This window comes from Scardinius erythrophthalmus, assembly GCF_964197995.2.
Source record: "Scardinius erythrophthalmus genome assembly, chromosome: 15".
In the NCBI taxonomy this organism is placed as follows: domain Eukaryota; kingdom Metazoa; phylum Chordata; class Actinopteri; order Cypriniformes; family Leuciscidae; genus Scardinius; species Scardinius erythrophthalmus.
In genome coordinates, this window is record NC_138235.1 from 34,266,912 (window position 1) to 34,384,522 (window position 117,611).

Consider the following 117,611-nt stretch of genomic DNA (forward strand, 5'->3'; position numbering starts at 1 on the left):
GAAGGAGTTGAATTCAGCTAGAAAGCAATGATGTCATCATCCAGCTCTAGGAACCCCAACTCCATCGGTCACAGAAATGGAGAACAAAACCTCGGGAGAAACCAGGCTCAGTCGCATCAGATCCAGCTCCTTGCTTGAAGATCGAAAATGATCGGAAATGTCCTTAATAAAACTATCTTAAAATTTCACAAAATGATTCATAATGACTTTCGAAATTTGATTAAATGATTAAGTCATTGATAGGACTTTGCTTCTTCTCATGAACGCATTATTGTTCACTAAAATTAAAAGTATTAAAGCTCATTTTCGGTGATTGAAAGAAAGCTAAAATAAAATATAAATGTTAGATGAAAATCCTAAACTTAAACTTGGCAACTGATTGAAATACATAAGATTAAGTATTAACATTACTAAAACTGAAAAATAAATAAGATATGCTGAAAAAAAACTCAAACACTAATAAAAGTGACAAAAGCACTTAACAAAATTACTAGAACTTAAACTAAAATTAATTAAAATAAAATGAAAACTTAAAATATACAAATGGAAGCTAATTCAACATATACATAAATACAGTATAATCTACAGTATATACATAAATAATAATATACAAGTAATACTAATCCACATCATGGTCAGTGAAGGCATTTGGCAAAGTTTTCAGTAAAATAAAATTAAAATTTCAGTCTGTTTCTAATGCAAAGCTATCATATGACTTGAAATATAGTCATATCAACCACTTTTATGATGCTTTTTGTCATTTTCCAGCTTGACAGGTCCAGTTCCCTTTCACTTACATTATATTGAAAAGAGTGGACTGGACAGGCCATGGAAGGAAAAGAAAGTCATGCAGGTTTGAAATGACATGAGGGTTAAAAAAATAATGACAGAATTTGTATTATTATCATTATTAATATTTTTGGTTGGGTGAACTATCCCTTTCAGAAGCAAAACTGAACTTGTCTGTTTAAATTCATCCATTTCTTTTTCTTGTTGTTGTTGTTCAGGCTGCTTTTCAAAATCTTTCTGCCTACAGATGTGGTCACTATTTACGTCCTCTATTGGTCAAACATGTTTTCACTATGAATTCACACCAAATTTCAATACACAGCAAGTGGCAAAACTTCTACACATATGCTTGTGATCCCGGTCTCCCACATTTGCATGCATAAATACAAGTGAATGCTAAAACAAGGTCTAGTCTAATCGCACCTTAAGAACAGGAAATCATTTTGTAAGACGGCTTATTTTACATATTGTCCATCAACACCCCACTCTGTTGAATCAGCACATGTATTTTCAGTACTTTAGTACTGCATGAATATCTTCCCTTTGTGCATATTTAATTCTAACATACATAAATCACATCAAACACTAACATATCACTTGAATGATGTAAACACCAGGGGGCAGCATTGGCAAATCTTTGGAAATAAACTAAGATTTTCTGTAAAACAAGAATATAATGTGCAAATGGAGGAAGACAGCTGGAATAAGCCTCAGGCTATAGTTTCTGGTATGTATGTAGCTTTCAAAATCTGATGAGACTTGTCATGTTATAGAAAATGGCAAGCTGAAGGCAAGCGCTCTCAAAAGAAAATTTGAAATCTACTTAACGAGTCAAAAACTAGTTCCTAATATCCAATGAGTAATGTGCATATGTCTGAATTCCTCTTCTTTATGAAGATGCTGGTAAAACCTGCCTGAGAGTAAAAAAAAAAAAAAAATCCTGAGCTCTGAAAGTATATAGGCTAATACATTTTTTTAATGAATGTGTACGTTGCTTATTAAAAGCTTAGAACTAGTGATTTATTATAACTTAAGATAAAAAGTTAGAAAACAAGAAAACAACATAGAAAACAATCTAAATTGTAAAAAACAAAAGGCTTTTCCAAAGCCACAGCACTAACTTATAAGAGGTTGATTCTGCCTAAATGTGATCATCGCTAGTGGAGTAATATTTAGTAGACCTATATAGACGCATTTCATTTTTAACAAATGTAGCTACTTTCTCTCTCAAAATAAGACAGTAGGGAAAGGCTGGTTTTACCCGTGTCTTTACGCCATTGGTTGAATTATTTGATTCAGTGCAGTGGCTTGAATCTTTTAAATCTGTTCCCAAAAGTTAAATTTTGATTCGCCACATTACGCCAGTAGGTGGAGACAAGTGAGTGCCGTTCACTCAGCCGATTTAAAACACTGAGTCGCTCACGATTCGCATTCAATCGGTCACTAGTCACTTTTAGATAAAAAAGTCGGTCATTTTTAGATCAAAACACTAACTCGTTCAGTAAAGGGGTGTGTTCGTTCATCAGTCTAACCAATGAGCTTTGAAAGCATAAGATCCCACCCTCCCTTCAGAGCATCTCCAAAGCCACACCTCCTTCAAAACACATGAATGCACACAGCAGAATCTGCAAAGCATCACAAGAGACGATGTTAAATTACCTCATGTCTCAAATAACATAACATAGTGTTGTTATTGAAATGTATACATTTGTGTCACAAACCGCTCCGACTCCGAGTATAACGTCACAGGTTTTCCATCACTTCCAAATTACAATGGCGGGAATGCAGCATAAGCCCATTGTTTTGGTTCAGTGATGATGTCTGCGCGAGAAGGGTGCGCGGAGGTATGGAAATATGATGACAGACAGGTAGGACATCCTATCATTGCATTCGGGCCGAATGCAATGATTGGACGAACATTTTATGGTCCTACGCCCAGACGATATAAATACATTTAGACCACCTTACTTGTTGGATGTGAAGATTGTTGGATGTGAAGAGACTTTAAATCAACATAACAAAAAATGTTTCTGGAACAAATCATCTACCATACCTTTAACTTAACACAAATTATTCATTCGAAAGACAGGTTTGTTCAAAAACGAAACCCCACTTATATTTATATTTGTCAATAAAAGCTTTTGCGTTCGCCATATTTATTCACATTTATGACAGACTTGACTATGCAAGCCGTATATATATTTTTTTAATTTAGCACCAAGCAATCTCAAAATGACGTTGCGGGTGCCCCAGATCCAGCAATAGGTGGCCCAGTTACCTTATATTCTCTACAGAGTCATGTTAAACCCCATTCCAGTCTCTCTCTCTCTCTCTCTCTCTCTCTCTCTCTCTCTCTCTCTCTCTCTCTCTCTCTCTCTCTCTCTCTCTCTCTCTCTCTCTCTCTCTCTCTCTCTCTCTCTCTCTCTCTCTCTCTCTCTCTCTCTCTCTCTCTCTCTCTCTCTCTCTCTCTCTCTCTCTCTCTCTCTCTCTCTCTCTCTCTCTCTCTCTCTCTCTCTCTCTCCTGCAGTTGCAGACTTGTCTCTGCTAGTCAAGTGTAACGTAGTAAAACAGTGTCACGTCAACCGCCCTGCCCTCCCCTCCCTCCCGCCTTCAGTTTTCCCAGCGTCTCATAAGGGTGTCATGGGTTTTACTCCCCCTTCGGCCGTGTGCTGTTTCTCAGGGACGCAATAAGCACTGCTTATCCAGGCAGGCATCAGTTCATTCCCGATCACTTTTGATCGTGACGTTGGATATATTAATTGTTACCGGCGTGAAGATGACTCGTGCAGCTGTGCGCGTTCCCAGGCAACCCCCGTCATGAACGCGCACTGAACGCGCTCACTCTCCGTTTCTTTTCGTCTGTTACAGCCGCAAAACATTACTGACTATGGAAAGATGAGCCTCGTTCATTCATAGACCGAAAACAGTAAATCAAAGGTCATTCAGAGCAGCCAGAAAACAAAAGGATTTTATTCACACCACATTAGTGGTTCTCGACAAGGTGAGTAACGTTAGGCTACGAACGCCTTATTTTATATCAGATGTTTTTGTTAACCGTTGAGACTGAAAATAGACCTCAAGGTGATTTTAGCCAGATTTCCGGTTGATAAAACAAATAAAAGGTGTGGTTTATTGATTAAAATGAATGTGCGAGCTCAATATTTCTCATCGTGTTTATAAATCCGGGTATTTTTCTCTGATCCACCGGTTTAAATGGATTCTTTGATTGTGTCGCGATGTTTTCCATTTTAATCAGATAGCCTACAAATCTTATGATTATTATATATCATTTGTGTGAATATTGCAGACAAACAATCATGTTATATGTGTAATGTGTGTGAGCGGTTTCAGATGACTAACTAGCCTACCTGAAGTCCTGTCAAGGACTAGTCTGGATTTTTCTTTCTTTTTTTTCTTTTCTTTTTTTGGTAGCCCTACATCACACCTGGATTGTGTGTCTACTGTGTCAATTTCTTCTATGTCAGTATTGAGATTAAATGAAGAGCTTCTCGGATGTTTCTCCTGTTTCAATAAACCCGACAATTTCAGTCGTCTCTTGTACAGTTTCAGATCTCAACTCTATCTATCTATCTATCTATCTATCTATCTATCTATCTATCTATCTATCTATCTATCTATCTATCTATCTATCTATCTATCTATCTATCTATCGTCAGCCAGTGGAAGTCTTCAGTGAACTAAAGAGAAGTTCTCGTCTGCTTTGTTGGCGGTACTTGAGATTATGGTTCTCCCACTCAAGATGACTCAAATCTCTAAATATTGAGTTTGCCATAAGGCATGAGTGCTTGATTCCTATTTTTGGACATCTTTAAAGTTAAGAAAAACATAATCTGATTTGGCCATAATCCGACTGTGACCTGATTTGGCCATAATCAAATGTAATGACCAAAATGATTTGACATTTTATAAATTTGTTCACTCTCATTTGTAAATTTTTGTGCGATCTGGTTACGCATGAGGGTGAGGTTCAGGGATGGACCTTATTTTTTTCCAAAAATCATATGTTTCCATATGAATCGTATGGTGCAAATTAATGCGAAATCTCCTCCTCGTAAAATAGTTTTCTCATAAGATTAGGTTGGTCATTTTTAGCCTTTCTATGACATGTAGAGGTCCTCTAGTGCAGTCACGTTTTCTTTTCCATACTTTGCTCTCTACAACCCTCTTTACAGTCAGTGGCTTTACATTAATACATTTCTAAAGACATATTCCCTGTACAGAACTGTGCTCTACTGTAAATCATGGGTTCAGAGCCTTGGAAACCATATCAGGAGAGTTTGAGCATAGAACTAAGCTATAATTTGTTAGTTTACCACTTCTCATCTTGTAGAAAGACCTCGCCCACACTTACTGTCCTCAGAGTGTGTCGTTTTCCCATCCTCCTCATTCTTCATGGCAAAATGCACTTAGGTAAGTGAAAGTGAGAGTACGGTTTGTTCTAACCAAATCGACCATGGTTGAAGGGCTGGATAGTATCATCAACCTCACTTGACCATTTAGGTCTTTGGTAGGAGAAATACTGAGCGAGGCAGCTCACAGTAAAGCAGCCGTATTTTGTGTTTATCTTTGGGTTTTGCCTTCTCTGTTGACTTTTGTTTAATTTGAATTAGTTCCAGTTCTGTTGTTGTACATCCTGGTTATCGCTGGCGCTTTGCCAGAGTCTCAATGTCAATGTTAATTCTAGGGTTTAGCAGAGTGCATTCACATTGCAACTGTGTTTTTCTTTTTCATTTTATCTTCCGCCATGTTAATTTAAAAGTCCAGTCACTTTGAAAAGTAATAGCACGCCTTTACTCAACAATCTGCACGATCTGAGGAGACTTTATGTCTGTAGCACAAACAGTGTTGGATACTTTAAATTAGGGTTTGTTCAAATCCCCAACCCTAAGTATGCTTGCCTTAGTATGCACCACAATAAAGAAATCTAAAGCTGTGCAAACTGCCTGTACGATTTATAATAGTCCTTTACGATTGTTGCTTCTCATACTATACGAACATGATCCTCGCTGTAAGCCGTATTACACTGTAGGATCTCAGTTGTGATTCATGTCAGACATGTTAAAAACGGACACACGCAAGAAGACTCGTTCTGAGATTTACATCAATCCATGGCACGTTCTGTTACTCTGACATGGCACGTTCTGTTACTCTGAGCTGCGTTATACACAGGCTTGAAATAGGGCTGTGAAACGATTAATCGCGATTTATCGCATCCAAAATAAATGTTTGTTTACAATATATGTGTGTACTGTGTATAATTATTTTGTATATATAAATACACACACACACATGCATGTAGCCTATATATTTAAGAAAAATATTTTATATATAAAAATAATAATTTTAGATAAATAATTAATATATATTATTGGATCGGTATGATTTTTAATGTTTTTAAAATAAGTCTCTTCTGCTCACTAAGGCTGCATTTATTTGATAAAAAAAACAGTAATATTGTTAAATATTATGACAAATTAATATAACTTTTCTATTTTAATATATTTTAAAATGTAATTTATTCCTGTGATCAAAGATGAATTTTCAGCATCAATACTCCAGAGTCACATGATCTTTCAGAAATCATTCTAATATGCTGATTTGATGCTCAAAAAACATTCATTAATATTATCAATGTTGTACAGTTTTTTTTCAGGATTTTTTGATGAATATAAAGTTCAAAAGAACAGCATTTATTTAAAATAGAATCTTTTGTAACAAGCATGTGTGTGTATTTATATAAGTATACACAGTACACACACACACACACACACATATAGTATGTACAGTAAACACAAACTTTTATTTTGGATACGATAAATAGTTTCACATCCTTAGATTGAAATGGTCAAACTAGCGATTAAAGACTTCGGATTTGGGCCTAAGATCAGAGAAATCTTTTAGGATTCAAAATTTGGCCAAATCGTGGCCAAAATCGCACAATGTGACCCTGGCTTAACACCAGACTCAGAGTTGCACTTCAGAACTGAGACTCTGTAATGAGTGAACATCTGATAACCTCAAGGTATCCCCTAAATCTGTAGTACTAGTGTTTACTCCGATGAGCTGTTTATATGCCATAGTGATTTGGCGCAATTAGCTATTGCATCCCCGTCTTCGGCAGTGTTCATCTGTTGTTTCTCTGCATCGCCCGTGGCTGTTGATGGTGCTTTCATGAGGAGGGGCTGATGCTCTTAATTAGACGTGCTCATGACACCATCGAGGGCTCTCGAAGAGGGGGCCCGGATCCCGTGAAGTGGCCTTAATGCTTTTCGGTATTCTGTGAATGCCTTTCAGTGAAAGCCGTGAAAGTTTTAAGTCTGCTCCAAATGAGATCATCGGAAAAGCAGCTTTTTAAGGCAAAATTCCTGTTAATTGGTAACGTGCCGACGCAGTGGGGCCTTTGTCCTCTCTTCACTGGGACCCTCTGTCTCTGAGGAGTGATACACTCAGCTTTGGGCTGCGTTATGAATGACACACTTGTTTCTGTTGTCTGGCTTTGAGAATTGGCATGCAATAAAAAGTGGCTTCATCTTTAGAAATGCTATTATGTGAACGAGTGATCGTAGGAGGCATGATCCGAGGGACAGAGAGGAATCAGAGGACAACGTAGAACACATTTTGAATTAAAAAAAATTGCAAAAGTGATATCAAAGGAATACTTTCATAAATTACTCAAATCTCCCATAAATATTCTGTAAATCATAAATATCCTAAAATTGCTTCTAAAACATGATATATATATATAACCTAAAATTACTTCTAAAAGATATATATAAAATTGATATACATTTTGTATTTCAAAAAGTAAAAAAACAAAACAACTGAAAATCTTTCCAGTACCTTATTGAAAACACATTTAATTTTAATAATTCAGTGCTTGTCAAACACAAGTTACTTACTTCTTTCTTTTTGTTTGCTTGTTTAAAGTAATTTCTTTGTAGTATTGTTTGTCAACTCTGTTACAGACAAATGAGGCAGTGTGTTGAAATAACAGTAACAGTTTGACAGTAACAGAATTGACAATTTGTAGTTGACAACTTTTTAGCCCAAAAACTGTACTTGCTAGCGTAAATGCTAAGAGAACATGGCACTAATGAAATCATGATTAAAATAACAATTTTAAAAAACACTGTGTGATCAGTGATAAATTCTGTTTTCCTTTTGATATTGTGGTAACAATTTTGACATTTCACAAAATAACTCTTGGTGTAAGAACTTTTTAAGTTCAAATGTTTTATCAGAGAGAGCACACATACCTTTCAGTGCAGATCTGATCTGTGAGGGAAAGTGACATGATGTCCTGTGAGAAATAATTCCACCAATTTAAAGGTAAAGTACGGTACGGTAACAGAATTGACTAAGATTTACACGTTTTTATAAGATAAAAAGTTGTTTTTAAACTATTTAATGTTGTAGAATTAGGAAAATTATAAATTTAGGGCTTTTATAAATAAAGTAAATGAAATCTTACCAAAAGAAAATATTTTGATTACATAATGATACATGATGGAAAAAATGCACTAATTAGATTTTCAGCTATATAAGACACTTTTTACAGAAAAAATTATATTGTTATGGCCTGTACCATCTTGTGATCCATGACAATGAGTAACAATTACAAATTATTAAAATAATTAAATATATAACTTTAACTATAACTTCTACTTTTTACTTTAGCTAAAGTAAAAAATGATAGAATCACCCATATATATATATATATATATATATATATATATATATATATATATATATATATATATATATATATATATTCATGACAGTTAAGCTCATTTCTCATTTATATTACTGTAATGCAAAAAAAAGAAATATATATATATATATATATATTTTTTTCTTTTTTTGCATTACAGTAATATAAATGAGAAATGAGCTTAACTGTCATGAATATATATATATATATATATATATATATATATATATATATATATATATATATATATATATATATATTCATGACAGTTAAGCTCATTGTTCTGTAAAGCAAAAATATTGTTTCATGTATTCATGCATAATCGTAGTATTTGTTGCACTGCCTTTATGTATTCTGATTTCTTTTTTGCTTATTTGTAAATCTGCTCTTTGTGTTTTAAATGTGCTTAATTGTCATTAAAAATATTGCATTGTAAAATAATCTCACAATGCATAAATATAAAATAGCTTTATGATGTATAAGTATAAAATGTACGAATAAAATTAATTATTTCTTAATTAATTAATTCAATTATTTATTAATTTTGTTTAGAAACATCTGCTGATGCATGAGCATTACAGGAAATACACCTCTTGTATCTGTATAAACTCAAATGAAATACAATAGACCCTGATGCCGTTCACACGTGATTTAACAAGCGCCTCGTTTTGTGTGATTGCCAGCAATATTTGCATTTTTAATGGTCACGCTATCAGCCTCTCTGGGTTTGGAGAATACAGCCGAGATTTGCTGTGGCCACCCACAGATCTCGTTAAATTTTTAATGCAGCAGACGGCTAACTTCCGTTGTTGTGTGTAGCTGCCTATCCACGTTCTGTTGCTCTGTCCCACTTATGCGTCTAATCGGTTCCTACCAATTCTCAAGGACCATTGCACAAATTTGTAAAAAAAAAAAAAAAAAAAAAAAAAAAAATTTTTTTGCTTTTTCTGTCAGAATATTGGTTGCTTTTTGATTTTGTCCCTTTTGAGATGCTTTCAAACTCTGTGTAGTGTTCAGAATATGAAGTCACAGCGACCATTGATGGAGGTTAAGACTCCATCAAGAGCATTTGCATGTTTATATATAGACCAACATTTTAAATTATTTTCCCTCTGACAGTAATTGTCTTGAAATTTGTCACTGAAGGTTTTGCATTTATTCCAAAGCTTTGACGGCTGCAATGACTCATTTTAAGGAGATTCATTTGGAGCTTTTAATCCTTTTAATCAATTCATGAGAGTCAATAACTTGACTTTATTAATTATTGTCGCTCAGTGTGTCAGAGACCCGCTTTCGGTCGCAGGAAAGAGTTTGAAGTGGATGACCCCTCCGAACTCTCACTCATCTGTCCACATCTGATGTCATTTGAATGGAGGACGTGGTGGTGGTGGTGGTCCGATCAGGGGAACACAGCGTTACTGTGTCTACAGAGTTCAGGGCCACTTCCTGTCAACCCTGCGAGCGAGGCCACAGATGCTTCACGTCTCGTTTCAATCCTCCCTCTGTTCTCTCCTTCCGTTTAGTGACAGGAAAACAAGGATGGATGGGGGTTTTATTATTAACTAGGCCTGTATGATTATGAAGTGCCACTCAGCCATTGATATGGTCGTTTGAACATGCTTTGTGCACCCGTCCATATAATATCTGAATGCTGTTTATTAAAAGCTGAAGAATTCTACCTTTTTTTTCTCTCTCTCTCTCTCTCCAGTTAGCCGATTTTATCCGGGAAAGATTTGTATCTCAAAAATAGCTTATCTAATGAGTCATGGCTTGACATTTTAGCTGCTTGCAATCTGTTAAGTGAAACCGATATTATAGACCGTAGTGAGGTTAAAAATATTTATTTATTTAATTTGATTTAAAACTGGATGTGAAGGATTGATTTCCAGTCTTTGTAAGGTCATAGGTTATGGCCAAACCCACATGCAATCTGCACATGCAGAACTTTGCATAAAGTTGAGCCGCATTTGGCGTTCACGCAGTTCTACACATCTATCCATATAAAACCAATGTTTTACCATATTTAAATCTGCAGAATATCCTTCTAGAACAGCATATAAAACGTTTGCAGATTCCAGTCCAATTTTTTTGTTTTGGAGCAACATATTTACAGTGTTTTGTTGGCTAAACCATCAAAACCCTATTAAACGCACTGCACTTCTATCCCTCACAGCTTAGTTTTCATTCGCTACAAATCAAACCTGGCATCCACTGAGAAACTATTCCCTTTACTTGCTTGCTTTATTAAAACTTAACTTCGAATGTTTAGCCAGAAATCTGCAATTTATTTACTTTGTTATTTAAAGGAAGTGGTCTGTAATCGCAAAAGGTGAAACTTCTTGTGAAATTACATTTATTTTACATAACATCCTCTTAAAAATGTCCATTGTCCATTGCAAAGCTGCTAAAATCTGTTAATTTTTTGCTTTGTATTTGGAATGAGTCCGTAACATCTTTGTGGACACTGGCATCACTATAAGAAATGATTTTATAAAAGTTGCAAATAGAATTTTTTGACGGCAAACTTTGTAATATGCATTATGACAGGAATACTAAAAATCATTGATTCGCCCTGTGCAAGATCCCTGCGAGGTTGGTGAGGTCTGCTTTCTTGCGTTCATACGCCCACATCATTCAGTATGGAAAAATAGTGCATGTCTCAATTGTGCATGTGAACAACCGAGTGCGCTTGGGGGATGTTTTATGTAGAGATGAAGTTGTAGTAGGTTTTTGTTTCATGTGGGATTTCAGAAGACACGAGGGAATATGCTAGTGCTAGGTTCACTCAGTTCACAGTCTACTTAATATTAATTTGTGCATGAATATTAAAGAGGTTTTCTCATTATCTCCCAGTCCTTAAGGAAAATGCTTTTTGGCATCCTGATTTAAAAGACAAACCTAAAGCCTAAAAATCCCGAACTTCTCAGAATCATGTGCGGCAGACCACTGTGGAATTCCCCTTTAAATGCGAGAGCATTTTCATTTCAAGGAAGTTATTATTTTTTTTTGGTGGTGACTGGCAGTGCCATTTGAATATTTAAACAGTAGTGTGAGCTGTAATGGAAATCACTTCTCCGTTTGGTCGCTCTTCTGAAGTCTGTTATGTAAATGTGGAGGGTCGGAGGCTGTTATGTTTGATGGCTGGGTGAAACACGGGCCATCTACAGGGCATTTGATTGGCGCTCTGATTTATCCTTGGTTGTTGTTTTTTATTGCACACGAAGGAGGAATCACCATGCTCGTGGCTTCTTCCGCCCCTTCACTGAACGAGAAGACGTTCTTTCTTTGGTCGTGTCTATTTCCTCTCTTCATTTCCAGAGGAAGTTCAAAGGTGACAGAATGTGGAACCCAGTCTTTTTTTCCCAAGTGATGAGGAATCAGCTGATTCTGAGTGTTCGCTGTACCATCGGGTCGTGCCCTGACTTGCTTGCAGAATGTGACTAGAGCTGCAAAATCACTGAAGACATGAAGAGGCAGATATAGACCCAACCACAGAAGGACAGTGCCGAAAGCATCTTTATAGCGCTTTAATAAATACAGATTGTTTCAAAGCAGCTTCACATTAATAAAGAAAAAACTTTGTTGAAGTTGTAAAATTCATCATTTATGAAACAAATTACATTTCAGCAGCTTTAAAGCAGTTCTACAGAAGATAATAGTGTCATTATTTAGCTCAATTCAGTTCAAGGTTCTGTCACCAATGGCGTTTGGGTTCTTGCCACTGTTGCCTCTTGCTTTGACTAGTTGGGGACACTTAATATTCAGCAATATTTTTTATCAGATGAGAACTGAACTGAGATGGATGATGACACCACTGTTTTGAACTTCTGTTGATGAACTTTTCAGTTGAACTGAATCAACAACATTCTGTGGCAAGCACTGCTGTGGTGAATTATTTTAAAGGCCCGCACTGAATGCTTTGAAATGTGCAGCAACAGCATTATGTGTTGATGTAATTTCCACTGAAACAGTAAGGCAGGGTGGGACATATCAAACAGCTCCTCGCCTTTTTTAAAATAGCCAATAGCGTTTAGTTTAGTTTCCTCCTAATCTCTAACCATTTCTCCTCCTAATCTCCTCCATATCGCTTTAAAATACAACATTCTGTGTAGAGTTCAAATGGGTCTGAGACCTTTTCTGTCTGCGCCGAGTCCGCCGACTCGTACTACATATGATCCGCTATGTGCTATCGTATCTCTTGGCCGGAATTTCAGTTATTTTAGCTGTACAAAAACAGTCTGTTACGCTACTTGATATTGCGAACTGGTATTTATCGCATTATTGTAGCGCAAATAGTTTTGCCTTTTACTTCGTTATTCTTCAAGTCATTGACCTATGGCTATGGTGGCTTAATGAATCTCGCACATCATGGAAAATAGCTTACTTCCACGTTGTGAATAAGGTGGATTTCTGGTTCTTGAGACATTTGGCTTTACACACTCATATTGTAAAGCACATTCTTGCTTACCAATTTGAGAAGACATTCCTAACTCAAAGGAAGGCGGAGGAGACTGATGACAAGCATGGAATGTGTGCCTTATGGCCTCATCTCTGTGACTTCAACCTGGGTGTGTGAGAGATGGAGAGAAGTCAGGACTCGTTTCTTCACGCGGCCTGCATTCCTGAACTACTACAGAGATGAGTGATCAGCCGATATGGTGAACATACACTACAGTTTTTGAAAGAAGTCCCTTAAAGGAATGGTTCACCCAAAAATAAAAATTCTTTCATTATTAAGTACTCTCCCTCATGTCGTTCTAAACCCGTAAGACTTTCGTTCATCTTCTGAACACAAATGAAGATCTTTTAAATGAAATCTGAGCGATTTCTGTTCATCAACGTAACTACCACTTTGATGCTTCAAAAAGGTCATAAAGAGATTGCAAAATTAATTCATTTGAATTTAATGGTTTAGTCCAAATGTTCTGAAAAGACACTATCGCTTATATGATGAACAGATGCAATTAAGGCTTTTATTCACATTGATCAACTCAAACATCAGATATGATAAAAGGAAGCTTAAGCATGTTCGCTTGACGTGCGAGAAATAATGAGGTTAATTGTCGTGTTACGCAGCACGTTTGAGCTTCAGCAAGAACCAATGAGGTTCATTCTTGTTACGCAGCACGTTTGAGCTTCAGCAAGAACCAATGAGGTTCATTCTTGTTACGCAGCACGTTTGAGCTTCAGCAAGAACCAATGAGGTTCATTCTTGTTACGCAGCACGTTTGAGCTTCAGCAAGAACCAATGAGGTTCATTCTCGTGTTACGCAGCACGTTTGAGCTTCAGCAAGAACCAATGAGGTTCATTCTCGTGTTACGCAGCACGTTTGAGCTTCAGCAAGAACCAATGAGGTTCATTCTCGTGTTACGCAGCACGTTTGAGCTTCAGCAAGAACCAATGAGGTTCATTCTCGTGTTACGCAGCACGTTTGAGCTTCAGCAAGAACCAATGAGGTTCATTCTTGTTACGCAGCACGTTTGAGCTTCAGCAAGAACCAATGAGGTTCATTCTTGTTACCCAGCACGTTTGAGCTTCAGCAAGAACCAATGAGGTTCATTCTTGTTACCCAGCACGTTTGAGCTTCAGCAAGAACCAATGAGGTTCATTCTCGTGTTACGCAGCACGTTTGAGCTTCAGCAAGAACCAATGAGGTTCATTCTCGTGTTACACAGCACGTTTGAGCTTCAGCAAGAACCAATGAGGTTCATTCTCGTGTTACGCAGCACGTTTGAGCTTCAGCAAGAACCAATGAGGTTCATTCTTGTTACCCAGCACGTTTGAGCTTCAGCAAGAACCAATGAGGTTCATTCTCGTGTTACGCAGCACGTTTGAGCTTCGGCAAGAACCAATGAGGTTCATTCTTGTGTTACGCAGCACGTTTGAGCTTCAGCAAGAACCAATGAGGTTCATTCTTGTTACCCAGCACGTTTGAGCTTCAGCAAGAACCAATGAGGTTCATTCTCGTGTTACGCAGCACGTTTGAGCTTCAGCAAGAACCAATGAGGTTCATTCTCGTGTTACGCAGCACGTTTGAGCTTCAGCAAGAACCAATGAGGTTCATTCTTGTTACGCAGCACGTTTGAGCTTCGGCAAGAACCAATGAGGTTCATTCTCGTGTTACGCAGCACGTTTGAGCTTCAGCAAGAACCAATGAGGTTCATTCTCGTGTTACACAGCACGTTTGAGCTTCGGCAAGAACCAATGAGGTTCATTCTCGTGTTACCCAGCACGTTTGAGCTTCAGCAAGAACCAATGAGGTTCATTCTCGTGTTACGCAGCACGTTTGAGCTTCAGCAAGAACCAATGAGGTTCATTCTTGTTACCCAGCACGTTTGAGCTTCAGCAAGAACCAATGAGGTTCATTCTCGTGTTACGCAGCACGTTTGAGCTTCAGCAAGAACCAATGAGGTTCATTCTCGTGTTACGCAGCACGTTTGAGCTTCAGCAAGAACCAATGAGGTTCATTCTTGTTACGCAGCACGTTTGAGCTTCGGCAAGAACCAATGAGGTTCATTCTCGTGTTACGCAGCACGTTTGAGCTTCAGCAAGAACCAATGAGGTTCATTCTCGTGTTACACAGCACGTTTGAGCTTCGGCAAGAACCAATGAGGTTCATTCTCGTGTTACACAGCACGTTTGAGCTTTGGCAAGAACCAATGAGGTTCATTCTTGTTACGCAGCACGTTTGAGCTTCAGCAAGAACCAATGAGGTTCATTCTCGTGTTACACAGCACGTTTGAGCTTCAGCAAGAACCAATGAGGTTCATTCTCGTGTTACACAGCACGTTTGAGCTTCGGCAAGAACCAATGAGGTTCATTCTCGTGTTACGCAGCACGTTTGAGCTTCAGCAAGAACCAATGAGGTTCATTCTCGTGTTACGCAGCACATTTGAGCTTCAGCAAGAACCAATGAGGTTCATTCTTGTTACGCAGCACGTTTGAGCTTCAGCAAGAACCAATGAGGTTCATTCTCGTGTTACGCAGCACGTTTGAGCTTCAGCAAGAACCAATGAGGTTCATTCTCGTGTTACACAGCACGTTTGAGCTTCGGCAAGAACCAATGAGGTTCATTCTCGTGTTACACAGCACGTTTGAGCTTTGGCAAGAACCAATGAGGTTCATTCTTGTTACGCAGCACGTTTGAGCTTCGGCAAGAACCAATGAGGTTCATTCTTGTTACGCAGCGCGCTTGAGCTTCAGCAAGAACCAATGAGGTTCATTCTCGTGTTACACAGCACGTTTGAGCTTCAGCAAGAACCAATGAGGTTCATTCTCGTGTTACACAGCACGTTTGAGCTTCGGCAAGAACCAATGAGGTTCATTCTCGTGTTACGCAGCACGTTTGAGCTTCAGCAAGAACCAATGAGGTTCATTCTCGTGTTACGCAGCACATTTGAGCTTCAGCAAGAACCAATGAGGTTCATTCTCGTGTTACACAGCACGTTTGAGCTTCGGCAAGAACCAATGAGGTTCATTCTCGTGTTATGCAGCACGTTTGAGCTTCGGCAAGAACCAATGAGGTTCATTCTCGTGTTACACAGCACGTTTGAGCTTCGGCAAGAACCAATGAGGTTCATTCTCGTGTTACGCAGGACGTTTGAGCTTTGGCAAGAACCAATGAGGTTCATTCTTGTTACGCAGCGCGCTTGAGCTTCAGCAAGAACCAATGAGGTTCATTCTCGTGTTACGCAGCACGTTTGAGCTTTGGCAAGAACCAATGAGGTTCATTCTTGTTACGCAGCGCGCTTGAGCTTCAGCAAGAACCAATGAGGTTCATTCTCGTGTTACGCAGCACGTTTGAGCTTCAGCAAGAACCAATGAGGTTCATTCTCGTGTTACACAGCACGTTTGAGCTTCAGCAAGAACCAATGAGGTTCATTCTCGTGTTACGCAGCACGTTTGAGCTTCGGCAAGAACCAATGAGGTTCATTCTCGTGTTACGCAGGACGTTTGAGCTTCGGCAAGAACCAATGAGGTTCATTCTTGTTACGCAGCACGTTTGAGCTTCGGCAAGAACCAATGAGGTTCATTCTCGTGTTACGCAGGACGTTTGAGCTTCGGCAAGAACCAATGAGGTTCATTCTCGTGTTACGCAGCACGTTTGAGCTTCGGCAAGAACCAATGAGGTTCATTCTCGTGTTACACAGCACGTTTGAGCTTCGGCAAGAACGAATGAGGTTCATTCTCGTGTTACGCAGCACGTTTGAGCTTCGGCAAGAACCAATGAGGTTCATTCTCGTGTTACGCAGGACGTTTGAGCTTTGGCAAGAACCAATGAGGTTCATTCTTGTTACGCAGCGCGCTTGAGCTTCAGCAAGAACCAATGAGGTTCATTCTCGTGTTACGCAGCACGTTTGAGCTTTGGCAAGAACCAATGAGGTTCATTCTTGTTACGCAGCGCGCTTGAGCTTCAGCAAGAACCAATGAGGTTCATTCTCGTGTTACGCAGCACGTTTGAGCTTCAGCAAGAACCAATGAGGTTCATTCTCGTGTTACACAGCACGTTTGAGCTTCAGCAAGAACCAATGAGGTTCATTCTCGTGTTACGCAGCACGTTTGAGCTTCGGCAAGAACCAATGAGGTTCATTCTCGTGTTACGCAGGACGTTTGAGCTTCGGCAAGAACCAATGAGGTTCATTCTTGTTACGCAGCACGTTTGAGCTTCGGCAAGAACCAATGAGGTTCATTCTCGTGTTACGCAGGACGTTTGAGCTTCGGCAAGAACCAATGAGGTTCATTCTCGTGTTACGCAGCACGTTTGAGCTTCGGCAAGAACCAATGAGGTTCATTCTCGTGTTACACAGCACGTTTGAGCTTCGGCAAGAACGAATGAGGTTCATTCTCGTGTTACGCAGCACGTTTGAGCTTCGGCAAGAACCAATGAGGTTCATTCTTGTTACGCAGCGCGCTTGAGCTTCAGCAAGAACCAATGAGGTTCATTCTCGTGTTACGCAGCACGTTTGAGCTTCAGCAAGAACCAATGAGGTTCATTCTCGTGTTACGCAGCACGTTTGGGCTTCGGCAAGAACCAATGAGGTTCATTCTCGTGTTACACAGCACGTTTGAGCTTCAGCACGAACCAATGAGGTTCATTCTCGTGTTACGCAGGACGTTTGAGCTTCGGCAAGAACCAATGAGGTTCATTCTCGTGTTACGCAGCACGTTTGAGCTTCGGCAAGAACCAATGAGGTTCATTCTCGTGTTACACAGCACGTTTGAGCTTCGGCAAGAACCAATGAGGTTCATTCTCGTGTTACACAGCACGTTTGAGCTTTGGCAAGAACCAATGAGGTTCATTCTTGTTACGCAGCGCGCTTGAGCTTCAGCAAGAACCAATGAGGTTCATTCTCGTGTTACGCAGCACGTTTGAGCTTTGGCAAGAACCAATGAGGTTCATTCTTGTTACGCAGCACGTTTGAGCTTCAGCAAGAACCAATGAGGTTCATTCTCGTGTTACACAGCACGTTTTAGCTTCAGCAAGAACCAATGAGGTTCATTCTCGTGTTACACAGTACGTTTGAGCTTTGGCAAGAACCAATGAGGTTCATTCTTGTTACGCAGCACGTTTGAGCTTCAGCAAGAACCAATGAGGTTCATTCTCGTGTTACGCAGCACGTTTGTGCTTCGGCAAGAACCAATGAGGTTCATTCTCGTGTTACGCATCACGTTTGAGCTTCAGCAAGAACCAATGAGGTTCATTCTCGTGTTACGCAGCACGTTTGAGCTTTGGCAAGAACCAATGAGGTTCATTCTTGTTACGCAGCGCGCTTGAGCTTCAGCAAGAACCAATGAGGTTCATTCTCGTGTTACGCAGCACGTTTGAGCTTTGGCAAGAACCAATGAGGTTCATTCTTGTTACGCAGCGCGCTTGAGCTTCAGCAAGAACCAATGAGGTTCATTCTCGTGTTACGCAGCACGTTTGAGCTTCAGCAAGAACCAATGAGGTTCATTCTCGTGTTACGCAGCACATTTGAGCTTCAGCAAGAACCAATGAGGTTCATTCTCGTGTTACACAGCACGTTTGAGCTTTGGCAAGAACCAATGAGGTTCATTCTTGTTACGCAGCACGTTTGAGCTTCAGCAAGAACCAATGAGGTTCATTCTCGTGTTACACAGCACGTTTTAGCTTCAGCAAGAACCAATGAGGTTCATTCTCGTGTTACACAGTACGTTTGAGCTTTGGCAAGAACCAATGAGGTTCATTCTTGTTACGCAGCACGTTTGAGCTTCAGCAAGAACCAATGAGGTTCATTCTCGTGTTACGCAGCACGTTTGAGCTTCTGCAAGAACCAATGAGGTTCATTCTCGTGTTACGCAGCACGTTTGAGCTTTGGCAAGAACCAATGAGGTTCATTCTCGTGTTACGCATCACGTTTGAGCTTCAGCAAGAACCAATGAGGTTCATTCTCGTGTTACGCATCACGTTTGAGCTTCAGCAAGAACCAATGAGGTTCATTCTCGTGTTACGCAGCACGTTTGAGCTTCTGCAAGAACTGAGGTTTGTTCTCACGTGTAAAGAGAACAAACTTTAAAGAAAAAAATAAAAGATTCCCTCCACAATCTCAGCAGAAAATGTGCATATTTCATATGGACTTTGTAAGTACAGTAGTTGTATGCAAAATGACCCATTTCTTTAACCCTTTCACACTCACATCTTGCACAGGAAAATTGGAGCACTGAATCATTGGGAATTCAAGCAAATCAGAAGCTATTGACTATAAATCAATGATGATTTTCATGAAATGCTTCCTTCTTGACAAAATTGCCTGAACAGAAAGATGCAAAGAGGGTCATCTACGAGTTCCACATCAAAGAGTCCCTCTTCCTTAGAAGGGCTTAGACTTAGAGGTAACGCTTATCTCTCATAATGTGCCGCCGGATAAATGTGATGCTCCATTTTTAATCTGCAAGCTCGTTCTCTTCGGCTGTGGTATCTTCTCCAGGGGGCTTCACCACAGAAAAAGAGAAAACGCGAGAAAGGGCGATCGAGCCGAAGAAATCTGTAATTTTTGAAAGTGTAGCTTTGTCCACATGTTGGCTGTGAAAGAAATGGATGCGTCTTTCTTTTTTCGTGAAGGAAATCTTCAGGGGAAAGATAAACCCCAAAGGATCTCTTCCACTCTCTCACAGTATCTCTCAGACACACATCCCCCCAGCCGCCCTTGTTTCTCTCTAATGCTCCTGACCGCAGATCTCTGTTCCCTTGCAACACACACCATGGCCATATTTAGATGCAGGAAAGAAGCGTGCTCGTATGATTGTTTACAGATGACAGCAGGAGACTGTAGGAGTGTGACTCACTGGCATTGCTGTGGGATCAAGAACGCTGAATGCAAATGCAAAAGCCCAGCTTTATTAATTACAGGTACTGGTGTGTATTTCAGCCATATGACACAATGTTTGTTCGGTTGCCGATTCATATTTGTTGGTTTTCAGGGCTCACTGGTCATTTTAATTCATCTGTCTCCAGGTTTAACCTTGAAAATAAATAAATATTTTGCATTAAGTAAATAGGGCCTGTTTTTACTGTATTTTCATGACAATTAAGCAAATTAAAATATATTTTTTTTGTTGCATAAATTCTCATTACTGAAATGCGACCGTGTTTAATGTTTATGAAAATGTCAGAAATTGTTATGAAATTTCTCAAGTTCAGAAAATATTCTCTTGGTAAGTTCTCTGTCCTGTGTTGACTGATGAAATAGGAAGTTTTGACGGGACATATCCAAATTGCTTATCCTTTTTTTTTTTAAATAAATAGTCAGTTGGGTTTAGGTTTTCTGCCTGATTTCTAAGTTTGCAGATTTCAATTTAGAGAGAATCTGATTTGACAAAAATCTCTGTAGGTGTGTTTGTGGTGGAAATAAGAAGCATTTTAAGAAGATGGAAACTTTTGTTAATTATTTAATTAGTTTAGTTAAAAAAATTGAGATATTACTGTATTTTTTATATGTATTTGGAATATTATTTTTTCCCCCAAATTTAAATTTCCCAGTTTGTTTTAATTTTTTTTTGTTTTTTTGTTATTTTAGTACATCAAGTTAAATGTAATACAAATTATTTTTTTCAGACATGTTTTTTTTTAACATTTCTTTTATTTAAAGGGATAGTTCACCCAAAAATGAAAAGTCGTCATTTACTCACCCTAAAGTTTCTTTCTTCAGTTGAACACAAAATAAGAAATTTTTAAGAATATTGGTAACCAGACAGTTCACACTAGCCATTGACATAATATTTTGTTCCTATGGAAGTCAATGGGGTCCATCAACTGTTTGATACCAACCTTCTTTAAAATATCTTATTTTGTTTTCAACAGAAGAAAGAAACTCATTCAGGTTTGGAACAAAAAGTTCATTTTTGGGTGAACTATCCCTTTAGTGTAACAAAAACTTTTTTTTAAGGTTTCAGTTTTTGCTTCAGGACATTTCTTGACCGGTTTCGTGAGATTCCCTCAAGAACTGAGCTTTATCATGAAGTTTAGGATGGCCTGCAGTTCTCCTCAAGATATTTTGGCTCAGAGTTTAGAGAATGTGATATGTTTACACTGTGCACACATACTAACACCTCTTCGTGAGCTCTCTGTAGCCAAGAAAATGGTTTTGTTATGAAGCAAGTTTTATTTTTACACAGGCTTCTTACTTTTTAGCATGAATTCCACGGCGCTTTCGTGTCATCTAGTAACAAGACAGCTGGACAGTGAATGATAAGTTTGGTAGGCATGAATCATCTGCAAGGTAGTTGTTAGCCTCCATAGTTCATGTTTGCTGCTTGTTTTAAACTGAAACCTTGAATGCATGACCTATTGCGGCGTGACAAATACTCTCGCAGAGGAATCTATGCTGGTAAAGCCCTGTTTATTCATGTATGTGCCTTTGTGATGTGTAATCCTGCCACACCTTTCATGCAAAGCAGCAATAATGCTGCACAGATTTACTAGATACGCAGGACATTAAAATGTTCGGAAACACCATGTACCTGCCTTTTGATTAGAGTCAGCTCATCGGGACACGTTGTAATTTGCATACCAGGTTAAATTCAGTGTAGTGAATGTTGCAGTTTAAAGTGGGTGATCTAATGTAGATTGCCCTTAGCTAAATCAGGATGACATTTTCTGAATTTGCCTGCAGCTCCTCATGAGTTCCAGACTCTAGAGATGTGCACTTTTCACCCTCTATTAGAAAATATAAATGCAACTACTGTATTTACATTCCAGAACGCAGAGTGTCAGCCCTGAGCAATGTCTTATCTAATACAAACATGTGCAATATGAGAGATTCCATTCGTTCAAGTTTCCATGATCTGTTCAAATGTTGTTGCTGTTGTTAAAATGCTTTCTTTTTAATGTGCAAAAGATGAAAAAGTAATTATTTCATATTGTTTGAGTGGTTTTACGATTCAGCTTTTGTCTTAACCAATAGTGTGAGTTCAGGACAGGTCTGTTTGGGAAACCTGTTTGAAAAGTTGTTTGCAAGATCAGCATTCGTTCCAGAAGTAAAAATCCTGTTCATTTTCTCCATAGGGGAATTTATTTTAACAAAAACTTGTTTTTGTTGACGCCATCAGTTCTCATTATTTCAGAGTACTTCTTAACAGTAGAATTCCTGCTGAAAAACTACTAGAAATCTCCACCAATCAGAGAATCACGAAAGATCGATACTGTATGTATGTATGTAAATTCTGTTGGTTTGGTTCATGGCTCAGTCTTGAAAAAATCTTTATGGGAAAAATAAGTTATAATACTCAGTATAAGTAAAAATAGAAACAGAAATCCAGGCTTTTCTATACAAAAATGACTTATATTATAGTACTATTATAGTACATGTCCTGCTTATAGGACATGTCCCACTGTGATTTTTTTCTTTTTTTTTCTTTTTCTTAATTCTCAGAAATGATGTAAAGCAGCCCTGCCCACCGATAGCAAATATCTGTCTTTGTCCCGCTGTATACTTTCATACTGCCCAGTAATAATAATGCTTTGGCTAGTAATGCAGTGATCTAATGATCCTTTCACTGGTCAGAGAGATTACAGCCCGTGGGCATTCTGGGAATTAACATGAAAATGTTTTTCCTGGATTATTGGATTTACCTCCGTGCAATGTTTTCCTTTTTAACCCTTAATTTGATCAGGGAAACATAGCTTTTAGCCGTTGAAATACATGTTATTCAACTGTATTCAACCAGATCAGTGAAATAACATCATTTTTTTTTTCTTCAAATAAAAGGTTTGTGAATGCAAAGGTTGCCAAGTTCAGCAGAAGAAAGTACAGTAAGAGGCACTCTCAGTTTCTTTATTCCACATATGCCATTTGAGATTTAAATAAACCAGGCTGGTAGCAGGTGACAAATGATCACATTGTAAACCAGAAACAAAATTCTACAGTGTTTGCCTGCATCTTTATGTGCATAAAACGACGGCATTAAAAAATGGTACTACTTTGATTTTGGTCTACTGATGATGTATGGCTTCATTGCATCTGTTGTAGAAAATAAAATGACCATTACACACATGAATTTAGCTTTGCAAATAGTTTTGCTTTCTAATCTGTAATTTTTAAGATTGCACTTGCATGTAAAGCTAATTCAGAAGCAATAATGTGGTGTTAGAATGCCGGACAAACCCCATCGCATATGGATTTAATACAGGGTGATTCCTCTATGCGGAGAGTTGTTTCACGGCTTTAGGTTTAGGGAGGGACTGTAAGGAAGTGAGCGACAGAAACTCTGATTCATTTACTTGCAAATGTATTAATGCATGCTGTCGGTGCGCTGGCTTCAGTATGTAAAATATAAGCCTCATGCTTGATCTGACGCACGTGGCTGATTACACACACGCTTCCGCTCCTCACAGTGAGTGGCCCAGATTTCTTCCGCTCAGCTTTAAATGATTTCATGTGTGTTGGCAGCCGATTAACGGGTGATGATAGGTTTTTAGAAATAGGTGCATGCTTTTGAAGCATGTCCTTTTTTTTCTTTGTTTAAATACTTTGCCATGTCCTAGTGTAATGTGGACAATGTGAACTATAAGTGTTTAGGAAACCTGTATGAAAACAGTCATTACTATGGTATGGTGAGTAGCAGCAAGGTTCGCATAGGCAAGGACCACTTATGCTTTCTTTAGAAATAAAATAAAAAAATATTGTATGATATGAAAATATGATATTTTAAGGCATTTTATTAGGGATGCAAGATATAAAAATTCTGTCCGATACTGCTAAGCAGATAATTATATTTTTCAGTAACCGAAGTTGGCCACTTTTATTTTAGTATTATTGAAATACTATCATAGTATTTATTAATATTTTGAATTATTTATTTTTTTATTTAATTTTTAGCCATTTTATTATGTGATTTTGCCATTTTTAATTAGTTTTTTTTTATTCAATATAATATAGGTTTAATTTATTTTTATTTCAGTTTTAGTCATTTTAGTAGTTATTTTATCTCAGTTAGGTGCCTAGTCAACATTTATAATTTGCATATAAGTTCAGTCTAGGTCAATATTTATGGTTTAATTTCTGTCAGCTTTATTTCAATTTACAGAATTATTGTTAAGCGTTTTAGTTTCAGTTAACAATAACAACACTGATTTGGCCATCACAGCATTATAATGTACAGTATGAAAATTGGACATTCCTTTTAAGATTAGCTAAAGATTACATTTAACAGTGTTATAAAATGAGTGTTAAAGTTTTCAAAGAACTTAAAAAATACAATTTGTGTTATTTACTCACCGTTGTGCTGATGAAAATTGGTATGGCTTTCTTACTTCTGCAGATCACAAAAGAATATATTTTGAACATTGGGGGTCCACTCCACACAACATTGACTTTCATACACATTTTATACATTTCATACACATACCTCTTTTAAATTTCACTGAAAAAGGATAGTCTTGGAGGTTTGTAATGGCATGTGAGTAAATTGATTACAGAATTTTCATTTTGGTACTGAATGATATTTTCATCCGTACATTTAATTGTGGTAATTAAAAAGTGGCTGAATTTGATCCCTTACTTCCCATACTTGTCGCTTATTTTTACACAGAGGTTATGCAAACCTGCTATCTGTAGACAGGCCGATTCATTCATGTTGTGATCACTCAAGGGAACGTTAATACCGACACAATATCATCCTGTTCGGAAAAGCAGCTTTAAAAATCCAGTTCTTATCTGATCGTTGGCTGTTTGCCGTGATCCTTCCACCTCTCACAAAGACCCTGGTTTTCCCGTTCATCTGCTCAGACACTTCTGGAATTCGAATAATCACTTCCATGGCAACCCTTGACCCAGTCCCTTCTGATGGAGTAAATATTGACTCGAGCTCCTCCCGTCTCTGATTCTCGCTGACCGGACGAGTCTAGGAGTCAGATCTTGACAGTGTGTGGGGTGTGTTTACATTCACAGCTCTTCAAATGAAACTAGCCTTTTGACTTCCTGTCGATATTTATTGCTTAATATGCCAGGATCAGCCGTGAAATAATGTCTTGTTTTTGAAGGTGTCGTAATAAGGTTTGTGCAGGTAGTGCACATGCAGCATTGTAAACCCTGTGTAATGATTAACTGAACTGTCAGTAACAGGGAAGCATGCATGAAGGGAGGGGAGCCTGAGCTATATCCTCTTGGTGAATGTGATTTCACTAAGATGTTCCTCCATCCTTGTTGATCATGGAACAACATTCCAATCGTCCAATCAGATCTGAGGGATAGGTTTACCGTTAATGCCAAGTTTAGGCATAAGGGTTGGGGCTTCTACTGCTACGCAATTCGTATTCAGCTATCATTTCCCTCTGATTTTGGGGATAAGTTATGGGTAGGGTTATGTTTAGGGGTTGGGATAGGATATTTTTGGACACGTCATTCCAGGATTAACAAAAGATTTTGATCCAGGAGCACATCTTACTTGGCAAAATCACGGCGACCATGTATGCATGTATGTATGAGCTTCTATAAAATCAATATCACATTTGTTATCATGCTGATATCTGGAGAAAAACTGCACTCTTACAGTATATAGACAAAATCATGCAGTGAAAGTGTGCACTCTAAATGCGCACCCGCACTAGTCTAATCTACAAGACTACATCACGTATTGTATGCATGCATTCTGGGTGTGTGTTAGGGATATACTGTACTTGATAATGTCAGATCGCAGATTGCACACCCCTAACTGTATGTACTGTGTGTGTGTGTGTGTGTGTGTGTGTGTGTGTGTGTGTGTGTGTGTGTGTGTGGAGGTTTTTCCTCATGTTCAGCCTCACTTATGTGTGGGATCCCTCAAGGCTCAGTTATTGGCCCTATGTTATTCTCTTTATATGCTTCCCTGCCCTGGGCATAATATTTGAAACATGGTGTCTTTTGCTCTTACATGGATGACAGATTTATTTACAGATTTATTTTGCCACAGTCCAAGAAATCTTTATAATCTCTTATTGGTCTTGCTGACCTGAAGGCTTGGATGTCTGCGAATTTTCTCTATTTGAATGACAATAAAATGGAAATTATAATGCTTGGGTAGGGAGAGGTATGAAAAACATCTACAGCAACATTCAGTTCTCAAGCCCCTATGTTAAATCGAGTGTAAGTTCTGGCTGTTGTCTTTGACAGTGAGTTTAATCTTGATAAACAGGTTAAACATACTGTATATACATATACTCTCATATATGCATAATGTCTCTTATGATCACCAAGGCTGCATTTATTTGATCAAAAATACAGTAAAATCAGTAATATTGTGAAATATTATTGCAATTTAAAATAACTTAATCTAATTTATTCCTGTGATAGTAAAGCTGCCATTACTCTAGCCTTCAGTGTCACTTGATCCTTCAGAAATCTTTACATTAATGCATTTGGCCATGTATTCAAAAACAACTTGCATTGCATTCGAAGTATAGATTTGCTTGGCTTTGCAAGTGTTCATCCCTATAGTACATACTTAACATGTCATGTTGCTTTACTGTGGCGGTAAGAAACGATAGAGTTAGATAGTTACCTGATGTGTTGTTCTTGACGTAGCTAGCTGTAAACATGTCCACCTCAATGAACTTATTCAGTAGATTACCTGAAAGAGAAAACTGACTTTTGACAGTTCACAGTAATGACACCTCTATTGGCAACACTAGAAATACATCACAATTGCTTGTCTTGTAATTCCTACAGTCCTGTCTTGGAATTTGTGTCTGAGTTGGATTCAAGTCCCAGATGGAATGTTATCATGGCATAGTGATTACAGAACGAATGTTGATAAACTCTCTCCAGAACAAGCGTTAGGATTAGAGCTTGATCGGTATGATGTATAAAGTTGTAAAGCGTCCAACTTCCCTTAGAGTACATACAGTAAGCATAATAATATAAAACATACCCAAATCTTTGTCCACATATGTAAGGATTGTTATCAGAGGACAGTTAAAACATTTTATATTTGCATTGTTGTGATTTATTTTTAATATTGTATTATTTAATTGCTAAGAAAAACATCATTGTTATACACTACCATTTTTTTTTAAGAAGTTAATACTTTTATTGAGCAAGGATGCATTAAATTGATTGGTAATGTATATATTTTTAAATATATAATCTGATCAGTTTGTTTTTTAATAATTCGTATTCTTTTGGCACTGAGATTTACAATAAGACTTTTCTGAATGAATGAACAGCTAAATGAGTCACAATTAGGATGAGAGCAGGCAGCTGAAAAAAGTTAGTAGCATCATATTTAATGCAAGTGTGTTGAGAGAAACTATTTTATTTAATTTGGCTCAAATACATTGGCCATGGTATATGAAAGGTTGATGGTATGACGTGGCTGTGAGACCACAGAAAACCATGACAGAACCACAGCTGCTAAACTGGAGGGTTTTCCCCCTCTCACACCTCTGCTGCTCTGCCCTGGTGTGGTTTCAGGTGCTTTTCCAGTTCGACTTTTCTCGGCAAGTGAATTAAACACTTTCATCCACATGTTTTCTCTGGCTTAGACGCTGCCGTACAACTCGTACCAAAGGAGCTTATCCTCTGGTAATGAAACGTTTGATGTCGACCATGCAAATGCAGGAATAACAAGATGGATATCTTTGGCCGTCTGGCACCTGTTGGCCCGACAGTGATGGGAAAGGGGAGAAAAATACAGCTTGCGTTAAATGTTGTAAAGGTAAAATAACAGCATTGTGGTGTAGAAAGTTGAGACCTCCATTTCCAACGATTCATTATTCACTTTTCCATTGCTACAACTAAATTTAGGATTTCAAATGATTTTCTCTCTTACTTTTTTTTTAAAGTGGCCCCATTATGCTATTTTAAAGGTTCCTAATGTTGTTTTGGAGTCTCCTACAACAGTTTTGCATGCATCCAAAGTCAAAAAACACACTTCCTTATAATATACATTGTACATCACCTCAAAGAGTCTGAAAACGATTTGTTTGAAAATTCAGTCTCTCTAAACCCCTCCTTTCCGAGAGGCTCCTTTGCTGTGATTGGTCGACCACTTACTGGTCGTGTCGGAAACAATATACCCATTACCAAATCTGAATTTCAGATCCAGATCTTCCTCAGCACTTGATAGGCTACACAGTGATATGAACAATTAAGATGACGTCGGTTTTACCGTATTTGAGTCCTCATGCTTTGGAAGTGCAGCAAAGTAGATTTGCAGTGCTGAAAACAACGCTTTCTCGACATGTCGACACACAAACCAATATCTTCCGGTCTCAGCTACAACTACAGTGTTTGAGCGACAAAGTAGATGATGTTGTTCGCGAGCAGCCAATAAAACCATAGGCTGGCATTATGCAAATTTGTTATGTAGTTTTGTAACAGGAAGTGAGAGAGAAATTACTGACGACTCGTTTCGGCAGTTCAGAATCGATTCTTTCTTTTAGGAGACTTTATCACTTTATTTGTCGTCTTTGAAACTTTACAGACCTTTTATATTCACAAACAGCAAGATTACACACTACGTGAAAGGAAATCTCTGAAAAAGCATTAATTGGGGCACTTTAATGGAAGCATAAGCTTAAACGTTTTGAATTGTGCCACAAAGTAAATAATGTATGTGAACACTCTTTGACTAAAACCATTCAAAATTGTTTTCGGTAATTGAAATGAAAGATAAAATAGAAATATTAGATGGAAAAATAAACTTAAAGTTGGAATAAAACAAGTTTGAGTAGAAGTACTAAAATTACTCAAACTAAAACTGAAATAAAAACAAAGCTTAATAGAAATATAAAAAAAGATAAACAGCCAAATTAATAAAACTGAAATTTGAAAACATAACAATAAAAGCAAGTTCAAAATATTAATAATTGCTATAATAGTGTATAAATAATACTAAAATAACAATAACAATACAGCCTTATGCTTCGCTCCATAGCATAATTGCATTGGAGAACCATGTGAAAGTCACTAAAAGCCTTTAATAAAACTTTTGACTAATTGTAGCCATTATGATTTGCATACACACTAGTTTACACTATAAATGAAATAGCATTATGATGCACAATAAATAGGAAATCCAGTGCTTTATTTAGTTATTTTTTTTCAACAGGTTTTTATCATGCTTCACCCTTACACCACAAATCAAAGCCCCTTCGTCTGATGAAAGAAAGGAGAATAATCTCATGAACAAGATGTGTCAACAGAAAAAACTGAGTTGTAATTCCTGTTTTGCTCAAACCCCTGGGAAGTATGTGGGATTCATGATCCTCTGGCTTTCCTCCTGCATAATTAAGCCAATCTGAAGCCTTTCATCACGGGTTGGACTCTTCCTCGCTCGCTGTCTGCAGGTGTTTTCCTCATCCTCGGCCGGCCCGGGGCGAGAACGTTCACACGCTGACAGCTAACCCAGTCTGAATGATGGGAATGTTTGTGACGTTTCATGTTTCTGCTGGGGTTTTGGAGGATATTGATGCTTGAATGTAATTTAGTAGTGGTTTTGGTTCTGGTTTGTCAGAAAAAGAGGAATTATCGCTGGCTGCGTAGCAACAGACAAGTGAATAGTTGCAGTATCACACACTCCAGATTGCAAGGTTTGATGGGTTGAGAACAATGGACGCTTTTGTTTTATCCAACTGAATGAGCCCCCGTTGGGCTTTTTTTCACATGACTGAAAAATAATGGGTTACAGTAATCAGGAAGATAACATATATAGGTGTGTGTGTGTGTGTGTACCTACTTAACTATATTTTGGGAACAAATTTGTACCCAGAAGTGACCAAAATCTCCAAAAACCTCCCTCATTTGGTATAAAAAAAAATTAAACAGTTTTTTTTAAAAATGTAAAAATGCAGAAAGTTTTGTGTGATGGGTAGGTTTAGGGGTTACAAAAGATACAGTTTGTACAATATAAAAACCATTACTTCTATGGAGTGTTCCCATTTAGACAAGTACACGTGTGTGTGTGTGTGTGTGTGTGTGTGTGTGTGTGTGTGAGTGTGAGGCACACGTTCAGGCATGTATGCTACTTTTGTATGCCTGAATCTGCCACCAGTCATGTCTCTGTAACTTCACGTGTGTTTGTGGTTGTGCATAACTGTACAGCGTGTACGTGTACTAGCTAGCCCCGGTTGAAATGGGCTAGGCTAAGCACCCCAGCTGATCTTCGGTGCACAGACGAGTCCGGAGGGGGAATATCGACCCTCCACCCCCACGCACTGACCCCTCCGCTTTAGCTGTACTCCTCTCTGAGCCATCTGTCTCTCACACCGCTCAAGAATCAATCCTCTGCCTTCCCATAGAAATCAGAGCCTGTCTCCGTAACGCCGAGGGGGATGGGGCGTCTCCGGTTCATCCGATCCGTCGGAATCTCCTCAGCTGTTAGATAACAGCCTCTCACCCCGTTTACACATGTGACATGAGCAGCCCCTCTCACAGCCGTGGTGTGTGTGATTTAGCTTTTGTTCCCATGTTAGGGATTATTTTTAGGGCATGTTTTGCCACAAAAATATAGAGATACACACACTTTGGAATGACAATTTAATTTAAGGTGTGGTTTTAAGATTTTTTTAATATAACGTAAAAAATAATATTTGTGTCTGTGTGTGGAACAATAGACAGACATATATGTACTATGCCCTTAATAATTTACATTTCATCTCATATTGTAAGATAATTAATCCGGTGCTTATTCGAGGGTGAACAGACATTTACATTTATGCATTTGGCAGACGCTTTCATCCAAAGCGACTCGCGTTGCATTTCAATGTACACATTTACATTCTTATCAGTTCTTGCCTTGGCGTTGCAAGCGCGACGCTCTTCTCTTTGAGCTACAGGAAAGCTGCATACAACTTCTATAAAATGTCAAGGTGTTGTTGTTCTTTTCATTTTAGTTGATAGACCACCATAGTTAAATTAACCAATTAAAGCACCAAAACATACAGCTAACCAATTTATTTGAGATGTGGTTTAGTTTGCCTGAGGCGAAGTTAAATGCAAGTTTGTTTTTACCCAGTCCTTTAATTGGTGCGCCACAGAAATCTAACACCCTGTCCTAGGCGCAGTGGGATAGAAATCACGTCCTAATTTGTGTTTGGATTAAATTGGATGATTCCCTGGTCTAATCTCAGATTTGCCAGTGCTCGAGATATGTTTGAGGCTTAAGCAATATCCAGAAGAAAGCCTGTCTGCTCATCTTTCAAATATGGAGAGATTTATCAAAAATGTTGATGATGAATTTTGTAAGTAATGATGTTGCTGAGTCAAACATGAATGAATGAGGCACTTTACTATGTACTATTGTACACCCGAAGTGCCTACAGTCATATCAGGGGTCTCTCATCAACCATCCACCGGGATGATGCGATGCACCAGTGAGCTCACCACACACCAGCTATCGGTGGAGAGGAGAGAGAGTCATCGAGCCAAGTCAGGATTATTAGGATGCCAGAGTAGGGAATCATTCACTAACACCCCTTCCAACAGCAGCCTAGTTTTTCCCAGAAGGTCTCCCATCCAGGTATTGACCAGGCCCAACCCTGCTTAGCTTGAACTGGGCAACCAGTCTTGGACCACAGGGTGATATGGCTATGGCAAACATTACCAATATTGCTTTGCTTATGAATAATATTGATGCCTTATTACTTTTCTAAGCATTCAGACTAATAGTTGGGCCCCCCCCCCCCCCCCCCCAACTTGGACCAGTAAGTAGAACACCCTTTAAAGCAATGCCTTGGCATTCACTAATCGTTTTTCAGAAAACGTACAAAATAACCTTTGTCATTTTTAATGCAGAATCAGTTTTGTTGTTGTGTGGTTTAATTGTTCAAATAGCCCTTTCAGTTCTGCATTTGTTCCTATGACTCTATCCGTCAGCTAGACCTCATAAGCCATTGACACAAGTCAGTGAATGAACGTCCTGTTCCCGGTTGTTGTTTGCCGTAGATCAATGATGCTTTACATAATGGCAGAATCCTTCTTCCGATGATCATTCGTCACATTTCGAACCTCAATAAGGTCGTTCCCGGACACGACTGTGGCCTTGGGCACGGAGACCGCATTAAACAGAGCCAAACATTCACACCTCGCGTGGGAAATTAGATTTGCCTTTATTTGTAATGTCTGGGCCTTTGCTTTTAATGACCGTTTTTATTGTGGCTGGACATTAGTGAGGCATGAGCTGCTCTTTGATTACCCAGAGTTCACCCTGATTCATCTCATTGTGGTTTAGTGTTATCAAACGTGTCAATAAATTCATCCTGCTACTTGCAGTTAGAGCTCCATTAATTGGACATTAACAAGACATCCTTGTTATTGCAGGATGCTATAGTTTTCCCTTGACACTGAATGAAATACACCGGGACAGTAGCACCCATAAATGAAACATTTATGTAATCTGGAGCCCATATGGTTGAGGACATAGCCTACATACTAATAAGCTGTTGTTTCTCTCTCTTTCAGTTTTCTTAAACAACTTTTCACAGTGACTCAAAACAATCATGCATTACAGCCGTTTTCTAACACAGATTGCATTTTTGGCAGGAATAGGGCCTAATTGGTTTATAAAAGAGGATTTTTGTAAAGCCAAACTATCAGATATGCCGTATTTATGCCGGTTGATTCTTGACAAGAACAAATAATTGAATGAAATCTCTATGAATATTCACATTAAGTCTGTCTGACCCAATGTGACACTTAAAATGTTATTACAATTTAGCTGAGTATTTTTTATGTTTTTTTTTTTTTAGGTGGTTTTTCCCTTCTTTTTTTCTTTTAGTTTCTTTTTTTAGTTTTGTGTTTTCTTTTGTCGTTTTGTTTTTTCTTATAGCCTATTCTTTGTTTTGTTTTTATTTTGTTTGATGTTTTTTGTATTAGGTTTTGTTTTTATTTAGTTTCTTAGTTTTGTTTTTGTTTCGGAAGTTGTTTTAGTCTTTTTCTTTTGTTCTTTTGTTATGTTGTTTTTCTTTTCTTTTGTTTTGCAATTTCAGTCTGTAATCTGTTTTTCTTTTTGCTCTGATTTGACGCTGAACATTTCATTCCACTGCTTCTTTTTTTTTCAAGGAGTGAAGAAAAAGCTTCAGGTTTACTTGAGAATTTGTTTGTGAATACTGTATAGAATATTTTATGCCATTAGAATCGATGTGGACAGGCCTTCTGTCATGAAAAAATAACATGGTACTGCCAGTGAACCTGAAGAGTGCAGGTCTCTCTAGTGAAAGCTCCTCTGCGACGGCTCCGCTCCCGCAGGGCTCCAGGGCCCTCGGCCGCTCCCTGACCCCTCATTCACACTCCTCTGCTGAGATTAGTTCCCCTCCACCGGGCCTGTCACAGCTCCTCTAAGAGACCCTTCGCCATGAGCTGCCAGTTCTCCGGGCTTTCTAGGAAAAGAGACTTTCGTTGTGGAGAATTTATCATCCCGTGGGCAAGCGGGGGCTTGTTCTGCACGGGCGAGGAGCGTTTACAGAGAGCTATGGACTGGGAAGAAGTGTGTGCTGAGTGAGGTTTGTGTGGGTGGATGGGAAATCGTCTCTGTCTGTCCCTCAAAGAATGTGTGTGTCTGTGCTGGCAGACAGACAGTATGACATGTGGAAGAATGTGTGAGTGTGTTGGGGGGTCCGGGAGGATCGTATTGCAGCGGCTGTCACTGGTATGTGAGAGGAAACAGCTGAGCGCTCCTGTAGTCGTCTAAAGTGAGGTTAAAGTGCACTAAACACAACCTCAGGCTTCTGTGGGGCGCACAAACTGCGGCCACTCGGTTTCTGTAATGTTTCACTTTGATCAAATATGACTGTGATAAAATGACATTCACATGCCAGGCATTCTTTCATTTTTCTTTCAACTCGCTTTTAGGAATCTCTGACTTTTTTTATTAGCGCTGCTTGCTTAGGCAGAACCCCTCATGGCAAGTATGGAAGTGCATTTTGCATATACATTCCTGGTGTTATTGAGACCCATCAGGGCATGCTATTGCATTAACAATTAGTCTTTGTAATATTTAATCAAAATCTAATCGCTGAAACATCTCCATTTTCAAGGTCCAATCACCAATTTGTGATGAAAAAAAATCAAGGCCCACCCATTTTTTTTCTCATTGATTCTCATTTCTTCTAAAAACACATTTTAAAACTGTATCCAGAACACCTTAGCATCACGGCAGTGAGTTTTGCATGCTCAGCAAACACATTTATTTTCTTTTTTTTAAGAAAATGTAAAAATCTAGTTCATTAAAATGACCTGAATTCCAATATATGGTTGAAGAGTTCAGTAATGAGATTACAGTTTAACACTGAATATCTCTCTAGATAAAGATATTTTAGCGCACCAGTATCACTGTTTATTTGTGTTACTTAAGGAATAACAGAATATTGCTTGCGTGCATAGTTGGTTAATAATTCATGGTTCATACATAAATCATGAAAACAGGCTGGTCTCTAGCGACAGCGCTGGAAAAAGAGGGGGTCAAATATTCGTTTGAAGTGTTTTAATGTTACAAATTAGATGAAAGTTACTTTTCTGAACAACATATTTTATATATATATATATATATATATATATATATATATATATATATATATATATATATATATATATAACATGAAACCCTGCAATTCATGAATGTAATAGTATGTTACAGGCAGTGTGGGCTGGTGGTTAAAAATGTAGACTGGTAGCTGTAGGTTCAGATACAAAAAAAAAAAAAAAAGATTTATGAACATTGAACATTTTTAATTGAGTAAGTACAGTATATCCCCAGGTTTCCTCAGTAAAATGATGTGCAGTACCTACAATCCTGTGCTAATATTCAGCCCCTAAGCAGACAATATATGAATTTATATAATCAGGATTTGTAAATATTTTTTTACTTATGACTATATATTCAGATTTACATTTATACTGTATATTCAGAGTTACAATATTATCGGTATATGTATATTTTGTTTATTTTCGGTTTTACATTTATATATATTCAGGCTTATATGTCTGAATATATAGATACAAGACTAAAATGTATTTATATATATATATATATATATATATATATATATATATATATTATACAGTATATATTATATTATATATAATGTAATCATGTGTATGTGTGTATATATATTGTATCTATAATGTATGTAAATCATGACCATATAAATCCAAATATGTATATTCGGATTTACATACATTTATATATTCAAATTTGTATATATACAGATTTAATTTCTATTTAGAATTTTTTATAAACTAATTTAAATTACTCTAGAATTAAATGTATAGTATGGTGTTTGGGGTAAAATCGTGATCTGAAAGATCTGTGTCTTTTCAGGCCTAGGCCATGGGCGGAGCCAAGAGTAAACCCAAAGAGCTCAGCCAGCGCTCCCGGAGTCTGGATGATGGCACCGGAGGACACCACTCTAGTCCCAACCCGTCATCCTTCACCCCCAACCGAAGTCCTCCGGTGGACGGTAGCAGACGCGGCACCCAGCCCATGATTAATGCAGAGCAGGCGCTGTTTGGAGGAGTGATCTCCACTACCATCACATCTCCTAACAGGGGCGGCATGCTAGCGGGTAACACACCTCTGTCTGATCCGGCGTGCGATGTGTCATTTATTACAGTTCTGCTTTTGGTGACTTTCAGTATTAAAGTGTTAAAGGAAATGGGCAAAGAAGTCTGAGGGTGAATTGACTAAACGGTTGCACTACTTTGGTGCAGGAAAAACATGCATCTTATTCACAATACTGCTTTTCATCACGCCTACTGTCAGTTTAAATCAGGCTCATCATGTATACAATTATAGCTGCTGCAATCAATTTTTAATGAATAAACTGAGTTGAAATCTCATTAATGACAGTCACAGGTTTCCTGTAAGGCCACATCAGACTGTTAATGGACAGTCTGATGCATACTCAAACAAATATAGCAAAGGATTTTCCTAACTCCCAAGCTCCGCTCTGATTGGCTGGCGAGTCTCTTAGAGTCAAGATGCACAGGTTTTGTCGGTCCACGTGGAAACGTGATACAATGAGCAATTTCTGCAGAAAACTACTTGAATGGATTTCCTGCAGTTTGCCCATTTACATAAGTAGTACTTTTTTACTTTATAATGGATTGAAATTTTGGCCACAAAGTTTGTGAACATTGTGCATTTTTCACAGTATTAATCAAAATTATTCAGTATTTTCTGGTGGACGCAGATGAAATGATTATACGGTGTCTTTCGCAGAAAATGTCAGAAAAGTTTGCCTCCAATGTATATTGTCAAATGTGCAAGATCTTTATAAAAAAAAAAAAGTAATAAAAAAAAAAGAAATAATTACATGAGCTTTTGCTTTCCGCACCATCTTTAAAGTTCAGCAAAACATTGGGTTGAGCCTTCATCCTCCGTCCTCATGTGATCACAGTTGGCGTCATTCGCCACCGTCGCTTTTTCAGACGTTCTCCTGGGTTATATCCGATTTGTGCCACATGGTAGGAAAAAATTGGATTTAGGTCACTTAAATGCATCCTTAGTCACCACAGTCTTTATGCTGATAGTCACAAATCTGACTCTGCAAGTCTAGACTATTTTTGGATGCCCATTTCCATTAGCAACACAACATTGCATTATTTACTTATGTTGATGAAATTTCCCTGCTGAAGTTTTTTTGAAATTAAATGCATCAAGATAACAAGTCTATGTTTGTCTCTTGTATTTTTCCATAGGCGGCGTGACCACGTTTGTGGCTTTGTATGACTACGAGTCACGAACCGCCTCCGATTTGTCATTCAGGAAAGGAGAACGACTCCAGATTGTCAATAACACGTAAGGGGGAAACGCACAAACATACTCGCGCAAAAATAACAAGGCTCCCGGGGGCGATAGACACACCCACCGAGGCAGACATCCACACACACACACGCACATGTCTCTCATCTGTCTGGGCTCTGGCTGTTCTGGCTGTCTCCCCCCCCCCCCCCCAGCACATGTAGCCCCCCCTCCTCTTCCTCTTCGGTAACCATAGGAACTGGCTCCCTCTGAAGGCGCTGCATTTGTGGGAGATGACGGCTTTTTGTTCTCTGGATTCCTTTTTTGGTCTTCCTGTGCACAAGAAAAGCTCAGCTGCACGTCTTTACCTCCACTTCCCCTCCCGGACCAAAGGGAGCATTTTCCTTCCTTTCTACACCTGCGGTTCACTTCCTTATTTCAGTGTACAGCTCTAACGTTAAGAAGAAAAAAAAAACACTCTCAGTAACATCCTCTGGTTTCAGCACAAAGCGGACCTGGTGATTTTCTTTTTATGTCAAGCCAGACACAGTGTAGCATGTGGGTGAATCCTTCAAAACAGACCTTGTCCGGGTCATATTTAAACCCCGAATCAATAAAAGAGGATTTTTTTTATATATTTTGCTGAAAGAAAATGAAGCATGTATCTAGTAACATTAAGTACACATGATATATATTTCATGATATTAAAATGAAAGAATGACCAATGTTTTTATAAATTGCGTAATAAGACTCACAGATATTCTGTTTGAATCATTCTGATAAATCATTCACTGAATTAATCTAATGCAAATTAGCATATGATTCACTTAATGAACTGGAGTAATCACTTTCAGTCATAGACTCGATGATACATTTTATGTGTTCTTAAATTTGTGAAACTTAAATCAGCATCATGTAGTTCTTACAATCGTTTGTAATAAAAATAAATCAGTTTTTTAAACATTAAGGGTGTGTTCACACTTGGCAGGTTTGGTTTGATTTAAAATAAACTAGTGCGGTTTATTTGAATTAGTGTGAACGCTCCGTCTGAACCCTGGTGTGAACCAAACAGACTGAAAAATGGGTCTCGGTCCACTTCCAAACGAACTCTGGGTGGGGTTAAACTGAAATATGAACGCAACACGGACCAAAGACAACTAAACAAACCAAAAACAGGACATGATGTCACAAGACCCTAAAAAGACAGAATGCTCAAGCATGTTTTTTCTCATCACAAATATGACATAGAAGCCGGTTTTTTTGTATCTCTAGGTTCGGTGTTAAAAATGACAGTGTGAACGCTAAACAAACCAGGACTAAATGTATTATTTTCTTTCCAAAAGAACCAAGAGAACCGAACTACAAATGTGTGAACACACCCTACAACAGTTTACCAAAATAGTGTTGTAGTTAAGACCACTTATGGGGATTTTGAACAGAAACCTAGGCACGAGGTGAGATTCACCCTTTAAACCGTAACCAATCCCCACTGCTGCCCATTACCCATCCCAGAAGCCACTGATAATAGAGTAATCTAAGCTTTTTAACCAAATCTCTAAGCTGCTCCGGCTTATGCTGGGACCTTCAGAGTCATGTGTCAGTACACATTTAGAGATAATCAAATGCACATTACAGTAATTGTTTTCCACATTTTTAGTACTTCACAGACAAGTTGGATAAAAGCTTTGTTTTCAGTGCGTCATTGCTGCGATTTGACCTTCAATCAATTTTTGAGGCGATGTGGGATGTTGTAGCTTCTGCTGTTTGCTTTTAATGTCCAAAACACTTCACGTCTCCTCTGTGTTTTTCCTCTACACGCTCTCAATCGTTTATGTAGGAGAAAGTTGAACCCCAGGTTGGTAAAGTTGCTCTTGCTTTCAGCTTTCCATGTCCATTTTCAATGCGTGTGTTTGTGTATGTGTCATTTCACCATTTGCTTGTCCACCTGAGATTTGTCTTAACTTTCTAGAGATTGTGGAAGTGGTCCATAAATAGTGTCACACATCCTCATAACTGGCTCACTCACAACCATTTTACATTTGTCCTTCACATTGACTTTGTGGTTGGTCCTTTAGTGTATTGTCGATTTTTTCCCTTTACATTTGTTTAGGTTGCATGCCAATTTTCATGTTATCTGCATTGCTAGATTAGGTCAGTTCATCAAATATACAATTTTCTATCCTGTGTTGACATATTTCCTGTTTGAACAACATCTACATGACCCTTTTTTTTTAAATAGTAAAATATAAACTAAATATAAAGTCGAACAGACTTGCACTTAAACCCACTAAATTCAGATTTTGATTTCATGGGGTCATTAAATGAATGAACCTTAAAGCAATAATGTTAAGATCACATTAGCATTTAGCTAAATTAACAGTAAAAATATAGACTAATGGCTACTGGCTACGTTTTCAGTTTAGCTAAGTTTTGATTCTCATTCCAGAGATCATTTTATTGGACAGAAATCTGTATACGGCCCACAAATTAAAAGACTAAATGTGCATAGTGACTAAATGCGGATGAGTTTTAAAAGTGTTTTTTAGTGCATATATGCTATGCTAAGAGTATGTTAACATATAAATGGCCTCTAAGCTAACAGACTTTGTCACAGTTTGATTTCATGTGGTCATTAAATTTATATCACTAAAAACAATAATGTTAAGATAGCAGTAGCATTTAGCTAAATGAACATAGCCAATAGCCTTTAGTTTAACTAACTTTAATAGTTCTCATTCTCATTCCATGGATGATTTTCAGTCATTTGTAAGTGGCCCTGTGAATTGAAAGACTTAATTCGCATGTGTGCTAAAAGTTTTTTTTCGTGCATATATGCTATTTTAAGCATACGCTAGCATAGAAATGGCCCAAAGCTAACAGACTTGGACTAAAATGCACTTAAACTGTCATTTTTATTTCATGTGGTCATTAAATTAATATCATTAAAAACAATAAGGTTAAGATAGCAGTAGCATTTGGATAAATTAAAGTAAAAATCTAAACTAAAGGCTATTGGCTATATGTTTGGCTAACTCACTCCATTGATTTTATTGGTCATTGTAATAGGAAACAATGCAAAAGCGAAACGTTTCTGCACGGAGATATGCAATAGATCTTTTTTGCATGCGAAATTTCGCCAATGTGACCGGACTTTAAGAATTGGGATGCAGCCTTAGCGTTAGCCATCAGCGTTTTCTACTTAAATTATTGTCTCAAACGTACAGTAGCCTCGTCCAGTTTATTCTTCTCATAAACCCTGCTTATCAGAATCACTGTTTTATGCCCTTTTGTACATCTGAATTTTGAATGGTACCCTGCGTATGAATAATATATTTGCATTGTATGAATATGAATATGTGCCCATCTGTGTACTGTATACATGTCATTGTTTTCACTGGTGCGGTTATGTTTTAATTATGTTTAACGGCAGCAAGCAGTAGCTCAGAGACCTGGAGAGGTTTTGTGTCGGGTCAGCATGTCTTGGCGATGGATAAAGTCTTATTACTTTAGCTTAGGGAGTGAGTCACAGTCTAACACCCCACTGCTCACACTAAAACACACCATCTATTATTAAAAACCCATCAAGCCTCTAAGACAACCCAGACGTATGACTCATTTTTTGATAAATCTACCAGTTTTGTAGTAAATAATTCACCCAAAAATGAAAAAAGACAGTCATTCCAATCCCATATGATTTTCTTTCTTTATGGGAATCAAAAGGAGATGTTTTCATGAATGTTTGCGCTGCTCTTTTACGCATGATGAAAGCATATTGTGCCAATATATTCCCCAAAAAGACAAAATAAAAGCTGTAGTTCATACAACTTGTGTATATGTAGGCGTGAACAATAATGTAAATGTCTGTCATGTCTCAAAGCTATTATATGGCTTCAGAAAACTGATTTGTAAGAAAATTAATACAATTATTCAGCAAGAATGGATTAAAATGATTTTAAAAAATGACAGTAAAACATTTATAATGTGACTTTATTTTTTTAGAGTTGTTGAAAACCCTGTATGACTTACTAAGAATAAAATACGAATTATTATTATTTTTATTTTTTTGGAGTAATTCATAAGGGTTTGGAACAACTTGAGGGCGAGTAAATGATGACAATGTTTATTTTTGGGTGAACTATCCCTTTGAATGGATGTTTCATTGATGTATAATTTGGCGCAGGTAGTTAATGTCTTTAGAAGAGCTTCGTCTGCATTCTAATACCTCGTTTCAGGGATGATAAAGCAGGAATAATACCACAGAAGTAATCTCAGGGTGTGTGTTTTGGGCGGGTAAGAAGATCATGAATGTGTCACCAGATATGCACCAAACATGTGAGTCAAACTGCAGGTGTATTATGCATGTGTGTTTTTTCTGCTGTCTTAGGGAGGGTGACTGGTGGCTGGCTCGTTCGCTGACGACAGGAGAGAGTGGATACATTCCCAGCAATTATGTGGCACCGTCTGATTCCATCCAGGCTGAAGAGTAAATCCTCTTCCTCCTCCTCTTTCTCTTATTTTCTTTGCTGTTCTCCTCCCCGTGCCTCCTCTGTTTTTTTCCCTTCGATGTGATGTCAGAAATGACTCTGGTTCCTTATCGTTAATGGAATCGTTTATATTACTAAACAAAACAATAGTTGGACAAATCAGTTTAATTTCAGTTTATAATCAATTTATATAGGGCTTTATTCAATACAGATGGTTTCAGAGCAGCTTCACAGTGATGAATAGGAAAATAACAGAATCAGTTGCACAGACTTGTCGACTTTAAAGGTGCCATATGTAACAATTGAGGTAAAAATATCCCAAAAATGAGCTACACACATCAAAAGAATGAGAAGAAATAAGGGCGATGATGTCATTAAAAAAATGTCAAGTTATAGTGCTGCAGAGATATCAACCTTAATTAGCATTAGCATTACTAGCCACGGCCCGACAGGTGTCGTAATACCAGTTTCGGCCATGGGAGGCGGTATACGGGCAACATAACCACCAGCCAAACATGCAATACACGAATAACTCGCACGGCTTGTGGGCGTACTTGAACCTGATGTGGAAAGTACAGCCCACTACTACATTTCAGTTCAGGGAAGAGAGCGGAAGGATGGCTGAAGCCCTTGGCAAGAGACCCCTACCACCACCCGCTGCAGGGAAAAAACCGCGCTCTGAAGCACAAATAAAATCTCAAAAAGCTATCCGCCACACTGGCGGGTGAACGATCATACCAAAATATGACATTTTAAGCGCGCACGCGCTCTTCTGCCTCTAAGAACTAGCAGAGAGAGAGAGAGCGAGCCCCGGCCGCGCGCGCGCGCGCACTCACTCACTATATTCAGAGCGGTCAAGTTTCCCCGTACTTTTTGACAAGCGTCCTTGACAGGGCGGCCAGAGCTTCTTTGCAGCTCAAGTCGGCGGCGGTGTATACAGTTTTAGTAACGCTCTATCTGTTGACGGCGCTGAGGAAAAAGCTCCCGCCACTGGAAGAAGCTGTCGCCGCCCATTTGTGTCCTCCTGCGCACCCATCAAAGCCGTGCAGAACGTCTTCAGCACTCACGGATCGCGCATACTCTGCCGCTGGCCAGGCTGCTTCTGCTTTACACACCCTGGACGCACGAAACGTAACGGAAAACATTGCAAGGTGTAATGAGACCGAATGTTTTTTGGTGACTAATGATAACTTAGCTAGAAGTGGTATTGCTAATGAAAATCAAACTTGATATATGCTGCTAAATTAGCTTCAGGCGGGCAGCGTAACACTCTAAATAGATGTTGTCCCTATTTTAACTTGTATATGTGCAGCTAAGAAGGTAGGGGCGGAGCATAGACCAATTCACTTTCTGGAGGTATACTGCCCCCATCTGGTATGGAATGTGGAGTATGACTTGATTTTTTTTTGCCAGACATGACATATGGCACCTTTAATGCTCTGCCATGACGTTTTAAGCTTGATGTCGACTAGTCGCTGATCATGGCCTATAGAGGGCGCAACTGGAAAATAAATATTTGACTTCCACTTTTACGCTCTGTTTTCAACAGTTAAAATGGCAAATAAATGCATACTCAGAGTGCTTCACAAGATATGTTTGATTATACCATCTGGATGCTCAAAATTGATTGGGTGAATGCACTTTTTAAACCGCTTATTGTAGACGTAAGTAAAACTAATGCGCTGCTGCATTGTAAAGCACACACATACTGTACAGACAGTAGCTCGCAGATTAAGTTGCGCAGAAATGCATTGTCAACACTGTTCTGTGATTTATTAATAAAATAACTTAGAAACTGAAAAGTTCTAGCATATATCTAGACCCTGCCAGGGAGTATTAATTCACACACAATCGCTCTCTCGCTAATGCATTCATAAAAGTGTTATCTTTTCTGTGCTACTTTATCTGTATCTGATTTAGAATAAGCATAAATCTGTGAGAAATATAACAACCCAAAGGCAAAAGAACAGATAAAAATAAACTGTTATGTAGGAGCGCTGTGTCAAATGCTGTAGCTGTGCACAAGGAAACCCGTGTTCGAGTCTCGGCTTGGGGTTCAGGCTTATTTGTTCATTATGGACATCATCAGCGACTAGTCATTGTCGACTCTACTTTAATCACATAAATGTTGACTTAAAAAAAAATCTTTCAATTAGTCAGCTCAAGTCAGTTCAATGTTGATTCAATTCAGTTCAGTATAGCAGAATTCAGTTTTAAAGCAGCTCCACATGTGAGTGAATCACGTGTTAATGTTCTAACCTGCCCGACTGATTCAGTGATTGATCTATGAGTCCTTGATCTGATTCATTAAAAAGAACCAGCTTATGAAAGTAATTTGTTCCTCGTTGGAAACAATCTGACTCAACAGAACGATTTGTTCATGAATCATCACTTAGCAAACACTGTGATTATTTTAGTACAGAAATATTTCAGTTCCAGTTTTTTTTTTTAACTTGAAGCTCAACCTTTGTGATGTTACCAACAAACTGATCCACACTCGCCCCTCTCTCTCCTTCCGGTCTGACCTTTGAGTCCTTCATTTTTCTCTTCATGGTTGCTCTCTTGTCCTCCATCATTATGAGTCTCTCCACCATCTCATCAGTTAGAAAGAAAAAACCTCATGCCCAAAAGACCTTTTCCCTCTCGAACGAGTAAAAGTCGTCAACGTGCCCCGTGCAGCTCATCTATTGTCTGTCCTGTTCATATGTAATTCGTAATATTTCCTGAGACACACACACACACACGCGTGTGCTGTTGCTCCGTCGACTGGCACATTAAACAAATACACAAAGGCACTATTTTGAAAACCTATAATGACTCATTTTTCCACCCTTGCCTTGCCTTGCCAGTCATCTCAGATTGACTCTGGAGAAAAGGTAAGACTGAGAGAGAGCCTGCCATGAGCGGCGAACAGCAAACCATAGCTGATTTATAGACACTAAATGTCACTGGGTCAGTCATGAATCCCAAACATCATTGTTTTATTGTTGCTGGAACAAGGAATGGGAATATTACAACCTGAATCAATGTTCAATGTTTCATGCAGTACAATTCAGATGAGAATGTTATAATTTTAGGCCCAAAACCTACTCTACAAAAAAGTTCACGTAAATTATTTCAAAACAGTGTTGCTATGATTAAGCATACACTACCATTCAAAAGTTTAGTTTAAGTTTTTTTTTTTTTTTTTGAAATTAATACTTTTATTCAGCAAGGATGCATTAAATTGATCATATTATGTTAGAAATGATAAATGCTGATCATCTAAGTATACTGAAATGTATGACTGTTTTAAAAAAAATATGAAGCAGCACAACTGTTTTCAACAATGATGATAATAAATATTTCTTGAGCAGCAAATCATCATATTAGAATGATTTCTGAAGGATCATGTGACACTGAAGACTGGAGTAATGATGCTGAAAATTCAGTTTTGATCGCAGGAATAAATAGAAAACAGCTATTTGAAATCGTAATAATATTTCACAATATTACTGTTTTTATTTTTCATTTATATAAATAAATGCAGCCTTGGTAAGCATAAGATACCTTTTTCAAAAACATTTGTAAAAATCCAAACTTTTGAATGGTAGTAGTGTACCTGAATGCACAATAGAAAATGCGCATTTCTGTCTGCATACTAGCATAAATAAGATCATAATATATTTCTGGCCAGCTGCATGTCTCTGATATAATGCTACATGTGATTACTCCCTCTAAATACCCTCTCTTTTCTCTTTTTCTCTTTCTCCGTCTCTCTGTCCAGATGGTACTTTGGAAAAATCACACGCAGGGACTCGGAGCGACTCCTCTTGAGTCTGGAGAACAGGAGAGGAACTTTCCTGGTCAGAGAGAGTGAGACAACCAAAGGTGATTGTGAACAGTACCGACTTCAAGCGCAAATTATTTAATTTTTTTATATATATATTTTGTATTTGTTTTATTTAATTTATTATTAATGTATTGTTACTTTTTGTTACTATTGAAAATATTATTATTATTAAGTTATTTATAACTTATGTGTTTTGTTTATTAATAGCATAAATGTATAACTTTATTATAAATAAAATAAAATAAAATAAATTAATTTAAACATTTTAGTTTACTTAAATTGTCATTTAATTATGTTTACAGTTGAATATATATTTACATTTACATTTAGTCATTTAGCAGATGCTTTTGTCCAAAGCGACTTACAAATTAGGACTACTGTAGATTAAGCGAGTCATTGTGAAGAGGCAAAAAACAAGTGCTCAAAATACTATATATAGTAGAATATATACTTCTTCTCTTTTTTTTTTACCACACGTCTGGTCACACAGTATTGATTCATAGGTCAAAATTGTAAGGATAAATGGAAAATTGTGTCAGAATGAAATCAAGGGAATCACAATGGGGTCGACATCCCAGGGCCAGGGAATGGAGGAACTGATAAAAAGTAGTTGTTTTTTATGCACGATCCGTTTGACGTATGGTGTCGTGGGGATTCGTAAACGACAATGTGTGTCGGGATGCAAGAATCGATCGTTTTATTTCGTATAGTAGTGTGTCATAGTTGACGACAACTGACGCCGCATCTACGATGCTTCACGACAGACGGGTTCGTCACATCTGTGACATTGACCAATAGGAGGACTGCAGATCTTCTATACTTTATGAAAGGTATAGGTATAATATTGTTGTAGTGGAGGAAAGATTCGTGGAGCTATGGCAGTCCTCCAGCCTTTATGATGATTCCTCGAGGGACTACAATGACAAAGTGAAAAACGATAGTGCCGGCTCTTCAGCAACCCGGCGAGTAGGCTATATTTATTTTTACTACTGGCTAAAAATAAAAAAACAATATTTTACCTCAAGTTCTCTTTGGAGGATTACGGTCCTTTTTGTGCAATCTAGGAATATATCCACTGTCAGGTTTTCTTTCTTTTGGGGGATTTTCTGATGACAAGGCATCCAGTGCAAAACACACCTCTTCGGTAGCCATTGTTTACGCTCACAACGTCTGTCAGCCGATAGTTACGCCTTCTCGATGACATCACACACGTCATAGACGGCGAGCGATAATTTGTCGGGAAGCAACACGTGTCGATGACACAAGAATTTAGGAGTCAAAATACCAGGCATTAATAAAAGCATCTCCCAAACAACTAACAGTGTATGTCCCAGTGCTGTTTGAACGCCACTCAGCCAATCACATTAGAGACTGGAGCGAACTATTGCATAATAAAGAAACAGCGTGTGGAGGAATTGTGTCTACAGTGAAAAGAAGTTGCGTTTCAGTATTTGATAGTGCGGATCAGAACAATGTGCTTGTTCAGTTGAATTCCCATTTCTGTTATCAGTTTGTCAGACGCAGTCGTGCTCATATTCCTCATCTCCTCCCTCTGCCAACCATCTTTTCTCTCTCTCTCTAAACATCGTATATATATATATACGCTCCATATATGGCCTTTTACCTTCACTTCTACACAAACAATGTTCATTCGAGATGATAGAGTGCTTGTGTGTGCATGTTTGAGCCTGATGAAGAAGGGAATGTGAAGGTCAGAGAAGTGCTTGCAGGGATGAAGAGCAAGAAGTAGGTCAACCCATAGCTGTGCCTATAACCGTGAGCCATATCTCACAGCTCATAGCGTCAGCGCGGGGCACAGAGAGACCGAGATTACCCAGAGAGAGAAAAAACAAGGACGAGAGAGGCTGAAGGATGAGTCAAACCCCAAAGAGAGGCCGCAGAGGGAACGAGGGAGCAAGTGACAGAGAGAGTGAATGAAGAAATGAGCCATGTGTGCAATGATGACAGCGCCCCCTACAGATCAGAAAACAGTTCACCCAAAAATTAAAATTCTGTCATTTACTCGCCCTCAATTTGTTCCAAACCTGTACGAGTTTCTGTCTTCTTTTGAGCGCAAAAGAAGATATTGTTAAGAATATGGGTAATCGAACAGTTGATGGACCCCATTGACTTCCATAGTAGCTTTTTTTTGGTAGCACTTTATTTCAGGGTCCAATTCGCACTATTAACTAGTTGCTTATTAGCATGCATATTACTATGATATTAGCTGTTTATTAGTACTTATAAAGCACAAATTTATGCCTTATTCTGCATGACCTTATTCTACATCCCTTAATTCTACCCAATACCTAAACTTAACCCTAACCACCTTACTATCTGTTAATAAGCATTAATTAGAAGATTACTGAAGCAAAGTCGTTGTTAATAGTTAGTTAATAGTGAGAATTGGACACTAATCTAAAGTAAGTGGGGTCCATCAACTTTGGTTAAAGGAAAAGGCCTTTTAGGATAATACATCCCCTTCAGGTCGTGACTTTTATGTTGTTATTAATATTTTAAGATGAACACTTACTGGACTAAACCATATCGGGGGTGACTTGATTATCCATAATCATGTTAAAATGTATCAAATATAATATTGGGAGATACAGAGTGACAACTGATATTTATATGCATTTAATGTAAGCTATAAGAATTTCAGTTTGGTCCTCTGAATAAAACTGAGATGTTTTTTTTTCTTCATTTTCTCACTATATTATACTATATGAGCCAAAAAAAAATTGCATTATTTTTAAATTTGTCTAAAAGTTCATTAAAAATATTTAAAGACAAAATAGATTTTTCTATTATTTCATATTTCAGACATTACACTGTAAAAAATTACATAATTAGTAAGTCATGGCAACTTATGTTTTTACATTGTTTAACTTATTTTGATGAGTTTAAGTAATTTCAACTTTTTTTTATGTTATACTAGATTCAACCCAATTTTAATTTAGTTTCATATAATTTAAGTTGAAATAACAGGTTTATTATACTGAAAAATTTAAGGCAGCAACTGAATTTAAGTTGAAACAGGTGGATTTTTTTTTTACTATTTTTTTATTCAGTGTTTCAATAATGGAAAATGGTACATCCCTTAAATTTTTGCTACAAAATGATGTATTTGTAGGGAAACTCCTCATGCTATTTCACACTCCAGTAACTGGCACCAAAAAGAAGTCTTAAAGGTACAGTCAAAAAAAAATATAAAAATCCTGCTTAACGGGATTAAAAAATGGATTACAGCATCTGCTAAGTGTAAAACTAATTTACCGTTGTTTTGATGCTAGAAACTAAAGTCGACTTTAAGTAAAGAAAGCAGACTTCAGAGAAAAATAAAATGCTACAAAAGTGCAGAATCTGACAGTTTCGAATCTGAAACGTGGGTCAATGTTCTTCATGTCATCGAGAGCACTTCATGACTCTGTTCTTTGTGTTTTTTAGGTGCCTACTGTCTTTCCGTCCTGGATTACGACAATGTCAAGGGCCTAAATGTCAAACATTACAAGATCAGGAAGCTGGACAGCGGGGGATTTTACATCACGTCACGCACACAGTTCAGTACTTTACAGCAGCTGGTCAACCATTACCGCCGTGAGTCTCTTTCTCATAGACACCTGCTTGTTTCTGAATGTCTGTGAAGGGGAAGTGATACGGACTCTTATTTCTGGAAGTGGGAACCCAGGTTGTTGCAAAATAAGGATTAGTTAAAACCTATAAATAGAGAAATGGCATAACGCAATTACATAATGAATGATCCTTAACTTCTAATGATTGTGATTAAAGCAGTAAGCCATGAGAGACCCTGAACTGCTCTATAGGTGTTAAAAACGGCCTAAAATGAAATATGAAGATTAACTAAATAAATTCATATTTATTAAGTTATTTATAAGTTATGTAAGTGTTATTTATTTTATTATTATTATTAAAAATAAAACAAATATGTTATTGTTATTGTTATCAACAATAATCATAATAATAATAATGTATGTTTTTATTTTAAGTGATTGAAAATAATAATAATAATAATAATACATTTATTTATGTTTTGTTTATTTTAGTTGTTTTATTATTCAGTTATTATTAAAGTATTTTTATTATATTAATATTAATATTATTGTTATTATTAATGAACATTTTAGTGATTTATTTTATTATTATTACTTTAGAATTAATAATTATATATATATATATATATATATATGTATTATTATTATTAATTATAATTATTTATATAATTATTATAATTATTTTATTATTACTATAGAAAATAATAATAATATATATATATATATATATATATATATATATATATATATATATATATATATATATATATATATATACATACATATATACATATATATATATATATATATAAAATAAATTATGAAGTTATTTATAGTTTATATAAAATATAGTTGCCAATCAGCATAGCGACTTAGTACAGAATCAGAACGAACCAGAACTAGCAATTTTCTAAAAACAGATTTGAAAATATCGTGAGAAACATTAACACACTTCCTCCTGTCGGCGTGTGTCGCATGTCGCAGAGCACGCAGACGGCCTGTGTCACTGTCTGAGTGACGTGTGTCCAGTGCTGAAGCCTCAGACTCAGGGTCTGGCACGGGACGCCTGGGAGATCCCACGTGACTCTCTGAGACTGGACGTCAAACTGGGCCAGGGCTGTTTCGGAGAGGTCTGGATGGGTAAGACTTCTTCTTTCAACTTCCTTCCATCAAAAATGAAGCTTTGTGAGTTAAATAAGTAGCTCACCGGTGTATAATACCAGAGTGCTTGTGTATTGATGCATTCACATGACAGACAAAGCTTGTTTCATGATTTCAGTGTCCTTTCCCCCTCATCAGGCACTTGGAATGGCACGACCCGCGTGGCCATCAAGACTCTGAAGCCTGGCACTATGTCTCCCGAGGCCTTCCTGCAGGAAGCGCAGGTGATGAAGAAACTCCGCCACGAGAAGCTGGTGCAGCTTTACGCTGTCGTCTCCGAGGAGCCCATTTACATCGTCACTGAGTACATGGGACAAGGTCAGTGCGGACATTCAGTGAACTATATTGGGATAAAGAAGCCTAAGAAATAAGAACTGACAGAAGGACGTGTAAATAGAGCATCAAATCTGTATATTAGCAGCTTTCTTGTGAGGTCTCCCAATAAAAGTGTGAATGAAGATGTCAAGGTGTGATTTCTGCTTTCACAGGAAGCCTGTTAGATTTCCTGAAGGGTGACATGGGGAAAATGCTGCGGTTGCCTCAGCTTGTGGATATGGCCTCTCAGGTACTTTTACTCTGGCATTATCATATGATATCTAGTAATGAAATCAAAAACAAAAACTGTTTTGAAACTAAAAACAAGTATCAAGTTTGGGGTCTGTAAGATTTTTTTTTAATGTTTTTGAAAGAAGTCTCTTCTGCTCACCATGCAGGGCTGCATTTATTTGATGAAAATACAGTAAAAACAGTCAAATTGTGAAATATTATTATAATTTTAAATATCTGTTTTCTATTTTAATACATGTTAAATTGTAATTTATTTATGTGACGCAAAGCTGAATTTTCAGCATCATTACTTCGTCTTCTGTGTCACATGATCCTTCAGAAATCATTCTAATAAGCTAATTTGCTGCTCAAGAAACATTTCTAATTATTATCAATGTTGAAAACAGCTGTGCTGCTTCATATTTTTGTGGAAACTATGATATGAACTATGAAAAAAAAATCAAGATTCATTGATGAGCAGAAAGTTAAAAAGAACAGTATTATTTTAATGCACAAAAGTATTAATTAGTTTTAAAAAAACATACTAATATAATATATATTCAAAATATAATCTAATTAAATTATATTGGAGCTGTAGCTAAACTAACTCAAATAAAACCGTAATAGCCACAAATTACGTTTAATTAAATTTTGATGCATAATATATTGTAAAGGTTTCCAATCTTCCAACCTGCATTAATTAAACATGAAAATCCCACTATAACGCTAGCAATAACACTAGATGGTCCCGAAAAACTAAATTTGTACAAAAAAAAGAAAGAAAAGTGAATAAATAAAACCGTCATGGAACAAAAACTAAACTGAAAGAACAAAACAAACAAAACTCAAGATAAAAAACTATATAACCCTGCATTGAAGGACAAACCATATTTAGAGACCGGAATATCGTAAAGAGCATCTCACTAAAAAAACACCATTGTTGTGCAGTTTTTGCATGGGCAAGCGCCACTGTCATTGTCTTCATATTGTATATAAATCTATTTATATTCTGTGGATACTCTGGAGGGCGGCACTGAGCCCGGCGGTGTTATAATATATGTGTTGTCCTCAGATCGCCTCTGGAATGGCGTACGTGGAAAGAATGAACTATGTGCACAGGGACCTCAGGGCTGCCAACATCCTGGTGGGTGATAACCTGGTGTGTAAAGTCGCTGACTTCGGCCTCGCTCGACTAATCGAGGACAACGAATACACGGCCAGACAGGGTGAGGAGGAACACAACGACTCTTTTTGCCGCATGTGGTCGTTTTCCATTTTCTTCACGTCTTCAGTTTTCCCGAGGCCATAAAGTCATTGTCTCATTTTCTAGAGTTAATACTGTAGCCTTTTATACAGTTCGACCTTAATTGAATGAGTGTAATCATGGTGACAGGCCTCTCTTAAATCATTATTGCAACAGGAGCAAAGTTTCCCATCAAGTGGACTGCGCCAGAGGCGGCTCTGTACGGGCGCTTCACCATTAAATCTGACGTGTGGTCGTTTGGCGTCTTACTGACGGAGCTGACGACCAAAGGCAGGGTGCCTTATCCAGGTACTGCCGCTCTCCATGTTTCCAGTCATTCCAGTATTGCTCAAAGAGAGTCACTGGTTCACTAGATTCAAATGTACCTTTTTTTACTTATAAATTACTTATAGATTATATATTTTTTCAAAATGGAATAAATGTTTTAAAGTATTGGGTCCGATACAGGGTTTCATCATGGATGGATGGATGGATGGATGGATGGATGGATGGATGGATGGATGGATGGATGGATGGATGGATGGATGGATGGATGGATGGATGGATGGATGGATGGATGGATAGATAGATAGATAGATAGATAGATAGATAGATAGATAGATAGATAGATAGATAGATAGATAGATAGATAGATAGATAGATAGATAGATAGATAGATAGATAGATAGATAAACTTTTTGGGGTTAAAAATGATCCAAAATAAATGACAACTGGAGATTCACCCGTTGTAAAACGCAAAAGATTTGGCGAAAGAGTTGCGACAAAGAGGAAAAAATACTGTATGGACTACAGCTTTAAGTTAGGGCTTAAACTTTCATGACGATGAAACAGTAAAGGCCCATCAACTGTCTCAAGCATCATTCATTAAAAACATCAAACTTTTTATGCGTTTTGGCCATTCGCTTACACGACAACAGCGTTTTGAGTGCCTGAAAACGCAAAGTTTAGAAAACGGCTTTCAAAGACCATTTTTGAAAACGGTCTTCGTGTAAACAACAAAAACGTGAATCTCTGAAGACGATGACGTCATGCACATGCATATTACGTGTTCAATATATAGTGTTTCATCGCCATCTAATGGTCTGGCAGCAGAATACAGGGTTTCCGTGGATCGTTTTGTACGTAGAAAACTCAAAGGAAAAACTTTTTAAAAAGTTTTAAGTATATCGTTGTCGTGTAACCAATGGTCTCTAAGATCAATATAGGCTCACAATGCTTTTGGGAAACGCAGCGCAGCAGAGTTTAGCTCCAACCCCAATAAAACTGAACCAGCTAATTAAGCTCTTACTAGGCATACTAGAAACTTCCAGGCAGGTTTATTGAGGCAAAGTGTGAGCCAAACATTGTAGGACAAGTGGCCTTCCAGGACCGAGTTTGGACACACATTAAATGCCATATTTTAAGAGCCCCTTTCCGTGGACTTGACATAATTTCCGGTTGTTCCCCCCTGATGTCGACCCACATCCTTTGCCTGGTTAAAAAGCCACATTCTGACACCTGACCCACATCCACCCTGTTTCACATCTGTCTTCTGCTCAGGTATGGTGAACCGGGAGGTGCTGGACCAGGTGGAGCGCGGGTACAGGATGCCCTGTCCCGCCGAGTGCCCGGACTCCCTTCACGAGCTCATGCTGACCTGCTGGCGCAAGGAGCCCGAAGAGAGGCCGACCTTCGAGTACCTCCAGAGCTTCCTGGAAGACTACTTCACCTCCACTGAACCACAGTACCAGCCCGGCGAGAACCTCTAGAGAGACCCACCAGCCAAGTGTGCAAGCAGTGAAAGATATCATTTCCCCAACCAGGAAACCAATGCGGTTTATGCCTCGGGTAATCTGTGGCATAACCCAAACAATATTGATCCACATGGGATGACAACTGAGCATCCAGCTGTCTAATTCATCCTGTTTAAAGCAACTTATTGGGTTTTCAAATGGTCTCCGTGTCACAGCATCGCCCTCTGTAATTATCATCGCATGTTTTCCACTGCTTTCATCGCAGATGATCTAAAAACAGGAAGTCGAGATGCATCTTTTCTGCATCAGTTCACTTCTTTAGCCGTTCAGTTGTGCTGATCATTATGTCCAGCCTTTTTATTTCCGAAGCTGTGCGGATTGATCTGTTTTTCTTGACCTCGATGTACCACCGTCTTTCTCCTAAAGCTTTTAGCGGATGCTCCAGATCTGTCATTCATCCTCCTCCTCCTCCCACAATCCCTCATTTCTCTCCTCTCCCATCCCCCTTCAAACCCCCCAAAGCATCAAGCTCCATCAGTGTTCTTCATGAACCTTGCGACCCTGTCCACAAGCTCGGATGGACGAGATGTGATTGTCCAGTAGGGGGCGTCTGACATCTGTGATCGCAGCTGTTTTACCGCCCTCCTCTGATGAACGGATGTTACGGTTAATGTCTTCCAATAGATATCCAGGGTCTGTATCTGAACGTGGTATTTTATGCCTTTTACTGCTAGAAAATAGCTTTTTGTCCCACTTTGCTTGTTTATTTCTTTTGTATCAACCTGGATCAACTGGAATAAGAATGTGATTGGTTGAACACTAGTCACATGACAGATTGGGCGAAGGGAAAAAAAACATTCGGACTGAAATAATTGAAACGAAACATTCTTCCTTTTGATATGAACTCGTACATAATTGGAGAGTCGTACAGAATGTTGATTTCATTCGATACAGTTATTCTGCTCTTCTAGTATTCAAAACTACTACTGATATATATATATAGCATTGTTTTTGTTTAAAGAAGAGATGACTGTATAGTCCAACTTTGTGTGCCAATACAAAGGAAAAAAATGAATTTTGTACTGTTTTATTATGTATAAAATGTATTTTTATTAATGTCATTTTTTTTTTTGTATCAGAGGATGAGCAGGCTTTGTACCTATAGAATTTAAAGGGATAGTTTACTGAAAAATAACCATCATGTCTTTCCAAACACAACTGAGACGTTTAGCTGAATGTTCATGCTGCTCTTTTCCATATACGATACTTTTACTTTTATTGCATGGGGAAAATGTCCGCTAAACGTCTCTTTTTGTATCCTGTGGCAAAAATAACAGCATAAAGGTTTGGAAAGACTCGACAATGAGTGAATTATGACATTTTATGTGAGCTATTCCTTTTAAAACTCATGAATATTGTTCAAGAGATGTCTCCTCACAGCTTTTTAAATGCTTGAATTTCAAACATTTGATCTTTTTCAGTTGTTTTAGCTTTTTTGAGACAAATTCTGACGCACACACATAAAGTTGCCAATATGTTATATGCAAAAATAGCCATTGTTATATTTTGAGATGAGAAGAGGGAGCTCGATTCTGTCTCTACTACTTTACCATCATAAGATCCACAGAAAGCCATGAACCTTGACTGTGAGGTGTTGTTACACATTAGAAACCGATCTTAGGTCAGTTACTGTGATGGTTTGAGATACCCGAATAAATATTATAATCACTGCTGAGACCATGTAGAACTAAATAGATTTGAATTGTAGGGTTGTTGTACTGATATGATGATGGTTGCATTGAGCATAAGGGTTTGGAACTGTGAATAGTGGGTAACGTCGAGTTGTTTAGGATGGCATGCAGCTGTAATGGCGGTACTTTAGCTGGTAGATGAGTGACGCCTGTCGATATACTGTATATACTTTCGTATGGTTACTGTAAATATTCTTTTCATATTTATTCATTTATGATCAGCAGATCTTTGCTTGTTTCTCCCCTCAAGATAAACGCAAAGAACATTCTTGTTGCAACGCAAATCTGGTCTTTCTAAGATATGCAAATGAAATGTAATGCGATTGCTTTTTAATGCTGAATAGAGAAGCGGCCAATCACAAATCGGCAAGGCATCATGTTTTAGTTGCTGTGTATTTATTTAAAATCTCTCTTTTTTTCAGCCTTTTGCGTTACACTAAGTAAATCACCTTTAAGAATCATTTCTTTACGTGTGACTCGCAGCACACTGAAGTGCTGTGTTTTATTATGTCTTTTTAATTCTTTTACCTTGCAATAAATCTGCTGTTGATTCTGACAGGTAGTTACAAAGTTAAACTGCACTGTATGCGTCGCTCTGACTAAATGAGGATATTTGACAGGTTCATGGACAATGGCATGTTCTTGGTCCTGAGTGAAATGACGGCATATGTGTTGTAGAACTGGAAAATAAAACAATCAAAGAAAACTTAATCAGATCTACAAGTGACCAGAATATTAGTGCAACCCAATGTAACGCATTCAAACTATGCAGTTGTTTTCTATCTGTATTTTAACTGCAGTTGCTCACAATCAAATTCCAGGTACTTTCTCCCAGTGTACAATTCTGCAATGACCGGTTTTAAAGTAAGAAATTACACTGAAATGAGATTTGTACTTTAAAAAATTATGACATGGTGTTATCTTTTTTTTTTTAAGTGCAATAAACTGTGTTTCTAAAGCTTGGATTTAAGCTTGAGTTGTTTTTTTTTTTTTTTTTTTTTTTTTTTTTTCAACATTTGAGTGTTTCATTTCAACATTTTAAACATCACTGATTTTGTTTCCTTGACAAAAATAGCTCTGATTGTTAACTTTAGCCATTTCTTGTTATTGTTTTACAGCTGATGCTAAAAGGATATGCAGTAAAAATCTGCCCTCAAGCGATTGCTATGATGTTACTAAGCTGGGAACAATATGGAGTGATTCTTATTAACTCAAATTAACGATCATCTGTACAAAGAAATGAATCTGCAACATTTGTGTAAGCAGCACAGATCTTTAACTGCAGGGTGAATGCATACTGTACATGCTGCTGTGATATATATGCATTAGTATTATCCTTGAATTATGCATGCTGATAATTATTATTAACATTTCATGCCATGTATGCTTTAAAAAAAGTATAACTATAATAGGCCTATACAATTTCAAGTATGTCAAACACATTCATATAGAATACGAACTCTAATACTGAAGGAATGGCAATTGTAATGTTTAAAGCTAACAATATGATTTAATCAGAGAAGCTCAGTCTCTTAATTTAATTAAATATTCGATGTTTTGCCTACTGAAAGCCAGTTTCTTGTCCTTTAGCGACACCTACTGTTCTGTTAGCGGAAACGGCACTGTTTACATTCAGTTAAACCATAAACTGTAGGTGAAAATTATTATCCCAGTTATCTTGCTTATTTTTTGGACTTGAGTCAGATATTACGTCTAACAGGGTAAAATAAATAAATCCCACATTTTTATTCACCAATCACCATGAAATTATTGTGATAGGCTACTTTTGATATTTTACGAGCTTGGATAAACTTCTCTTTTTTTGAAGAAATAACTTGTTAGACTGTGAATAAAGCTTTGAGCAAACTGTGAAAGTAGGTGTGCTGTGCATGTGCTAGAAACCAAACCATGTGTTGCAATGCAAACACCTTCTGCAAAAAACACACCTCTTGTTTCTCTACGCTTTAACAGTGCCTGAGAATCATTTCGAAAGTGTTTTGGGGTCAAAAATATAGGCTTGATTTCAGAGAGTCACCAAAAAGTTGAAGATAAATACTTTTTAACCAAATTTGAAAAGTACTTTGCAATAACAACAAGTCTAAAACAAATAAATAATTATTTCCTCAAACTGTTGACAGAAGGCGTACATTTACATGGCGAAAATACATAGCCTACTATTATTAAATTTAGCAAGTTTATAATTTACAGGCGGGGAAGTAAAGGTTTAACAATCTCTGGTTTAAACCATGAATATTAATTAGGCTTACGTCATGTTGACTTAGTTAAAACCCCTTCAGGGCCAAAGCAGCGTCCAATCACACCCTAATTATTATTCAAAACTTAGGTAAACAGTTTTATCGGGTTTTTATTATTATTAGATAATATGAAAATAAATATACATTACAGCTAACAAATATTGAACACAATAAACACGAATGCAGTTAAGGAAATTTGATTTATGAATGTAAAAAAGAACGACAAAATTGCATTTATAAAATAAAATGTATTTAGATCAGTCACAGTATAAAAAAATAATTCACCAACTAACTAACTAACTAACTAACACATTGACAAGAAGATATTAACATATTTACACTTCGTTGACAATGTCTTTCAGCCAATCAAATGACCGAACGTCACGTCATGTAGTTAATATTCATGAGTTGAGGCGTCCTTCTTCCTAGTAGCAGCATTCGTAAATTCCCGGGCGAGTCACTGCAGGTGAGTCAGAGTTGGAGACAGAGATAAACAAGGAGGTACAATTTACAACTGGGGTTAAGAAACCAAAGCTGCCTTGGAAGGTACTGTGCTAATTCATCTAGTTTCACTTGGATCACAAAGATGTCTTGTCAGTCGATAACTTCTAAACTCGGCAAATATTAAACTTCAGTTCAGTCTGTGTTTTGACGGTTAAAAAGTCGTTACTGTGATGACATGGTTTCTGCAATGATGGATCTTGATCTTTACAGAAACTGTTTTCACAAACCGGAATCTTGAAAATAACGTTATATATAGCCTACATTATATGTGTAACGTTATACAGCATATCCTAGCCTAAAGTATACTGTAACTTATGTGTATACCATAGACTGGCTTACGTTACCTGTAGCCGTAGGTGCTGTATGTTGCCATCAAATATGCGTCACTTTTTCTAATATCTGTGTTTCTAAAATGTTTTTCTCAGGTCGTAGATTATTGAGCGCATGGTAGTACAATCTTACATGTCTAAAAAGTGGTAACGTTAACGTTGCATCAATGTTAGTCCAACATTTCTCGCCACATTTTCCTGGCATATCAGAATATCAGGTATCAGAATACCTTGTAAATAACATGGTATGTAAAGATGTTAATCATCATGGTAACAATATCAACGTAGTTACCATCTGGAAAAATCACTGTACCATGGTGACACCAACGTTTTTGGCTTCAAGGAACCTTGATAGTGCAATTCTTGTATATATTTTGGAGAATCATATTAATATTTACCACTGTAACTTACATTCAGTAGCATTACTACAGCATTTTTTACTAAGTGAGGGCTTTTTCTCCTTGTGTTTCACTTTATTCTCACTGCAAAGCTGTAGTATTACGTGCTACTAATATGATTGTTGTTCTGTTTAGTGTCTTTTTGGCAGTTTTGTCGGTCTCTATTGCAAACTGAGACTGTTTCCTGAGATAAAGCCTTTCGGGATGTTGCAGAAACTTTGTGTGTGTTGGGTAACTCAACTTTATTATGTAGCTGAAACCGATGACTGATCATCTTGTGAGTAAAGTGGAAAATTCTGTTTCACCTCATTATTACCCAACTTACAGTACGAAAACGGCCTTGAGTCCCAGAGCCTTTAATCTTTGCTCTGGAATATTGCTGTTTGTTAACAATGACTGTTATCAAGATTGCATTATAGTGCATTCTTTGTGTTGTGATTATGAATATATAGCTCATATCCGTGTGGTACGTGCTCGTCCCATGTGAATTTGAAACTGAAACCGCACCTTTTATAGTCATGAATGAATGAATGCCACAAAACCTGTCAAGAACATGTCCAGGTCATATTTCTCCCTGCATACGGTACCTGTCAAAAGTTTGGAAACATTACTATTTTTAATGTTTTTGTAGAAGTCTCTTCTGCTCATCAAGGCTGCAATTATTTGATCAAAAATACAGTAAACAGTAATATTGTGAAATATTATTTCAATTTAAAAGTAATGGTTTTCCATTTTAATATACTTAAAAATATAATTATTCCTGTGATCAAAGCATCATTACTCCAGTCTTCAGAGTCACATGATCCTTCAGAAATCATTCTAATATGCTGATTTGATACCATTAACATGCCATTGTTAAAGCTCCAATATGTAACAATTTTGTAATAAAATTTCCGAAAATAACTTGCACAGTGTGATATATTTCCTCCAGTTGTGTACTTGCAATATCTCAAAAGTCTCCAAAGATTTTTTATTTCAGAGAAATTCCGATTTTAAATAACTGTCCGTCCCGGAAAAGAAATGTCGCCTCTCAGTGATGCAATGTCCGCACTATCCTTTTTTCCCGGTGTGGTGGAATATCACATGGTCAAATGCGGAAGTGGTGGTTATAGCGTTATAGCCATAGACTGTATGGTTATAGCTGTTATGGATCACGATTACTCTTTGGCGAGTATTGAAGTGCCAACAAAATGAAAGCATCCATATTCGGATACACGCAGACTGTGTGACAAACGGAGGAATAAAACCCGGATAAATATCCGCCAGGCGTTTTCGAGATGGAGAGAGCTGCGCGACAATCTTGGACTTGACAGAGACTCTGCTCTCGCGAGTGTATTGATAGACAGATAAGCAAATAATTTTTTTTTTTTATTGTACAAGTAACGTAATAGTTACAGTAAAGATGATTTTAATAGATATGAATTAATGACAAATAGCTGTAAGTTGTAACGGGATAATATAGCATAACATTTCACGTTCCTTGCAGTTCATTAATTATGATGACATAAAATAATACGATCAGACATACAGGTAATACAAAAACGAATAAATTACCTCATCCGTGATCATGATTCATTTATTCCATTTAGATACATCGCTAGATGGTGAAAACGCATTAAAAACGACATCTCCCATCGTCACCTCCTTCATAGCGTCATCAAGCTTCGCCTTTGTTATCGTTGGAAACTGCGCCCTCTTGTGGTCAATTTTTTTTACATATTGGAGCTTTAAATGACTGAAATAAGGTCTGTGGTGAACACAAGCTAGTAAAGTCCACTTTTACAGCCTCATTATGCTTATAATTGTGCTCTTATAAACTATTCTAACTCAAGCGTTGTAGGAAAATGTTTTTTGATAAAAACTGAAAGAGTTGTCGGAAGATTAGTGATGGTGACGATGAATTCGTGGGACCGTGGTATAGGCCTAGGCCTAGTTCGTATATAGCCTACCTTTAGCTTTTTACTTCTGTTTTTAGTCGTTTTCACAGATCTGTGTGAACGGGGTTCAAGTTGTCATCTGTACGCGAAAAAACACAAAGGAAAATCCTTTCAGTTTTTAGTACTTCGTTCTGTAAACATTCCCTAATATGTCAGCACGTTTTATTAATTCATTCCCTCATATTACAAAATCATGTGCATGATATAATAATTAATTCCCTTGTTAGTCCCTTGTTTAGTCAAATTAGTTCAACGTGGTCACAATTGACTAATACAAGAAGAACAAATTAATAAACCGTGAGATTGAATTCTTAATTTGTGGCCGTGATATACTTTTTTTCGATGTCAATGATTGCACAAACACATTTTTTTTATATGTCCTGGCCAGTTACATTTATAAACTGCTTAGACTTTTTTCTTTGACACTTGTCAAAACTTTTATTTGTATTTTAGACTTATCTATATAACTGCTAGTTGTTCAGACTAGTTCTTAAGCATTACTGTGTTTATGCAACTGGGCCCAGGTCACATTTCATGCCAAAAAAAATCTAGAAGGAAATTAACCCTTTTTAAACACATTTACCCCAAAAATTGCAAATGTCACAATGCGACCGCACATTTTCACTGTTTACACATTTTACTGTTTACACATTTTAAAAAACCATGTATGTTATTCTTCTGACATTTGAAAATCAAAAATGAAAGAAAAATTGGCAGCTCATTCAGTCAAACTGACGGATGAGGATTATTTGTAGCGCAACCTGATCATTTGGAGTTGTTCAATCTTTTAAATGGAAGTTCCCCAAACTGCCTCCCTTAATTGAAACCACAGGACAATTGTAAATTCAATTTATTATTATTATTATTATTATTATATAGCTTGTACATGTTCTCGACAGGCTTTTTGAGATCCACCCACTAGATTAGAAGTGTTGAATTGATATACATATCAAAACGTCTAGTGGGTGGACGTTATGTGTACACATGTGACGCATGTGTCATAATGGCATACTGTACCTGAAAAGATGTGTTGAGTCTCACATCTGTTCAACATATCACAGGCCTTTATGTGCAAACAACAGCAAGCCCGACATGATGTCAGATGATTTGTGTAAACCCTTCCAGGCAGTAGCCCTAGCATTTGTTAAGCATTAATGTTAACAAGACGTGACTGTTCGTTTCCAGGAAGTGATCATGTGTGAGAGACTCTTCTCTGCGTTTCGTGCTGTGAGACCATAAAACATCCAGGAAGTGCTGCAACATTTGTTTGAAGCCTGTTTGAAGCAATCTGTTGGCACACAAGGGGCTGATTATGGGTTTTGAACACGGAGGCACCAAACCCCCTGAAGTCACGTGCTGTTTTTTTTTCTCACGCAGTAAAAGTACGAGACACAACCTTCAATCGAAATGTCATGTTACATGGCATCATTAGAGATAAGGTAAAACAGGGAAATCAGTCATTAAAACAGGATGTCACATGAATATAACATCATGCTTGTTCTCTCAATACTGAGTAAGTCTGTCCTCTTTATTATACAGTACCATAGGCCGCTTTGTTGCAAGCCTCTAAAGGAAGTAGGCTATTTGTACAGTAGCTCGGCACCCTGAGACTAGATCTGAGATGTTATAAGATTGGATCATTTTGCCTTATCCTTTTAATTTAAGTTTAAACGGTAACTCTCGCCAAAATTGAACCTAGGCTCCTTTTGTTAATCTACCTGAGTCAAACATTTGTGCAAAAGCATAATTAGAATGGAAACGCCACTTTTAAGATTGACCGTATTTTCGTTTTAGGTCAAAATGCCGAATGCTGAATTGCCATCTCCGAATGCAACGTAACATGAGGAGAGTAAAGATGGAAAGCTCCTTACCATGTAAATTCACAGATAATTTGTGTCTAAGTTATCATGCTTTTCATTGAAATTACAAGTTCATGACATTTCCTCATATGGATTCAGTTCATTGAGTCACACAAAACCTTTCTTTTTAGTAAACTTTGTGTACACAAACAATGTAGTCAATGCTCAAGTTCATGTGTAGAGCCTGTCGTGATACTTCGAAGTTCGAGCACAGTTTCATGTTGTGCCGAGCCTTCTTAGTGTTAAAAAAATAACTCCAAGCACTCCCATTCAAAAGGCAATTTGACTGAAAACAAAAATCTTAAAAGTGGCGTTTCCATTCTAATTATGCTTTTACACGAATGTTTGACTCGGGTAGATTAACAAAAAGAGCCTAGGTTAAATTTTGGCGAGAGTCACCCTTTAAACTGGGTTTAAATATTTAAAGCAGTAGCACATTGTAGAGTTTATGCTTCTAGAGATTCTGTGGTTCTAGATCAGTTATTTAAGATGGCAAATTTAAATAAAATGCTGTCACTTTTCAGATGTGATGAAATGAAAGTGACCTTTCTTGTTTAACTTGCCTGGTGTTTTGCACTCATCCTTCCACAAGTGAAGTATTCATTGTACATAATTGAAAGAATGTCAAAAATGATCGTAGGCCTCTTTTTGTGCCTTATAAGAACCTCCTTGTGATCTGGAGAGTTTTTAATAACACAGACGCTTTGCATTTATGAAACCCACAAGTCTAGAGATGCAGGTGACACTGAGTGTTGTCTTAAAATAGTCAGTGAGGAAATGTGGGTTGCTAAATCTATATTTGCACACATAGAAAGTCACATGAAACACTTAGCAATGTATTTCACCCTGTTTTTGTGTTCAGCCTGGAGCCCAGTGACTTGCAATGCAATATTGCTGGTGTGGTGACAAATCAGGTCTCTTTAGCCCCAGAACACACCAAACCGACGCCAAAGAACTAGCGCTGATGAAAGCCGACTGTTGTCGTCTCGCGTCGCCTGCGTCGGGGAAAAAGCTAGTCTTAAACACACCAAGAGAACTACAGCCGACTGTCAGCTACAATGCGCGTTCTGCGCCTGCGTGTAAATGAGACAACTGTCTATTTCTGCAGAAATGTTCATCTATATTCGTTATTCAAAGAGGGAAACCGACGCTGCAGGCTGCAGATACTCAAACCATAAACAAAGCAGTGCGTGCTCACCGTTTTGAATATCAATCCTGCTAAATAACACTTTCTTTATTCCACTCCACTCCGCTCATATTGATATTGAAATATTCGCCAAGGAACACTCATGTAAGATGACGTAACATTAGAACAGCCTTCTATCTGTACTGTTTTGACTTCTTTGCTCGCTGTTTTGCTATTATTCTCGTGCACTGACTCGTTCACTAAGCTGAACAGCCAATCAGACGGCCCGACGCCGATTCGGCCGGAGAAAAGCCGTCGAGGACCAATTTCAGCCGACGGTGCTTTAGGACCCCAAGCAATCCCATTGACTCAAATTACTTTTAATAGGTACTCTCTTTAGTGCCTGATTACAATTCCTACAAAATCATGTTATGATAAATGCTGTTTTAACTATGTTAAAATGACCATTAATATCTGAATTATAGTTAGTATGTACTAGCATAGATAGCCGATTAGCTTCATCGCTTGGTTTATACACGCATTTGCACTTAGCCTACATGTATTTAAAATAATCTTTAATGTAATTAATTACCTGTTAAAAATAAATAAGTGTTAAATGTCCAAATATTTCAGTTATAAAAAAATAATGTAATTATGTGCAGTTATTCACTTAATATGCACTTATTATTTAATAATTATTATTATTATTTAATAATAATTAATTAACAGTTTATCAAGTAAAAGAAATCACGTTCAATTTGTTATATTATGCACTATATAGTAAGCTATATATTATTTAATAGCTATGCTATAATATGCTAAAATTCAATTGTTTTTCTTTGTATTTAAAAGGCCTAATTTCAGTTAGGGGAAAAAAGTGTATTAATAAAAGCCTTTTGGCTTTTATTAATACACTGCATTAAACTGTTTATTCAAAGCAATGAAATAACTATTAAAAAAACTGCATAACGTTTAAACTAAAGTTTATAATCAAATATAATTTTGTAAATTGCGTAAACAATTATGAGCAAAACAGCATCCTGTAAGTCAAAGTGTCGACTCATGAGATGCAGTGAAATGGAAAGTTTCAAGATAGTCTCAAGTTTTTTTAAAGGTTGAACTTATTTTAACTTTACGTGTCTTTCTAAACACGCTGCTCTCTTGTGCAAGACTGAGTGCAATGGTCAAAGATGTCCTTCTAGCGCTTGTGTACATAGAAAACAATGGAAAAGCAGCACAGAAAATGCATTCTGTGTGATCAGCTTGGTTTCGGTTTTAACGTAACCAAGATCTTCTCTGCATTGAGCTTCTCTATTTCTGCAGTGTTTTGAATGAACAATTCAGCAGTGCTGCATCTAGTGGGTTAAACTGAATAGGCTAACAAAAACATTAAAACGCAACAACTCATCATCATCATCATCATCACATCTTGTGCGTGGCATGCCACTGATAAAGCTGATGGACACCTAATATTCGAATGCACTTGTTTTGCATTTGAATGTGGATTTTTATTTTTATTTCGACTAATATATGAAATTTCTCATTTTAATTTGACAGCCCTAAGTGCCAGTGTGTATTTGCTTAATTTGTTTGTTGTTAGTGTGACTTAGTCTGAAATTGTTTTGTGACATATTAGGTAACATATTAGGTCATTTGTAACAGCCATTACTGCTATCTCTGTACGTGAACTCTGGGTTAACAGAGATTAACTTTACAATACTTTGTTTCCTGTTGAAAGTTGTTGAACTTGATTCCATGAAACGCATTCAGAGTCAAACCATAAAATAGTCTTTTTTTTTTTATTGTATTGTTCAGGCTCTCATCCCTGGAATTGAATCTTTCCATTTTGTTGTGTATTTTGTTCATAATTGGGGTGTAAAAGTAAAAACATTATTTTAAATATATATAGTCAGTGACAGAGAGCAAGCATATATTCGTCTGAAATAATTCTGTATTTTCAGCTTCAGAATCATGAATACTTTTATTCTGGTGTCACTATTGTCCTGTGCATTGGGTTACCAGCACAAAGTCCATTCATTTACACCCCCAATGTAATACTAAATTTAGCATTTTAATCAACAGTGCATTTTTTTGTTAACTTTTTACCATATGTCTTAGAGTATCTCAATAATATTGTATCGTGAGTTCAGTTTTGTGATATGTATCGAAACATGGCATGAGGATATCGTTATACCCTTAGTTCATTATGTTTGTTATCTAGGGCTTTATACTTGAATACTTGAATGACATTTTATTTATAATGTAATAATAATATTTATAATGTTATATCACATTATAAATATTATTATTATTATTATTAGGCCTACATTATAAATACAATTTTATATATTACATATATATATATATATACATGATTAGTTTAAATTTCATAAACATCCAGAAACATAGTTGTGCCATGAACACTATACTATTTAAGCCTTTCTTTCTTTTGAATTTGTTTACAAAGTTTGACTTTGAAATTCATTCGTTTTCCATTAACTTATCTGTACTAGTTCCTCTTATCCTGCAATATATATACCAGAACAAGACTTTTATCATTTCTAAAGAAAAAAGGAGGCGCTACTTGCCCAAGCAGAACTGCTGTTGGGTTTTGTGTTGTTGCCAAGGTGTTGTGTGTGGTTGCTAAGGTGTTTTTAGGAGTTGTTAAGATGTAATATCTGAAAAAGCATAATTGGGGCACTCAATCAGAATAATGAAAATAAAACCCTATAAGTTTACATTGAAGTAGGGCCCTATCATATCTAGAAACCACAATATCATAGACATTTGAGAATGGGTTAATGTAAAAAGTCTAAGATCCAACATTCGCTTCATATCATGGAATGTCAAAGGGGCAAACCAACCTACTAAAATAAATAAGATTATCTCCCACCTTCAAGATTTGAAAGGAGATATAGTATTTATGCAGGAGACCCACTTACCTACAGGTCAGATTATGCGCTTAAAAAGGAGTAGGTTTAGTCAGGTATATCACTCCAAATTCAGTGCAAGAGCCAGGGGTGCTGCCATTTTGATCCAAAATAATATTCCATTTGAAGCAGATGATGTTATTACAGACTTAAATGGCCGGTTCGTTATTGTATCAGGGACACTCTGTAACACTAAAGTTGTCTTGGCCAGCATCTACGCACCAAATTGGGATGATGAACAATTTGTTTCAAAAATATTTACTTCTATTCCTAATATTGAAACACATCATATTATCATTGGGGGAGACTTTAACTTTGTGCAGGATGCCAATTTGGACAGATCGTCTCTTAGACCGCATTCCCTTACTAAGTCTGCCAAGCTACTAGCGTCCTTTGCAGAAGAGCTAGGCATGTCTGATCCATGGCGGTGTAAATACCCTGGAAAAAAATCCTTTTCCTTCTTCTCACATGTCCACCGCACCTACTCTCGAATAGATTTTTTTCTTATAGATAACAGACTGCTGTCGAATGTTCTATCATGCGATTACCATAGCATTGTGATCTCAGACCATGCTCCAACGTCACTAGACATTAACTTCCCTAATCACAACCGTTTTTTTAAACCATGGAGATTTGCTTATTTTTATACTCAAATTTGCTTGCCGACGACCCTCTGGTGGATTCTTTAAGATCAAGCATTGAACTATTTCTTGAAATAAATGACAATCCAGACGTTGCGAGGGGCACCCTGTGGGAGTCCCTCAAGGCATATTTAAGAGGCCAGATAATTTCTTACACAGCCCACCTCAGAAAAACTGCCATGTCTAGACAAAGTGAGCTAGCACAAAAAATTCTCGAAATTGACGATAGCTATGCAAATAACCCAGACCCCTCACTTTATAAGAAGCGTTTACAATATCAGACAGAATTCAACCTTTTAACGTCAAAAGATGCAGAAATGCAACTGCTTAAGTCGAGACAAAGAATTTTTGAGTCGGGGGACAAGGCTGGTAAACTCCTTGCCCAGCAAGCTAGAGCTGCAGCAGCATCCAGGTTCATTCCTAGTATTATATCTTCATCAGGCACCATTACCACGGACCCAAAACTTATTAACGAAACGTTTTCTAAATTTTACTCTGATCTATATGCCTCTGATCACCCTAACACCAGTCCAACAAGTGGTTTAAGTTCTATCGAGTTCCCTAAAGTAGATCAGGGACTAGTAGATAATTTAGCTAAGCCAATCTGTACAGCGGAGATCATGGGAGCGATAACTACATTGCAGAGTGGGAAATCACCCGGTCCAGACGGATTCACAGTAGAATTCTACAAGAAATTTGCCCCACTTCTCTCCAAAGTTCTAAGTGACATGTATAATGAAGCCCTATCACTTGGCAGACTTCCTCCAACCCTGACCAATGCCACAATTACTCTTCTCCTAAAAAAGGACAAAGATCCCTTACTTTGCAGTAGCTTCAGACCCATATCATTACTAAACGTAGATTACAAAATTCTTGCTAAGATCCTAGCCCTCCGCCTTCAGAAGGTGTTGTCAGGGATCATTTCAGCAGACCAAACAGGTTTTATGCTGGGGAGGCACTCATTTCATAACACCAGAAGACTCCTAAACATTCTGAACATGCCCAGCTCCAGCACTCCTGAGATATTGGTGTCGCTGGATGCTGAGAAAGCTTTTGATAGGGTAGAGTGGAGGTTTCTTTTTGAAATGATGGATAGATTTGGTTTGGGTTCAGGTTTCATATCATGGGTGAAATTGTTATATTCATCCCCAGTAGCATCTGTACAAACAAACAATGTGCTCTCACCATCTTTCCAGCTTCACCGTGGCACGAGACAAGGGTGCCCCCTGTCCCCTTTACTGTTTGCCATAGCCATCGAGCCTTTGGCTATCTGGCTAAGATCTGAAGAAAAATTTGAGGGCATTTCACGTCAAGGGACGGTACATAAGCTATCACTGTACGCGGATGACTTGCTCTTGTATGTATCCAACCCGTCTTCTTCTCTTCCTGTAATTTTAGAAATTTTAAAACAATTTGGCCAACTGTCAGGATATAAACTAAATTTTGGGAAGAGTGAGTCATTCGCAATCAACAATCTAGTAGGTAAATTGCCAAACCATGTAGCCCCTTTTAAGTGGGTGGATCAAGGCTTCAAATATTTGGGTATTTTCATCACCGGGTCCTTGGCAAGCACTTTTAATAGTAATTTCAACCCTTTGCTTAAAAAAGTCGAGGAAGACTTCAACAGATGGTCTACTCTGCCCCTCTCCTTAGCTGGCAGGGTCAACCTAATCAAAATGACCATCCTCCCAAAGTTTCTTTATCTATTCCAACATATCCCCGTACTCATCTCAAAGAATTTTTTTGCCAAAGTAGATAAATCAGTTTCTCATTTTCTTTGGGGTAACAAACCAGTGCGCATGCGGAAAAACATATTGCAGCTCCCTAAAAGGTCCGGGGGTCTGGCCCTCCCCAATTTTCTACATTATTACTGGGCTGCTAACATTCAAAAACTCCTATACTGGACAGTCGAAACCGCAGCCATTCAGCCAGCCTGGGTCCAAGTAGAACTTTCCTCCTCTAAAACCCCATTACAATCATGGTTATGCTCCCAACTCCCAATGTCAACTACTGACATTAGTGTTAACCCTGTAGTCACTCAATCGCTTAAAATATGGATGCAATTTAGAAAGCATTTTGGCTTGAAGCATCCCTCTATCCTTGCCCCTGTAACCCACAATCACAGTTTCAAACCTTCTATTATGGACCCTGCCTTTCAACTCTGGAGTGACAGAGGTATCACTAGTGCTGGGCGGTTTACCGGTTCATACCGAATACCGGTGTTTATTTTTGTTACGATATGAATTTTTAATATACCGCAATACCGGAGTATGTCGCTTTAATCGGAACGCGGCGCTGCGCGACATAGTCTCACCCCTCATTTACAACACACGTCTGCGGCGCATTACAGCTGCGACAAGGTTTTATTCCGTCCTCCACGCGGTGCGTCAAAATAGACTAGGCGCCTATATTTAGCGAAGCGGCGCGGAGAGCCGCTTCTGGGAAGCTTCGATCTGAAACACAAGCATTGACTAGAATGGGCACGAGACGTGTGGGGGTGAGAGTGTCTTTTTTTCTCGCGGCGCGCGTGTTTTTATACTGTATTAACGTATCTGAAGTGAACTGACGGTCTTTAGAAAAGTTTCTTTGTTATTACGATTGAATCTTTCTTTATCTTTCCTGATAAAGCAGTGTTTATGAGCGTTGCTGCTTTGTGTACAGCCGTTACTGGGGAAACCACTGTTTCTGCCGCTCCTAAAGCGCGTCCTGCTGGCACCTCTTTGTAAACAGCCTTGCAAACCTGTATTATTAATATTAGTGTGGATTTTTTCTATAATATTCACTCATGACAATAAAATAGGGCATTATAAGTAAATCTACTCCAGTATTTCCTCTCTCACTCAGTAGAAAATGTGGTTAACACCCATCATGCTTAAAAAAAAAAAAAAAAAAAAAAACGGTAAAAACCGTGAAACCGGTATAATTTAGAAAAAAACCGTGATGTTGATTTTTGGTCAAACCGCCCAGCACTATCACCGCTATCAAAGTCCTCTATGACAATGGTACCTTCATGTCTTTCGCCGACCTATCAACCAAATTTCAACTACCTGCTTCTCACCTTTTTCGCTTCTTTCAAATTAGGCATTTTGTGCAAAGAAATTACCCTGACTTCCCAAATCTACCACCAGAGACTTTGGTAGACACTCTTCTCCAAGTAAATCCCAATCAGAGAGGAGCTATTTCTCATATCTTTAAAGCCCTTGATTCCACTCTCTCTAATTTCCCCCAAAAAAACAGAGATCTATGGGAACAGGACTTGGGGTATATTGAGGAAGACCAATGGGACCAGATTCTAGAGTTAGTCCATAATTCTTCCATCTGTGCACGGCACGGACTGATTCAATGTAAACTAATACATAGGACTTACTACACCAACCACAGATTGTCTAGGTTCTACCCCAATGTTATGGATGTCTGTAATCGGTGCAACCAATCTCCTGCAGATTTCATTCACATGTTTTGGTCATGTTCAAAGCTAACAGAGTTTTGGTTTAAAATTTTCAACACTCTTCACAAAGCCTACCATTGTATATCAAACCCAAATCCTTTGTCTGCCCTTTTTGGTATTTCACAAGGCAGCACTCTAACAGCTAAAGCACAACATTCTTTGGCCTTCTGTACTCTGCTTGCTAGGCGATTGATCTTACTTAACTGGAAGCAAGCCTTACCTCCATCATATGACAGATGGATTAAGGAAGTTTTACATAACCTAAAACTTGAGAGGTTAAGGTTCTCCCTTAGAGGTTCCTTAAGGAGATTTGACAAAACTTGGAACCCCTTGCTTTCCATCATAGATTCTCTAAATATCATTCCTGATGAGTGAAATGTTTATGTCCTCCGGACACACAGCGTAACTAACCACAATGCTACTTCTTTTTTTTTTTCTTTTTTTTCCTTTTTTTTATTCATTTATTTATTTATTTATTTATTTATTTATTCTTTTTTTTTTTTTTTTTTTTCTTATATTTTCTTGTTTGTTGTCTAGGAGCGGGTGGCTTCAGGGTCTAGGACCCATGTAGGGGACAGGGATAGTGTAATGTTGAAGTATGGGGGGGAGAAACTGGAAAAAATGTGAGCAATGTTGCATATTTATAATGTACTGTTTCTCATCGTGTGCATTTTGTGCATTTTGTATTATGGTGCTCAATAAACATATTTGAAAAAAAAAAAAAGTCTAAGATCCAAGTTCACAAGTTATTGTTTCCCATAAGAAAGAACTAAGCTGAAACAAGTTGTCAGTAAGTCAAGTCTTCCTGCAGAAACCTCTGTAGGTTTGTTACAGATTTTCATGCCAGCATATAGTCTTTATTGGCCGCAAACAACGTTTACTTTGACCCTCAAACACTGTAGTTGCTGAGAACTGGAAGAGTTTGGTTCGTGTTGTTCATGTCAAGAAGACGCTTTTTTCTGCACTGCGACAGCAAATACATTTTCCATGCACTTCCTAAGAATGAGGACTCGTGCTTAAATTGATACATCAAAACCGACACCATTGTTACTGTTCGTATCGCTGTGTGTGTAAGTGCTGAGGAAGATCTGAAAGAGCTGAAATTCAGATATGGTAATGAGCGTTTCGTTTCTGACTCGAGCTGTAAGTGGTCAACCAATCACAACAGACTGGGCCGTCTGACCAATCAGCAGAGAAGACCAATCACAACAGACTGGGCCGTCTGACCAATCAGCAGAGAAGACCAATCACAACAGACTGAGCCGTCTGACCAATCAGCAGAGAAGACCAATCACAACAGACTGTGCCGTCTGACCAATCAGAACAGATTAAGCTCTCGGAAAGGAGTTTAGAGAGACTGAATCTTTTACTGAACAGTTTCAGACACTGTGGGCCTGTTTACACCTGGTCACTTCATGCGTTTTTACTGATCGGAAAGCTATCTGATGCATCAAAACAATTCCATTTACACATGCCCACATAAGTGTGTCTCCGCAAAATGGATATAAATCCGATCTTCAATTCCTGCGCTATGTGCAGATTTAATGGAGTTCACGTCACCGAAAGCAGAAAATATGAGCTGCATTTTATTGATCATCAGCTAATTTCAAAATCAAAGACCGCAATAGGAGAGAGCGTGGCAACAGCACTGGTAAGATCATTTACTTTTAATAATGATGATTGTGCGTCTGCGACTTACTTCACTTTCACAATTGTGGCAGTTTGCTGAAGAGATACTCAGCTTCTCATCTGCGGTGATGCATGTTGCATAGCACTGTCATATCCGGATATGACATGACATATAGCCTAAAACACGCTCTCACACGCTTTATTTCTTAGCTTTGTTGGGAGTAAAGTTTACATATGTGGTTTTCAACAACCAGATTCCAGTTTCGTCTGGAATGTGACTCAGACCTCCTCCTGATGTTGTTTGAGACGATCGGATTTAAATCCATCTCGAATGCGTTTCGGAGGGCATTTACACCTCTGGGGCCAGTTGCACAAACCTCTAAGACTAGTTTTACAAGTAAGACATACATTTTTTTTCTTTAAGACTCTTCATAGTTTCATTTAAGTCAACATGAAAAAGTAGATTGGCCTAATTTGATTCCAGAAAGTAAGATTGACTGCCCCTGACTAACTGCTAGTGGGTCATAGAGCATAAGACACTGTCTTAACATAATGGCTGTTATTGTAACCGGCCCCTGTGTCTTTTCACGATCGGATAGCTATCTGACCAGAGAAAACACATGAAGTGGGCAGGTGTAAACAGGCTCTGTGAGATAAGAGGTGATACTGAATATTATGAGAAAATGAAAGTGTTTTTTGACTTTGGATGCATGCAAGCCTATTGTAAGAGTTTTCAAAACAAAATTAGGAAACTTTGAAATTGCTTAATAAGGGGACACATTAAAAAGGTAATTGCACACGAGCTGCCTGATTTGAGATGTCTTTCATGCTTGTAGCACAAATGGTGCTAGATGAGTTACGCACCAAAATTAATGTTCAGAGTTGCTTTAAATAGCCTACCCTTTTAGTCAGCATGTGCATAGTTGACATTTTGTAACTCTTTCTGTTTGGATCTTTCTGTAAACTCTCTCGCTCTCTCTCTTGTCTCTGCAGGTCATCTAGCTGGCTCCAGGCCTCTCCCATCACAATGACCAACCAAACAGACTCTGTCAATCCCAGCCACACTCTGTTTGACTGCTTTGTCCAGGCGCAGACGTGTAAAGAGACACAGCAGAACTTCATCGAGCTCTGTCGCCACCTGGAGGTCGACCCCAGGGACTACAAGCACTTCTATAGTAAACTGAAGGAGAAACTCAACTACTGGAAGGCCAAAGAACTCTGGCAGAAGATCGACAAGAAAGCCGCCCATCCGGACTACGAACAGGGCAAGGCGTGTCCCCAAAACAAGGTACCCTAATAACCTGAATATTGTCAGATGTTTCCATCTATGAAGTGGTTTAACACTGGGAAAAGAAACCCAATCACTCTCTCTTTCTCTGTGTCAGTGTTTAGTGTTGGGTGCGGGTCCCTGTGGTCTCAGGACAGCGATCGAGTTGGTCCTACTGGGCGCTCAGGTGGTTGTGCTGGAAAAAAGAGCCTCTTTCACTAGAAATAACGTCCTGCATCTGTGGCCCTACACCATCAAAGACCTGCAAAACCTCGGCGCGAAGAAATTCTATGGAAGATTCTGCAGCGGATCCATTCATCACATAAGTGAGAATCTATATAAGCAACAGGATAGTTTTGTTGAATATGTTTTTTGTTTTCATCATCAAATGAATTACATTCAACATGACATGTGCTTCCATAATGTAGCCTAACGTATCAAAGTTTTTTTAATATGTTTTTGAAATAAGTCTCTTCTGTCTCTTTCGATTTATCTGATCAAAAATAGGGTGAAAACAGTAATATTGTGCAATATTATTACAATTTTGATCCTTCAGAAATCATTCTTATATGCTGATTTGCTGCTCAAGAAACATTACTTATTATTATTATCAATGTTGAAAATGCTTGTGCTGCTTAATATTTTTGTGGAAATTGTGATACATTTTAGGGTTCTTTGATGAATAGAAAGCATTTATTTGAAAGAGAAATCTTTTGTAACATAAATGTCTTTACTGTAACTTTTGATCAACTGTATGCGCCCTTACTGAATAAAATTAAATGTTGTTAAATTAGGATCAAAGTGAAACTTTGAAAGTTCTTGTTTTATTGCTGAAAATGCACATGTATTCACTTTAATTCAGGAATAGTAATGAGGTCTGTGCTTCTCTATAGGTATCCGTCAGCTGCAGTTGATTCTGCTGAAGTTGGCCCTGATTTTGGGGGTTGAGGTGCACACAGGCGTGACCTTTGAAGGTCTGCTTGAACCATCAGGATCCACAGGTACAAACCAGCTCTAGTTGTTGTGGAAAGGTCTGCAGTCATGTAGTTGAAAAATAATGTTTGTCCTTTAACTTTTTGCCTTATATCTCTTTTCTTTCTTTCTTTCTTTCTTTCTTTCTTTCTTTCTTTCTTTCTTTCTTTCTTTCTTTCTTTTTTTTTCTTTCTTTCTCAGGATGGAGAGCAGGGGTGTCTCCTAAGTCTCACACAGCTGCAGCTTTCCAGTTTGATGTTTTTATTTCAGCTGGAGGGGGAAGATATGTGCCAGAAGGTAACATTGTGCCAAATATAACATTTACACGGATGAGTGGGTTTTATCAAATCCACTTTCCCTTTCCCTTTGAAATTAATTTAAATATTGAATAAAATTTAAATTAAATATTTAATAAAATGTTTAAAAAAAATTGTTTTTCACTTTTTACTAAATACTTGGAATATTTAATTAAAATTTCATTTCATTTGATAATTTAATTTAATAATGCATTTTAATTTTTGTTTTAATTTTTTATTTTGTTGTAAAATTCCTAATGATCCTAATCAATGTATACTAAACACTTGGAATATGGTATTTAATTCAATTCTATTTTATTTAATTAAATTTATTTTTTATTATTTTATTTTATTTTCATTGTTTTATTTTGTTGTAAAAACCCTCATTATCCAAGTCACAGTTTGTACTAAATTCTTGAAATATTTAATTTAATTTTATTATTATTATTTTAAATAAATGTAAATATTTATTTTTTAATTTCTAGTTTAGTTTAGTTTAGTTTAGTTCGAGTTTTTATTGAAACTTTCCCTCTGTTGTTTTCCCCATGTCTTCAGGTTTTAAGATAAAGGAGCTCAGGGGGAAGTTAGCCATCGGTATCACTGCAAACTTTGTAAATCGCCATTCTAAACAAGAGGCTCGGGTGCAGGAGATCAGCGGTGTGGCCCGAATATACAACCAGAAATTCTTTCAAGCACTTCAGTCTGAGATCGGTACACACACACACACACACACACACACTTTTACCTTATCTCACTGAGAATATACCATAGACTGTTTTCATTCGTTTTTTACCTTGTGTCATATTTAGCTATCTGTTGAGGACATGTTTGTTTCCAAAATATAGTTTTGCAATATTTTCAAAATATAACCCACACGCCCCTTCATCTGTCCTGTTGTTTGTCGTGTTTTTCAGGCGTTGATCTAGAGAACATTGTCTACTACAAAGATGAAACCCACTATTTTGTGATGACTGCAAAAAAGGCGAGCTTGATAAAAAAAGGAGTTATAAAGCAGGTATGATACACAGTTTGACACATGCAAAGACTTTGAGAATACTTCATAGAAAAGCTAAACAGAGCCTAGAAAAGAGAGCCTTGATTTTATCAGCAGAGGTGTATGGTGACGTTTCAACTTGTTTTCAGCTCACATCTACACATACAAACACATTTATCAATCCTCACACTGTTGTCCAGCTATTCTTGTCCTCTCCTGTCACTGTATTCTCACAGGAATAGCTGCAGTCAGTTGCTATTTGTGTTCTGATAGAAATTCAACCTGTATATTGAAGTGCAAATGGAGTACAAATGAAATAATGAAAGTCTAAAGGCCCAAGGGCGATAACTACGTATAAAGAAAATGATAAAGATACATTTCTAAAAATCATTCTCTGCTAAAGAATAGCAGAGTTCACACCAAAGCTATAACTACTGTATAATTGATGATATAAGAAATTATATAGAGAAATGATATCGTTGGAATCACTTTCAGAATGATTTTATCCAAATGATGAACAATAAAAACATTGACAGCCAATCAGAATCCATCCTGCTGTAACGAGCTCAAGCATTTAAAGTGACAGACAAGCACGCGCTTAGAATAAACAGAGCGAGATCGTCCGTTGGTGTTGACGCTAAGATAGTTATCTTTATAGTTCTCGTTCTCAATGTGAACGGGCCTTAACATTAAACCCTCCTTGCCTTGATCAAAAACGTTCTCGTTCTCAGGACTTCTCTGATGCCGAGCAGCTGCTCGCGTCTGCAAACATTAACCTGGAGGCTCTGCAGGAGTACGCATACGATGCTGCCGACTTCTCCACAAATCACATGTTGCCGGACATGGAGTTTGCGAAGAACCACGCGGGGCGCCCTGACGTGGCCGTGTTTGACTTCACCTCCATGCACAGGGCAGAGAACGCCTCTCTGGTCAAGGAGAGGAAAGGGAAGAAACTGATCATCGGATTGGTGGGAGACTCTCTGGTAGAGGTGTGTTATTACCATAGTGTATGAGTAAACATGATCAGTGTTAAATTTATTATTAATGACAACATTATGACATTTATTGATTGTTACATTATTTAAAAATGAATTGGCGACCACAGTGGTATCTGCAGATATTAGCAATTTAATATAGCATTTACATTTATGCATTTGGCAGATGCTTTTATCCAAAACAACTTACATTGCATTCGAGGTACACATTGTTATCAGTTCTTGCTTTTCCTGGGAATCGAACCCATGACCTTGGCATTGCTAGTAATGAGAGTACTATTTCAAGACTGATTTTTAAACTAGGGGTTTCAAATGTGCTAAAGAGTCTTTGTTTGCACTTTATAATGTTCCATTTACAATGGACTGCTTGCACAACTACTTCCTAGTTCTTCTTATTACAAGTCGGGAGTTTCCAGTAACAGCGTTCAGCACACCTACATATTTTATTATTACTACGTTTTATGGCTGTCAATTGATTGAAACAGTGAATCATGTTCTCTGCGTTAACATGAATTATCTTGAACCTGCTGAAATGGTCCTATTTTCTTTCCAACTTTGAATTCTGAATAATAAATACATATATGTCCCCACTAACTTGCAGCAGTCCAGTGCTCGTCTTCTCATTAACGTTGTTTTCTCTTACTGACCATATTTCATACCGGTTGAGTGTACATTTTTAAATGAATTTGACTGATAAAAAGAATTGCTTGTGTGCGCTGGTGCTTTTTTTCTATTCTTTTAAAATATTTGAATGAATGAATGCGCTGGCGTGCCTTAAATAAATGTAATGATGTTAAATATTTAATTAATCTTAAACGGTAACGCACACAGCTTAGAGGAGAAAAACAGTCTACTTGGAATACTGATTAAGAATTTTGTGCGTAAACATGTAAATTACATTCAGTAAAATGATTGACTATGAAAAATGACACCGAATAGAAAAATGACACCGAATATTTTAAAAATGACACAGATTAAATATTTAATTCAAATAAATAAATGTTCGTACTTCATACTTATTCATCAGGTCACTAGTTTAGACGAGCACTGTGGTGAAATAATCACGCATGATTAACAGCCGCTGCTTTCTCAGATCGGCTTGGATTGGATCAAAACTTTGTTTCGTTGAGTTTGGTTTAATGTAAGCACTATTTAAACAATACAAGTAAAACAGTATAGATTACATAATACTGTCCGTCATATTGGCAATAGCCATCAAACCTAATTATTGCTATCATAATAGATAGACTAAGAGATATTTATATTTTATTTTTATTTTATTATTTTATTGCAGCCATTTTGGCCTCTTGGCACTGGCATTGCTCGTGGTTTCCTGGCTGCGCTTGACACGGCGTGGATGGTCAGGAATTGGGGAAAAGGTTTGCCACCCCTGCAGGTGATCGCGGAGAGGTACAGAGTTTTTACGCCGTTTATAATGTTACAAAACATTTCTATTTTAATTAAATCTTCTGTTAAAAACATAAATTCCTTACCATCCCCAAACTTTGAACGGAAGTGAATGTATATATCGATATAAAATGCACAAATGATTCAAATACTGCATTAGTGCATTATGCTGTGTATGTCTTCTACAGGGAGAGCGTGTATCAGTTGCTCTCTCAAACGACTCCAGAGAACACCAGCAAGAACTACATGGCCTACAGCATCGATCCATCCACGCGTTACCCAAACGTCAACCTGTCCTCTATCCAACCCAGACAGGTCCTATACACATACTTACACGCATGCAAAAGCTGCTTGAAGTACCTAGCAATGATTAGTAATTAATGAAAGTGTTTTTTTCATCAGAGAGTTTTATTTAAGTCTGTTTGTGTTCAATTTAAAGGTCAAGCGTCTGTATGAAGTAGAGGATGAGAGTAAACCCAACAAACAGATGAAACCCAACTTAAAATCTAAACCTAGAAAAGGTAAATGTCATATGGCACATACTTTAACTTATAAACTTGTATATTACTTTATCTTATATACACAAACCCTCATATATACATACTTATATATTACTTTATCTTATATACACAAACCCTCATATATACATACTTATATATTACTTTATCTTATATACACAAACCCTCATATATACATACTTATATATTACTTTATCTTATATACACAAACCCTCATATATACATATGTATATGTAACTTGTATCACTTTAAATTATAACACACTGAGGGTGTATTTAATATTTTAATTGAGTATGTTGAGGAAAAGCTATAAAAAATGTTTTCAACAATTCAAAATAACGTAAGATATCATTGTTTTCAATAGTATGCATCATCTGTTCATATATGTTAACATATTAGCGTTATGCATCTGATTACATGTCAAAAATGTGTTTTAGGGTTTCATAACCCGATGAAAATGCACAGAGGCACAGACCTTACGGTGAAGTGATGAACTAAATGTGTGTGTTTAGACTCTATCAGACGTCTGGAGGAACTGCTGTCCTGGTGTCAGAAGAACACAGCGGGGTACGAGCACGTGAAGGTGAAAGATCTGAGCGAGTCCTGGAGGTCCGGCCTGGCTCTCTGCGCTCTCATCCACAGCTTCAGACCTGAACTCATGTAAGACCACCTGACCATCAAGAAACAAGAGTATTCGCATAATGGATTTAACATGCAGAGCCCAATTATGTTATGATAAACTGTTGCTTGATACACTATCGTTCAACAGTTCGGGTACAGTAAGATTTTTTTTTTTTTTTTTTTTAAAGAAATTAGTACCTTTTTTTTTTCATTTATATATATATATATATATATATATATATATATATATATATATACAGTGAGGAAAATAAGTAGTTGAACACCCTGCTGTTTTGCAAGTTCTCCCACTTAGAAATCACGGAGAGGTCTGAAATTGTCATCGTAGGTGCATGTCCACTGTGAGAGACATAATCTAAAAAAAATAATCCAGAAATCACAATGTATGATTTTTTAACAATTTATTTGTGTGATACAGCTGCAAATAAGTATTTGAACACCTGCGAAAATCAATGTTAATATTTGGTACAGTAACCTTTGTTTGCAATTACAGAGGTCAAACGTTTCCTGTAGTTTTTCACCAGGTTTGCACACACTGCAGGAGGGATTTTGGCCCACTCCTCCACACAGATCTTCTCTAGATCAGTCAAGTTTCTGGGCTGTCGCTGAGAAACACAGAGTTTGAGCTCCCTCCAAAGATTCTCTATTGGGTTTAGGTCTGGAGACTGGCTAGGCCACGCCAGAACCTTGATATGCTTCTTACAGAGCCACTCCTTGGTTATCCTGGCTGTGTGCTTCGGGTCATTGTCATGTTGGAAGACCCAGCCTCGACCCATCTTCAATGCTCTAACTGAGGGAAGGAGGTTGTTCCCCAAAATCTCGCAATACATGGCCCCGGTCATCCTCTCCTTAATACAGTGCAGTCGCCCTGTCCCATGTGCAGAAAAACACCCCCAAAGCATGATGCTACCACCCCCATGCTTCACAGTAGGGATGGTGTTCTTGGGATGGTACTCATCATTCTTCTTCCTCCAAACACGTTTAGTGGAATTATGACCAAAAAGTTCTATTTTGGTCTCATCTGACCACATGACTTTCTCCCATGATCATCCAATTGGTCATTGGCAAACTTAAGATGGGCCTTGACATGTGTTGGTTTAAGCAGGGGAACCTTCCGTGCCATGCATGATTTCAAACCATGACGTCTTAGTGTATTACCAACAGTAACCTTGGAAACGGTGGTCCCAGTTCTTTTCAGGTCATTGACCAGCTCCTCCCGTGTAGTTCTGGGCTGATTTCTCACCTTTCTTAGGATCATTGAGACCCCACGAGGTGAGATCTTGCATGGAGCCCCAGTCCGAGGGAGATTGACAGTCATGTTTAGCTTCTTCCATTTTCTAATGATTGCTCCAACAGTGGACCTTTTTTCACCAAGCTGCTTGGCAATTTCCCCGTAGCCCTTTCCAGCCTTGTGGAGGTGTACAATTTTGTCTCTAGTGTCTTTGGACAGCTCTTTGGTCTTGGCCATGTTAGTAGTTGGATTCTTACTGATTGTATGGGGTGGACAGGTGTCTTTATGCAGCTAACGACCTCAAACAGGTGCATCTAATTTAGGATAATAAATGGAGTGGAGGTGGACATTTTAAAGGCAGACTAACAGGTCTTTAAGGGTCAGAATTCTAGCTGTTTGACAGGTGTTCAAATACTTATTTGCAGCTGTATCATACATATAAATAGTTAAAAAATCATATATTGTGATTTCTGGATTTTTTTTTTAAGATTATGTCTCTCACAGTGGACATGCACCTACGATGAGAATTTCAGACCCCTCCATGATTTCCAAGTGGGAGAACTTGCAAAATAGCAGGGTTTTCAAATACTTATTTTCCTCACTATATATATATATATATATATTTTTTTTTTTTTTCAAATAAATTTTCGAATTTTCTATTAATTAAAATAATTCTGGAAAAATATCTCACGGTTTCCAAATATATATATAAGCAGCACAACTGTTTTCATCATTGATAATAATAAGAAATGTTTCTTGAGCAGCAAATCAGGGGTGCGTTTCCCGAAAGCATCGTTGGCCAACTATGGTCGCAAGTTCCGTCGTTACCAATAGAGTTCAATGGACATTGCGATGAACTTGCGACCATATTGGCCAACGATGCTTTCGGGAAACGCACCCCAGAATGATTTCTGAAGGATCATGTGACACTGAAGACTGGAGCAATGATGTAAATTCAGCTTTGATCACAGGAACAAATTAAACTTTAAAATATATTAACATAGAAAGCAGTTATTTTAAACAGTTTTTTAAAATTGCCTTGGTGAGCATTTGAGACTTCTTTCAAAAATATTAAATAATCTTACCGACCCCAAACTTTTGATACACAATGTACACAATAAGTGCATACAAATAATATGCATGCTGTCCTCTCTTTCAGTGACATGTCTCGTCTTGATGAATATAACATCACTGCGAACAATAAGCTGGCCTTTGACATCGCGGAGAAAGTGTTTGGCATCGCTCCCATCATGCATGCTGCTGATATGACCACTTGCAGAAAAATCGACCAGCTCTCAATGGTGGTCTACCTCACACAGTTACGCAGCGCTCTCACCGAGAAAGACACACCAGCAGGTAATGATGGGCCATTCATAATTATGAAAGGCACTTATAATGGTTGTCCGAAATATATAATAAAACAATTTGTTGCCTTCAACAATGCGGACACTATTTAAAAGAGCGGACAACAACTAACAAAGAGAAATATGAAACGCAAAGCATAACAAAACACAAATAACATAAAACATAAAGAGGCTGCTGTGCTGGCTGGCCCGTAAGTCTTTCATCTCTCCCCTTTCTCCTCCAAATTGGTGTCTTTTATCTGCCGATTTCAATCAGCTACCTTTCAAATGATGAACATGTGCGTCAGCCTAACAGAAAGAGAGCATGCGCGCACCTATATAGATAGAACGACGCCAAAGTAAACAAGGGAGGAACAACAAAACAACAAGCATAAGACACAGACTAAACCACAGACCGTAACAGAGATTTCAATACATGATCTGTATGGACTATAGAGGCAAACTCTTATAATAGCAGCGCTACTGTCTCTTTAAGATCCCTTCCCAGCATGCACTGCTGTGAACAGGCAGTTTTCTGCTGTAGTCTGTAGTCTGACAGCAGCGGCTGCAGCAGCAAATGCACTCAGCTGGGGAGAAATCAGCTGCTTACGGGGGATTCGGTGGGAGTGGATCTGATTCCAGCCTCCACACGCACCGCTTTATGAGACGGATTTTGAAACGCCATCTGTAGAAGAGGAATCACAGCCGTTAGAGGGGCTTTAGGGAGCTGGATTCAGCGTTTAGTTGTTGGATGCTGTGTTTGGGAGGGGATCTCACACAGATGTTCTCCAGGTTGAGCTGTCACTCACGCAGGCTCTGGATGTGTGTATTCTGGGGAAGGGGGTGGGATCCAATACAGCTCATCTCTAACACGCCACTGCAAAGCGCATATTGAATGTGACGACTCGTATTTGTTGCGGTTTAAAGGGTAGGAGGATATTTCATTCGGTTTTGTTTTTTGTTAACGTAATGGTTATTTTTTTTTTTTTTCAGTTTGCTTCCATTTTTATGTATTGCTGAAATGATTTGATCAATTGCATCTAAATTGCATCTAAAATGCACAGTTTATGTAAGGTTGTTCTGGATTATGAAATAATATATTGCATTTAAAAGATTCTAAATTATGCTTTTCTTGTTCACTCGTGTGTGTTTGTGTGGAATATGTTTGATGTTTAAAATTAATTTTATGATATCATAGCATATTTAATGTACATTTTTCACAGTGTTTTCAGTGTTGATTTTTGTACGTTTAATTTTATTATTTTTTATTATTTGTATTAAAAATGTTTGTATTATTTAATTTAAATGTATTATTTATTTATTTCTATATTTTTATATGTTATGAGTTGTAGGACTACAATTAAAGTACAATACTCTTAGGGTTTTGCTGCAATATGAAAAGCTTAAATAATAGATCATGTTATGGGACAGATTCAGTTGTTTTTTTTGTTTATTATCTGGAATCTGTTTTTATGGCTTTATAAGCATTTTTACTTTACATAAAAATGTTATATATTTCTTTCTTTGCCTCAAAACTTAATGAATGCATTTTACTTTACTTTTAGCATTGCGTGAGTAAACATGTAAACAAATCTACAAATATAAATGTGAAACTATTTCTGGGAGACAATTACTTGACATATGTTTCCATTTATTTTCTTCTCACTATTTCCATTCTTCTTGTCTTCCTCAGAACGCTGCAACAGCCTCTCCCCCAACAATACCCTCTCGCTGTCCAGAGCCCGTCTGGCCGTCTCCTTCATCAACACGCTCAAGCGCAACTCCCTCCAGAGACGCAGGGTACGCAAACACCTGCGTGTTATGTAAAACAAACCCCCATTTTGTTTACAGTGTAGCAGTGGCGCCTGTCAAAGGTCATCTTTGGTGTATTGGGTTAAATAGAGCATGAAATCATGTGCAGTCTCTGTCGTAATGAACCACAACATTAGGAAAACACTAAACGCCCCCATTACACACAGCTGTTGCCACAGCCAAATACTCCCATGCTGCGGCCACATTGAGGAAGTTACACAAGAGAAAGCGAATAATAAAAGGACAAGAGAAAGGGGGATGCTAGTGTTTGCTTGCTGTCCGTTTGCAGTGCATGATAACGGTGAAATCATTGTTTATTTCTGTCGATCTGCTGTCGCCACATTACGTAACCTGAGCTATAAATGAGATCATCTGACCCGTGTCTCTCAGGACCGACTGGCATCGGAGAAAGGATCAAGAAAGCAAAAGATGAAGGAGAAAGAGGAGGAGAAGGATGTGAAAGAGGAAAAAGTAAGGGTTGAAATATAGTTCTTCATTTAAATGGTGACTAAAGTGTTATTGTGACGCGTTAAACACCTGCTTGGAGTGAAGACAGATATTCTCTTGTTATTTCTGTGGTTTTTGGCTGTAAATGCAACAAATTATAGATAGAACTGTAGATACAATATGGGTGGCTTGATTACATATCAGCTATATAAGCTATATAAATTAGCTCAGGTCAGGATCAAAAATTAAATAGGATTGTGGCCAAAAGTGTCCACTGTAGTGAATTCCTTTTTTTATTAAATTTAATTTTGAATTTTAATTTAAAAATATTAAAATATTATTTAATAGACATATATATCTACTTATATGAAATAATTGTATTTAAAACTTGAAACCCCAGTAGTAAACAGTAGAGAGCTTTTTGTTAAAATTGTTAAAATATGGAGTGTTTATTACATCTTTTGTGCATTATTTATAGATAATTTAGTATTTGATTCGATTTAAATGAAATTTGAATGAAATAAATTAAGTATTTGTACACTCACACACACAACTTTGGTTCCATTTGTCACGTCTTTTAATTCGTTGCTGTATATTCATTATCAGTGCAGTATCTTAAACCGTTGTTCATGTCCAGTGTGCGGCGCCTGTGGAACCGATGTCCTCATCAGAGACGTGTGGCAGTGAGCTCTGTTATTTCTGCAAGAAGCATCTGTACGTGCTGGAGAGAGGAAGCGCCGAGGGCAAGTTCTTCCATCGCAGTTGTTTCAGCTGTTATCACTGCGGCTCCACCCTGCGGCAGGGCGGATACACTTTCCACTCCGACACGGGTAAGCCCAAAAGAACCAAAGCTTCATATTTTATTTTATTTTTTATATATATATATATTTTTTTTTTATTTATTTGTTGTACTCATTTCATTTAACTAAATCAAGGTAACTAATTGTTAAATCATGCGCACGATTTAGTAAAACGAGGGCGGAATAATTATATTGTGTCCACGATTTACTTCAAACGAGGGCATGAATTAGTAAAACGTGCTGACATATTAGCAAGTCGTGGGAATGATTTGTTAATTCGTGGCCGCGATATATACATATTATTTTCCCACGTGTCATGGGGAAGTTTTCTTTTAGTTTAGTTTCGTAGATCAAGGGCTAATAGTAGGTACAATGTAGGCCTAACTAAGTTCTGAAAATAATAAATATTTCAGCATTATTTTTCGTTTTTTTACATTACGTAATAAATGTTATTTTATTATTTATCATGCACTTGTTTCTCATCTGCTGTCATAAGGACTGAAACATCTTGATGTTAAATAAAATATTACATAACCTTTTAAAGCTATTCATAACTCGTACAGTGTGGAACACTGTCTTATTAGATTATGGCTATTACGACACATGTAAATTACAGTCAACCTCCAGTTTCACCTGTGGTCCATGATTCTTACATGATCCTGCTTTCCCAACAAGAAAAGTGGGGCTTGTTCAATAATTCACTGCTCGTTTGAGAAAACTGCATGTGCATGCATCCATGTTACAGCCCTTCATATTTACAGCTGCTCCTGAGCATGTTGTTGAATTTGATTTGTCTTCAGGGAGATTCTACTGTGAGCAGCACTCAGTGGCTGAGGAAGAGGAAGGTGATGAAGGTCACAGAGGCTCACAGGTATGAATCACATCAGAGCTAATGAGACGCTTGATTGCCTCCTATTTACTGTCGGATCTCTTGTGTGAGGATACTGGGAACGTTAATTATTTTTAGTGTCGATATTGCACTGACAGTGTGGGTAGCGTAATAACTTTCATTAGCAAGTCATTGTTCTGTAGTTCATGTACAGAGAAATATATATGAAATATGATTTATTTGGACATGATACCATAGGAATACTATGGGAAAACTCTATGTGACTGTGGAGTTGCTAGAGTGCTTTCTGTGGTTGTGGGTAGTTTTTTTTTTTTTTATGGTCTTGATAGACCGATGGTCTTTTCTTCACTGAGATATATTCAGCCATTTTGTTATGACGAGATCTAATGTGGGTCAGCTGCTGCGTCAGGGAAAACATTCCTTTCCTCTCTTGCTCTCGAGTAAAATAGTGTTTTACCGTGTGTGTGTGTGTGTGTGTGTGTGTGTGTGTGTGTGTGTGTGTGTGTGTGTGTGTGTGTGTGTGTGTGTGTGTGTGAAGAGAAATTCTGTGTAAAGCTGTGCTTGTGGTATTGGATTCCTAGTGGTTGGTCATAAGACTCCTCAGAGCTGATGCAGTTTTCTGTGAGCTGATGATATTTTTTTGCAGTCACTGTTGTGTTGGCAACTTATTAGGTAACTGTTAGGTAACTAACAGTTACCTAATCTGATGACACTACTACTTATTTTAAACAATCATAATACAAGTACCCAAATGAAGATGAGAGTGCTTAGCCAACATGTGTAACATGCATCCTTGTATTTAGGTCCCATTTAGTGTTAGTTGGGGAATTTTCGTCAAAATAAGAGTAATTCCAATAGGAACCTGTGATCAGGAATTTTGCACCGGGTTCAACTTCTGTGTGAGTTGTGCTTCATATATCATTGCACTATTGACCATAGACAATGGACATTTTTGCCTGTGAAGTTTTGCTTATGTGACTGTACCTTGACTGTGATGGTAACAAACTTCAGTATTCAATGAGGTGAAGTTATCTTAAAATGTTATTATTTAGGTAGTTTGCTTATTATTCATGTTGGCTGTTTAGCTATAGGGATTGGACAGTTTAACACATTCCTCTGACTGATTCTGAAACAGTTTCATGAACAAATCGATTATTTTAGTATTTGTAAAGTAATACATATTTGGAAAAAAAGAAATTTAGTTTCATTTGCAAATGATGTAATAGTTACCAAGTAAATTTAAAACGACACTTACAAAAGGTATGTTTACACAGACTTTTTAAAGGGGTGGTTGATTGCTATTTCACTTTTTTCATTTTAAATACTGTGTAATGTTGCTGTTGGTGCATGAACAGTATCTGCAAAGTTGCTGCGCTGAAAGTTCAACGTAAGCAGAGATATTGTCTTTTAAAAATCAGGAAGTTTAATGCCTACAAAAACGACTCGAATGGGACTACAACGAGATACTTCCCGGGTTTTATACGTAACTAACCCATACATTTACATCAACCCTCCCTCCGGAACATGTTCTGCTGTCGAAGAGGAGGAGTTATAGTGGAGAGCTGTAGCTGTCAGGTCTTCTGTGTTCAGGCTTCCTACAGACGCTGTAGTTCGTCAACAATGGTTAAAATTTAAGTTTGATTATGTTCCTGACAATTACAATCGTAGTTTAGCTCTCTGTGCTGCGCATTTTACGGAAGACAGCTTCCAGAATCTACACGAGTTCAATGTCGGATTCAACAAGAAACTATTACTCCAACATGAAGCAGTTACAGCTTTAAAACCAGAGGCCACAACCTGCAAGTAAGATTTAATCATTTTAAATGTATTAGCCTGTATAATTTAAGACGTACATTTTAGTTTTATCAAGGATGTAAAAAAATGCCAGCGCTGGCTTTAGATGCGTATAAACATTTTGGACCCGAATTTGTATATGTACAAATTTTGTAAACGTATTTTCCATGTATACTTTATGACGTAATTTTTTGATTTGATCAAGAACACAAACCAATGCCAAAGCTGTTTGGTTAAAGTAGCTAGTTAGTTCGATGTTATTTTGTGTGTATAAGAAACGTGTACAAACTTAAAAAAATTATCGCAACGGCAAACTTCAGCTGCTGTTATCATATGTACACCTAAAGAAAACGACAAACTGAGTAAACTACCGGTAAGTTTTGTGAATAGTTAAACGGTTGTTCATTCTATCAATAAAACAATTTCTTTAAAAAACGGTATTACTCAGTCATGTATTCAGTTATATTAAATGTTTAATCAGGGGGAAAGCGTATCTCAAAAGCTAACAAACAGCAGTAGCATTTTCAAGTAACAGCGTGTGGAAATACTTTGAGAAAATAATAATAATTAAAAAAATTACCATTCAGAAACGTTTAGTAAGAGCCGTGTTTGCGGAGATTCTGCTTGACTCTCTTCATCACCGCTCTCTGGGTCTGATTCTGGCTCAAACTGAGGCAATATTGACACCATTACATTTGACCGGGTCCGAGCACATGTAACTGTCGCCCGTAAAGGTAATGGGCGTGAAGATTCCGGACGCAGCCAATTACAACACACCGGCCGAACTAACCAATCTGAGCCTATTGCCTGTTTCTGAGGGAGTGGTTTCATAGACTCAGGAAGTCAACCGGTCGTTCAAATGACAGAGGAGGAACCGGCTTACAATAAAGGTGAAATTTATGAAAAATAAGGCGTTTTTTAACAAACGAAACACGAAGACATGTTATATTGCAGCCCATAAACACAATCAAGCAAAGACAAAAGGCAGTAAACCACCCCTTTAATGACTTTCCAATTCTTATTAGCCTTTAGTCTTTTTAGCGGTTGATCTGATACAGTTTAAAATATTAACAAAACTCCTAATGTTAATTTTTTACATGCCATATGACCTAGTCAGTAACTGAACGGATTCAACTCCCACAGTTAGCTGGATGTGTTTGATTCTTTCAGAATCGTACTACACTGATCACGTTGTTGTTTTTGATAGATGCTCTTCAATATGCTCAACCATGACCATTCTTGACCTGAAATCTAAAATTAACCATAGAAGAAGACACTGATTAAAAAATATGAAGCGCAGCGCAGCTGTTTTCAACATTCATTATACAAAGTGTTTCTTGAGCAGCAAATCATCATATTAGAATGATTTCTGAAGGATCATGTGACACTGAAGACTGGAGTAATGATGCTGAAAATTCAGCTCACAGGAATACATTACATTTTACAATATATTAAAATAGAAAACAGTTATTTTAAATTGTAATAATATTTCACAACATTACTGTTTTTACTGTATTTTTGATTAAATAAATGCAGCATTGGTGAGCAGAAGAGGCTTCTTTCAAAAAGTAGTAGGGATGGATGGATGGATGGATGGATGGATGGTAGTCTACATGAATTGAACAAGCTAACATTTGTGTTCACGAACACAGAATATATCTCAGGCCAACAATAATGTCATGTTTTTCTGTTTTCTAGAATCATGTTGAGAACAGTCATAATGAAGAGAATGATAAGGAAAAGACACAAAATGGTGAAACTGTAGAGATGGTATCGCCTCCTCCACATGTCTCTGTAAAGCGTAAGGGCTCATATAAGATATCTGTTGACCCTGACTTCGAAGAATCGAATGAGTGCCCTACTCCCACAGAGCAAGATGACTATCTGTCACCTGACGTTAAGGAATCTCATGAACCACACAAACCCTCAGAGCTCAATCCAGAGAGCACAGGCATTGAGAGCCAACAAAATAACAGCAGCCCGTCAGTTCCAGTGCCGGCCCCGCGAAGTTCAAGAGCTTCGCCGAACCCTCCGCTCCCAAAACCTCGCACTGTCCATAACGTGGTGCCAGAACCCTCAAATATCCCAGAGGAACCTGAGGAAACGCCTGGCTCCAAACCCAAACCGTCCCTGCGCAAACTTCAGCTGAGCGAAGAGGAAAAGGCTGACCTTCTCAGCCAGGATTCAGACTCTGAGACGCCCGCCTCGTCTTCTGCAGCCTCCACCTCCTCTTCCTCCAAGCAGCATGAAGGAGTCGAGGAGGAGGGATACTGGAGCGGAGGCATCGCTACACGGAAGAGCTTGCAGAACCAGCTTAACCGTCGCTGCGTGAGAAGGAGGAGCGAACCTCCGCCCACCATCCAATCGCAGCACGGAAAGACGCGCTCCAAGTTTTCCCCGTGGAATCTGTCTTCACCACGGCTACAGCAGCGCTTCAGCGTCCATCGAGTCGGACCTTCAGGTTGGAAGCCCAATATTTTTGTACTTCTTTCTAAAAGGCTTTAGGTTAAACTTGATTTTGATATGAAATCAAACTTGATTTTGGTATGAATTCCCTTATCAGAACAAACTCAACCAGACCATTATGTATCAGAAGATGATAATGAAGAAGGTGTGGACGATGACGAAGAAGAGGACGAAGAGGATCTTCAAGAAGAAGATCATTTTTTGGATTGCAAGGTGGGAATATGTTTAAATTAGTTTCATTCTGAGACCTAGTCCATAACTTATTTAGTCAGAAGACCAAATTTCCATCCATACCAACCAGATTTTATAAACATAATTTACAAACAGGTAGGATTATACAATTTTGTTTTGTTTTGTGATTTGCAACTAGCTTGTTTGTGAAGCTGCACAATTTGGCCAAAAAATGTGTGATTATATTAACATGACTATAATAATAATAATTATTATAAAATTTAAGTTTAAAAAAATAAGTATTCTATATTAACATGACTATAAAACTAATAATTATTAATAATTACAAATATTTAAAAAAATAAGTATTATTATTGTAATATTTCATTGTAAAATAAAAACAGAGTATTTGATAAAAGATCATATAATAAATACAAAAAAATTATACTGTACAGCTGTAAAATTACTAATATTTATGTCTTAATTTCTTCATTTTCATATAATTAAGCTTTTATTTTGGCAGAAAAGCACTGAATCATGATCATGAGATCATGTTTTCTGGTAGACTGATTCAATTCTCCCAAGAAATTGTTGACTGTAGGTTTGTGTTGTATGTGTTCAGGGGGGCGATTATGAGATTACCGAGTCAGAGAAACGGGACCTAAAGAGGATGAAAACTCTGGAGCGGAAAGCTAAAATGAGCGAAATCCAGCGCTTCCACAAAGCTCAGGTGAGCAAGATCAATCTATACTGTGCAGATTGTTTCCCATAATGGTTAAAAACAAAAAACACATGCCACAGAAAAATACTGAGATGAAAAATAGAGTGATCTGAATTTCATTCTCATTTGGTCTGATACTGTTCTGGTTCTGACACCTACACAGACGATTCAGAGACGGCTGGATGAGATAGAAGTGACCTTTAAAGACTTGGAAGAGAAAGGAGTGGAGCTGGAGAGAGTTTTGAGAGGAGAGGCTGGTATGACATCTCATCCATCTACATGCACCACTAATGATTTCACTTCGTCACATTATACAGCAGTCAGAATGTGTGTGCGCTAAAACTCTCACTGAAACCCAGTGAACTTGTTAACCCCACACTTGCACGTCACCAAGACGTACCAAGATTATTTTGTTTTCAGAGTTACAATAAGAGTTACATTTACTGTGTAATACAGCCGGGCATTTCGATTCAATATCACTTCATTTGGATATGTATTTCAGATACAGTACAGTCCATTTTTATGAAGGAAAAACTAATGTTGTAAACTTTTCAGTTGGTACAATTAACAACTGATTTGTATTCGAGCATTTACATTGCACATAAGGCAGTTTTTATAATGATAACATTTGGACAATAATATTAACTCTTTAATAGGGGTGTAACGCTTCACAAAATTCACGGTTCGATACGATACACTGGTGTCACTGTTCGGTACGTTTTCGATACAGCAAAAATAAAGTAATGCCAGAGAAATTTCCTTGATTTTAATTTTTGTAATTAAAACTAACATCATAAAGTATTTTACTTTGAGTAGTGATGGAGCTATACTTGACTCTTCTTAGGAGCATATAAAACAAATACAGCTCCTTATAAAAAAATGAAATGTAATATTGTAGTAGTAATAAACAAAGGTTTATTTTATTTCAGATTAGCATTTGAGGGCAGCAGTTTTATTAATAAGTTCGAAATAAAACCGACGTTACTCGAAAGCACAATGTTTGTTTCTTCCTGGTTTCCACGTCAGCGCTGTTTGATTCGTTAATAACAGAGAAATGTGAATGCTTCTCACTAGACCTCAAAGCGATGTTATTACATCAGTGGCGAATTCAAATGCGTTCTGTACTGGATCTCTATTAACGCTGTGTAGTAACAGAGTCGCTTGATCAAGATGCATTGGTCCAAACTGATGACGCACAAAATAAGGAGTAGCGCAGTTTCGTTCCACTTTAATTACGTTTGTCATTTGATGTTGGGCAATGTTGTGGTCGCGCCAGCGTCCCTTACATTGAGCGCGCTTGCCACGCGCCTACATTTGAAATAGCGTCATTTTGGTCGGCAGGAAAAATGGTCCAACAAACCGTTCGGTTTGTAATGCGTACCGAAAACCGAACCGAAAATGAATCTGTAATATAGTGAATATATATTTAACAAAATGATCCTCTCTTCATTTTTCTAGCTAACTGTTGAGTTATGGTAATTGAATGGCTTTTTTGAGGCAAATGTAACGTTACGTGAAGTTGTTTGTTATAAAATTGACAGAATTTGAAAACTAAGACTTTGTTTCATATAAAAAATCATTGTGAATTATTGGCTCTACAAAAAATGTTCAGTGAAATTTTGGTTCACGTTTTAGAAAAGGGTCCAATTCTCACTAACTATTAACTATGACTTTTGACTCAATAATCTCCTAATTACTTTTTATTAATACCGGTAGTTAGTAAGGTAGTTGTTAAATTTAGGTGTAAGGTAGGATTAAGGAATTAGTGGTGGAAATTTTGATTCTTTCCAGAGACTCGTTCATTTTCAGTTCGTTCACCAAAATGATTCGTTCAGACTCGTTCACTGATTCGTTCAGTGACAATTTCTTCATAAATACTGCAGCAGGTGGCAAAAAAGAGTGTATTTTATTATATGTTTTAACGAACGTATTTACTTGTTAAAAAAAATGATTTGGCTTTGTTAAAATGTGTGCCTTATTTACTAAATTAATAAAATAAGTCTAAATAAGAGGTTCAGATGACCAAACCAAGGTTTTCTTGCATAATTAACATTTTAATTGTTTGGTCAGACATACACATTCATAAATCTGGGATTATATTAAACGTTGAGTTATGTTATGTATGTTAAATATGATAAACAATTATACGCACACGCACACCTATAACTGCGCTTTGAATGAGATTGAATCACATGACCGATCAACCCAGTACTCTCATTCACGAACGAAAGTACCAGTTTGATCAATTCGTTCACGAACGAGATCTCTCTCTCGTTCAGACTCGAAACAGAGCAATCTCGGTCAGTGACGGGCGTATTCGTTCATTAGATCCAACCAATTACATGCCCCTTCACAGCCCTAACTGAAATGTTATTTGCTGACGTTACGCAAATGAGACCTAACATATTTTTGGTTTGTTTTAGTTTTTAGAGAAGTGCATATGACATGAATAAAACGTAATTAATTAATTTTTGATCATACAAAATGAACACAAGTAGTAAAGTAAATTTTTCAAAGTGCAAAATACCACAAAACTAAGTCTAAAACACACAAACAAAAGAAAAGAAAAGCAGGTAAAGAGAAGTGTAAATTTAAATCAAGTAAACCGTCAAGTACAAAATGACAATGTTAATTTGTCTTTGTTATATTTAACCATGCTTGCGTTATTAAACTGTTTTCATTACAATGGTAAAGTGTAAATTTCCTTCTTTGATGCAAATATGCTGACTACACAAACCCAGCTCTATCGGTTCGCCACCATTATCGTTCAAACAACTGGTTCTTTTCGTTCACGAACGACATGTACCAGTTCGTTCACGAGAAGATCTCTCTCTCGTTCAGACTCAAAACAAAAGCAACTCGGTCACAGTCAGTGAAGGGCGTATTCGTTCACTACATCCAACAAATCACATGCTCCGTCACATCTCATAATCGAACGCTATTGGCTTGAGGTTTAGTCATTCTTGACAGGTTGAAAACACAGAGCTACCCGGTTCACTGAGCTGCGCATGCGCTGCAATAGCGCCGCGCGGCGGTGGAGGGAGGAATTTCAGTGAACGAGAAATATGAGTCAATGGATTATGTGAACGAGAACGATTCGTTCACCTAAAAGATTCGTTCAAAAAGAACGATTCGTTCACGAACGTAACATCACTATAAGGAATGTAAAATATCTTCATGCAGAATAAGGCATTAATATGAGCTTTATAAGTACTAATAAACAGCCAATATCCTAGTAATATGCATGCAAATAAGTAACTAGTTAATAGTGAGAATTGGACCCTAAACTAAACCAAATTTTGTTCATGCATCATCTGAAAAGAGCATAGACTAAAATATTGATTCTTTGGATTTAAGAATCTATATCGGCTCATCAAAATGAGTATGGATTAAAATTGAGAGATCAACCCAGCACTACTGTCTAACTTTAGGACAATTCAGCAGATGTTTTATTAACGTATAAGAGTTTCATTGAACGTGAATATATTTTTTTTTTATCAGATGCTTATATGCAAATACGTAACTTGAAGCTTTAATTTATGTTTCTCATTATGCAAATGATAAAATGCTTGAAATTATTTTTTTTGCATATACATTTATTTAAATTATATTACTTCGAACTTTTTGTGCCCTGCATATAACTCCTTCAATACTGTTTTAAAAGCATCTCAGGATGCACTGTAAGCTGATTTAGAGAAGCAAATGGGTGACATAGTGTGGCGAAGACTGAGGATAAAGGAGATCTTGTAGGTGTCGTAACCTCCTGTGTATGTGTGTTTTAGTGTCAGGTGACCCTGAAACGATTGACCAGTGGATTGATCTGGTCCAGGAGAAGAACAATCTACTCTCAGAGGAGTCTGATCTCATGGTGGCGTAAGTCTGATCACTGTTACACTCAAAAATAGGCACAAGTTGGGTTGAATTGATAAACATATTGGTTGTTTAACCAAGTGGTAACATCAGCATTAATGCAATGCACATTTAAGGAGCTCAATAGCAGTTATTGCTCAAAGTGCATCATTTATTTTTGCATGTGTAAAGGAAAACCTCTCTGAAAGCCAGCTCAGTCTCGTTGCCCTTGGAAACCTCTCTTCTGCATGTCTTTGAGCACTAATGCTTAAGATGAATGCTCAGAGTGGCCTCATTTATTTAACCCACCGCTTTGCATGTATTTATCATGGATTGGCTCTGAGTTAGAAACTAAATTACAGGCTGTGCTAACAGCAGCATCGTATATTTGTGTGATTCTGGTTTTGTGTTTCAAAGGTCTCGACAGCTGGAGCTGGAAGACAAACAGAGCATGTTAGAGATGGAGCTACGGCGATACATGGAAATGGATGGTGGGAAATTAAAGATAATTCTGTTCAAATTAGTTTGATTCTATTTCAGTTTGTAAATGGTCGCTAATATACCATGTTCTGTACATGTAATTATATAAACATTATATTCTCTTTATGTAATACTCATTTAAATAGTCATGTGTTCTTCTGACAAATGAGTTTGGATTTAATTACAAAAAGTCCATCTGTCAGTTAATATGAAATTACAAAAGCTTAATGTGTAATAATAAAAAAAATATATATTATTATTATTATTATAATCTTGCTGTTAGTGCACATGCTCCAATGCAAAGCAAATGCAAGACAAAAATGTTATATTGTATTTAATTATTTAATATTAAATAATTCTAATTAATTTAAATAATTTAATAATAAATTAAAATTAAATTATTGTTCATATTGAAATACAGTGTTACTTGTCATTATATTCTCTTTATATAATAGTCACTTTAATAGTCCTGTGGAATGAATTACAAACAGTCCACCTGTCAATTATTTTTAAGTCATAAAAGCTTAATGTATTAAAAATATTTTTAAATAGAGTTTATTGTATTAAATTATGCAATATATTTCAATCATTTGAATGAATATTATTATTATTATTATTATTATTATTATTATTGAAATACTGACATTTCTAATTTAGTATTAATTTGGTTTTAAATTCTTAATTCTAAAGGCCTATTTACACCAAGGACGATAACTATAACAATAAAGATATAGTTCTAAAAATCTATTTAAAAATAAAAGAATAGCAGACTCCACACCTCAACTTCAACGATAACGGCACAGAGGAACAATATCGTTGGAATCAGAATTTTTTTTCCAGCTGATGACTGATAAAAACATTGACAGCCAATCAGAATCCATCCAGCTTTAAAGAGCATTTAAAGCGGCAGACGACAAAACTGCAGCGTGCGTTTTGATTAATCAGATATTGATATTGTCCACTGGTGCGGTCACTAATAGTTATAGTTCTCGTTCTTGGTGTGAACAGGCCTTGATTTGTTTTTATTTATGTAAATGCATGCACACATGCATTAAGATGTTGTTATGTTGTTGTGCGTGTAGAAACTGAGAAGACCCCTGAGCAGCGAGCACAGGAGGAGCGGATCCTGCAGGAGATGCTGGACGTGGTGGACATGAGGGATTCACTGGTGGCCTTCCTGGAGGAGAAGAGGTTGAAGGAAGTCAATGACGAACTGTAGTTCTGTAGGCAGCCCAGGTCTGATCTGGGACTAAAACACATGCCACAACACCGTAAGGGAGTAGTTCACCATTAAGTTCATCATTTACTCACCCTCATGCTGTTCTAAACCTATGACTTTCTGCCTTCTGTGGAAAACAAAAGACATTTTTTTGCACAATCTTCTATTTTCCATACAATGAAATGAAATGGTACTTAAAGGGTTAGCTCACCCAAAAATGAAAATTCTGTCATTAATTACTCACCATTATTTAGTTCCAAACCCCTAAGACATTCGTTCATTATCTGAACACAAATAAAGATCTTTTTGATGAAATCCGAGAGCTTTCTGTCCCTCCATTGACAGCTACGCAACTACCACTTTGAGCTCGTCGAAAAGTTCATAAAGAGCTCGTAAAACTAATCCATATGAATTCATGTCTCTTTTGAGAAATTTGGACTCAACCGTTTAATTCATATGGATTAGTTTTACGATCATTTTATGAAGTGTCAAAGTGGTAGTCGTGTAGCGGTCAATGGAGGGACAGAAAGCTTTCAGATTTCGACGAGCTTCGTTTGTGTTTCAAGGATGAACGAAAGTCTTACGTGTTTGGAACGATAAGAGGGAGTAAATGATGACAGAATTTTCATTTTTAGGTGAGCTTTCCCTTTAAATCCAGTTTTATTACGTTTTTAAGAGAAAGACAGTCGTTAAATTTCAGCTTTCAGATTTTGAATGTTCAATGTCATTGTTGCCAAACATTAATGCTTCTCATGTGCCTCGTAACCAGTTTTTCAGTGCTCAAAATTTGAATATGCATATCTTCACATTACATGTGAGATTTTAGCGTTACAGTGGAGAGGATTTTCAGTAAACAACGACTTTTGTTTCAGTATGTTTCCACTGAAAAGCGACTCATTTAGACAACAGTATGGTGCTTTTCATCATTGTTTTAGGCCTTTACAGCTGTGTGAACATCCTGCACCCACATCTCTCGTGTGCTCGACGAAAAAAAGAAAAGACATGAGGGTGAAGAAATGATGCCAGAATATTTACTTTTGTGTGAACTGTCTCTATTGATTCACTGATATTGCGTATTTTAAAGAAACCCAATGACTCGACAAAAACTCTGCTCTTGAAAACCAAAGAGTTAAACACATCTGTGCGCACAGTCACTATGGTCTTGCTCCAAAATAAATGTGCTTTCTAACAGATATATAAACTCTGAAGACTGTGCCAAATGTTGTGAAACTTCACAGCCCGGACATGGCCTTTCCCGAGACCAACGGCGGTCACGATACAAACTCAAATACACGGACTATAGAATTTGCTGGGTCAGATGTATGAGCACACATGTGCAATTATATTGCATCTCGCACTTTTATAAAAGTCTATCAAGGTCATGTATGTTCTAAATATCAAGAGATTATATAAAAGGTATTTACACATTAATGCTGTTGTATTTGGCAGAACTTGATGCCAATATCATGTCTTAAACAGCACTCGCATTGTATTATTATGAATATATTATGGCTTTGCAACATTAAGAGATTCAATATCACAATGGGCTTTTGTGCAGTGTATCGTTTTGTTTTGTTTTTCTTGTAAGTGATTGTATTTCTCTTCACACATTATTATTATTATTATAATTATTCACTGATTTGATATTTTCTGCATGATCATGGTTTTGACTCTCAGGGGAACATCTGCCTGGCCCGGTTTCCATTTATATATTTCTACTTATGTATATTTGCGATGTGTTTACACGGTATGTCATACTCGTTCATGAATTCATTTTAGGGAGGCACAAAGGAAGTTGAGTGAAATTTAACAAGTCTGTTTGTTCCTTTGCTGTATGAAATTCCCACGGAGAATTATTACTTGGAACATTTATGTGTTTGATAAATTGGTTTTCATTTTTTGAGGCTCTGAGAATAATTAGTGCCATTAATTCTTGTCAGAGAAGAAATTTATGGTAGTGTGTTGGGAACAGTGGTGTAATTCTTGCTGTTTGCTTTTGTTCCCTGTATTTCTTTTCTTTAAACATGTTCACATACACAGCAGTGGTTTCTTTTCTATGGGGACAGTAATTCACTTAATATGCTAATAAAACATCTAGCACTTTTATGTTTTTCCTCTCGGTGGGGTTTCAGTGCTGTGAAAACGGCCTTGATTTCTTCCTGTACTTCAGAAACCGATTTTGAGCATTGACGTCATGGCTGCTTTGGCACGGACGTGTTATTCGACAGGTATTTTAAAATGTATTTGAAACCGTATGTACTTACATTTATCATGTTTGAAACATGACCTTGACATACTTACACTATACTATACTATACTGCAGAAATAGTTAGGGTAGGATGGTAGTATGCTGTTCTCCGCATATCCTTTGTCTGTTAATAAGTCCTTATGAAATCTTTGCAGAAATGGAGTAACCACATTCCTGTCACATAAAATGACATTTTCTCTCATTGCTTTTTTTGCTCTGAACTTGTTGGTGTTGTTGCGTTTTTTTAAAGGTCCACCATCACCACTAGAGGGCCTCCTTCATCAGTTTTACAAGGATGCACAAGGATCATGACAAGGTTTGATTTAGGTTCTATCTAGATTACTGATGTGAGTACTGAGTACACAATATATTGTATTATATAGTACTGTTTATGAAGTCAGTATACATGTTAATCACAAAATTCCCTTTTTCTACAGTAAATATTTAACTAGGCCTGTTTATTTATTTTGTATAATTAATGTTCTGTGTATTATTATTATTTTTATATTATTTCCTATGTTATTTTATCATTTATTTATATTTTATCAATATATTATTTAAACTCATTTGTGTATTTATTAATTATTTATACTCATTTATAAACAACGCAAAAAATATTTTTATTTCTCACATTAAGATAAAAAAATAAAGACTCAGAATATGTGGAATATAGTGCTTGAGTTGTATGGATTATGTTTATGGTGCTTAAATGTCATTTTTTTAAGCTTGGCAGCCCCAGTCCTAGTTTTATGGTATAGAAAATAGTTTCTTCAAATTATTTTGTGTTCCACAGATGATAGAAAGTCACTGGAATAACATGAAGGTTAGTAAATGATATAATTGAATTGTGTGTGTGTGTGTGGTCACAAGTCGGACTCTCTAATTGCAGTAAATTTAAGATATCTTCTTGCATGCAGGACACTTTCAGGACCTAAAAAATGGCATTCTCACCGAAAGACCAACCACCTTTGCAGCAGATCTAGGATCAGTTGACTTCAGATATTTGATGGTAACTGGATCAGGACACTGGTCCCAGAGCTGCACACACTGCAGGTTAATCCAAACTCCTCAATTTGCTTAGGATCAATTTGACGAGTTCCACATGGATGGGTCATAGAGGTTGATGTGGGTGTTGTAAACATACTGAATTATGCTTAGGTCAGATGCACGCTTCTTCTCTGCAGATGCAGAAACCTCTAATGCAATGCCATCATACATCAGTGCAGAGCCATCTGTGCACTCCTCCATCGAGAGCTCTACTGAAGCACAACAGATGCTCATTTGATTTGATGAGTATGTGCCTGTTCCTCAATCATGACCTTTTTAATCACTGATACTTTTTAAATTACATTTGCCGTTCCTCCTCTAGAGAATCAATTTGATTTGAGAGGGACAGAGAGAGAGAGAGAGACGTTTTTATTTATAAAATAGTCCATTTGTTCACAAGCTAGCATTTAACAATGAGTTGGGGTTTTTTCTCCCTCAATAGTTCATATTTGTTTTTAGCATATAACTATTATAATTGATGATGGCAATGCAAATACAATGAGAAAAAAAAAATCATAAAATGGTAAAATTATTATAGATGTCAGTGAAACCAGGTGATAATGTATTACAATTATACACATTTATAAAACATTTAGAATGCATTAATCACAAAATAAGCCATCATATGACTTGCAAATATAGTTAAAGTCGAATGGACAACTGTTATTATCTCCTTTTCTTCTGGTAAGCTTTTGTTGTATGGAAAAGAACATAAATCCTGGCTAATATCTTCTTTTGTTTTCCACATAAGAAAGAAAGTCACACTGGTTTGGAGCGATATATGACCGTAAATGATGACAGATCTTTTTACCAAGATTTTATTCTTTTTCTCTCCCTTTTTATCCTGTTATTGGTTACTTTATCATTGTCATGTGTCCTGTTACTTTCTCTCTTCCTCTATTACTCTCGGACACCTTTCATTTCACCAAACACAATCTGAGTTACATAAGACATCATTGGTCATGAACGCTTTCCAGTGACATCACTGTCAGATTATGGCTTTAGATTAGAGCTGCTTTTTACTGTCCAGCCGAAGCACAGTAGAGGTTTGTCTGCAATAATCAGCTTTGATTTAGAGTTATGTAAAATTGCTTTAAGGATATTACATTTGACCATAGAAAAAAGGTGTCAGAGGATTGATGGTAACACTATCGTATAGTATTAGGACGGTTTTCTGTTGCTGCTGTGCTGCTGGTGACTAACAACCAACTCTTGCTTATATTTATTCTATACTGTATGCTCATTTTTGTTCTGTATACTGTATGATGACAACCCATCATGGATAATCCCCCATTAGCATCACACATAATGGAATTTAGAACGGTTTCAGATGGTTAAATTTGTCCCTTCAGACGACTCAACCTACCCCTGTCCTGAGGCTACAAAGAACAATGATTGTGATTTATTAATTATTAGTTTTTATTTAAAGCCTCTTTTGATGCCATCTAGTGCCATCTTGTATACCTGATTTCATGGTCAGTGTCATTTCCTGATAAAAGTAGTTGAGGCACAGACGATCTTCACTAAATGCTCACCCTGAGTTGAGCTCCAGGTGCATGACGGAGAGAACACGCAAACTTACTATAATATCTGATATGATCCTTCTTAAAACATTCTCCAGCATGTGGGCTTACACTGTGTTTTTCATCTGCATGAAAGGTAAGCTATTTAAAAGCTGACGTTGTTTTCTGTTTGTTTTCAAGCAGACTACTGTTTTAGTGGTTGTGGTCATTGGTTAGTCTGCATGCTGTCAATCTGAAACCCTGGTTCTGTCATGCTAACTAAATTTCCCGTGAAATGTCTAACATACTTGATAGTTGTATGATAGCTTAATAGTTATTTAAAACTGAATACTGCATGGTTGATAACACAGATGTTCCAGGTGTTGTACCAGCTCGTCTAATTGTCGTTGATGTCTGTTTGTTTTTAGTTGTGTGTTATTTTTCTATCTTTTTATGTAAATAATTTTTGTTTTAGATCTAGTGAATGGTAATAGGGATGAGCTAAAGATTGTGATAAATGGAAAAGTCACTCTGCAAACAGGAGTTACTCGTCTACCGAGAGATGCTGAAGTGATGTGGCTGTTTGACAGTGGCAACCAAACTACCCGTATAGCACAGCTGTTTCAAGGAGCAGTTTTCACTCATTATGAACCGAAACTCATCAACAGACTGCAGCTGGACAGAGAAACTGGATCACTGACTATCTGGAACATCAGCACCAGTGAATCTGGATCTTATGAAGTCGCCATTACTGAATTAATGTTCTGGAAGATGTTCAAAGTTGATGTTTATGGTAAGATTTAGTTGCAGCCAATACAATTATTTTTGTGATAACGATTTATAATGATTCTCTCTCTCTCCTCTCCCTCTCCCTCTCCCTCTCCCTCTCCCTCTCCCTCTCCCTCTCCCTCTATCTCTCTCTCTCTCTCCCTCCCTCCCTCCCTGCCATCAGGATTGGCTCACTAATGAGTATAAACCAAGCACAAAGTAAGTCTTTTTCTCTTACCCAGTAGTGACTTACAAGCTTAGTAGCGACAGTAACATTAGAAGTTGTGCAATTAAAAAAATGAAAAAATGCACGTTCAAACAGCAACAGTACAGAGAATTGTGAGGCACTTTTTGGTAGAGTTCAGAAGCTCATTCCCCCATTCAGTGATAATAAGTGTGCATCCCAATTTCCGTACATATTTTTTTTCTAACTGGCAAGATGTTTGTATGCATCACCTTTACAGCTACAGAACAAGCAATTAAAGAATACATTGCAACCCAATGATTGACAATTTAACGTTTGTACTTAATCTGTGTCACACAAGACGCCAAAAAATTGCCACTCTGATTGGCAGCTACATGGGCTCATGAAGCAACAGTTTGATTTTAAAAACGAGTCAAAAATGCTTAAAAACTGACTTAACTTTAAAATGTTCAAGAGTAACCTTATGATCTGATGTATTACCAGGTGCATTGATGCAATCACAGGTGATGGAAGACCCAAACCAAGAACTCTGTTCTGTGCTTTGTTCTGTAAAAAATGAACGAGACGTGTCCATCTCCTGGTATAAAGGGGTTGAAATGGTGAACCAGACCAGCAATCCTGATCTCAGCATTAACCTGAGTTTACCATTAGAGCTCCATTATAATGATCCGGAGACCTACAGCTGCACAGCCGCCAATCCAGTGAGCAATAAAACCGTTCATCTCAACATGAAAAAGATCTGCCCACAACATGAAGGTGCAAAATGTCACATCTCTTCCTGCCACAACGATCTCTGTGCAGCTTACATGTCTCTTAATAGATGATGCCAGTTGTTGACTTCATGCCTGTCACTTTCTTCTTTATCAGATTCTCCGGAGCATTGTGGTCCCACTGAGGTTCTGATCCGACTGGTTCTGTCTGGTTTGGTGGGAATTGGCACTGTTTCCTTTCTGGTTGAGCATGTGATGTCCTGCTCAGCTCGGGGAAGAGCTTCATCTGTGTGCTAAAGATACTGCCATGGTAGTTTCTAAGGTTAGACAGCAGCAAAAGAAATGACTAAAATTCAGATGGTTTTCAAAAACTATTCTGTAAATCTAGAGTGCTGCCGGGGTGATGTATTTTTTTGTACTTGTTTTTGTACTTTAGTTTCCTGTTCAGAAGAGGTGTAATATTTTAAGGAAAATTAGATTTTGTTGTTCTGCCTTTCTGACAACCCACATTCAAAGACCTCAGATGTTCTATCACGCATCTTCTGAGATTTCAATGAAAAGGAAGTGATCCACATTCAGTGGAACAGGAAGTAGTCTAGTGGCATGAGGTATGAGCTTTATGAAACCACTTTGTGTGTAAAGATGTTGCCATAAGGGCCCAGCAAACTTTTTAACCTGAAGCGCCATTGTCTGTTTTTATTTTAAATAAAATAAAGTGCCATTTTAAATATTTCTTTCAAAGCAACAAATTCAACAAAACAGAACTATGGACTATCTTCCAGTCATCCACACCAGTTTACTTGTTAAAAAGAGGGGCTGAATTCAGAATAACACACCAATTATGCTACGTATTGTAAGTTAAGTCAGAGACACCATCATGTCTCTCAATTGAGAGTCTCAGGCTGCATTTATGCCCCTCCCTTGCTAACTTCCCTCTGCTCGTTCACTTGGATACATCATTGCTTAGGTTGCATGAATTCCCACTACTGGCGAAACCCTTGAAATATGTTTAAATGGAACATTGAACATGGAACATAAGCCCCTGATCAATTAAAATAAATGCAGGTAAATTAAGTCTGAGCTCTGCAAGTTGCTAGCCTGGAAATCCAGACCTAAATCTGAAAGATTAATGGTCTGGCGTCGACTAATGAAAATCGTCCAGCTCGAGGGGCGCACCAAGCATGCATTTGAAAATCTCAAAATGCATACATTTGAAAATTGGATAACACTACGACCAATCACAAAAAGCCGCATACGCTTAGCTACCAGCCGAGCTAACTGGTAGATTAGACTCTTGTCGTATCCAGTCGTCAAAACAGCAAAAACACCCTTCTTGCAAAGGAACGATTCGAGCACCATCTTCTGTTCCTCCTTTAGATAAAAAGCCATGTCTAACTTGTTCATTGTAGCGGCCAAAGCCGTTTCAAACAACTGGTGTTCATCCAGAGCCATCTTGCAATGTTTACTAATGACTTTGACGTCGCATCGCTGTCGTCATCTCGCCTCTGGCCCGCCTATATCAGATAACCCGATGTGATTGGTGCAAGGGCATATTTACCCGACGCCAGAGCAACTCACTGAGCAAACTCAACTTGTGCTCTCGTGAGAACTCTGGATTTCCAGGGTAACAAGTTGCTGCTGTGACGTCACAATCGCAGACTCGGTCCCTTTGTCAAAATTGAGGGGTTGAGGGTCTGTCTAAATAAACTTCCCTCGCCAACTTGATGAAGTTGAACACACTTCAAAAGGGCAGCAAGGATTTCCCCAAGGGAACTACTTAGGGAAGTTCATGAGTGTATGTCTAAAAGTGGAGTAAAATGTAGCCTCAGTTGGCACTCCCAATGACTGCCCATGGCCCGCACTCCAACTGTTAAGATCTAATCTGATTGGCTGATTGTAAGAAACTACCATGAGGGCACATGGGTGTTTTTAACACCCTGGGGCCCAGATTCACAGACAGGGCTTAGATTAAGCCAGGAGCTGGCCTTAGTTAATTTAAATATTTTTTTTAAATGTGCCTTAGAAAAAAAAGATTCCTTGTCTGCATCTTCATAAAAACAATGGCACTGATATTTTAAGATAAGTCAGTGCAACTTACTTTCATTTAAGACATGCATTTTAGTCTGGGACTAGGCTTAATTCTTGTCTGTGAAACCGACATCTGGACCATCAGAATGCCAGAACGCAAACTAAACCAAATCCGATGTTTAAACCGAACTGGCAGTTAGTGCTTTTCAGAATGAAACACTGGATTTGCCAAAGTTTTTGAGGTTAGTGAAATCAAAAATATTCAGTTTGAGGCACTTTTTTCTGAAAAGAAAACTAATAATGACACAAGAAGGCCCATAATTAGGCTGTATATGTTTATTTAGTGAAGCAGTGAAAATAATAAATAATATATACAGAATAAAAAAAAAAGTGCACAAGTTGATTTAAAATTAAAACAGGAAAGAAATAAAACTTTTATGGTAATAACCTTCATATCCTAATCCTTCAAGGTACTGTAAACATGAAAAACAGTTTTATTCACATTTGTTAGAAGTGAGTTGAGTAAAACCGTTTCTCTTGCGAAACCACCAAGTCAGTCCTTTTCGAACTTCAATGTTGGAGTCCCATTCCTTCAGTTTCTTTGCAACTCAAGTGTTTGAGTTGTATTCAACCTAGAACAATTCAAACAATGTCTTATCGATTTCCATAAATGTTTGTGTGTATTTGAACTGACTTTATATGTCAGTTATTAAACTATTCTAATGATACAGAAGCACTCAAGATCATATTATATTACAACTGAACTGGCTTAAAGCATGAATGGTCCCAATCAGTTATTTTGTAATACAGAAATTGCATTGCAAAAAATATCATTATGTCCTTATTATGAGAGAGAGAATGTATTTTATGTAAATTTCTTCTTGATATACACAGTATTAACATGTTCATATTCAGCCTACTGTAGCTGAACTTCCTAAAAACCTTTACGCCATTATCAGCTATCATGTATGGGAATTATGTACATATCCCACTGAAGATGCATTGGAATGCAAGTAAATTATATTTCACTCAGAATTCAGATACTATATGAAACACGTTTATGCCAGGTGTAAAAGACGTGAATACTCACTCCTGATGCTTTCTTCGTGAGAAATCTTGCCAGTTCACACTACAGAATTGACTTGTCCGTTCCTCCGCTTCTGCACACAAATGATTTTATGCTGTAATTTTGTAATTTGTAAGACTTGTAATTACCATACTTAGTTTGAGTAGTTAAAACCATATGTAATGAGAATAACGAACTACAAACTAGAAAGTGTGGCTTTTGAATTAAAATTATCATATGCTTTGCCTATACTCCACTGTTATACCTCGATTTATAATTAGACTTGGTATTGACATTGCTGTGAAAGAGTTTTTCCTGATGAGAATTTCTGTATTGCGCATTTTTACACTGAATGTCATCAGATCTTTAACCAAAACCTATGAATGCAGCCTTCATAAAAACAAAAAAACAAGATAGGCTACTTCTTTCATATAATGATTAAACCCCAGTTAAAGGGTTAGTTCACCCTAATGCCGGGGCTTGACGACTAGCTGAAACGTTCTAAGACTGAACTGAACACACTTACAGACGGTTTCCAATGACTGGAGCAGATTTTAAACAAAGTAATAGTATTAGTATGAATGAATACAGTATTGGAAAAACAGTAGGCAAAAAGTACCCGGATGACCTTCTACTTCCGGCGAGATTCTGAAGTGCGCTTTCGATGGTAGGGATGAGTGATATCACTTATTTTAATTTTCCATCCGATATCGATACCAATACCGATATATCTAAATTAAGCTGAACTTTTTGAAAGTCATGTTTTTTTTTAACATTCAATAGGCCTTGACTGTGAATTATTAGAATATGTTTTTGTTTACACTTTAAGAAATAAAATGCATAAAATTGTATTTTTAGATTCTCACTGGGGTAGTAATCTCAAAGATGCACTTCTCTACCCCTAAGGGTGCATATTAGTAGCATATAAACAAGTTTGCACCCTTTAAGGGTAGATAACCTTTGAGTGTAACTTATGAAAAATAACTATGGAGTTGCATAAGTAAAATTGCAGTAACCATGTTTTTATTATGATCATGATTTTAATATCTGAAACTAATGTGAGTGTCTGAAATTGGCCACAAAAAAATGTCAGTAACAGATTTTAGTAGAAAATCAGATTAGGGCTACACTGTAAAAAAAATCCTGTTGTTTTTACGGGAAAAAACTGGCAGCTGTGGTTACCAGAACAATACTGTAAAAAACACATCAAACCGTAAACATACTTATGGAGTTACATGTAAATTTAACATTTTAAACATGTATATTTAACATTGGATTTCAGTAATATGATATAATGATAATTTACCGACCTATTGAAGTATTAATATCTGTTTTATACCATAGTATTACACTGACAGACCAACAATCAGTAATGAGAGTTACATGATTAATCAAAGATCATCACAAGTAGTTCTTCCACAAGAAAGTTAATATTAATATATAGAAGGTGCACAGGGTCATTCACACAAACATTAAAGACCATCATGCTAACACATGAAATTTTAAAAATACAATAAACATTAATCAAACAACATTAAATGTAACATAAAACCCTAATGTACATAACTAAAAAACTAAGAAAACTATGACAAAACGTAGTTATTTCAACAAAAATACATCAAATGTGAAGTGTCACGCAGGGAATTGTGGGAATGTCAATTTCCAAAAACTGTAAATTTAACGGTATTTTACAGTAAAATGACATTAAATGTACCATTAGATCTATCACAGTTGTTTACCGTATATAGTACGGAAACTTTCTGTTAACCAATTAACAGTTTTTCACTGTAGCATTTTTACAGTCTTTTACTGTTAAAATCACAATAATTTTTACAGTGTAGTTTTAACTGCAGTGTGAATATACTGTAGCCCTTGTGAACAAATTTATGCTATGAAAATTTAATTTGTTTATTTTTAATACCGTGTTTGTGTTTTGAAAATGTTGCATGTTATTAATCCTAACCTACTTAACATCAGAGCTAAAACTGTGAATTTGGGCACTTTTGTTTGGCGATGTTCTGTATGATGATATTAAACATTGTTAAATTGATTCTTGGTCAAATGTCTGAAGGAACTTCTCTAGTCTGGGATTGTGAAGTTCAAGAACAAAACTGCCCTGAATAATGTGCAATAATGCACATGGTGTTTACCGTATCATAGCTGTTAATGAGAGGTAAAATAAAAACAGTTAAATTATTGTGATAATACTTACATTCCATTTGTAACAGCCAACAACACCAACAACAACAACAACAACACCACCAGCAACACCACCAGCAATAGCTCCAATATGTTTGGATGCCCCGGGAGTGTCTGAAGTTGAGCTATAGAAGGGTGTTGCAGTACTGAACTTTGAGTTGGATATTTCTGGGCTGATGGTTGAGTGTAGAGGTTCTGTAAGGGTCACAAGAACAATACATTTATAAAACTGTAGGCTAACTTCTCTACTGCCCACATGAACTCCAAAACAAACATAAATTGGATAGTGTCAAATGTTATATAAAAAGTTTAGCCATACAGTAACTCACTCTTTGCAGTAACATTATAACATTGCTTCTCTCCTGATATGGGTTCTGCCCTGTAGCATTTGTTAGAGGTGACATTATTTAGAATTACACCATCAGGCGCTACTGAAACATTAGGTGCCATCCTGCTGGTGGTGCAGTTCTCATCAGGGCCACAGTATTGACCGATCGGACCGATCTTATCCTCTGTTTTGCAATCGATTTCATAGAAATGAGTCAATCCAGAAGTTGTGTAGCGTAGTGTAGCATTTTCACCCTCGATTACATTCACCTCCTCACATTTCATGCAAGAACCTGCCAAAATAAATATTTGAACTGTAAGTTAATAGCACAGATTAATTATTTGATTTACATTCCGATTTTATAATCATTTGCTGTAAATTATCAAAACACAGATTTGCAGTAAAACATTTATGAGAACTGTGCCCAAGGATTAAAATGAACATTTATTTTAGTAAATATTTTGAATAAAATTCCACTCAGAACTCCAAATGTGATTCTAAAGTACTTGGGCAGAAACAAGACTGTTAGCAGAAATTAGACAAAAATCTGTTAGTTTTCCAGCAATGCGCGGTTATCGGCCGATTTGGATCACCTAAAAACAGCAAATATCATTCCAAAATCAGCCATCATTCAACCAGCAGCTTTTTCAGATATTAGTGATATATTAAGTTACTGAAATGATATTATAATAGTCTTTTTCTCATAAATAATATCTCATGAAATGTACAGAGCATGCTAAAAAGTTCATTAAACGAGTAATTTCATCCCAAATATATGTGTGCTAAGTATTATCTACACTGTAGCATAGCTGCGCGCTTGGCAGTTATTTTCACGTGGGCAATGATGGCCGCCATTGATACAGTTTGTGCTAGCGTCAGAACTACTCGGTTACTATCGTAACTTCGGTTCCCTGAGAGCAGAGATACGAAGTGACCGTTCTCGAAAGCGAATCAACCCGTCTCTTCATTTTGTTTGGAACTTCTGTTAACAAAATTGCCGGGAGCATATAACATCAGTCAATTATGATGTTTTGAAAGGTTTTACATGTCTAGACACACCAGGTGTTTGTGTTTCTCAGTCGCTGAAATGAGCCAGTTGAACAGCGCAGGCAAGATTCAACTTGAAAATCAAAATAATGAAAACAATATAAATCATGTCTTACCTGTGGCAAGTATAGTCATCAACATCAACACCACCACACACATCATGATCATTCATTAAAACACTTCTGTGTTATGCTTGGATTTGCTTCAACGCACCAACTGTCCGTTTCCCGCCAAAGAAACACTTCCGGCAAAATCTTGTTGGGGTTGGATTGTTGCATTATTGCTGCGTTACTGCCACTTGACTACACTTCATTTCTTTAAAAGTCTCTTGTCCAGTCCAGTCTTTTTGAGAAAATAAAAACACCCTTACTGCCTGCTCATTCTAAAATACTTTTAATATTGTTCTCTAGCTGTCCTATTTCCTGTAATTGAATCATCATTCTTGTCTTTCTAGAGTGAAGTTGAACGGTCTCAGTCTTGAACGGTAGCTTGCTCCTTATTACTTGCTCTCTACGATTCATATCTTTATTTCTTAATATACCTACTCTGCTTTGTATTGAGGATGAATGTCTCCCTTTTACTGCATTATCCCACTGTTGTTGACATTTGTTTTTCATATTTAGAAAATCCATTATCCAATTAGACATTTTTCCTCTAACACCCATCAAATGCATTTTGATTAAAAGTCCTTTTTCCATAGCATATCATCGGCCTTTTCAATCAAAAATACAGCCATCACTGTTTCTTTACTTGCTTGGGCTTTTCGTACTTCATCCTCAAGTCATATTATTGGACTCTGTAGTACAGTACTTCTTCCTTTTCTAAATCCATGTTGGTATGTTGCTATCAAATTTATACTCTTCAGAAAGTACATTAATCTCTCATTTGTGACCCTGCACAAAGTCACGCGGGTCAATTTTTTTTTATTTAGATTTATATATTATCTGAAAGCTGTATAAATAAGCTTTTAATCTAAGTTTTTTAGGATATAACAATATTTGACCAAGATACAACTATTTGAACATCTGGAATCTGAGGGTGCAAAGAAATCAAAACATTGAGAAAATCGCCTTTAAAGTTGTCCATTTATGTTTGTGATTGTGCTGCATTCACTCACAAAAATAAGTGTTTTACATATTTACGGATGGAAATTTATAAAATATCTTCATGGAACATGATCTTTACATAATATCCTAATGATTTTTGGCATAAAAGAAAAATCTATAATTTTGACCCATACAATGTATTGTTGGCTATTGCCACAAATATACCCGTGCAACTTGTGACTGGTTTTGTGATCCAGGGTCACATATATCCTACATTCTATTAATTTACAAATGTGTGATGTCAGGGCAATAGGTCTGTCATTTCTTGGCCTGCTGTTATTCTTTCCAGGTTTTATTATTGGTATGATTATTGCCTCTTTCCAGCTTTCTGGCATTCTACTTTCTTCCTACACTTTGTTATACAGCAGTAGTAATTTCTCAAGACTTTCAAAGCTTGGGTGTTTTTTGGATAGATTTGAAAAGTGATCACTTCCAACAGTCGAGAGAATTGGGAAGTGAGATGGTGAGTTTATGCACGCTCAGACGTGAGGTCCTTGGATGCAGACTGGTGTCTTCCCGAAAGCCATCAGCGGCAGACGGTTGGAGATACCTCCACTTTATTGAGGGATTGAGAGACATAGAGGCAGAAGTCATTGAAATAACTCTATTGAAGGGTAGGAGGTCACTAGGAAGCTGGGAGTTGCTACTAGTGTGTCTGGCAAAACGACACTCTCTGACACTAACATTCAGACAGGGGAGCCCCGAATTTAGTGATTCAGGAAGTCAGGAATAGTATTTTAGCCTTTAGTTAAATATGATTGTTATTTTTCTTGTGATTATGACTATTTTAATTTTCTATAAAAGCACTTTGAATTACCATTGTGTCTGAAATGTGCTATATAAATAAGCTTGCCTTGTCTAACTTAAGTATTCACACTCAACTTTTTAGGTTAACTCAACTAATTCGCTCCAGTTAAAGTCAACTTAAAAACTTGTTTATCTAATGAGTAGCAGGTAGTTCTTTGAACTTAAAAATTCTTGTCAAGGCAACTATAGAATGTTTAGCATTTAGCAATGCAATCCATGGATTGTGTCTTAAATAAATACAAACATTCATGTTATTTAAAGGTAGGGTATGGGATTTGCAAAATGGCCCGCAGATTTTGAAAATACACAACTCAAATGGTCCTACCTTCTTTCCTCCAACGCTGGCCCTGACTCCACCCATTCGAAGAACATGGATGCGCAATCATGCATGGGGGAGGGGGTATGGTACGACCGTTTGATTGACGAACTTACTGTCCAATGATTCTAGGTGGTCTTGGAAATGATTGGCTGGAGTTTTTCGAGTCCTACCCATTCCACAGATGATTAAATTGCTTAATTTTCATTTCAGTGCTTCTAACTCAGTGGCTGTAAGTGGGTTAGGAATAGGATTTCAAGTGATTTTGAAAAAATGGACAAAAAAGAAAATCACATACCCCACCTTTAACTAAACATTATCTGCTGGGACAAAACTGTCTGCTTATTGAAAGCTCATCATGAGCATGTTTCTGTAGTGCAGCTACAGGTTGGCGTATAAATTACGTTATTTGTGAACACTTTTTAAAATTTGGGCTTCTTTACATTGCAGTTGGAGGTACTTGCACAAGATAGTCAACATCATTGTGAACTGCATGAAACTACACATTGACTGGGCGCTGCACCTGCATGGTAAGTTGGCAACACGTTATGGATGTTTTCGAAACACTGCTTCATGAAACCTTTTAATCAGTGGTTCGCAGAGCGTATCAAACTGGCCAAGTCATGTGATGTCAGCAATCGAGGCTGGGGTGTTGATCCCAAAGTAAACCCACAAACCATTTTGGGTTTTTACAGGGTTTTTCAAACTGGGGTCCTAGAGGATCCATGGGAAAGTAAAAAAAAAAAAAAAAAAAAAGTACTTTTTTTATGCTTTTGATTTAAATAAATAAGTTTATTAAAATTAATGAAATAAATAAATTAAATAACTAAATAAAAAAAATAAAAAAAGCATCTAATAGTACAATGATCATAAAACCGGTAATAACGCAACAATAGAAACTAAATATTTTTAACGGTAATAATATGATTTTTTTTTTACAGGATAAATTGGGTCTTTATACTTAAAACATATATAGCTCTTTTAAATTTTAGAATTGGGGTCCCTATGAGAACGATCATATTTGGGGTTCCATGGCATCTAAAAGATTTAAAGCCCCTGGTCCAATAAATGTTTTTAAATTATGCATAAATTAATGAAATAACAAAATGTCATATTCAATTGTATTTAATAATTTGTAGCATATGTTAATTGTGTTTCATATGTTTACACTCAACTATTAGTTTGTAAAAGGTTTCATTATAAATGTTTGGGCTGATATAATTAAACTATTTGGGAAGCTCAATGTCTTGATAGTGCTGAGACTAAGTCACAGTATAACAAGAAATATTTGTGATTTTATCCTGGGATAGGAGAAATTATTATTTTTATGGTGTGCCTATAAATACATAATAAAATGACTAATGCAGTGTAGCTCTACATTGTGTACTGGATATTCCATATTTAGTTACCTCTTCTCCATTATGTAACTTCAAAATCGAATTGAGGACATCATTATCTTTTGTACTTGCAGGGTTCGTAAATCAGTTGTTCTGTCCGTATAATTACTTAAAAAAAACAGGCCTTTTTAAGACTGTCACTGTGAGTCCTGCTGCAAACACATTTATCCATTTAGGGGCTGTTTGACTTGGCAGAGTGACGGATGCGCTGGCAGGCGAGATTTGCACCAAATACGACTGAACTTCTGCCAAAGGAAAACAGGAAGAAATCCAGGAACTAAACGATCATTCCAAAACAGATTCAAAGTTAGATGTGGTCCATATCCCCTATAATATCTCCTGATAAGAGACCCACAGAGTCCCAGCAGAACCATTTAAAGAGCTCGGAACGAGAAGACTGTTGGGTTTGTGACTTTTGGGTTGGGTTTGTGATCTTATGTGACTGATAGTAGATTACCTTGTCAGCTGGACCAGAACACCAGTTTCTCTGGGATGAATCTTCACATGCAGTCGGGACCAAAAGTCTGACAGTACACATGTGGGTCCATACATACTACCATTTGAAAGTTTGTTATAATCGTAGTATGTAACAAAGTCCACTGAAGGCAAGCTTGATTAACCCATGTGCAGTTTTATTGAACCCAGGTGCAGTTTTATTAAACCCAGTGTGAACAAATACAAAAGAGCCAAAAACTTGACTTAAACTTGACTATGAACATAAACATGAGACATGGACTCATCAAACAATGGTTACAGAGACAAAGCTGACAAGAGACAATGCAAACATAAGGGCTATTGCAGCGCTATCTCACGACCAATTCGTACGAGTGATTCAAATTCGTGCGATTTGTCTAAACCCACGTGATGGTTAGGTTTAGGGGCGGGGTCAGGGGAAGGTCATTCATACGAATTGGGAAACTCGTAAAATATGTACGATTTAGCAAAAATATTACTAAATCGTACAAGTGAAGTCATATGAATTCCTACGAATTAGCCACCTCGTAAAATTCGTACGAATTGCCGTAAGATCGGGTTGGCTATATACACAGACTAATGACTGAATGAGGGACACCTGTGCGCAATCAAACAATGATCCAATGAAAACAAGACACATGAACCGGGGAAACACATGACAGGATCACATGATGGGGTAAGAAAATCACATGACAAAAGCAGGAACATCATAATGAGACAACTTCAAAATAAGAAAAACAAGCAAATAAAAAAAGAGTATAAAGGGGCCTTGAATCACGTTCAGTCTCTTGTGTGTTACGTGTTACTGGCTGCAGTTCACTTAACAGCCACTGGCGTCGCTAATAACAAGGGTTTTTGAATTCTACATAGTCCCTTTAATATAAAGCATTGCATTTGATATAATTCACACACAAAAAAAAAAAAAAAAAAATCATGGCTAACAGACAGGGAGGATATAGTAACACTTTCCGATGATGCAGAAACAATTCTGGCTGTGTATGGTTTGTCAATCTGTGAAATGTCTTCATTGCAGATGTTTGTGTATGATATCTAGAGCAAATGTTATTTGTAATATCTGTTCATGGCACTGGGTGTTTGATATTTTCTGAAAGTGAATAGCGTCCTCTGTGAGACCTCTTAGTTGGAAACAGGTTCTTCGTCTCCACATTCTTATTCCTATTTACGCAAATCATCCTCCCTGAAACAGAACTATCTAGAGATCTTCACGTCCGGTTATCTCCCATGTTTCCTTTCCCCACCATGGCAACACCGTACACATAGTGTTTTAATGAGAGAACTGTCTCGCCCAGGTTCATCATGTCTCTCCCAGGATACATACGACAACATCTTGAAAACAAGTCAGACTTCCACCGGTCCTGACAGCGTAACGTTTGCCACAGGACACAGTTCTGCCAGCGATGCCTTCATACTTCATCAAGCAACACAAAGCGCTGGTCAGCAAAAAACAGCATCACAAAGGTAAGCTGGAAGAAACCTCGAATTTATCTTCTGTGCCAGGCAGAAATATTGGACTCATTTGAGTGAATTTGTTCCACATGGTTGTAAAAACCTTTTGATATAACGGCTTTTGCTTAAATGCTTGAAATTGTGTTCGACAAATAGTTTTGTAGACAAATAATTGTGCATACATATGAATTTGCTTATATAACAAACATTTTTACAATGAAATTTTGTAACTTTTCAAATTAAAATATTAAAACCTTTAATAGTTTTGATTACATTTCAAAATAATAATAAATAATATAGATTTTTAATAATCATGTAAATGTTACAGTTTTATTTTTACACATTGCTATATTTTGATATTAATTAAATGTATATTTGTTTTTATTAAATAATCAGTAAGTATTAAATCTGCATTCAAAATATAGATTTTCAATAATAATGTAAATGTTATTGTTCAATTTTTACACATTGCTATTTTGATATTAATAAAATGTATATTTGTTTATATTTATAATACAATAAAGTTCAAAATACATATTACATTTTATATAATATAATTTTTTTTTTGCATTAAGATTTCTGTTTTTATTTATTTTTGCATAAAGATAATGAGAATTGGTCAAGAAAACATGCATAATTGTCACAAGAAATATTTTTCTTCTAAAATAAAAATTCAGTAGGTGTGTACAAACTTGACTGCTGAATTATTAATATATATATATATATATATATATATATATATATACAAATATTTTGTGTATATATATATATATATATATATATACATATATATACATATACATTCAAAATGTAAAAACAAAAAGTAAACAAATTATATTTCAATTATATCAAATTCTATAAATTATATTAATATTTCTTTTGTAGACAGTGGCCTTTAATGTCATTGCATGTCCAGTAATAAGTGAAGTAAAATTCACGTTTGAGATTTACTTAAGCCTATTAAAGCAGGAAGTGTCACAGTGTGTTTTATGGGATTATCCTGACTGGCCCAACAGGTCGCATGCAATAATCTCTCCTTGAGCTCACTGTACAACTCTGATGCGACCTAGGGAAAACTAGAGAAAACTGAAACACTTGAATGGTCCTTTTTCTTTTGATTTTGGTGTGAAATGTGATCTGGACATGTTTTTGTGACATTCACATGCATTCGGGTTAGCAATAAAGTCACCGTACCATTGCTATCACTCACACATCTGTGTAATATGTCTGTGTAATTGGATGTTTTTGTTTGCCAAGTTATAGGTTGGTAAAACAATACATTTAACCTTGACTGAACCTACAATAAGAAATAAGCATCCTGCACTTATATTGTGCATCTTATTGAGGAGAATCATGCACTGCACATTCTTTTAAGTGATTGGACTTGAATTTCATGTGGTGGAGGTGAACAAATTTCACAGTCCTGAATCATAGAGACCAGATGTGTTCCATTTAAGCATGGCATTTAACATGGCAATGTGCTGAATGCAGTACCACTCAGAACACCTTCGCAACCATATAGCAATGCAATGGCATTGTAGTGTGGGAGTTTTACACATGCAAACACCACTCTCATTTTCAGAAACTACAAAAATCAAGTTTGGTTGATTGTCAGATAATGTTTTTAGTGCCATTTCCACCATGTTTTCATGGCAAATTCCCTTTAAGGCAAGTCATTTCACTCGGTGGCCATCTTTGAAACGCCTCTTGGGCAGCTATTTCAGTCATGCAAGTGCAGCTCTTATCTCTTTGAATGGGGAAACATCAAATTCTCTAAAACTGTTTACCAAGCTTACGATTAAATTTCATATTTGAATGAAATCTGACAATAACTGTCTGACAAGACTGCAGCTGCAGTGACGCGATGACTACCAATTGGCAATTGGCTCTTTTATTTAGAAAGCGATAGGCTACTTATTACGCCATATTGCGCATTGCACTTTCTCCCATTCATAGTAACAGACATTAACACCCACCAACCCACCAAATGCTGTGTATTTCAGCAGTGGCGTGTAACACAGTCACTCCTAGCCACTTTGGCGGGTTGAATTTTATATATATATACACATTTTATAATTGTAGACTTTTAAAAAGGCAACTGAAATAATAAACTAAGTAAAATGTAGTGTTGTCAGAAATATAGTTTTTTTTTTTTTTTTTTTTACACATATCAATACTGAAATATCTGAAACGCTTCCAATACTCATTTTCCGCAGAATAGACGCCCAAGGCCCTGTCCCAAATGGCGCACTTCATGTGGACTTTCGGTCTCGTGGACTTAAATTGCGCGTGCTCGCCGAGTCTACGAGTCCGTAGGCCGTCCCATTCAGCATTTTAACGCTCTGAAGTGTGCTCAGCAGTGCCCCCTTTGTACCCTTGAAGCGGTCTTCCACGAAGCCCGCATAGATGCAGGCTCCACACACTTTAACTACCCAGGAGTCCTTGCGAAAGGCCAATCAGACAACTGATGGGAGGAGATTTCGCTCACTGATAATTGTTGACATGGCTGAGAAGAAAATATTACGTTTTTT

General features: G+C 37.2%; 2 protein-coding genes across 5 annotated transcripts; both read left to right on the plus strand.

Annotated features, from left to right (window-relative positions):
* The first annotated feature begins 3,406 nt into the window (after positions 1-3,406).
* src (v-src avian sarcoma (Schmidt-Ruppin A-2) viral oncogene homolog) lies at positions 3,407-56,002 on the plus strand. 2 transcript variants are annotated; one of them, XM_081385883.1, is made up of 13 exons: positions 3,678-3,790; positions 22,748-22,791; positions 35,274-35,517; positions 36,653-36,752; positions 41,080-41,178; positions 44,946-45,049; positions 48,459-48,608; positions 49,568-49,723; positions 49,883-50,062; positions 50,233-50,309; positions 51,363-51,516; positions 51,711-51,842; positions 53,094-56,002. In XM_081385883.1, exons 3-13 carry the CDS (start codon positions 35,283-35,285, stop codon positions 53,300-53,302), a joined length of 1,596 nt encoding a protein of 531 aa, XP_081242009.1. In that variant the 5' UTR covers positions 3,678-3,790; positions 22,748-22,791; positions 35,274-35,282; the 3' UTR covers positions 53,303-56,002. The 2 variants fall into 2 exon arrangements, with proteins under 2 accessions (XP_081242008.1, XP_081242009.1); XM_081385882.1 differs by lacking the exon at positions 22,748-22,791 and having other exon boundaries at positions 3,407-3,790.
* A 1,724-nt stretch (positions 56,003-57,726) lies between these two features.
* On the plus strand, positions 57,727-103,570 carry mical1 (microtubule associated monooxygenase, calponin and LIM domain containing 1). Of its 3 annotated transcripts, XM_081386468.1 has the most exons (33): positions 57,727-57,759; positions 73,088-73,382; positions 73,480-73,687; positions 74,255-74,362; positions 74,535-74,630; positions 75,185-75,340; positions 75,544-75,644; positions 76,355-76,612; positions 77,913-78,028; positions 78,214-78,340; positions 78,465-78,546; positions 79,056-79,203; positions 81,573-81,769; positions 83,450-83,556; positions 83,959-84,039; positions 84,653-84,845; positions 85,616-85,686; positions 89,158-89,920; positions 90,023-90,138; positions 90,719-90,826; positions 90,981-91,074; positions 94,600-94,690; positions 95,084-95,157; positions 96,229-96,337; positions 98,498-98,593; positions 98,864-98,929; positions 99,407-99,436; positions 99,531-99,666; positions 99,798-99,906; positions 101,831-101,955; positions 102,115-102,149; positions 102,619-102,891; positions 103,003-103,570. In XM_081386468.1, exons 2-25 carry the CDS (start codon positions 73,122-73,124, stop codon positions 98,553-98,555), a joined length of 3,723 nt encoding a protein of 1,240 aa, XP_081242594.1. In that variant the 5' UTR covers positions 57,727-57,759; positions 73,088-73,121; the 3' UTR covers positions 98,556-98,593; positions 98,864-98,929; positions 99,407-99,436; positions 99,531-99,666; positions 99,798-99,906; positions 101,831-101,955; positions 102,115-102,149; positions 102,619-102,891; positions 103,003-103,570. The 3 variants fall into 3 exon arrangements, with proteins under 3 accessions (XP_081242594.1, XP_081242595.1, XP_081242596.1); XM_081386469.1 differs by lacking the exons at positions 98,864-98,929; positions 99,407-99,436; positions 99,531-99,666; ... (3 more) ...; positions 102,619-102,891; positions 103,003-103,570 and having other exon boundaries at positions 57,748-57,839; positions 98,498-98,671; XM_081386470.1 differs by lacking the exons at positions 98,498-98,593; positions 98,864-98,929; positions 99,407-99,436; ... (4 more) ...; positions 102,619-102,891; positions 103,003-103,570 and having other exon boundaries at positions 57,748-57,839; positions 96,229-98,269.
* Positions 103,571-117,611: the final 14,041 nt, after the last annotated feature.

What these genes read in the sequence shown, in the direction of transcription:
- src (XM_081385882.1), top strand. Translation starts at nt 35,283, where the DNA reads ATGGGCGGAGCCAAGAGTAAACCCAAAGAGCTCAGCCAGCGCTCCCGG. An exon ending in AGAGAGTGAGACAACCAAAG is followed by an intron (nt 45,050 to 48,458) that starts GTGATTGTGAAC and finishes TGTGTTTTTTAG; the next exon opens with GTGCCTACTGTCTTTCCGTC. An exon ending in AGGCAGGGTGCCTTATCCAG is followed by an intron (nt 51,843 to 53,093) that starts GTACTGCCGCTC and finishes TCTTCTGCTCAG; the next exon opens with GTATGGTGAACCGGGAGGTG.
- mical1 (XM_081386468.1), top strand. Translation starts at nt 73,122, where the DNA reads ATGACCAACCAAACAGACTCTGTCAATCCCAGCCACACTCTGTTTGAC. An exon ending in AAGGTCACAGAGGCTCACAG is followed by an intron (nt 85,687 to 89,157) that starts GTATGAATCACA and finishes TCTGTTTTCTAG; the next exon opens with AATCATGTTGAGAACAGTCA. An exon ending in GCCTTCCTGGAGGAGAAGAG is followed by an intron (nt 96,338 to 98,497) that starts GTTGAAGGAAGT and finishes GTGGGGTTTCAG; the next exon opens with TGCTGTGAAAACGGCCTTGA.